The sequence below is a fragment of the Plecotus auritus genome, assembly GCF_963455305.1.
Source record: "Plecotus auritus genome assembly, chromosome: 10".
Classification (NCBI taxonomy): domain Eukaryota; kingdom Metazoa; phylum Chordata; class Mammalia; order Chiroptera; family Vespertilionidae; genus Plecotus; species Plecotus auritus.
The window spans coordinates 33,514,427-33,658,605 of NC_137785.1; the positions used below are offsets into that span (position 1 = coordinate 33,514,427).

The 144,179-nt window shown below is 46.5% G+C and overlaps 1 pseudogene across 1 annotated transcript; it reads right to left on the reverse strand.

Annotated features, from left to right (window-relative positions):
- Positions 1–120,961: 120,961 nt before the first annotated feature.
- LOC308235981 (centrosomal protein of 83 kDa-like) lies at positions 120,962–123,068 on the reverse strand (annotated as a pseudogene). The gene is made up of 3 exons: positions 122,751–123,068; positions 121,607–122,547; positions 120,962–121,010 (listed from the first exon to the last, which is right to left on the reverse strand). The product of its transcript is annotated as a centrosomal protein of 83 kDa-like (transcript).
- Between the last annotated feature and the right edge of the window lie 21,111 nt (positions 123,069–144,179).

Below are 144,179 nucleotides of genomic sequence, written 5' to 3' on the forward strand. Positions count from 1 at the left end.
AGCTCCACTTTCCCATTCAAGATGGCGCAAACTCTGTACCACGGTTTTTTAATCCACTTATCTGCTGATGGGCACTTAGGCTGTTTCTAAATCTTAGCTATTGTAAATTGTTCTGCTATGAACATAGGGGTGCATATATCCTTTCTGATTGGTGTTTCTAGTTTCTTGGAATATAGTCCTAGAAGTGGGATCACTGGGTCAAATGGCAGTTCCATTTTTAGTTTTTTGAGGAAACTCCATAATGTTCTCCACAGTGGCTGCACCAGTCTGCATAATCACCAGCAGTGCATGAGGGTTCCTTTTTCTCTGAATCCTTGCCAACACTTGTCATTTGTTGATTTGTTGATGATAGCCATTCTGACAGGTGTGAGATGGTACCTCATTGTCGTTTTGATTTGCATCTCTCAGATGATTAGTGACTTTGAGCATGTTTTCATATGTCTCCTGGCCTTCCTTCTGTCCTCTTATGAAAAATATCTATTTAGATCTGTTGCCCATTTTTTGATTGGGTTGTTTGTCTTCCTTTTGTTAATTTGTATGAGTTCCCTGTAAATGTTGGAGATTAAACTCTTATCGGTGATAACATTGGCAAATATGTTCTTCCATGCAGTGGGCTTTCTTGTTGTTTTGTTGATGGTTTCTTTTGCTGTGCAAAAGCTTTTTATTTTGATGTAGTCCCATTTGTTTATTTTCTCTTTAGTTTCCATTGCCCTAGGAGCTATATCGTTGAAGATATTGCTTTGGCATATGTCTCAGATTTTGCTGCCTGTGGATTCCTCTAAGATTTTTATGGTTTCCTATCTTACATTTAAGTCCTTTATCCATTTTGAGTTTATTTTTGTGTATGATGTAAGTTGATGGTCTAGTTTCATTTTATTGCATTTATCTGTCCAATTTCCCCAACACCATTTATTGAAGAGACTGTTTTGACTCCATTGTATGCTCTTGCCTCCTTTGTCAAATATTAATTGAACATAATGGCTTGGGTCGATTTCTCGGTTCTCTGTTCTGTTCCATTGATCTATATGTCTCTTCTTGTGCCAGTCCCAGGGAGTTTTGAGAGCAGTGAGTTTATAATACAGCTTGATATCTGGTATTGAGATCCCTCCTACTTTATTCTTCTTTCTCAGGATTGCTGCAGCTATTTGGAGTCTTTATTTATTTATTTTTTTAAAATCCCAGATGAATTTTTGGAGAGTTCGTTTTAGGACTGTGAAATATGCTGTTAGTACTTTAATGGGGAGTGCATTGAATCTATAGATTGCTTTGGGTAGTATGGACATTTTAATGATGTTGATTCTATGGTATGTTCTTCCATCTGTTTATGTCTTCCTCTATCGCTTTTTTCAGTGTCCTGTAGTTTTCTGAGTACAGGTCTTTTACCTCCTCAGTTAAGTTTGTTCCTAGGTTATCTTAATGTTTTTGGTGCAATGGTAAATGGGATTTTTTAAACCTCTCTTTCTGTAAGTTCACTATTGGTGTATAAAAATTCCATAGATTTCTTGGCATTAATTTTGTATCCTGCTACATTGCCAAATTCATATATTAAGTCTAATAATTTTTTATGGAGTCTTTGGGTTTTTTTATGTACAGCATCATGTCACCTGTGAATAATGACAGTTTTATGTATTCTTTTCCAAATTGGATATCGTTTATTTCTTCTTCTTGTCTAATTGCTATGACTAGCACTTCTGGTACTATGTGGAACAGGAGTGGTGACAGTGCGCATCCCTGTCTTGTTCCTGTTCTTAGGGGAAATGGTTTCAGTTTTTGCCCATTGAGTATGCTGTTGGCTGAGGTTTGTTGTATAAGGAAGGCTTTTATTATGTTGATGTATGATCCCTCTATTCCCACTTTGCTGAGGGTTTTTATCAAGAAAGACTGTTAGATTTTGTCAAGCGCTTTTCTGCATCAATTGATATGACGATGTGACTTTTATCTCTCAATTTGTCTGCGTGATGTATTATGTTTATTGATTTGTGGATATTGTACCATCCTTGCATTCCTGGGATAAATCCTACTTGGTCATGATGTATAAATTTTTCTGATGTAATGCTGGATCTGATTTGTTACAATTTTGTAGAGCATTTTGGCATCTATGTTCATGAGGGATAATGGCCTATAATTGTCTTTCTTTGTGGTGTCTTTATCTGGTTTTGGTATTAGGGTAATGTTGGCTTCATAGAATGAGCTTGGAAGTGTTGCTACCTCTTTAATTTTTTGGAATAGTTTGAGGAGGATAGGTTTTAGTTCTTCTTTGAATGTTTGGTAAAACTCCCCTGTGAAGCCGCCTGGACCTGGGCTTTTGTTTGCTGGAAGCTTTTTGATGACTGCTTCGATTTCCTCCATAGTTATCAGCCTATTGAGATTTTTGGATTCTTCCTGATTGAGTTTTGGAAGGTTGTATTTTTCTAGGAATATGTCCATTTCCTCTAAGTTTTCCAGTTTGTTGGAATAGAGTTGTTCATAGTATTTTTTTTTTACAACTAGTGTCCTGGTGCATGAAATTCATGCACATTAAAAGGGAATTAAGTAGAGGAAATATTTTAATATTGCTATTTGACCTTTCTCTATAATAGAAGTATCAGAGATGAAAGAAAATTAGTAAAATGTATATGCAAATCTCAAATCTTCCTCCTGTCAGTATCTGGGGCACGCCACAAGCCCCAGTGTCAAGTCCCCACCCACCCATGTGTGCCTTGAAATCACTCAAGACCCAGACCCACTGACCCCACCCCCATCAAACCCCACATTGGCTGGAGTTGCAGCCTCAGGTCCCCCGGCCCGGCACTGGGCAGGAGGCAAAGCCTAAGTTGCCCCATCAAGCCCTGATGGGTGGGGGGTATGGCCTCAGGTCCCCTGGCGCAGCCTCTGGTCCCAGACCTGGCCTCTAGTCCCCTAGCCTCAGCACTGGGGCAGGGGGCATGGCCTCAGGTCCCCCGGCCTGGCCTCAAGTCCTTCGGCCCCGGTGTGATGGCATGATTACATGACCGCATGATGACCATTTGCATATTAGCTCTTTATTATATAGGATACTTTGTATTTCCGTGGGTTCTGTTGTTATTTCACCTCTTTCATTTCTGATTTTGTTTATTTGGGTCCTCTCTCTTTGCTTCTTGATGAGCCTGACTGAGGTTCATCCATTTAGTGTATACTTTCAAAGAAAGAGCTCTTGGTTTCATTGATCTTTTCTATTGTTTTTGCGTCTCTATGCCATGTATTTCTGCTCTGATCTTTATTATTTCCCTTCTGCTCACTCTGGGCTTTTCTTGTTGTTCTAATTCTTTAAGTTGTAGAGTTAGATGATTTATTATCATTTTTTTCTTGTTTTAAAGGTAGGCCTGTAGAGCTATAAACTTCCCTCTCAGGACTGCTTTCACTGTGTCCCATAGATTTTGGATTGTTGTGTTTTCATTATCATTTGTTTCCAGGATGTTTTTAATTTCTTTTTTGATCTCTTTGGTAACCCAATCATTGTTTAATAGTATGCTATTCAGCTTCCAAGTGTTTGATTTTTTAATTGTTTTTATTGTAGTTTATTTCTAATATTATGCCATTGTGGTCTGAGAAGATGCTTGATATAATTTCAATCTTCTTGAATGTGAAGAGACTTTGCCTGTGACCCAATATATGGTCTATCTTTGAATATGTCCCATGTGCACTTGAGAAGAATGTATATTTACTGGCTTTGGGATGAAATGTTCTGCAGATGTCAATTAAGTCCATGTGATCTAGTGAGTCATTTAGGATTGCTGTTTCTTTACTGATTCTTTTTGTCTAGCTGATTTATCCAGTGATGTCAATGGGGTATTAGAGTCCCCTACTATGTATTGTTGTCTATCTCTTCCTTGATATCTTCGAGGAGGTTTTTTTTAAATGTATTTGATTGCTCCTGTATTGGGTGCATGTATGTTTATCAGGGTTATATTCTCTTGTAGTACCGATCCCTTTAGTATTATGAAGCGGCCTTCTTTATCACTTGTTATGGCATTTACTTTGAGGTATATTTTGTGATATATAAGTATTGCTACCCCTGCTGTGTTTTTTTTTTTTTTATTTCCATTTGCCTGGAAGATATTTTCCCATCCTTTCACGTTCAGTCTGTATGAGTCCCTTGTTCTAAGGTGGGTCTCTTGTAGACAGAAAATGTATGGGTCATGTTTTCTTATCCATTCAGCCACTCAATATCTTTTGATAGGATAATTTAGTCTGTTTATGTTTAAAGTTATTATTGATAGGTAGTTGTTTGTAGCCATTTTTATTTTTTGTGCCTGTGTTCCTCCTTCCCTTTTTATTTCTTATTTTTATACCATTCCCTTTAGCATTTATTGCATTGCTGGCTTGGTGGTGATAAATTCCCTTAGCCTTTTTTTTTTTTTTTTTTTTTTTTTTTGTCTGTGAAGCTCCTTATTCCCCCTTCAATTTTGAATGATAGCCTTGCTGAATGTAATATTCTTGTATTCAGTCCCTTGCTTTTTGTCACTTTGTAAACTTCCTTCCTTTCCTTTCTGTCCTGATATATTTCTGTTGAGAAATCATTTTATAATCTAATGGGAGATCCCTTGTACATAACTTTCTGTCTCTCTCTTGCAGCCTTTAAGATTCTCTCTTTGTAAACTAGAACACTAATCAGAAAGGATATATGCACCCCTATGTTCATAGCAGCACAATTCACCATAGCTAAGATTTGGAAACAGCCTAAGTGCCCATCAGCAGATGAGTGGATTAAAAACCTGTTGTACATACACAATGGAATACTACCTGCGGTAATAAAGGAGTTCTTACCATTTGTAACAACATGGATGGAGCTGAAGAGCATTATACTAAGTGAAATAAGCCAGGCAGAAAAAGATAAATATCACATGATCTCACTCATTTATGGAATATAATGAACAACATAAACTGATGAACAAAAACAGATCCAGAGACAGAGAAACATCGATCAGAACGTCAAACCTCAGGGAAGGTAGGGGACGGTGGAGGTAAGGGGAGAGATTAACCAAAGGACTTATATGTATGCATATAAGCCTAATCAATGGACACAGACAACAGGGGGGGTAAGGGGATGAATGGGGGGTTGGGGAGTAATGGGGGAATAAGGACACATATGTAACACCTTAATCAATAAAGAAATTAAAAAAATTCTCTCTCTGTCGTTAACAATTGCCATTGTAATTATGACATGTCTTGGTGTGGGTCTTCATGCCATTTCCACTCTTAAATATATTTTGCAATGTATTGGTGAAAGTTATGCCAGGTGTACATGCACAGAATGTGGAATAGGACTCTTATGACCAATCCACTCTAACATTCTCCCCTCCATAAAATTTTGAACTGCTTTTTCTTTATTAAACAAGAGACAGTGGCATTTCCATGTCACATTTATTGGGCCATGATTCAATGCATTCGTCAGCCAATCATCCCTATAAGCTTTTAGAGCCTTTTCTAATCACCCACTCTGAAAATTTAAATACAGAGTCTCTGTCTGGTGAGCTAAAATTAATACATTCCCTCTCATCCAAATTTATGTACCTTGTAACATTTTTCCCAACATTAAATATTTCCACACATATTCTATACTTTCCTGCTTGAGTAAATTATTATACTCGTGTAGTTCTTCCAAAGAGTAGCACATTTCCTCAAGTCTCCCATTTCATCCTTCACCTTTAATGCCCTGCTGAGAGTTGCATCTATTCAAGTTGGCAACTGCCACAGGAGACATCACTGCCATTATTACCCTTGTGTGCTTCCTCTTTTTTGCACACTTTTTCTGTCCATGACAAATCATGAATTATTCTAGTTTCCTTCCTTATCAGTTACAACTGTACTAGGAACCTTTCCAATTTTCCTCATATTTTGTTGAGCCATTGAAAAAGAATAATCTGTTCATGTTCTGAATCTCTTCAATCTGATTCTGGATATAAATTAAGTGATGAGCAAGAGCATATCCTTGTCTGCTGCAGGGGACCACTTGGAAATTTTTCAGAATCTATGTTATCACCACAGACATGGGAACTAGAATGCAGGAAACCCATTGGATTGCCCAGTGCTCTTCACTCTCCAGCTACTGAAGCTGTAGCCCAGTACTTGGAAATTGCCTTGCTTGGCAGAAGTCTGGATTCAGAGCTGGGTTTGATAACATTATGAATCTTTTTTATTTATTTTTCTAAGCACTCCTCCTCACTAACCGTCTGATGGCTAACACCATGCTGCCCATGTTCTATTACCAAGTCTCAGGTGATTATCCCCATTCTGGTTGAACAAATTGTAGACAAACAAAAATATGTTTACCAAAAACAGAAGAATACCTTCTATTCATGAACAAGAGTGGGAGGTAATGCGGTTAATAATATTAAATAAATGTCATATTATGACTTTGTAGTACGACATAGCATAATCCATTGTGTGCTCACCTCCCAAAGTCTAGCCTTCTCTGTCCTCTTGTATTTGACCCCTTTACCTCCTTTCCTCCTTCATGTTTATCCCCTCTTGTACTCACCATGATTTCATCTCTATGTGGGAGGTTTTGTTTGTTTGTTTGTTTGTTTGTGGTTTTACATTCCATATATGAGGGAACATATAGAATGTGCCACTTTATCTTATTTTTTTAAATAGATACATTTTTTATTTATTTTGGAGAGGTAGGGAGAGGGAGAGACAGAGATAGAAACATCAAGATGAGAGAGAATCATTGATTTGCTGCCTCCTGCACCTTTCCTACTGGGGATTGAGCCTGCAACTTTGCCATATTCCCTTGACCAGAATCGAACCCAGGACCCTTCTGTCCACAGGCCAATGCTCTACCCACTGAGCCAAACCTTCTAGGACCACTTTATATTCTTTGTACAGAGGGGAAGGGAGAGGGATAGAGAGTCAGAAACATCGATGAGAGAGAAACATCGATCAGCTGCCTCTTGCACACCCCCTACTGGGTATGTTCCCGCAACCAAGGTACATGCCCTTGACTGGAATCGAACCTGGGACCCTTGAGTCTGCAGGCCGACGCTCTATCCATTGAGCCAAACCGGTCAGGGCCACTTTATATTCTTGATTAATGAAATCCTCAACTGTGAGAATTCACTGTTATAAACAGTATATGCGACACAAATATCTGTATTTCATGCCCATTCCTTGAGAACTGTCTAAGAAACTTCTGCCCAAATGTCATTGGGAATGATCTTCCAATAATGTGTCTTTCATGTCTCTGACTACAATTGCAAGATCATGGCTGGAGCCATGAATCAGAATCTGATTGCAAATCTGGTCATTTGTCATCCAAACAAAGAGAATGAGGCCCCAAGCTCTGCCCATTGCTATGGTTTCATTACCACTGTCCTTCACAAATATCCAGAATAGCCTGTTGTATCGCAGCAGTGCAGTTTCTGGTTGGATATTGACATCATGCAAAGCCACTCCACAACTTTCCTTCCTCTGTCAGCAGGTCATAGGGAGCCTTCCATGAGCCCAAAAATCTAGGCTGAAAGAAGGAATTGGTTTTGGGCAGTAGGGCCCAAGGGCAATTGGGCCACCTCTTATATAACAGCTCTGATCCTCCAAGGTCCCGTCATGTATGTACTGTTTTAAATTCATGTAGTCTTCCTGTGTGTGGCCTCTTTCAGACTTCGTGAGTGACATCTCACCTAGGTCACAACAGACAGCCAGGTTGCATGGTAACTTAGTGGCCCACAGTTAAGCACTTCCTTTTTGAAACCCAGATAACTCTTTCAGAAAAGTCACAGGTCATCATCAGCATGAGTACAGCACCTTACCCTCACTATCTGGCTCTTAAGGTTAGGACTGCTTAGGCCTAAGGAGGGAATGGAAGCCACCAGTGATACCCAAGTGGACCTCAGCCAGAAATCTTGCCCCTTCAGTCCTCTACGGACCCTGGATCTCTATGGGGCTTGGCCTCTAAAAACTTACTGACTCTTTAGAAGTCTCTAAGAGAGGCCCAGGGCCAAGGTTGACAGGGCCCTGGGCCTTGTTAGGAATCTCTGATAGAGAGACCAAGGGAGTAGTGTGCCAAGGGCCTCCTAAGACTCGCTGAGAGAGAGGTCCAGGGCCCAGTCTGCCATTGCTTAAGACTTTGCCTGTATTCTCCCTGAGCGAGGCTCGGCCCTTTGGTGATAGGTTCAGCTATGTGGGGCTAGGCTGTGCTCTCCAAGTGTGGAGGTTTGGCTCAGAGGCTGCGATTCTAGGCTAGACTTTGAGTGATATCATGCTGCACATTGAAAGTCACAAACCTTGGGAAAGAAAAATGGTGGCAGAATAGACAGATGGGTCCCGAACCTTGTCCCAGAGCAGATTGAAAGAACAGCTGAGGGTCGCACAGGGAGTATTTGTTTGTGAGTTAAGGGACAGCTGTACTCCTGGAGAAGGTGGGGGACTGCTGGACAAGGTTCCCCTGACCGGGCAGCCCCCACTGCTGCTGGGTCCCCTCCTGGAGCGACCGGCTTGGACACAGAGATCATGCCATCTTGAAGGGGAAAGTGGATGTTATAGGAAGCTTGAAAATCTACAACTGTGGCAACCACCGAACAGCTGCGAGTCCCCAGAACACCGGTCCCCATTTAGCGCAAACACGCGGATTCAGAGGAGATCTACACTCCCTCAAAAAAAGGACAGATTTTGCCTGGGATAAGGTGAGGTCTCTGGTCCCGGTTGGGGAGAGAAACGCGCACACTGCGGGAGCTGGAGGACCGGGGGATGTCTGTGTCTAGAAAAATCCGTGGCAGTTGGGGCTGGTGTGATTGATCTGTGAATGTGGAAGGGGGTCCTCAGAGCTGCTAACAGAAGGGATCTCTAAAAAGCAACCCATTCTGATCTGACACAAAAGGACAGCCTAAAAATTTTAAAAGTGTGCAGGCTCCTTAGACCCAAGGGGGAAAGGGGGTCTGCGCAGACTTGCCTGAAGCCCTGTTGTTCGCACACTTGGGCTTTTTCCTCTTCAAATCCTTGCTTCTGATTAATAAGCCCAATACATAGGATCACCCAGTTGGGGACACCCTGGGAGAATGCAGAGGAAAGTTGTTTTTCTGGAACCTGGGGATCGGAGTGGGGAGTGACCGTCAGAGAGCCAGCTCTGGGGCAGCCCACTCCTACAAAATAGTATTGAGTGCCACAGGGAAAGCAGGATCTAAGCACAGGCTAGAGAGGCCATATAGACATGGAAGTCAATCCAGAAACACTGCCACCCAGGGGCTGAATCACAAATTGACTCTTGTGTAATCAAAAATAATGGAATACAAGAAATTAAGACACCGCCTGCTTAAAAATCGGGACTGCCTTACAACACTGAGGAGCCATGGAACGCAGGGATATGCAATATTGTCCTCACTGGAAAACAGGCATGCCAAACAGAACAACAGAGGAAGTGAATGACCTTCACTATACACATTTTATTTTATTTATTTTTATTTATTTTATTTTTCATTTTTCATTTTTATTTTTTTCATCTTTTACTTAAGAAAGTAATTTTTTGTTTTTTCCTCACTTGATTTTACCTTTTTAATTATTACATTTTTATTTTCAATTTATTACTACTACTATTTTACCTTGTGTTTTTTTTTTAAGTGTCCTTTTATTTTCTCTCTATTTTACTTTGGGATTAGTGTTCTACATTCTATTTTCATCTTTCCTTTAGCATTGTTTTACTCTATCTCAACTCTACCTTTATGCCATCACGTTCTTTCTAACTTTTCCCCGTTTGGTGTCGTTTCTCTTACCCTTTTCCTGCTTTAGATTTTCCCTATTCTTTCTGTTTACCACCTGTTAAAATTTCACCCTACTTATATATCTAATCTACAATCCCCTGCTCCAAGTCCATACACACCTCTCTCTTCTCTGTCTTACCTATCCTAAAAATTGTTTTTCTCTTTGTCCTTATGTTGCTGTTGTTTGCTTGAATGTTGATTATATTGATTCTTTATGCTTTTTTGTGAGATTGTTTTGCTTATTCTTTTTTGTTTGTTTGTTTTCGTTGGCTTTGTTTTTGTTTGTTTTTTTTTTTTGCTTCTGTTTTCCCTCACCTCACTTGATATTAGTTGTTGTTGGTAGTCTGTATTAATCTCCAGGTACTTGTTGCTGGCATTTGCTGGGATTAGTGGCTGTTCTCTTGGAATTTTTTCCCCATATATATAGTTTGTTCCCCTTTTCTTTCTTAGTCTTGTTCTTTTCTCTCTTACTATTTTTTTCCTTTTCCCAATTTCATTTTGGCACTCGTTTTTATTTTTATTTTTATTTTTTTATTTTTCCTCCTCTTCTTTCTCTCCTATCCCCTAATTTGTCTTTCTCTAGTGGTCACCTTTATTGGTGGTTCTAAATATTGTGAATACATTTCTGTTCAGTACCTTGTGTGTTGTACCTGGTTGTGTTGTACTTTGTGCCTTTAAATCAACACAGGAAAGAGAGAGAACTACATAACCAGACATCCGGAGAAAAGAGACCATGGGGAGACAAAGAAACAGCCCTCCTATAAAATAAAAGCAGGCATCACCAGAAAAAGAAGTAAATGAAATAGAGGCAAGCAACCTGTCAGAGAAAGAATTGAGAGAAATGGTCATAAGGCAGGGGTGAGCAAACTTTTTGACTTGAGGGCCACAATGGGTTCTTAAACTGGACCGGAGGGCCGGAATAAAAGCATGGATGGAGTGTTTGTGTGAACTAATATAAATTCAAAGTAAAGGAGCGGAGGGGAGGGCAAGAGAACCCTCCGCTCTTTCGGCTCCGCGGGCCGGATAGAACAGCCGAACGGGCCGGATCCGGCCTGAGAACCGTAGTTTGGCCACGGCTGTCATAAGGTGTCTGAAAATGGAAGACAAATTCAACAATATGAGTAATAACCAAGAGGAAATGAAGAAGAACCAAGAAGAAATGAAAAATCACATCGCTGCTCTAAAGAACTCAATAGAAAGCATCAAGACTAGACTAGAAGAAGCAGAGCTAGAAGACAAGGTGGGAAAAATACCCAAGTAGAGCAGTTTCTAGAAAAAAAAAATTGAAAAGCAGGAGGAGAGCCTAAGGGAACTTTGGGACAACACAAAACAAAACAACATCCGCATAATAGGGGTCCCAGAAGGAGAGGAAACTGAGCAAGGAATAGAAAACCTGTGTGAAGAAATAATGACAGAAAAATTCCCTGATATAGGAAAGAAAAAACCCACCCAAATCCAAGAAGCTCACACAGTCCCAAGCAAAATGAACCCCAAAAGACCAACGCCAAGGCATATTATAATTAAATTGACAAACACCAACAACAAAGTAACAATCTTAAAAGCGGCCAGAGAGAGACAGAAAGTTACATACAAAGGAACCCCCATCAGACTAGCAACTGATTTCTCAACAGAAACTCATCAGGCCAGAAGGGAATGGAATGAAATATACAAAGTCAGGCAAAGGAAGGGTCTGAATCCAAGAATACTGTACCCAGCAAGGCTATCAATCAAAATTGAAGGTGAAATCAGGAGCATCACAGACAAAAAAGTACTAAGAGAATTTATTACCACCAAACCAGCAATGCAAGAAATGCTAAAGGGTCTGTGGTAAAAAAAAAAAAAAAGTAATAGGAAGCAAAGAAGGAACACAGGGGTAAAGACTAAAAATGGCGACAAATAAGTACCTATCAATAATAACTTTAAATGTAAATGGATTAAATGCCCCAATCAAAAGACATAGGGTAACAGATTGGATAAGAAAACAAGACCCTGCCGAAACCGGTTTGGCTCAGTGGATAGAGCGTCGGCCTGCGGACTGAAGGGTCCCGGGTTCGATTCCGGTCAAGGGCATGTACCTTGGTTGCCGGCACATCCCCAGTAGGAGGTGTGCAGGAGGCAGCTGATCGATGTTTCTCTCTCATCAATGTTTCTAGCTCTCTATCTCTCTCCCTTCCTCTCTGTAAAATATCAATAAAATATATTAAAAAAAAAAAAAGAAAACAAGACCCATATATCTGCTGTCTACAAGAAACCCACCTCTGAAAAAAAGACGCACACAGACTGAGGGTGAAGGGATGGAAAAAGGTTTTCCAGGCATATGGAAATAAAAATAAAGCTGCAGTAGCAATACTTATATCTGACAAATTAGATCTCAAAGTGAAGGACATAACAAGAGATAAGGAAGGCCACTTCATAATACTAAAGGGAACAATCCAACAAGAAGAAATAACTCTGGTATACATATATGCACCCAATACAGGAGCACCCAAATACATAAAAAACAACTCCTGGAGGATATCAAGGGAGAGACTGACCGCAATACAATCATAGTAGGAGACTTTAATACCCCACTATCACCATTGGACAAATCCTCTAAACAAAAAAATCAGAAATGAAACATCAATCCTAATTGACTCACTAGACCAGATGGAATTAATTGACGTCTTCAGAACATTTCACCCTGAAGCCACAGAATATACATTCTTCTCAAGTGCACATGGGTCATTTTCAAAGATAGACCATATGCTGGGACATAAGCTAAGTTTCTTCAAATTCAAGAAGATAGAAATCATATCAAGAATCTTCTAAGATCACAGTGGCATCAAACTGGAAATAAACTACAATAAAAACAACCCAAAAAAATCAAACACATGAAGACTAAATAGCATGCTATTAAACAATGACTGGGTTACCAGAGAGATCAAAGAAGAAATAAAAAAAAAAAACCATGGCAACAAATGACAATGAAAACACAACAATCCAAATCTATGGGACACAGTGAAAGCAGTCTTGAGAGGGAAGGTCATAGCTCTACAAGCCTACTGCAAAACAAAACAAGAAACAATGGAAATAAATTACCTAATCCTACAACTCAAAGAGTTACAAAGAGAGCAATAAGAAAAGCACAGTGTAAGCAGAAGGAAGGAAATAATAAAAATAAGACTGGAGATAAACAACATAGAGACCAAAGAAACAATACAAAAGATCAACAAAACCAAGAGCTGGTTCCTTGAAAGGATAAACAAGAGTGATGAACCTCTAGCCAGGCTCACCAAGAAGCAAAGAGAGAGGACCTAAATAAACAAAATCAGAAATGAAAGCGGTGAAATAACAACAGACCCCACCGAAATACAAAGGATTGTTAAAAAATACTATGAACAACTTTATTCCAACAAACTGGACAACCTAGAGAAAATGGACATATTCCTAGAAAAATATAACCTTCCAAAAATCAATAAGGAAGAATTTAAGCATCTCAATAGGCCAATAACTATGGAAGATATTGAAGCAGTCATCAAGAAGCTTCTGGCAAACAAAAGACCAAGGACAGACGGCTTCACAAGGGAGTTTTAACAAACATTCAAGGAAGAACTAAAACCAATTCTCCTCAGACTATTCCAAAAAATTCAACAGGAGGGAACATTCCAAGCTCCTTCTATGAAGCCAGCATCACCCTAATACAAAAACCATATAAAGACAACACAATGAAAGAGGATTACAGGCCAATATCCCTCATGAACATAGATGCCAAAATCCTCACAAAATTCTAGCAAATCAGATCTAGAAGTACATCAGAAAGATCATATACCATGACCAAGTAGGATTTATCCCAGGGATGCAAGGATGGTACAATATCCGCAAATCAATAAACATGATACATCACATAAACAAATTGAGAGAAAAAAAATCACATAGTCATATCAATGGATGCAGAAAAAGCATATGACAAAATCCAAACTCCTTTCTTTTTTTTAAATATATTTTATTGATTTTTTACAGAGAGGAAGGGAGAGAAGGATAGAGAGTTAGAAACATCGATGAGAGAGAAACATCGATCAGCTGCCTCCTGCACACCCCGTACTGGGGATGTGCCCGCAACCAAGGTACATGCCCTTGACCGAAATCGAACCTGGGATCTTTCAGTCCACAGGCTGATGCTCTATCCACTGAGCCAAACTGGTTTCGGCTCCAACATCCTTTCTTGATAAAAACTCTCAGCAAGGTGGGAATAGAAGGATCATACCTCAACATAATAAAAGCTATATATGATAAACCCACAGCTAACATCATACTCAATGGGAAAAACTAAAACCATTTCCCCTAAGAACAGCAACAAGGCAGCAATGCCCACTCTCACCACTCCTGTTTGACATAGTACTGGAAGTATTAGCCATTGCAGTTAGACAAGAAGAAGAAATAAAAGGCATCCAAATTGGAAAAGAAGAAGTAAAGCTGTCCTTATTTGCAGATGACATGATATTGTACATACAAAACCCAAAAGACTCCATCAAAAAACTAACAGACTTAATAAATGAATTTGGCAATGTAGCAGGATACAAAATTAATGCCAAGAAGTCTATGGCATTTCTATACACCAATAGTGAACTTACAGAAAGAGAGACTAAAAAAGCAATCCCATTTACCATCACACCAAAAAAATTAAGATACCTAGGAATAAACTTAACTAAGGAGGTAAAAGACCTATACATGGAAAACTACAGGACATTGAAAAAAAAAAGAGATATAGAAAGTCATAAACAGATGGAAGAACATACCAACTTCATAAATTGGTAGAATCAACATCATTAAAATGTCCATACTACCCAAATCAATCTATAAATTCAATGCACTCCCCATTAAAATACCAATGGCATATTTCACAGACCTAGAAAGAACTCTTCAAAAATTCTTCTGGAATAAAAAAAAAAAGACCCCGAATAACCACAGCAATCATGAGAAAGAAGAATAAAGTAGGAGGGCTCTCAATACCAGATTTCAAGCGGTATTACAAAGCCACTGTTCTCAAAACAGCCTGGTACTGGCACAAGAACAGACATATAGACCGACGGAATAGAATAGAGAATCCAGATATTGAGGCATGAACATACAATGGAGTCAAGACAGTCTCTTCAATAATTGGTGTTGGGAAAATTGGAAAGATACATGCAAAAAAATGAAACTAGATCACCAACTTACACCATACACAAAAATAAACTCAAAATGGATACAGGACTTAAATATAAGATGGGAAACCATAAAAATACTAGAGAAATCCACAGGCAGCAAAATCTCAGACATATGCCGAAAGAACTTTTTCACTGATACTGCCCCTAGGGCAACGGAAGCCAAAGAGAAAATAAACAAATGGGACTACATCAAAATAAAAAGCTTTTGCACAGCAAAAGAAACCATCAACAAAACAACAAGAAACCCCACTGTATGGGAGAACATATTTGCAAACGTTATCACTGATAAAGATTTATTCTCCAACATCTACAGGCAACTTATACACCTTAATAAAAAGAAGATAAATGATCCAATAAAAAATGGACAATGGACCTAAATAGAATCTTTTTGAAAGAAGACAAAAGGAAGGCCAAGAGACACATGAAAACATGATCAAAGTCACTAATTATCCGAGACATGCAAATCAAAATGACAATGCGATACCATCTCACACCTGTCAGAATGGCTATTATCAACAAATCTACAAACGACAAGTGTTGGCGAGGATGCGAAGAAAAATGAACCCTCGTGCACTGCGGGTGGGAATGCAGACTGGTGCAGCCACTGTGGAGAACAGTATGGAGTTTCCTCAAAAAACTGAAAATGGAACTCCCATTTGACCCAGTGATCCCACTCCTAGGAATATATCCTAAGAAACTAGAAACACTAATCAGAAAGGATATATGCACCCCTATGTTCATAGCAGCACAATTTACAATAGCTAAGATTGGGAAACAGCCTAGGTGCCCATCAGCAGATGACTGGATCAGAAAACTATGGTACATCTACACAATGGAATACTATGCTGCCATAAAAAAGAAGGAATTCTTACCATTTGCAGCCACCTGGATGGAACTGGAGAACATTATGCTAAGTGAAATAGCCAGTCAATGAAGGAAAAATTCCACATGATCTCACTCATTTGGGGATAATAAAAAACATTATAAACTGATGAACAAAAAGATAGACAGAGGCAGTAAAGCATCAAACAGATTGTCAAATTACATTGGGAAGCCTAGGAAGAGGTGGGGGAGATAAGAGATCAACCGAAGGACTTGTATGCATGCATATAAGCATAATCAATAGACACAAAATATTGGGGGTAAAGGGCATGTATGGGAGTGGCGTGGGAAGGGGAAATGGTAAGATATGTACACATATAACACCTTAATAAAAAATGGAAATAAAAAAAAATAAAAAAAATAAAGAAAATGAATGTTTAAGTGTTTAACCAACCTTCTTTCAAAATCACCAACGCATTTAGACTAAATTATAAATGTAACCAGTATCCAACTCAGTCCTCAGCTCTTTGAACATGATTTCCCAGTGACTAAACAGTTTCCTTCAGATATTAAAGCTCTTTGAATATGTATTCCTAGTATGTGAAGCACATTCCTAAATATTTCCCTAGTCTATCACTGTGAATTCTCAGTGTTTGATGCATTTTGTTGGGTGATTCAAACTCAATTATTGTGAATTCCAAGTGTTTTTACAGCCTTTTTCCCTAAATAGCAGCTCTTTTCACTTTTATCCAGTGATTCAATCTCATTCATTGTGAATTCCAAGTGTTCATACAGTTTTTCATTATATCTCAGCTCTTTAAACATAAGTTATTACTAATTTGAAAATTAGCCTATCATTTTTATTTGTAAGAGCTTTGAATACTTTCCTACAGTCATGTCAGCTCTATGAAAATGAATTTTAAGTGTTTAACCAACATTCTTCCAAAAACGCCAACACATTTAGACTGAATTATAAATGGAAACAGTATCGCACTCACTTCTCAGCTCCTTGAACACGATTTCCCAGTGACTAAACAGTGTCTTTCCGATATAAAAGCTTTGTGAACATGTACTCCTAGTGTTTCAAGCACATTTTTAAATATGTCCCTATTCTACCATTGAATTTTCAGTGTGTGATTCACTTTTGGCCAGTGATTGAAGCCCATTCATTGTGAATTCCAAGTGTAGATCCAGCGTTTTTCCATATATACCAGCTCTTAAACGTGTATGATTACTATTTTAAAGACTAATCTACCTTCCACAGCTCTTTGAATACCAATTCTGAGTATTACAACAGTGCACTGGAGGTACTAAAGTTCTACAAACGTATTCCAAGTCTTTCAGATACTGCCCGACACATTTCCCTGGTCTGTTATTTGGAGCTCTGAGAGTTTTAACATTTTCATACGGGTATCATACCAGCTCTTTATAGTTAAATTATTAATACTTTGAACACCAGCCAACTATCATTATGATTTCTAAAAGTTTTGAATACTTTCCTACTGTCATAACAGCTGTATGAAAATGTACTTTTAAATGTTTAACCAGCTTTCTTCCAAAAACCCCAACTCATTTAGACTGAATTACAAAATGTAAACAGTTTTGCACTACTTCTCAGGTCTTTGAACAGGATTTTCCTGTGGGTAAACACTGTCCTTCCGATATAATCTCTGTGTATTGTTGTGAATTCTCAGTGTTCGATTCACTTTTGTGCAGTGATTCAAACTAATTCGTTGTGAATTCCATGTGTTTATACAGCGTTTTTCTCTAAATACCAGCTCTCTTAAGGTGAGTGATTACTATTTTAAAGACTATCCTACCTTTCACAGCCCTTTGAATTCAAATTCTCAGTATATCAACAGTGCACTAGAGGTATTAAGTTTGTACAAACGTATTGCAAGTGCTTCAGACACATTCCTAGACAGTTCCCTGTTCTGTCATTTTAAGCACTAGGAGTGTTAACATTTTCAGAAAGGCATCTGAACCCTATGAAAATCAATGTTTAAGTGTTTAACCAACCTTCTTTCAAAAACGTCAATGCAGTTAGACTAAATTATAAATGTAACCAGTATCCAACTCAGTTCTCAGCTCTTTCAACATGATTTCCCAGTGACTAAACAGTTCCCTACAGATATAAAAGCTTTGAACATGTATTCCTAGGATGTGAAGCACATTACTAAATATTTCCCTAGTATATCACTGTGAATTCTCAGTGTTTGATTCACTTTGGTCCAGTGATTGAAGTCCACTCATTGTGAATTCCAAGTGTTGATCCAGCATTTTTCCATATACCAGCTCTTTAAATGTGAGTGATTACTATTTTAAAGACTATCCTACATTTCACAGCACTTTGAATACTAATTCTCAGTATTTCAGCCCTGCACATACATATTCCAAGTATTTCAGATATTGTCCTAGACATTTACCTGGTCTGTTATTTTGATCTCTGTGAGTTTTAACATTTTCATACAGGTATCATACCAGCTCTTTATAGTTAAATTATTATCATTTTGATTTCTAAAAGTTTTGAATACTTTCATACTGTCATATCAGCTGTATGAAAATTTCCTTTAAATGTTTAACCAACTTTCTTCCAAAAACCCCAACTCATTTAGACTGAATTACAAATGTAAACAGTTTTGCACTGTCCTTCCGATATAATCTCTGTGAACATGTATTCCTAAATATTCAAGCACATTCCTAGATATTTCCCTAGTGTATTATTGTGAATTCTCAGTGTTTGACTCATTTTTGTCCAGTGATTCAAGCTATTTCATTGTGAATTCCATATGTTTATACAGAGTTTTTCTATAAATACCAGCTCTTTTAATGTGAGTGATTACTATTTTAAAGACTGTCCTACCTTTCAATATATACCATCTCTTTAAATGTAAAGTGTTACTACTTTGAACACTAGCTTAACTATCATTTTGATTCCTAAGAGTTTTGAATACTTTCATACAGTTATATCAGGTCTATGAAGATGAATTTTTAAAAAACTTTCATCTAAAAATGCCAACTCATTTTGACGGAATATTAAATGTAAACAGCATTGCACTCACTTCTCAGCTCTTTGAACAGGATTCGCCAGTGACTAAATAGTGTCCTTCAGATATTACAGCTCTTTTAAAATGAATTTCTAGTGTATGAGTCACATTCCTAAATATTTCCCGTCTATCATTGTCATTTCTCAGTGTTTGATTCACTTTTGTACAGTGATTCAAGCTAATTCATTGTGAATTCCAAGTGTTTCTACAGCCTTTTTCCTTATATAGCAGCTCTTTTCACTTTTGTCAAGTGATTCAAGCTCATTTATTGTGAATTCCAAATGTTTATACACCATAACCCTAAACCTAACCCTAACCCTAGCAGTAACCCTAACATTTACCTTAGCCCTAATCCAAGCTGTAACCCTAACCCTAACTCTAACCCTAACACTAACCCAAACCCTAACTTTATCCCTAACCCTAACCCTAGCACTTGCCCTAACCCTATCTCTAAACCTAACCTTAACCCTAGCCCTAAGCCTAACCCTAACCTTAACCCTAAGCCTAACCCTTGCCCTATCTTAGCCCTAGCCATAGCCTTAAGACTAACCCAAAACCTAACCGTAACCATATCCCTAACCCTTACCCTAGCACTAACCCTAAACCTCGTCCTAAACCTAACCCTAACGCTAGCCCTAACCTGAGCCCTAGCCCTTGACTTATCCCTAGCCCTCTCCTTAAGCATATGCCTAACCCTAACCCTGAACTGTTATATCTGATGTATGAAAATAACTATTTGGAGTATCTGAGCACTATGAAAATGAATGTTTAAATGTTTAACAAACATTCTTTCAAAAAAGCCAACCCATTGGGACTGTATTATAAATATAACCAGTATCCAACTCTGTTCTTTACCCTTTGAACACGATATCCAGGGGATTAAACAGTGTCCATCAGATATTACGGCTCTATGAAAAGGTATACCTAGTGTTTCAAGTACATTCCTAAATATTTCCCTAGTCTATCATTGTGAATTCTCAGTGTTTGATTCACTTTTGTACAGTGATTTAAGCTCATTCATTGTGAATTCCAAATGTTTATATACCATAACCCTAACGTTAACCCTAACCCTAACTCTAACCCTAGCAGTAACCCTAATGCTTAACTAAACCCCAACCCTAGATTTAAGCCTAACCCAAACACTAACCCTAACCTTAGCCCTAACCCTAAACCTAACCCTAACCCTAACCCTACGCTAAAACTAATCGTTTCCCTAGCCCTAGCCGTAACAGTAGCCCTAACCATAACCCTAGCCCTAGCCCTACCCTTAACCCTAAACCTAACCCCAACCCTTGCCCTAACCATAATCCTACCCCAAGCCCCAGCCCTACCCCAGTCCCTAACCCTAATTCTAGCCCTAACCCTAACCCTAACCCTAGCCCGAGCCCTAACCCAAATGCTAACTCTAGCCCTAACCCTGACCCTAACCCTATCCCTATCTTACTCATAGCCCTATCCCAAACCCTAACCCTAACCCTAGCCATACCTCTGGCCTTAGCCCTAGTAGTAGCTCGAGCCTTCGCCCTAGCCCTAACACTAAATCTACCCCTAACCCTAACCCTAAGCATAGCCCTAACCCTAACCCTACCCTAACTCTAGCCCTAACACTAATCCTAATCCTAGCCCTAACCCTAGTCTTTACCCAAACTCTAGCCCTATCCCTACCTCTAAACCTAACCCTAAGACTAACCCTAACCTTATACCTAGCCCTAACCCTAACCTTAACCCTAGCCCTAATCCTAGCCCTAGCCCTAACTCTAACCCTAATCGAAGCCCTAACCCGAATCCTAACCCTAGCCCTAGCACTAGCCTTAGCCCCAGCTCAAGCTCTAGCCCTAGCCCTAATCCTAGCCCTAGCCCTAACCCTACCCCTTGTGTTTCAAGCACATTCCTAAATATTTCCCTTCTCTATCACTGTGAATTCTCAGTGTTTCATTCACTTTTGTCCAGTGATTCAAGCTCATTTATTGTGAATTCCAAATGTTTACACACCATAACCCTAACCTTAACCCTAGACCTAACCCTAACCCGTACCCTAACCCTAACAATTGCCCTAGCTTTAGGCCTAGCATTAGCTCTAGCCCTAGCCCTAGGCTTAGCCGTAAACCTAGCCCTAACCATAACCCTAAGTCTAACACTAACCCTAATCCTAACCCTAACCCCAGCTCTAACCCTAACCCTGAATTGTTATATCTCCTGTATGAAAATAACTTTTTAAGGTATCTGAGCCCCATGAAAATGAATGTTCAAATGTTTAACCAACCCTCTTTCAAAAATGCCAACCCATTGAGACTGTATTATAAATGTAACCAGTATCCAACTCTGTTCTCTACTCTCTGAACACAATTTCCAGGTGATTAAACAGTGCCCATCAGATATTACAGCTCAATGAACAGGTAAACCTAGTGTTTCAAATACATTCCTAAATATTTCCCTAGTCAATCATTGTGAATCCTCAGTGTTGGATTGACTTATGTCCAGTGTTTCAGGCTCATTCATTGTGAATTCCAACTGTTTATACAGTGTTTTTCCATATTTACCAGCTCTTTAAATGTAAATTATTACTACTTTGAACACTAGCTTAACTATCATTTTGATTCCTAAGTGTTTTTAATAATATCATACTGTTATATCAGGTCTATGAAAATGAATTTTTAAGTGTTTAACCAACTTTCATCCAAAAACCCAACTCATTTTGACAGAATAATAAATATAAACAGGATAGCACTCACTTCTCAGCTCTTTGAACTCGATTTCCAAGTGACAAAATTGTGTCCTTCAAATATTAAAGCTCTTTTATCATGTATTCCTAGTGTATGAGTCAGATTCCTAAATATTTCCCAGTCTATTATTGTGAATTCTCAGTGTTTGATTCAATTTTGTACAGTGATTCAAGCTCATTCATTGTGAATTTCAAATGTGTATACACCATAACCCTAACCTTAACCCTAATCCGAACCCTACCCCTAACCCTAATCCTTTCCTAGCCCTAACCCTAACCCAAACCCTAGCCCTCACCTTAACCCTAACCCTAAACCTAACCCTAAACTGTTATATGTGCTGTATGAAAATAACTTTTTAAGGTATCTGAGCCCTATGAAAATGAATGTATAAATGTTTAACCAACATTCTTTCAAAAACCCCAACTCATTGAGACTGTATTATAAATGTAACCAGTATCCAACTCAGTTCTCTACTCTTTGACACGATTTGTGGGTGATAAAACAGTGTCCATCAGATATTCCAACTCTATGAACAGGTATACCTAGTGTTTCAAGTACATTCCTAAATATTTCCCTAGTCTATCATTGTGAATTCTCAGTGTTGGATTGACATGTCCAGTGACTCAGGCTCATTCATTGTGAATTCCAAGTATTTATACAGCTTTTTTTCAAAATATACCAGCTCTTTTCACTTTTGTCCAGGGTCTCAAGCTCTTTCATTGTGAATTCCAAGGGGTTATACAGCATTTTTCCATATATACCTGCTCTTTAAATGTGAGTGATTATTATTTTAAAGACTATCCTACCTTTCATAGCTCTTTGAATACCAATTCTCAGTATTTCAACACCGCACAGAGGTTTTAAGGTTCTACAAACGTATTCCGAGTCTTTCAGATACAATCCTAGACATTTCCCTGGTCTGCTATTTTGAGCTCTGAGAGTTTTATCATTTTCTTACAGGTATCATACCAGCTCTTTATAGTTAAATTATTAGTATTTGAACACTAGCCAACTATCATTTTGAATTCTAAGAGTTTTGAATACTTTCATGCTGTCATATCAGCTGTATGAAAATGTATTTTTTAGTGTTTAACCAGCTTTCTTCTAAAAATCCCAACTCACTTAGACTGAATTACTAATGTAAACAGTATCGCACGCACTTCTCATGTCTTTGAACACGATTTTCCTGTCACTAAACACTGTCTTTCCGATATAAAATCTCTGAGAACATGTATTCCTAAAGTTTCAAGCACATTCCTAGATATTTCCCTAGAGTATCATTGTGAATTCTGTTTGTTTCACTTTTGTCCAGTGATTCAAGCTCCTTCATTGTGAATTCCAAGTGTTCATACCTTTTTTCATTATATCACAACTCTCTAAATGTAAGTTGTTCCTAATTTTTTTGTTTTTTAAAAATTTTTTTATTAAGGTATTATATGTGTACATATCTTACCATTGCCCCAACCCACCCCACTCCCATACATGCCCTCACCCCCCAAAGTTTTGCATTTGTTGGATACTCTTATATGCATGCATGTAAGTCCTTCAGTTGATCTCTTATTTCCCCCACCTCTTCCTAAGTTTCCATTGTAATTTGACAGTCTGTTTGATGCTTTACTGCCTCTGTATCTATCTTTTTGTTCATCAGTTTATAATGTTTTTTATTATCCCCAAATGCGTGAGATCATGTGGTATTTTTATTTCATTGACTGGCTTATTTCACTTAGCATAATGTTCTCCAATTCCATCCAGGTTGCTACAAATGGTAAGAATTCCTTCTTTTTTTATGGCAGCATAGTATTCTATTGTGTAGATGTATAACAGTTTTCTGATCCAGTCATCTGCTGATGGGCACCTAGGCTGTTTCCAAATCTTAGCTATTGTAAATTGTACTGCTATGAACATAGGGGTGCATATATCCTTTCTGATTGGTGTTTCTAGTTTCTTAGGATATATTCCTAGGAGTGGGATCACTGGGTCAAATGGGAGTTCCATTTTCAGTTTTTTGAGGAAACTCCATACTGTTCTCCACAGTGGCTGCACCAGTCTGCATTCCCACCCGCAGTGCACGAGGGTTCATTTTTCTTCGGATCCTCGCCAACACTTGTCGTTTGTTGATTTGTTGATAATAGTCATTCTGACAGGTGTGAGATGGTATCGCATTGTCATTTTGATTTGCATGTCTCGGATAATTAGTGACTTTGATCATGTTTTCATGTGTCTCTTGGCCTTCCTTTTGTCTTCTTTCAAAAAGATTCTATTTAGGTCCGTTGCCCATTTTTTTATTGGATCATTTATCTTCCTTTTATTAAGGTGTATAAGTTGCCTGTAGATGTTGGTTCTAAGTCGTAGTCCAAGTGTTTCTGACACATTCCTAGACTTTTCCCTGGTATCTCATTTGTACCTGTGAGAGTTTTAAGATTTTCATACAGGTATGTGAGCCCTAAGACAATGAATGTTTAAATGTTTAACCAACCTTTCGAAAACGCCAACGCATTTAGACTAAATTATAAATGTAACCAGTGTCCAACTCAGTTCTCAGCTCTTTGAACACGATTTTCCACTGAGTAAATTGTGTCCTAACTCTAACCCTAACCTTCAACTGTCATATCAGCTGTATGATAATAACTATTTAAGATATCTGAGCATTATGAAAATGAATGTTTAAATAAGTCCTGTATCTATTTTGAGTTTATTTTTGTGTATGGTGTAAGTTGGTGATCTAGTTTCATTTTTTTTGCATGTATCTGTCCAATTTTCCCAACACCATTTATTGAAGAGACTGTCTTGACTCCATTGTATGTTCATGCCTCCTTTGTCAAATATTAATTGTACATAGTGGTTTGGGTCGATACCTGGATTCTCTATTCTATTCCATTGATCTATATGTCTGTTCTTTTGCCACTACCAGGCTGTTTTGAGGACAGTAGCTTTGTAATACAGCTTGAAATCTGGTATTGAGATCCCTCCTACTTTATTCTTGTTTCTCAGGATTGCTATGGCTATTTGAGGTCTTTTTTTATTCCAGATGAATTTTTGGAGAGTTATTTCCAGGTCTGTGAAATATGCCGTTGGTATTTTAATGGGGAGTGCATTGAATCTATTGACTGCTTTGGGTAGTATGGACATTTTAATGATGTTGATTCTACCAATCCATGAACCTGTTATGTTCTTCCATCTGTTTATGACTTCCTCTATCTCTTTTTTCAGTGTCCTGTAGTTTTCCACGTATAGGTCTTTTACCTCCTTGGTTAGGTTTATTCCTAAGTATCTTAATTTTTTAGGTGTGATGGTAAATGGGATTGCTTTTTCAGTCTCTCTTTCTGTAAGTTCACTATTGATGTATAGAAATGCCATAGACTTCTTTGCATTAATTTTGTATCCTGCTACATTGCCGAATTCATTTATTAAGTCTGTTAGTTTTTTGATGGAGTCTTTTGGGTTTTGTATGTACAATATCATGTCATCTGCAAATAAGGACAGCTTTACTTCTTCTTTTCCAATTTGGATGCCTTTTATTTCTTCTTCTTGTCTAACTGCAATGGCTAATACTTCCAGTGCTATGTCAAACAGGAGTGGTGAGAGTGGGCATTGCTGCCTTGTTGCTGTTCTTAGGGGTAATGGTTTTAGTTTTTGCCCATTGAGTATGATGTTAGCTGTGGGTTTATCATATATAGCTTTTATTATGTTGAGGTATGATCCTTGTATTTCCACCTTGCTGAGAGTTTTTATCAAAAAAGGAGGTTGGATTTTGTCCAATGCTTTTTCTGCATCAATTGATATGACTATGTGATTTTTATCTCTCAATTTGTTTATGTGATGTATCACATTTATTGATTTGCGGATATTGTACCATCCTTGCATTCCTGGGATAAACCCTACTTGGTCATGGTGTATGATCTTTCAGATGTACTGCTGAATCCTATTTGCTAGAATTTTGTTGAGGATTTTGGCATCTACGTTCATGAGGGATATTGGCCTGTAATTCTCCTTCATTGTGTCTATATCTGGTTTTGGTATTAGGGTGATGATGGCTTCATAGAAGGAGGTTGGAAGTGTTCCTTCCTCTTGTATTTTTTGGAATAGTCTGAGGAGGATAGGTTTTAGTTCTTCCTTGAATGTTTGGTAAAACTCTCCTGTGAAGCTGTCTGGCCCCGGGCTTTTGTTTGCCGGAAGCTCTTTGATGACTGCTTCAATTTCTTCCATAGTTACTGGCATATTGAGATGTTTAGATTCTTCCTGATTGAGTTCTGGAAGGTTATATTTTTCTAGGAATATGTCCATTTCCTCCAGGTTTTCCAGTTTGTTGGAATAGAGTTGTTCGTGGTATTTTTTAACAATCCTTTGTATTTCGGTGGGGTCTGTTGTTATTTCACCGCTTTCATTTCTGATTTTGTTTATTTGGGTCCTCTCTCTTTGCTTCTTGGTGAGCCTGGCTAGAGGTTCATCAATCTTGTTTATCCTTTCAAGGAACCAGCTCTTGATTTTGTTGATCTTTTGTATTGTTTCTTTGTTCTCTATGTCGTTTATCTCTGCCCTGCTCTTTATTATTTCCTTCCTTCTGCTTACACTGGGCTTTTCTTGTTGCTCTTTTTCTAACTCTTTGAGTTGTGTGGTTAGGTAATTTATTTCCATTGTTTCTTTTCTTTTTTTTTTTTTTACAGTAGGCTTTTAGAGCTATGAACTTCCCTCTCAAGACTGCTTTCGCTGTGTCCCATATATATTGGATTGTTGTGTTTTCATTGTCATTTGTTGCCATGATGTTTATTATTTCTTCCTTGATCTCTCTGGTAATCAGTCATGGTTTAATAGCATGCTGTTTAGTCTCCATGTGTTTGATTTCTTTGGATTGTTTTTATTGTAGTTGATTTCCAATTTTATGCCACTGTGGTCTGAGAAGATGCTTGATATGATTTCTATATTCTTGAATTTGAAGAAACTTTGCCTATGTCCGAACATATGGTCTTTCTTTGAAAAAGACCCATGTGCACTTGAGAAGAATGTATATTCTGTGGCTTTGGGGTGAAATGTTCTGAAGATGTCAATTAATTCCATCTGGTCTAGTGAGTCATTTAGGATTAATGTTTCTTTGCTGATTTTTTGTTTAGAGGATTTGTCCAATGGTGATAGTGGGGTATTAAAGTCTCCTACTATGATACATAGCTGTCAATCTCTCCCTTGATATCCTCCAGGAGTTTTTTTTTTTTTATGTATTTCGGTGCTCCTGTATTGGGTGCATATATGTTTACCAGAGTTATTTCTTCTTCTTGGATTGCTCTCTTTAGTATTATGAAGTGGCCTTCCTTATCTCTTGTTATGTCCTTCACTTTGAGATCTAATTTGTCAGATATAAGTATTGCTACTGCAGCTTTTTTTTTCAGTTCCATTTGCCTGGAAAACATTTTTCTATTCCTTCACCCTCAGTCTGTGTGCGTCATTTTTTCTGAGGTGGGTTTCTTGTAGATAGCAGATATATGGGTCTTGTTTTTTATCCAATCCATTACCCTATGTCATTTGATTGGGGCATATAATCCATTTACATTTGAAGTTATTATTGATAGGTACTTATTTGTTGCCATTTTTATTCTTTACCCCTGTGTTCCTTCTTTGCTTCCTATTTCATTTTTTTTTTTTACAGCAGACCCTTTAGCATTTCTTGCATTGCTGGTTTGGTGGTAATAAATTCCCTTAGTCCTTTTTTGTCTGTGAGGCTCCTGATTTCACCTTTAATTTTGATTGATAGCCTTGCTGGGTACAGTATTCTTGGATTCAGACCCTTCCTTTGCATGACTTTGTATATTTCATTCCATTCCCTTCTGGCCTGAGGAGTTTCTGTTGAGAAATCAGTCGCTAGTCTCATGGGGGTTCCTTTGTGTGTAACTTTCTGACTCTCTCTTGCCGCTTTTAAGATTCTTACTTTGTCATTGGTGTTTGCCAATTTAATTATAATGTGCCTTGGCGTCGGTCTTTTGGCATTCATTTTGCTTGGGACTCTGTGAGCTTCTTGGATTTGTGTGGGTTTTTTCTTCCCTATATCAGGGAAGTTTTCTGTCATTATTTCTTCAAACAGGTTTTCTATTCCTTGCTCAGCTTCCTTTCCTTCTGGAACCCCTAATATGCGGATGTTTTTTTGTTTTGTGTTGTCCCAAAGTTCCCTTAGGCTCTCCTCCTGTCTTTTAATTTTTTTCTCTAGAAGCTGCTCTACGTGGGTATTTTTTCCCATCTTGTCTTCTAGCTCACTGATGCGGTCCTCTGCTTCTTCTAGTCTACTCTTGATTTCTATTGAGTTCTTTACAGCAGCAATGTCATTTTTCATTTCTTCTTGGTTCTTCATTTCCTCTTGATTCTTGCTCATATTGTCGAATTTGTCTTCCATTATTTTCAGCCACCTTATGACCATTTCTCTGAATTCTTTCTCTGGAAGGTTGCTTGCCTCAGTTTTGTTTACTTCCTTTTCTGGTGATGCCTGCTTTTCTTTCATATGCAGGCTGTTTCTTTGTCTTCGCAGGGTCTCTCTTCGCTGGATGTCAGGTTATGTAGTTCTCTCTCTCCTTATCCCAGGCGAAATCTGACCTTTCCATGGTGGAGTGTAGAGCTCCTCTGCATCCGTGTGTTTGCGACAATTGAGGACTGGTGTTCTGGGGCTCTCAGCTGTTCGGTGGGTGCCCCAGTTGTGGATTCTCAGGCTTAAGATAAGCTCCACTTTTCCTTTCCAGATCAGTTGTTCCTAATCTGAACCTTAGCCTAACTATCATTGTGATTTCTAAGAATTTTGAATATTTTCCCACTGTCGTATCAGCTCTATGAAAATGAATTCTATGTGTTTAACCGACATTCTTCCAAAAACATCAATGCATTTAGACTAAATTATAAATGGAACCAGTATCCAACTCAGTTCTCAGTTCTTTGAACACAATTTCCCAATGAATAAATAGTTTCCTTCAGATATTAAAGGCCTTTGAACATATATTACTAGTATGTGAAGCACATTCCTAAATATTTGCCTTGTCTAACACTATGATTTCTCAGTGTTTGATTCACTTTTGTCCAATAATCAAAGCCCATTCATTGTGAATTGCAAGTGTTGATTCAGCGTTCTTCCATATATACCAGCTCTTATACGTGAGTGATTACTATTTTAAAGACTACCCTACCTTTCACAGCCCTTTAAATACAAATTCTCAGTATTTCAACAGTTCACTAGAAGTATTAATGTTTTACAAACATATTCAACATGTTTCAGATACATTCCTAGACATTTCTCTGGTCTGTAAATTTGAGCACATAGAGTTTTAACATTGTCTTAAAGGCATCTGAGCTCTATGAAATTGAATGTTTACGTGTTTAACCAACATTCTTTCAAAAACATCAATGCATTTAGACTAAATTATAAATGGAACCAGTATCCAACTCAGTTCTCAGTTCTTTGAACACAATTTCCCAGTGAATAAATAGTTTCCTTCAGATATTAAAGGCCTTTGAACATATATTACTAGTACGTGAAGCACATTCCTAAATATTTGCCTTGTCTACCACTATGATTTCTCAGTGTTTGATTCACTTTTGTCCAATGATCAAAGCCCATTCATTGTGAATTGCAAGTGTTGATTCAGCATTCTTCCATATATACCAGCTCTTAAATGTGAGTGATTACTATTTTAAAGACTATCCTACCTTTCACAACTCTTTGAATTCTAATTCTCAGTATTTCAACACTGCACATAGGTATTAAGGTTCTACAAACGTATTCCAAGTCTTTCAGTTACAATCCTAGACATTTCCCTGGTCTGCTATTTTGAGCTCTGAGAGTTTTATCATTTTCTTACAGGTATCATACCAGCTCTTTATAGTTATATTATTAGTATTTGAACACTAGCCAACTATCATTTTGAATTCTAAGAGTTTTGAATACTTTCATACTGTCATATCAGCTGTATGAAAATGTATTTTTTAGTGTTTAACGAGCTTTCTTCTAAAAATCCCAACTCATTTAGACTGAATTACAAATGTAAACAGTGTCACACGCCCTTCTGAGGTCTTTGAACATGATTTTCCTGTGACTAAACACTGCCCTTCCGATATAAAATCTCTGTGAACATGTATTCCCATAGTTTCAAGCACATTCCTAGATATTTCCCTAGTGCATTGTTGTGAATTCTCAGCGTTTGATTCACTTTTGTCCAGTGATTCAAGCTCCTTCATTGTGAATTCCAAGTGTTCATAGTTTTTCATTATATCACAACTCTTTAAATGTAAGTTGTTTCTAATTTGAACCTTAGCCTAACTATCATTGTGATTTCTAAGAATTTTGAATATTTTCCCACTGTCGTATCAGCTCTATGAAAATGAATTCTATGTGTTTAACTGACATTCTTCCAAAAAGCCAACTCATTTAGACTGAATTATAAACGGAAACAGTATTGCACTCACTTCTCTGTTCTTTGAACATGATTTCCCAGTGACTAAACAGTGTCCTTTTGATATGAAAGCTCTGTGAACATGTACTCCTAGCGTTTCAAGCACATTCCTAAATATGTCCCTATTCTACCATTGAATTCTCATTTTTTGATTCACTTTTGCCAGTGATTGAAGCCCACTCATTGTGAATTGCAAGTGTTATTTCAGCATTCTTCCATATATACCAGCTCTTAAACGTGAGTGATTACTATTTTAAAGACTACCCAACTTTTCACAGCTCTTTAAATACAAATTCTCTATATTTCAACACTGCACAGAGGTATTAAGGTTCTACAAACATATTCCAAGTCTTTCAGATACTGTCCTACACATTTCCCTGTTCTGTTATTTTGAGCTCTGAGAGTTTTATCATTTTCATACAGGTATCATACCATCTCTTTATACTTAAATTATTAATAATTTGAATACAAGCCAACAATCCTTTTGATTTCTAAAAGTTTAGAATACTTTCATGCTGTCATATCAGCTGTATGAAAATGTATTTTTTTAGTGTTTAACCAGCTATCTTCTAAAAATCCCAACTCAGACTGAATTACTAATATAAACAGTATCGCACGCACTTCTCAGGGCTTTGAACACAATGTTCCTGTAACTAAACACTGTCCTTTCGATATAAAATCTCTGAAAACATGTGTTCCTAAAGTATCAAGCACATTCCTATCTATTACCCTAGTCTATCCTTTTGAATTTTCAGTGTTTGTTTCACTTTTGTCCAGTGATTCAAGCTCCTTCATTGTGAATTCCAAGTGTTCATAGTTTTTCATTATATCACAACTCTTTAAATGTAAGTTGTTTCTAATTTGAACCTTAGACTAACTATCATTGTGATTTCTAAGAATTTGAATATTTTCCCACTGTCGTATCAACTCTATGAAAATGAATTTTATGTGTTTAACGGACATTCTTCCAAAAAGCCAACTCATTTAGACTGAATTATAAACAGAAACAGTATTGCACTCACTTCTCTGCTCTTTTAACACGATTACCCATTGACTAAAGAGTGTCCTTTTGATATAAAAGCTCTGTGAACATTTACTCCTAGTGTTTCAAGCACATTCCTAAATATGTCCCTATTCTACCATTGAATTCTCATTTTTAATTCACTTTTGGCCAGTGATTCAAGCTAATTCGTTATGAATTCCATGTGTTTATACATCCTTTTTCTATAAATACCAGCTTTTAACGTGAGTGATTACTATTTTAAAGACGATCCTACCTTTCAATATATACCAGCTCTTTAAATGTAAATTGTTACTACATTGAACACTAGCTAAACTATGATTTTGATTCCTAAGAGATTTGAATACTTTCATGCTGTTATATCAAGTCTATGAAAATGAATTTTTAAAGGACTTTCATTCAAAAACGCCAACTCATATTGACGGAATAATGAATGTAAACAGTATTGCACTCACTTGAACATGATTTGCCAGTGACTAAATAGTGTACTTCAGATATTAAAGGTCTTTTAACATGAATTCCTAGTGTTTAAGTCACATTCCTAAATATTTCCCAAGTCTATCATTGTGATATCTCAGTGTTTGATTCACTCTTGTATAGTGATTCAAGCTAATTCATTTCGAATTCCAATGTTTCTACAGCTTTTTTCCTTATACAGCAGCTCTTTTCACTTTTGTCAAGTGATTGAGCTCATTTATTGTGAATTCCAAATGTCTATACGCCATAACCCTAACGCAAACCCTAGCCCTAGCCCTAGCCATATCCCTAAACCTAACCCTAACCTTAACCCTAACCCTAGCCTTCACCTGAACCCTAACTCTAACCCTAGCTCTAGCACTAACCCTAACCTTAACCCTAGCCCTCACCGGAATCCTAACCCTAACCCTAGCCCTAGCACTAACCCTAACCCTAGCCCTAGCACTACCCCTAACCCTAACCCTAGCTCTAACCTTAACCCTAACCCCTAACCTTAGCCCTAAACTGTTATATGTGCTGTATGAAAATAACTGTTTAAGGTATCTGAGCACTATGAGAATGAATGTTTAAATGTTTAACCAACATTCTTTCAAAAACCCCAACTCATTGAGACAGAATTATAAATGCAACCAGTATCCAACTCAGTTCTCTACTCTTTGAACACGATTTTTAGGTGATTAAAGTGTTCATCAGATATTCCAACTCTATGGAGAGGTATACCTAGTGTTTCAAGTACATTCCTAAATATTTCTCTAGTCTATCATTGTGAATTCTCAGTGTTGGATTGACTTATGTCCAGTGATTCAGGCTCATTCATTGTAAATTCCAAGTATTTGTACAGCTTTTTCCCCATATATACCAGTTCTTTTTACTTTTGTCCAGTGTTTCAATCTCTTTCATTGTGAATTCCAAGGGTTTATACATTGTTTTTCCATATATACTTGCTCTTTAAACATGTGATTACTATTTTAACGACTATCCCACCTTTCACAGCTCTTTGAATATCAATTCTCAGTATTTCAACACCACACAGAGGTATTAAGGTTCTACAAATGTATTCCAAGTCTTTCAGATACTGCCCTACACATTTCCCTGGTCTGTTATTTTGAGCACTGAGAGTTTTAACATTCACATACGGGTATCATATCAGCTCTTTATCGTTAAATTATTAATACTTTGAACACTACCAAACCATCAATTTGATTTCTAAAGTTTTGAATACTTTCATACTGTCATATCAGCTGTATGAAAACGAACTTTTAAATGTTTAACCAACTTTCTTCCAAAATCCCCAACTCATTTAGACTCAATTACAAATGGAAATAGTTTGGCACTACTTCTCAGTTCTTTGAACAGGATTTTCCTGTGACTAAACACTCTCCTTTCGATATAATCTCTGTGAACATGTATTCCTAAAGTTTCAAGCACATTCCTAGATATTTCCCTAGTGCATTATTGTGAATTCTCAGCGTTTGATTCACTTTTGTCCAGTGATTCAAGCTCCTTCATTGTGAATTCCAAGTGTTCATAGTTTTTCATTATATCACAACTCTTTAAATGTAAGTTGTTTCTAATTTGAACCTTAGCCTAACTATCATTGTGATTTCTAAGAATTTTGAATATTTTCCCACTGTCGTATCAGCTCTATGAAAATGAATTTTATGTGTTTAACCGAAATTCTTCAAAAAAGCCAACTCATTTAGACTGAATTATAAACGGAAACAGTATTGCACTCACTTCTCTGTTCTTTGAACATGATTTCCCAGTGACTAAACAGTGTCCTTTTGATATGAAAGCTCTGTGAACATGTACTCCTAGAGTTTCAAGCACATTCCTAAATATGTCCCTATTCTACCATTGAATTCTCATTTTTTGATACACTTTTGGCCAGTGATTGAAGCCCATTCATTTTGAATTGCAAGTGTTGATTCAGCGTTCTTCCATATATACCAGCTCTTAAACGTGAGTGATTACTATTTTAAAGACTACCCAACTTTTCACAGCTCTTTAAATATAAATTCTCTATATTTCAACACTGCACAGAGGTATTAAGGTTCTACAAACATATTCCAAGTCTTTCAGATACTGTCCTACACATTTCCCTGTTCTGTTATTTTGAGCTCTGAGAGTTTTATCATTTTCATACAGGTATCATACCATCTCTTAATACTTAAATTATTAATAATTTGAACACAAGCCAACAATCCTTTTGATTTCTAAAAGTTTAGAATACTTTCATGCTGTCATATCAGCTGTATGAAAATGTATTTTTTAGTGTTTAACCAGCTATCTTCTAAAAATCCCAACTCAGACTGAATTACTAATATAAACAGTATCGCACGCATTGCTCAGGTCTTTGAACACGATTTTCCTGTGACAAAACACTGTCCTTTCGATATAAAATCTCTGAGAACAGGTATTTCTAAAGTTTCAAGGACATTCCTATCTATTACCCTAGTCTATCCTTGTGAATTTTCAGTGTTTGTTTCACTTTTGTCCAGTGATTCAAGCTCCTTCATTGTGAATTCCAAGTGTTCATAGTTTTTCATTATATCACAACTCTTTAAATGTAAGTTGTTTCTAATTTGAACCTTAGCCTAACTATCATTGTGATTTCTAAGAATTTTGAATATTTTCCCACTGTCGTATCAGCTCTATGAAAATGAATTTTATGTGTTTAACCGATATTCTCCCAAAAAGCCAACTCATTTAGACTGAATTATAAACGGAAACAGTATTGCACTCACTTCTCTGTTCTTTGAACACGATTTCCCAGTGACTAAACAGTGTCCTTTTGATATGAAAGCTCTGTGAACATGTACTCCTAGAGTTTCAAGCACATTCCTAAATATGTCCCTATTCTACCATTGAATTCTCATTTTTGATTCACTTTTGGCCAGTGATTCAAGCTAATTCGTTGTGAATTCCATGTGTTTATACATCGTTTTTCTATAAATACCAGCTCTTTTATCGTGAGTGATTACTATTTTAAAGACTATCCCACCTTTCACAGCTCTTTGAATATCAGTTCTCAGTATTTCAACACCACACAGAGGTATTAAGGTTCTACAAACACATTCCAAGTCTTTCAGATACTGCCCTACACATTTCCCTGGTCTGTTATTTTGAGCTCTGAGAGTTTTAACATTTACATACGGGTATCATATCAGCTCTTTATAGTTAAATTATTAATACTTTGAACACTAGCCAACTATCAATTTGATTTCTAAAGTTTTGAATACTTTCATACTGTCATAGCTGTATGCAAATGTACTTTTAAATGTTTAACCAACTTTCTTCCAAACCCCAACTCATTTAGACTAAATTACAAATGTAAACGGTTTTGCACTACTTCTCAGGTCTTGGAACAGGATTTTCCTGTGTCTAAACACTGTCCTTCAGATATAATCTCTGTGAACATGTATTCCTAAAGTTTCAAGCACATTCCTAGTTATTTCCCTAGTTTATTATTGTGAATTCTCAGTGTTGGATTCACTTTTGTCCAGTGATTCAGGCTAATTCGTTGTGAATTCCATGTTTTTATACATCGTTTTTCTATAAATACCAGCTCTTTTAACGTGAGTGATTACTATTTTAAAGACGATCCTACCTTTCAATATATACCAGCTCTTTAAATGTAAATTGTTACTACGTTGAACACTAGCTAAACTACGATTTTGATTCCTAAGAGATTTGAATACTTTCATGCTGTTATATCATGTCTATGAAGATGAATTTTTAAAGGACTTTCATTCAAAAACGCCAACTCATATTGACGGAATAATGAATGTAAACAGTATTGCACTCACTTGAACATGATTTGCCAATGACTAAATAGTGTCATTCAGATATTAAAGGTCTTTTAACATGAATTCCTAGTGTTTAAGTCACATTCCTAAATATTTCCCAAGTCTATTATTGTGATATCTCAGTGTTTGATTCACTCTTGTATAGTGATTCCAGCTAATTCATTGTAAATTCCAATGTTTCTACAGCTATTTTCCTTACACAGCAGCTCTTTTCACTTTTGTCAAGTGATTGAGCTCAATTATTGTGAATTCCACATGTGTATACACCATAACTTTAACCCTAACCCTAACCCTAACCTTAACCCTAACCTTAACTCTAGGCCTAACCCTAACTCTAGCGTTAGCTCTAACTCTAACTCTAACCCTAACCCTAACCCTAACTCTAACCCTAGCCCTAGTCCTAGCCATATGCCTAAACCTAACCCTAACCCTAACCCTAACCCTAACCCTAACCCTAACCCTAGCAGTAACCCTAACCCTAAGCCTAGCTCTAACCTTAACCCTAACCCCTAACCTTATCCCTAAACCGTTATATGTGCTGTATGAAAATAACTTTTTAAGGTATCTGAGCACTATGAGAATGAATGTTTAAATGTTTAACCAGCATTCTTTCAAAAACCCCAACTCATTGAGACAGAATTATAAATGCAACCAGTATCCAACTCAGTTCTCTACTCTTTGAACACGATTTTTAGGTGATTAAAGTGTCCATCAGATATTCCAACTCTATGGAGAGGTATACCTAGTGTTTCAAGTACATTCCTAAATATTTCTCTAGTCTATCATTGTGAATTCTCAGTGTTGGATTGACTTATGTCCAGTGATTCAGGCTCATTCATTGTAAATTCCAAGTATTTGTACAGCTTTTTCCTCATATATACCAGGTCTTTTTACTTTTGTCCAGTGTTTCAAGCTCTTTCATTGTGAATTCCAAGGGTTTATACATTGTTTTTCCATATATACTTGCTCTTTAAACATGTGATTAATATTTTAAAGACTATCCCACCTTTCACAGCTCTTTGAATATCAATTCTCAGTATTTCAACACCACATGAGGTATTAAGGTTCTACAAACATATTCCAAGTCTTTCAGATACTGCCCTACACATTTCCCTGGTCTGTTATTTTGAGCTCTGAGAGTTTTAACATTTAAATACGGGTATCATATCAGCTCTTAATAGTTAAATTATTAATACTTTGAACACTACCCAACCATCAATTTGATTTCTAAAGTTTTGAATACTTTCATACTGTCCTATCAGCTGTATGAAAATGAACTTTTAAATGTTTAACCAACTTTCTTCCAAAATCCCCAACTCATTTCAACTGAATTACAAATGTAAATGGTTTTGCACTACTTCTCAATTCTTTGAACAGGATTTTCCTGTGTCTAAACACTTTCCTTCCGATATAATCTCTGTGAACATGTATTCCTAAAATTTCAAGCACATTCCTAGATATTTCTCTAGTGTATTATTGTGAATTCTCAGTGTTGTATTCACTTTTGTCCAGTGATTCAAGCTAATTCGTTGTGAATTCCATGTGTTTATACATTGTTTTTCTGTAAATACCAGGTCTTTTAACGTGAGTGATTACTATTTTAAAGATTATCCCACCTTTCATAGCTCTTTGAATACCAATTCTCAGTATTTCAACACTGCACAGAGGTATTAATGTTGTACAAACATATTCCACATCTTTCAGATTCAGTTGTAGACATTTTCCTCGTCTGCTCGTTTGAGCTCTGAGAGTTTTAACATTTTCATAGAGGCATAATTCCAGGTCTTATAGTTAAATTATTAATACTTTGAACACTAGCTATCATTTTAATTTTTAAGTGTTTTGAATACTTTCATATTGTCATATCAGAGAGAGGACCCAAATGAACAAAATCAGAAATGAAAGAGGTGAAATAACAACAGACCTACAGAAATACAAAGGATTGTTAAAAAATACTATGAACAACTCTATTCTAACAAACTACACAACCTAGAGGAAATGAACACATTCCTAGAAAATGCAACCTTCCAAAACTCACTCAGGAAGATTCTAAAAATCTCAATAGGCTGATAACTATGGAAGAAATTGGAGCAGTCATTAAAAAACTTCCAGCAAACAAAAGCCCGGGGCCAGACGGCTTCAAAGGGGCGTTTTACCAAACATTCAAGGAAGAACTAAAACCTATCCTCCTCAGACTATTCCAGAAAATTCAAGAGGAAGGAACACTTCCAAGCTCCTTCTATGAAGTCAGCATCACCCTAATACCAAAACCAGATAGAGATAACACAAAGAAAGAGAATTACAGGCCAATATCCTTCATGAATATAGATGCCAAAATCCTCAACAAAATTCTAGCAAATCGAATCTAGCTGTATGAAAATGAATGTTTAAGTGTTTAACCAACTTTCTTTTAAAAAGCCCTCCTCATTTAGACTGAATTACAAATGTAAACAGTATTTCACGCCCTTCTCAGGTCTTTGAACATGATTTCCAAGTGACTAAACAGTTTCCTTCAGATAGCAAAGCTCTAGGGACATGTATTCCTAGTGTTTCAATCACATTTCCAAATATTTCCCTAGCTTATTACTGTGAATTATCAGTGTTTGATTCAATTTGTAGGGTGAGTGAAGCTCATTCATTGTGAATTCCAAGTGTTTCTACAGCCTTTTTCCCTAAATAGCAGCTCTTTTCACTTTTGTCCATTGATTCAAGCTCATTCATTGTGAATTCCAAGTGTTCATAGTTTTTCATTATATCTAAGCTCTTTATACGTAAATTATTACTAATTTGAAAATTAGCCTAACTATCATTGTGATTTCCAAGAATTTTGAAAAGTTGCCTACTGTCATATCAGCTCTTTGAAAATGAATTTTAAGTGTTTGACATTCCTCCAAAAACGCAACTCATTTAGTCTGAGTTATAAATGGAAACTATCACACTCACTTCTCAGCTCTTTGAACACCATTTCCCAGTGACTAAACAGTGTCCTTCCAATATAAAAGCTTTGTGAACATGTACTCCTAGTGTTTCAAGCATATTCCTAAATATGTCCATATTTTACCATTGAATTCTCAGTGTTTGATTCACTTTTGTCCAGTGATTCAAGCTCCTTCATTGTGAAATCCAAGTGTTTATACAGCATTTTTCCATATATACCAGCTCTTTAAACATGAGTGATTACTATTTTAAAGGCTATGCTACCTTTCACAGCTCTTTGAATACCAATTCTAAGTATTTCAACACTGCCCAGAGGTATTAAGGTTCTACAAACGTATTCCTAGTCTTTCAGATACAGTCCTAGACATTTCCCTGGTCTGTAATTTTGAGCTCTGAGAGTTTTAACATTTTCATACAGGTATCGTACCAGCTATTTATAATTAAATTATTAATACTTTGAAAACTAGCCAATTGTCATTTTGATTTCTAAGAGTTTTGAACACTTTCATACTGTCATATCAGCTGTGTGAAAATGTATTTTTAAGTGTTTAACTGACTTTCTTCTGAAAACCCCAACTCTTTTAAACTGAATTACAAATATAAACAGTATCGCATGCTCTTCTCAGGTCTTTGAACACGATTTTCCTGTGATTAAAAAGTGTCCTTCTGATATAAAATCTGTAACATGTATTCCTAAAATTTCAAGCACATTCCTAGATATTTCCCTAGTGTAGCATTGCGAATCCTCAGTGTTTGATTCACATTTGTCCAGTGAATCAACCTCTTTCATTGTGAATTTCAAGTGTTTGTTCAGCGTTTTTCTATAAATACCAGCTCTTTTCATGTGAGTGATTACTATTTTAACGAATATCCAACCTTTCACAGCCCTTTATATACAAAGTCTCAGTATTACAACACCGCACAGAGGTTTTTTTTGTTTGTTTGTTTTGTTTTTAAATCTTTTTTTTAAATATATTTTATTGATTTTTTACAGAGAGGGAGAGGGATAGAGAGCTAGAAACATCTATGAGAGAGAAACATCGATCAGCTGCCTCCTGCACACCCCCTACTGGGGATGTGCCCGCAACTAAGGTACGGGCCCTTGACCGGAATCGAACCCGGGACCCTTCAGTCCACAGGCCGACGCTCTATCCACTGAACCAAACCGGTTTCGGCCGCACAGAGGTTTTAAGGTACTACAAACATATTCAGTCTTTCAGATACTGTCCTAGACATTTCCCTCGTCTGTTATTTTGAGCTCTGAGAGTTTTAACATTTTCATACGTGTATCATACCAGCTCTTTATAAATTATTAATACTTTGAACACTAGCTTAATTATCATTTTGATTCCTAAGAGTTTTGAATACTTTCATACTGTTATATTAGGTCTATGAAGATGAATTTTTAAAGAACTTTCATCCAAAAAGGCCAACTCATTTTGACGGAATAATAAATGTAAATAAACAGTATTGCACTTACTTCTCAGCTCTATGAACATGATTTGCCAGTGACTAAATAGTGTCCTTCAGATATTAAAGCTCTTTTAACATGAATTCCTAGTGTATGAGTCACATTCCTAAATATTTCCCTTGTATCATTGTGATTTCTCAGTGTTTGATTCACTTTTGTACAGTGATGCAAGCTAATTCATTGTGAATTCCAAGTGTTTCTCCATGTTTTATCCTTATATAGCAGTTCTTTTCCCTTTTTTCAAGTGATTCAAGCTCATTTATTGTGAATTCCAAATGTTTATACACCATATCCCTAAACCTAACCCTAATCCTAACCCTAGCCCTAATCCTATCCCTAACCTTAACCCTAAGCCTAACCCTTGCCCTATCTTAGCCCTGGCCCTAGCCTTAAGACTAACCCAAACCATATCCCTAACCCTAACCCTAGCACTAACCCTATCCCTATCTTACCCATAGCCCTACCCTAAACACTAACCCAAACCCTAACCCTAACCCTAGCCATACCTCTGGCCTTAGCCCTAGCAGTAGCTCGAGCCATCACCCTAGCCCTAACACTAAATCTAGACCTAACCCTAACCCTAACTCTAAGCATAGCTCTAACCCTAAACCTACCCTAACCCTAGACTTAGCCCTCACCCTATTCCTAATCCTAGCCCTATCCCTAACCCTAATCCTACCTAACTCTAGTCCTAACCCTAAGTCTAACCCAAACCCTTGACCTAACATTAACACTAACCCTAACCCTAGCCTTAACACTAACACTAACCTTAACCCTAACCCTAACCCAAACCCAGCCATATCTCTAACCCTAACCCTCAACCTAGCCCTAACCCTAACCCTAAACCTAACCATAGCCCTAACCCTAAGCCTAGCACTGACCCTAACCGTAGTCATAACTCTAACCCTAACCCTACAAGTAACCTTGATCCCTAGCTCTAGCCCTGTCCCTAGCCCTAAACCTAACCCTAATGCAAACCCTGGCCCTAGTCCTAACCCTAACCCTAATCCTAACCCTAACCTTAGCTGGAGCCCTAACAAAACGCTAACTTTAACCCTAACCCTGACCATAACCCTAGCCCTAGCCATAGCCCTAACCCAAGTCATTATTCTAACTCTAGCCCTATCCCTACCTCTAAACCTAACCCTAAGACTAACCCTAACCTTATACCTAGCCCTAACCCTAACCTTAACCTTAGCCCTAATCCTAGCCCTAGCCCTAACTCTAACCTTAATCGAAGCCCTAACCCGAATCCTAACCCTAACCCTAACCGTAAACCTAACCCTAACCCTAACACTTGTATTTCAAGCACATTCCTAAATATTTCCCTTCTCTATCACTGTGAATTCTCAGTGTTTCATTCACTTTTGTCCAGTGATTCAAGCTCATTCACTGTGAATTCCAAATGTTTATAAACCATAACCCTAACCTTAACCCTAACCCTAACCTGTACCCTAACCCTAACCCGTACTCTAACCCTAATCCTAGCCCTAGCCCTAGCCTTAGGCCTAGCATTAGCCTTAGCCCTAAACCTAGCCCTAACCATAACCCTATCTCTAACCCTATCCCTAACCCTAACCCTAGCCCAAACTCTAACCCTAACCCGAGCCCTGACCCTAGCCTTAACCCTAGCCCTAGCCCTAACCCGAAGTCTAACGCTAACCCTTATCCTAACGCTAACCCCAGCTCTAACCCTAACCCTGAACTGTTATATCTGCTATATGAAAATAACCTTTGAAGGTATCTGAGCCCCATGAAAATGAATGTTCAAATGTTTAACCAACCTTCTTTCAAAAACACCAACCCACTGAGACTGTATTATAAATGTAACCAGTATCCATCTCAGTTCTCTACTCTTTGAACACGATTTCCAGGTGATTAAACAGTGTCCATCAAATATCACGGCTCTAAGAACATGTATACCTAGTGTTTCTAATACATTCCTAAATATTTTCCTAGTCTGTCATTGTGAATTCTCAGTGTTGGATTGAGTTTTGTCCAGTGTTTCAGGCTCATTCATTGTGAATTCAAAGTGTTTATACAATGTTTTTCCATATTTACCAGCTCTTTTCACTTTTGTCCAGTGTTTCAAGCTCTTTCATTGTGAATTCCAAGTGTTTATACAGTGTTTTTCCATATTTAACAGCTCTTTAAATGTAAATTATTACTACTTTGAACACTAGCTTAACTATCATTTTGATTCCTAAGTGTTTTGAATAATTTCATACTGTTATATCAGGTCTATGAAAATGAATTTTTAAGTGTTTAACCAACTTTCATCCAAAAACCCAACTCATTTTGACGGAATAATAAATATGAACAGTATAGCACTCACTTCTCAGCCCTTTGAACTCGATTTCCAAGTGAGTAAATTGTGTTCTTCAGATATTAACAATCTTTTAACATGTATTCCTAGTGTATGAGTCAGAAACCCAATATTTCCCTAGTCTATCATTGTGAATTCTCAGTGTTTGATTCACTTTTGCACAGTGATTCAAGCTCATTCATTGTGAATTCCAAATGTTTATACACCATAACCCTAACCTTAACCCTAACCCTAACCCTAGCAGTAACCCTAACCCTAAACTTAACCCTAACCCTAGCCTTAACCCTAACCCTAACCTTAACCCAAACCCTAACCCTAACCCTAGCCCAACACTAAATCTAACCTTTGCCCTAGCCCTAGCAGTAACCCTAGCACTAACCCTAACCCTAGACCTAACCCTGAGCTTAACCCTAACACTAACCCCAACCCTAATCCTGACTCTAGCCCTAGACCTAACTCTAACTCTAACCCTAACACTAATGCAAACCGTACACCTAGCCCTAGCCCTAGCCCTAGCCTTAACCCTAACCCTAACACTAACCCTAGCCCTAACTTAATCCTAATCCTAACCCCAGCCCTAACCATAACCCTTACACTAACCCTAACCATAACCCTAACCCTAGCCCTATCCTAACTCTAGCCCTAGCCCTAAACCTAACCCTAACCCTAACCCTAACCTAAAACCTAACCCTAACCCTAGCCCTCGCCCTAGCCTTAGCCTTAGCACTAGCTCGAGTCCTAGCCCTAACCCTATCCCTAAACCTAACCCTAGCCCTAACCCTAACCATAACCCTAACCCTAGCCCTCCCCCGAACCCAAACCCTAACCCTAACCCTAGCCCTAACCTTAACCCTAACCCTAGCCCTAATCCAAGCCGTAGCCTTAGCTCTAACCCTAGACCTAGCCATAAGCTTAAAACTAACCCTAACGCAAAGCCTAGCCCTAGACCTAGCCCTTACCCTAACACTAACCCTAACCCTAACCCTAACCCTAACCCTAACCCTAACCCTAACCCTAACCCTAACCCTAACCCTAGACTCTTATATCTGCTGTATGAAAATAACTTTTTAAGGTATCTGAGCACTATGAAAATGAATGTTTAAATGTTTAACCAACCTTCTTTCAAAAACACCAACTCATTGAGACTGAATTATAAATGTAACCAGAATCCAACTCAGGTCACTACTCTTTGAACACGATTGCCAGGTGATTAAACAGTGTCCATCAGTTATTATGGCTCTATGAACAGGTAAACCTAGTGTTTCAAGTACATTCCTAAGTATTTCCCTAATCTATCATTGTGAATTCTCAGTGTTGGATTGAGTTTTGTTCAGTGTTTCAGGCTCATTCATTGTGAATTCCAAGTGTTTATACAGCTTTTTTCCCATATATACCAGCTCTTTAAACGTAAACTATTACTACTTTGAACACTAGCCTATCATTTTGATTCCTAAGAGTTTTGAATACTTTCAAACTCTTATATCAGGACTATGAAAATGAATTTTTAAGTGTTTAACCAACTTTCTTCCAAAAACGCCAACTCATTTTGACGGAATAATAAATGTAAACAGTATTGCACTCACTTCTCAGCTCTTTGAACACTATTTCCCAGTGACTAAATTGTGTCCTTCAGATATTAAAGCTCTTTTAACATGTATTCCTAGTGTATGAAGCACAATCCTAAATATTTCCCTAGTCTATCATTGTGAATTCTCAGTGTTTGATTCACTTTTGTACAGTAATTCAAGCTCGTTCATTGTGAATTATACACCATAAACCTAATCTTAACCCTAGACCTAACCCTAACCCTATCCCTAACCCAAACACTAACCCTAACACTAACCCTAGTCCAATAATAACCCTAGCCTTCCCCTCACTCTAAACCTAATTCTAACCCAAACCCTAACCCTTACCCTAGCCCTCGCCCTAGCCTTAACCCTAGCACTAGCTCGAGCCCTAGCCCTAGCCCTAAACCTAGCCCTAGCCCTAACCCTAAACCTAACCCTACCTTTAGCCCTAACCCTAACCCTAGCCCTAACCCAAACCTAACCCTAACCCTAGCCCTAACTGGAGCACTAGCCCTAGCCCTATCCCTAGCCCTAACATTAACACTAACCCTAACGCAAACCCTAACCCTAGATTTAGCCCTATCCCTAACCCTAAACCTAGTCCTAGCCCTAATCCTAACCTTAACCCTAGCCCTAGCCCTAACACTAGACATAGCCCTAACCTAACACAAACCGTAACCCTAGCCCTAGCCCTAGCCGTACCCCTAACCCTAACCCTAACACTAATCCTAGGCCTAACCCTAACCCTAACCCCAGCCCTAACCCTAACCCTAACCCTAACCCTAGCCTTTCGCCTAGCTCTAGCCCTAGTCCTATTCCTAAACCTAACCCTAGCCCTAACCCTAACCCTAACCCTAAACCTAACCTTAACCCGAGCCCTAAACCTAACCCTAAACTTAAACCTAACCCAAACTCTAGCCCGAATCCTAACCCTAACCCTAACCTTAGCCCTAGGTTTAACTCTAACCCTGACACTAACCCTAGCCCTATATTACCCCTAGCCCTAGCCTTAACCCTAAGCCAAACCCTAACCAGAGCCCAAATCATAACCCTAGCACTAACCTTAACCCTAGCTCTACCCCAACCCTAACTTTAGCCCTAACTGGAGCCCTAGCCCTAGCCCTATCCCTAGCCCTAACCCTAACCCTATCCTTATCGCAAACCCTAGCCCTAGACCTAGCCCTATCCCTAACCGTAACCCTAAACCTAGCCCTAACCCTAACCCTAACCATAATCCTAAACCTAGCCCTAACCTTTTATTTCCTTTTTTATTTTTTTAATTTAATAAATATTTATTGTTCAGATTATTACAATTGTTTCTCCTTTTCCCCCCTATAGCTCCCCTCCACCTGGTTCCCACCCCACCCTCTGCCCTTACCTCCCCCCCACTGTCCTCATCCATAAGTGTACAATTTTTGTCCAGTCTCTTCCTGTACCCCCCTACCCTTTCCCCCTGAGAATTATCAGTCCACTCCCTTTCTATGCCCCTAATTCTATTATATTCGCCAGTTTATTTTGTTCCTCAGATTTTTAATTCACTTGATTTTTAGGTTCACTTGTTGATAGATGTGTTTTTGCTGTTCATAATTTTTATCTTTACTTCGTTCTTCTTCCTCTTCTTAAAGAACACCTTTCAGCATTTCATATAATACTGGTTTGGTGGTGATGAACTCCTTTAGCTTTTTCTTATCTGTGAAGCTCTTTATCTGACCTTCCATTCTGAATGATAACTTTGCTGGGTAGAGTAATCTTGGTTGTAGGTTCTTGCTTTTCATCACTTTGAATATTTCTTGCCACTCCCGTCTGGCTTGCATAGTTTCTGTTGAGAAATCAGCTGACAATCATATGGGTGCTCCCTTGTAGGTAACTAACTGTTTTTCTCTTGCTGCTTTTAATATTCTCTCTTTGTCTTTTGCCCTTGGCATTTTAATTATGGTCTTGGTGTGGTCCTCTTTGGATTCCTCTTGTTTGGAGTTCTGTGCGCTTCCTGGACTTGTAAGTCTATTTCTTTCACCAGGTAGGGGAAGTTTTCAGTCATTATTTCTTCCAATAGGTTTTCAGTATCTTGCTCTCTGTCTTCTTCTGGCACCCCCATGATTGTGATGTTGGTATGCTTGAAGTTGTCCCAGAGGCTTCTTACACTATCTTCAACTTTTTGGATTCTTTTTTCCTTTTGCTTTTCTGGTTGAGTGTTTTTTGCTTCTTTGTTTTTCAAATCTTTGACTTGATTCTTGCATTCCTCTAGTCTGCTGTTGGGTCTCTGTATAATATTTTTTATTTCAGTCAGTGTATGTTTAATTTCTAGTTGGTCCTTTTTCATATCCTCAAGGGTCTCACTAAATTTATCAGCCTTTTCTAGGATATTCTTGAAAAGCCTTATAACTGTGGTTTTGAATTCTATATCCAGTCGTTTGTTTTCCTCCATGTCTTTCGTTTGTGTTATGTTTCTTTGCCTCCGCATTTTCATTGATTCCCTGAGTTGGTAGGGTAGCTTTGTGTGCTAGGTTTCCTATATGGCCCAGTGGGTCGGCCTCCCAGTTACCTGAGGTGGACACTCTTGGTGCACCCCTTTGTGGACTGTGTGTACAGCCTTGTTGTAGTTAAGTCTTGATTGTTGTTGGTATCACTGGGAGGAATTGACCTCCAGGCCAGTTGGCTGTGAGGATCAGCTGTGTCTACGCTTGGAGAAGTTCAGTGCTGGAGACAGCCTTATAGGATTAGACTTGCAAAATCGCAAAAGCCTCTGTGCTCAGCTTGGATGGGGTGGAGGCTCAGGGCAGAGCAGATAGTGTTGGCTTCCCATCAGCCCTGCCCTTGCGCGCGCGCATCCAGACCTCTACCTTCCGCAACTCCCCTGAGTTTCTGCCTGACAGTCCAGATTCCCCCTGTAAGAGCGTGGGTCCCCAGCGGCTCACCCGGAACTGGGGTTCAGTGCAGTCGGAGCTAGGGTTCAGTGCAGTCAGGAGCTTCCAACTCCCTTCCGCTAGGGAATGCCTGCGACAACCTCCACATTCAGCTTTCTCTGTGAGCACTTGTGTTCACGCGCGCGCCTCTAGACCCATCGCGGCTACCCCGGATCTCCGAGTCTCCGTCTGCCTTTCTCTCTACCTGACTGTCCAGACTCCCACTGTATGAGCCTGGGTCCACGGGGTTTCGCCTGGAACTGGGTTTCAGTGCAGTTGGAACTGGGGTTCAGTGCAGTCGGGGGCTTCCTTCCCCCTCCCACCAGAGAAAGTCAGCCAGGCACTAAGTCGCCCTTCCTCTCTGTGCGCGTCTCTGTACCTCAGCCCTCCTTTGCTGCTCCTCTGATTCTCCGTGAGCTTTCCTCTTTCCTTCTAGTTGTAGAATTTCCACTCAGCCAGCCTTCCTGTGGTTCTTGATGATGTCCGTTCTGTCTTTGAGTTGTAGTTTTGAAATTATTGTGCGAGGCAGCAGTTTAGGTGCTTACCTATGCTGCCATCTTGGTTTCTCTCCTAGCCCTAACCTTAACCCTAACCCTAACCCTAGCACTAACCCTAACCCTAGCCCAAGGGTGGGCAAACTTTTTGACTTGAGGGCCACAATGGGTTCTTAAACTGGACTGGAGGGCCGGAACAAAGCATGGATGGAGTGTTTGTGTTAACTAATATAAATTCAAAGTAAACATCATTACATAAAAGGGTACGGTCTTTTTTTTTTATTTCAATAGTTTTATTCATTGTTCTGGGCCGCAAACATTGCACAGCCGCTCCGTTGCCAGGAGGGAGGATGCCTTAAAACAGAGGAAGGTGCAGTAGGTCACGGAACAATGGGTCGGTTGGAATTTGGAGGGAGGTGGTGGTTCATGCTCCAGCCAAGTGTGCCCAGGCATTGCACCTGTGCCCTGAGTGTCTTAGAAACGGCTGAAATAGCTTTTATAACCTTTGGGTTGTCATTGTAACTATCCTAACTCCCTCTTGTGGTTCCCGAGTATAAATTTGCTGTAATACCTGTGGACTGCACTGCAGTTCGGCCTTTACCACGGTGAAGTGCTGCAACTGTAGTCGCTGGCCAGCTTAATAAAGGCTCATAAATTTTTATCTCAGTCTCTGGTGGTCGTCTCTTGCGGGTCGCCCAACAACATTCATTTCAAACATTTTAACAAGAAGAATGTAAACACTAATTATTATAATTTGAAACTTCAAAAAATGGAGGAATCATAGCACAATAACATACCTTATACTGAAGATGGCAAAGCAAAATAAAATTGCCCAACAAAGGAAAGGTACAAAAGCCTTTCAAATTAAACTTAAATATAATGAAATAATTTAAAACTAAAACAAATAGAAAAGAACAAAATGTGTAAACAGTAAATTAAACATTTTCTTTAGTGCAACTTCCAAATTATGCCCGGGACGTAGATGCAGATGGCAATGTAGACTGGGTTGAAAGGTTTTTGGTCTTTAAAACATCAACTTCAGTGGGAACAGTGTTGTTGGTCTCCTTTTTAGCTAATGCTCTGATACTGTGCTCTCCAGGTGCGTGTATCCCTACATCACCACGATAACGTGTCTACGCATTCCCAGGGTAATGTTGGGGGACGCGTCTGCGGGCATTACAAGGAGCCTCTGGAAGATTGAGAGGTTGTTCCTTCTACTGAATGGGCAGATATAAATCCGCCCACTCAGAAGAAGGAGCTGCGGCCGTGTTTCCCAATGTTGCCATGTTAACACTGCTGCTGGTGAAGGAGCGGAGAGGAGAGCAAGAGAACCCTCTGCTCTTTCGGCTCCGCGGGCCGGATAGAACAGCCGAATGGGCCGGATCCTGCCCGTGGGATATAGTTTGCCCACGGCTGCCCTAGCCCGAACCCTAGCCTTAACCTTAACCTAAGCCCTAACCTGAGCCCTATGCCTAACCCTATTACTAGCCCTAACCGTAACCCTAACCGTAAAGCAAACCCTAGCTCTAGCTTTAGTCCTATCCCTTACCTTAAACCAGCCCTAGCCCTAACCTAACACTAACCCTAGCCCTAACCCTAGCCCTAAACCAAAACCTAACCCTAACACTAGCCCTAACACTAACCCTAACACTAAACTGTTACATCTGCTGTATGAAAATAACTTTTTAAGGTATCTGAGCCCCATGAAAATGAATGTTCAAATGTTTAACCAACCTTCTTTCAAAAACACCAAATCATTGAGACTGAATTATAAATGTAACCAGAATCAAAGGCAATTCTCTACTCTTAGAACATGATTTCCAAGTGATTAAACAGTGTCCATCAGATATTACGGCTCTATGAACAGGTAAACCTAATGATTGAAGTACATTTCTAAATATTTCCCTAATCTATCATTGTGAATTCGCATTGTTGGATTGACTTTTGTCCAGTGATTCAGGCTCATTCATTGTGAATTCAAGTGTTTATACAGCTTTTTTCCATATATTCCAGCTCTTTTCACTTTTGTCCAGTGTTTCAAGCTCTTTCATTGTGAATTCCAAGGGTTTATACAGCGTTATTACATATATACCAGCTCTTGAAATGAAAATTATTACTATTTTGAACACTAGCCTCACTATCATTTTGATTCCTCAGAGTTTTGAATACTTTAATATTGTTATATCAGGTCTATGAAAAAAGAATTTTTAACCAACTTTCATCCAAAAACACCAACTCATTTTGACGGAATAATAAATGTAAACGGTATTGAACTCACTTCTCAGCTCTTTGAATACATTTCTCAGTAACTAAATTGTGTCCTTCCAATATTAAATCTCTTTTAACATGAATTCCAAGTGTATGAGGCACATTGCTTAATATTTCCCAAATCTATCATTATGAATTCTCAGTGTTTGATTCACTTTTGTACAGTGATTCACGCTCAAACATTATGAAATCCAAGTGTTTCTCCTGTTTTTTTCATAAGTAGCTACTCTTTCACTTATGGCAAATGATTCAAGCTCATTCATTGTGAATTCCAAATGTTTATATTCCATAACCCTAACCCTAACCCAAACCCTAAACCTAAACCAAGCCCTAACCCTAACCATAGCCCTAACCCTAACCCTAGCACTAACCCTAACCCTCCCCAAACACAAACCCAAAACCCTGCCTTAACCCCCTGAATTTCTTGAAAGTGGGCTGCGGACCTACTGCTCGCCACCCTCTCAACGGGATCAGAGGCAGCCCAAGAGAAGATGGGGATATTCAGCTATAGCTTTTAGGCAATTAAAAGAACTTCCAGCATTTGGGGAGACCACCCTCCACCTGAGGGGCCAAGACTTGGGCAGTGAGGCTCAGTGGACAGGCGAACAAGGAGTGATGTCTGGAAAACAAGGGGGAGAGCCCAGGTAGCCAACTGGATGTTGGTCAGAGGTGTCAGGGACTGGGAAATACCCGGAAGTGTCCTGTGATCTGGGGATGTGGCGTGGTGGGGGGGTCGGCTGCCCGACCTCTTTCCCACATCAAGGGGAAGGGCCAGGTGCTAGCCTGAGGTTGGCCACCTGAGGCAGGGCCTTGGGCACACCCCGGATGTTTAGTGAGACAGAGGAGGTGGGGTCGATGGGAAGGCCAACCTAGTTATGTCATCAGGGGGAGGGGCCAGGTGCCCACCAGAAGTAGGTCATGTGAACCAAGGGCGCTGGGGCCCATTGGCCAGCGGTGCATGGTTACCTCATCAGGGGGGCGGCCCGGTGGAAAGCCAGAAACAGTGACGTAACCGGAAGGGTGGATTTGCCCAGGTCAACACAGGGAAGCGTCAGGTGAGGCCTGGTTAACAGCTGGAGGTGTTCAAGTGGATAGGAAGTTGGGGCCACCTAATGCGGAGGAGGGTCACAAAGGGTAAACAAAACCCCACTTCCCTGTGGTCCGAATCCTAGATGGCACCAAGTAGGGCCATGTACTCAAGGAAGGGCTTTTGCCTTGAGTGAGGCTGAAATTTGTCCCTCACCCCCCCCCCACCCACAGCCATTAGTGACACTGGAGGAGACTGTAGTTGGCTGCAAGAAGGGAAAAGTTTGTCTGGGGATTAACGCAACTCCTTACTGGATTTCTAAGCCCGCGGTCAGTTTTGTCTGGGTCAAAGTCCATTGCAGGGCGAGATGCCCCCAAGTTGGGGACAATGCGGAGTCCCAAGGCTAATGGACTCCATGGCTTTATTGAAACAGGGCTGACAGCCCCCTCATTGCCACCCTATGGATGGGACCCGAGGCAGCCTTTGAGAACATGGGGACATGGGGATCTTCAGCTGTCGCTTTTAGGCTTTTAACTGAACTTCCAGCTCTTTGGGGAGACCACCCTCCACCTGAGGAGCAAAGAAACACGGGCAGTTTCGCTCGGTGGTCGTGTGAACAAGGAGCGGTGTCTGGAAAACCAGGTTGAGAGCCCAGGTGACCAACTGGATGTTGGTCAGTCATGTCAGGGCCTGGGAATTACCTGGAAGTGTCCTGTGATCCCTGGGCGGTGAGGGCGGTTGTGGGGGTCGGGTCAGCTGCCCTACCTCTTTCCCTCATCAAGGGGAGGGGCCAGGTGCTAGCCTGAGGTTGGTCACATGAGGCAGGGCCTTAGGCACACCCCAGATGTTTTCAAGTGAGAGAGAGGAGGTGGGGTCGATGGGAAGCCCGACCTGATTACGTCATCAGGGGGAGGGGCCAGGTGCCCACAAGAAGTTGGTCAGGTGAACCAAGGGTGCTGGGGCCCGTTCGCCAGCTGGACCTGGTTACCTCATCAGGGGGGTGTCCTGGTGGAAAGCCAGAAAAGGTGACGTAACCGGAAGGGTGGATTTGCCCAGGTCAACACAGGGAAGCGTCAGGTGAGGTCTGTTTAACAGGTGGCGGTATTCCAGTGGATAGGAACTTGGGGCCACCTAATGTGCAGGAGGGTCACAAGGGGTCACCAAAACCCCACTTCGCTGTGGTCCGAATCCTGGATGGCACCAAGGAGGCCCATGTCCTCAACGAAGGGCACTTGCCATGAGTGAGGCTGAAATCTGTCCCTCAGGTGCACTTCCCTCCAAAGCCATTAATGACACTGGAGGGGCCTGTAGTTGGCTGCAAGAAAAGAAAAGGTTGTCTGGGGCTTAACACAACTCCTTACTGGATTTCTAAGCCCGCGGTCAGTTTTCTCTGGGTCAAAATCCATTGCTGGGCGAGATGCCCCCATGTTGGGGATGATGCGGAGTAGCGAGGCAGAAGACCCCGTGGCTTTCTTGAAAGAGGGCTGGGAGCCCCCTGCTTGCCACCCTATGGATGGGACAGGAGGCAGCCTTTGAGAAAATGGGGATCTTAAGCTGTCGGTTTTAGGCTTTTAACCGAACTTCCAGCTCTTTGGGGAGACCACCATCCACTTGAGGAGCAAAGAAGCACGGGCAGTGGTCGTGTGAACAAGGAGCGGTGTCTGAATTATCAGGGGGAGGGCCCAGGTGACCAACTGGATGTTGGTCAGGCATGTCAGGCCCTGGGAAATACCCGGAACTGTCCAGGGATCCCTGGGCGTGTGCGGTCGGTAGGAGGCCATGTGGACATGGTGAAGTCGTCATGGGAAAAAGCCAGGTATTAGCCAGCAGGTGGTCATATGAGCCATGATTTCTGGCATACCCGGATGTGGTCACGTGAGCCAGGGGCTGTGGGGTGTGGTGGCCAGCTGTACCTTGTTATGTCATCAGGTGGAGGAGACTGCCGCCATCTGGAGATAGGCCTCGTAGCCAGGGTCTCTGGTTTCCGGTGGCCAGCTGGACCTGGTTACATCATCAGGGGGAGGGGTCAGGTGGACAACCACAAACGGTGACATAACTACTGGGGTGGGTTTGCCCAGGGGAACACCCGGAAGTGGTCAGATTAGCTAGAGCTTGGAGCCCAGTCAATAGCTCTAGGTGGTCTAGTGCTTAGGCTGGTGGGACCACCTATTGCAGAGGACTGTCACAAGGGGTCGACAAAGGCCACTTACCTGTGATGCAGACACTGGATGGCACCAACATGGTCCATGTGTCAAGGAAGGGCATTTGCTATAATTGAAGCCGAAACCTAGCCCTCAGGCCCCCCACACGTTAGTGACACTGGATGTGCCCAGAGTATGCTGCCAGAAGGGAAACGGTTTTCTGGGGCTAAACACAATTCTGGCCTAGATTTTAAAGCACACAGGAAGTCTTGTGTGTTGAAGTCGACTCCAGGTTGAGATTCCCTCATGGTGGGGATGTAGCGCAGTCCCATGGCAGATGGACCCTGATGGCTTTTTTGAATGAGTGCTGGCAGCCACATGCTTGCCCCCCTCCACCAGTGATCGGACTCAGGGTATGAGGAGAAGGTGATCTGGGGATATATGTTTAGGCCTTTAACCCAACTTCTAGCGATTTGGGAAGTCCACACTCCGCCTTAGGGGCAGAAAAGCCCAGGAATTGTTTCTCAGTGGTCGGGCCAACAAGGAGCGGTGTCGGGAAAACAAGGGGGAGGGCCCAGGTGGCCAATTGGATGTGGGTCAGGGGTGTCAGGAACTAGGAAATACACGGAAGTGTCCTGTGATGCCTGGGCGGTTAGGGCGGTTGTGGGGGTCAGGTCGGCTTCCCTACCTCTTTCCTCATCAAGGGGAGGGGCCCGGTGCTATCCTGAGGTTGGTTAAGTGAGGCAGGGCCTTTGGCACACCCCAGCTGTTTTCAAGTGAGAGAGAGGAGGTGGGGTCGATGGGAATCCCGACCTGATTACGTCATCAGTGGGAGGGGCCAGGTGCCCAGGAGAAGTTTGTCAGGTGTACCAAGGGCGCTGGGGCATGTTCGCCAGCTGGACCTGGTTACCTCATCAGGGGGGCGGCCCGGTGGAAAGCCAGAAACAGTGACGTAACCGGAAGGGTGGATTTGCCCCCGGCAACACAGGGAAGCGTCAGGTGAGGACTGGTTAACAGCTGGAGGTGTTCCAGTGGATAGGAAGTTGGGGCCACCTAATGCGCAGGAGGTTCACAAGGGGTCAAAAAAACCCCACTTCCCTGTGGTCCATATCCTGGATGGTACCAAGGAGGCCCATGTCCTCAAGGAAGGGCGTTTGCCATGAGTGAGGCTGAAATCTGTCCCTCAGCTGCACCTCCCTTTAAAGCCATTAGTGACACTGGAGGGGCCTGTAGTTGGCTGCAAGAAAGGAAAAGGTTGTCTGGGACTTGACACAACTCCTTACTGGATTTCTAAGCCTGCGGTCAGTTTTCTCTGGGTCAAAGTCCATTGCTGGGCGAGATGTCCTCATGTTGGGGACAATTCGGAGTCCCGAGGCAGATGGAACCCCTGGCTTTGTTGAAAGAGGGCTGGCAGCCCCCTGCTTGCCACCCTATGGATGGGACCGGAGGCAGCCTATGAGAACTTGGGGACCTTCAGCTGTCGGTTTTAGGCTTTTTACCGAACTTCCAGTTCTTTGTGGAGACCACCCTTCCCCTGAGGGGCAAAGAAGCATGGGCAGTGTCGCTCGGTGGTCATGTGAACAAGGAGCAGTATCTGAAAACCAGGGGGAGGGCCCAGGTGACCAACTGGATGTTGGTCAGGGGTGTCAGGGCCTTGGAAATACCCGGAACTGTCCAGGGATCCCTGGGCGTGTGGGGTCAGTTGGAGGCCATGTGGACCTGGTGAAATCATCATGGGAAGAAGCCAGGTGTTAGCCAGCATGTGGTCATGTGAGCCAGTATTTGTGGCATACCCGGATGTGGTCACGTGAGCCAGGGGCTGTGGGGTGTGGTGGCCAGCTGTACCTTGTTATGTCATCAGGTGGAGGAGACTGAAGCCATCTGGAGATAGGCCTCATAGCCAGGGTCTCTGGTTTCCGTTGGCCAGTTGTACCTGGTTACATCATCAGGGGGAGGGGCCAGGTGGACAACCACAAACGGTAACATAACCACTGGGGTGGGTTCGCCCATGGGAACACCCCGAAGTTGGCAGGTTAGCTAGAGCTTGGAGCCCAGTCAATAGCTCTAGGTGGTCTAATGCACAGGCTGTTGGGACCAACTATTGCGGAGGAGGGTCACTGGGGTCGAGGAGCGGTGTCGGGAAAACAAGGGGGAGGGCCCAAGTGGCAAACTGGTTGTTGGTCAGGGGTGTCAGTAACTAGTGTTAGAGAGTGGGAATTTTTGAGCACTACTGAGGCCGTGGATTATGCCCCAGATAGAGTTGTCAGTGCTGACACCAGGCTAGGCCTTTAGATATGTTCTCCTGGCCCCTTCCCAGCACGTAGGCATTCTTTCACAGAACACTGCCAGCTTTCTGAAGAACAGGATGACCCTGTGAATAACATGGTCGTCAATGGCATGATCCTGACGTTGCTTAGGAAAAACTCTTTTGTCTTGGGTTACTTGTTCTGCAAAAACAGGATGTAGTTAATGTGCTTAAAAGTGGTCCTGCACAAAGGGTAGGGGCTGCTCTCTGGACTCCCTGCATGGAGAAAGGTAGAGCAGTCGCCGGCCGGCTGTCCGGCCAGCTGGCCGGCTAATAAAGGCTCCCTAAATTTTAATTTGGTCTGGGCTCCAGTGGTCATTCACTCGCGCTCGCTCCACAACATTTGGAGGCCCCAGCTAGATAACCAGCCTTTGACTGGTCCTGTGACCGGAGCCCACCGGGGTTCCCGGACTCTCTGACCCAGGGACTGGTAGAGGTCGGAGACCCTGCCTGCTAAATTTCCTGATTGACTCTGATCGGAGCCACCTGGATCTGGTTCTTACTGGTAAGTGTTGTGGGACGACCCACAAGAGACGACCACCAGAGACTGAGATAAAAATTTATGAGCCTTTATTAAGCTGGCCAGCGACTACAGTTGCAGCACTTCACCGAGGTAAAGGCCGAACTGCAGTGCAGTCCACAGGTGTTACAGCAAATTTATACACGGGAACCACAAGAGGGAGTTAGGATAGTTACAATGACAACCCAAAGGTTACAAAAGCCATTTCAGCTGTTTCCAAGAAACTCAGGGCACAGGTGCAATGCCTGGGCACGCTTGGCCGCTTGGCCAGAGCATGAACCACTGCCTCCCTTCAAACTCCAACTGACCCATTGTTCGGTGACCTGCTTCCTCTCCCTTTGTATCCTGCCCCCAGGCAATGGAGGAGCTGTGTAATGTTTGCAGCCCAGAACAGTAAGAGACTTATTTGTTTCTGGTTCTGTTCTGTGGGCGCCCATCTGGGGTCTCTGGAAGGCTGGACGCAGCCCTACTTCCGAGACCAGATCCCGGCGCACAACGGTGCCTGGTGATCCTCAGTCGGTTGTCTTTGTCTTTTGTTATTCTGTGTTATTGTGGTCTAATTGTCTCTATCATTAGAATGGGTCAGTCTGCTTCATGTTTTGTCTGTACTCCCTTGCAATGTTTTTTGAAAAATTTCAGGAATTCAAGCGGCGAGCGGATGATTATGGAGCTTCCGTTAACGCTTTTGATTTATAGAAATTTTGTGAGTGGGACGGGAACGGGGAAGTGCTGGTGCAGGAGTGCCGCCGCGTAAGTCAAAAACTCAGACTGTCTGATGTATAATGTAAGTGTGAGGGTCTGTGTGAAGTGAAAGCTACTTTGTGCCATCTGGCTGTACACATGACAGTATTTGTTATCTCTTTCTGTTGTTTAATTTGTTTAAAGACAGTGCACCTCCCTGCTTTAGAGGGAAGACAGTAGAGAACTTTTAATTGCTTTTCCTTGATTTGTAATTTGCTGTTAGTTTAAAATTTTGGAATTCTAGGGTTAATTTGTGAAGGTTGCCAATCCAGAGAAGTTTAAACAAAGGCTTGTTAGGTTAAGATTAGTCATAATTAACTGCTTTGTAGGCTGCCTTTTTCAGCCCTCCTAGCAAACAGAATCATGTGGTCCCGAGAACTGGGACCTGCCTGCCCTTCCTGATAGATTTACAGTAGGTCTCTCTCTGGGGGAGGAAAAGAGTTGAAAACTGTTCTGGAGCAGGTGTGCGAAAGGGTAGAGGTGGTGGAATTCACTCTCAGCCTGCTGAGATACAGAAGCCCTAGGCTGGGGACAGGGATATGGTTGGAGATATCAGAAGAGGTGAAGGTTGAGATCCTCTGGGGCCTTGGAGTAAAGAAGGAGAATCTGGTAGGGAGAGCAGCTGTTCCTTAAGTGTAAAAAGCCTGGTTATACAGGATCTCAGACCACTTACCTTATTTCCCCTGCAAAGGACAGAGTAAATGGTTAATGCAGAAAAGGGGGGGCATCGGCGGGGAGAGCAGGGAGAGATAGGTTTTTGTTGATTTTGCTGGGTACAACCCACTCTGCTGGTGTCCTTGGTTTCTTACTTATCTGAACTATGCTGGCAGAACACAGTGGATCTTCCTCTGCCCCGTATTCTTCTCTTTAACCCTTCCAATACACATAAAGAAAATCTCATTGTCCGAGCCTGGTAGAGAGGGGTTACTGGGTACTTCTTGGGTGGTGGCGGAATATTCAGCAAAGGAACTTTAAGATATAATATCTTTAATGTTACAACTAGTTTAAGTTTTAAAAATCTCTCTGTCAAAAAGAAATATTTTTGAACTAAATTAGATCAATACAATATGTAGGTATATTTTCTTGAAAAAGTACATTTAAAGTGTATCCATCAATGTTAATAAGAAATTCTGGCTGTTTATTTTTGGGAGTCATTAAAGTATTGAGGTTTCAAAGAATAAGGAATACTGAGTAGAAGGTCTGAGGCATGGTTATGCATTTTTAAAGGACACAGAAAGAAGGTTTGAAGGCTAATTTAGAAGTGTAAAATTAATAAGCGTTGTGTATGTGATAAGAAGGAGAAGAGAAATGTTATAAGGAAATTGATTAAATAATACAGGCCAGTAAGCCAGGAAGAGTAAATAATTTCAAGGAAATTTCTATCTTAAAGCAGGTCAGTATATTTTTCTCCTTATACAATTTCTCTGAAATTTGGCAATACTTAATAGATAAATCATGGCAATATATTTCTTTGCATAAATTCAATAAGACCGGTTTCCAATAGTAGTTTTATTAACCAGAAACTTTGACTGGTATATCATGTTTTAAAGAGCCCTGCCTGAACTCTGAAGACTTAAAGCCAATAAGAGTGCCATGGAGAAAGCCTGGTATCCTGCTTGGTAGCCCTGAAAATACCTGGTGCTGGAGCATCAGGCCCATATTCTACCATCACTGGCGGTTGGTCAGAGTAGAAGGGGAGCAATAAGGGTGCCTCTGCGTCCCTGCGGGACCCCCACACACTCTGAGCTGCGATGAGTAGGAGGGCTGAGATGGGCCTTGAAGCCAAGGGCATGGGCCCAGGTAGAGCCACTACAGGTGAGGACTTCACCTAACTCAGCAGATACTACAGGCAGGCCTGACAGCAGCTGGATAGCTTGGCTTCCTGGCCCATTAAGATTCAAGGGGCACATTAAGATTCAATAATGAAATTCCGGCAAAGGTAGTCAGTTACCATTCTTGTTATGTTTATGCAAACAATCAGGCCAAATTAAATACAATAGATAAATTAGTCTTAATTTGGCTCTTTTGATAAACATGGGGGTAATTTTGAAGAGAAAAAATTCTATTTCAATAGAAGTTATTAAAACTGAAAGGTTTTCTTTCCTTTCCACCGGACCATTTGTTACAGTTTGTCTCCACCAGGTCACAAGCCCACCTCCTTCTGTGCCCAGGCCTCATTGTCCCTCTGACAGACAGCAAGGATCTCTTGGCTCTGAGAGAAACTTCTGACCCGCCTCAGCAGGAAGTAGCTAGAAGAGCCCACGGATGTCCATTTTCCCTAAAAGAATTCAGAGCCAGGATCCTTGAGGTAATACATTAGGTAGTTAGACAGATATGAGCAGAGCAAGGATGATGGGCCAACTAGCACTACCAGATGTAATTAAGTCTTTCCATCTTTACCTATGTGAGACAAGGGGACTCCCCATAAGCAAGAGGGAACGAGGCTGCAGATGAAGCAGCCCGAGAGGCTGCCCTCAAACCAATGGGGCCTCTACAGATTCTAGTGACCTGACCTACCCACCTCACCAGCTTACATAGAAACCCAATCTGGAAAAGCTGAAATCCATAACCAACCTTTACTCAAGTTCTTACAGGCTTTACAGTCCATCCAGAAAGCAGTCCAGAAGCATGTCTGATCCGGTCCATCCTTCCACCCTGGTGACTCTGTTTGGATAAAGAAATTTGCCACGCAAGGACTGACTCCTATCTGCAAAGGACAACCTCCACAGCAGTCAAGGTCGAAAGGATCCTGACGTGGCTTCATCACACCTGGCTTAAGACAGCCCAGGAAAATAGAGAGTCCAGGACTCTTCAGACCCTCTAAAGATTAGTCCTGGCCCTCATTCTTGGCCTTTATCTTATAAACAGGCCCACTGACTTTATTCAGTAGAGAATTAATTCCACCAAGCTTATAGTCCTCAGGGGTCGATATAACTCCCTTGCCAACAATGACCCAAAAGAGTCAATGATTTGACTCATGTACATAAAACCAGAGGGGAATGTTAGAGAGTGGGAATCTTTGAGCACTACTGAGGCCGTGGACTATGCCCCAGATAGAGTTGTCAGTGCTGACACCAGGCTAGGCCTTTAGATATGTTCTCCTGGCCCCTTCCCAGCACGTAGGCCTTCTTTCACAAAACACTGTCAGCTTTCTGAAGAACAGGATGACCCTGTGAATAACATGGTCGTCAATGGAATGATCCTGACGTTGCTTAGGAAAAACTCTTTTGTCTTGGGTTACTTGTTCTGCAAAAACAGGATGTAGTTAATGTGCTTAAAAGTGGTCCTGCACAAAGGGTAGGGGCTGCTCTCTGGACTCCCTGCGTGGAGAAAGGTAGAGCAGTCGCCGGACGGCTGGCTGGCCAGCTGGCCGGTTAATAAAGGCTCCCTAAATTTTTTTTAAATATATATATTTTATTGATTTTTCACAGAAAGGAAGGGAGAAGAAAAGAGAGTTAGAAACATCGATGGGAGAGAAACATCGATCAGCTGCCTCCTGCACACCCCCCCCCTCCGCTGGGGACGTGCCCGCAACCAAGGTACATGCCCCTGACCGGAATCGAACCTGGGACCCTTGTGTCCACAGGCCACCGCTCTATCCACTGAGCCAAACCAGCTAGGGCAAGGCTCCATAAATTTTAATTTGGTCTGGGCTCCAGTGGTCATTCACTCGCGCTCGCTCCACAACACAAGGAAATACCCAGAAGTGTCCTGTGATCCCTGGGTGGTGAGGGCGGTCGCGGAGGTCGGGTGGGCTGCCCTACCTATGTCAAGCCAGAAACGATGACATAACCGGAAGGGTGGATTTGCCCAGGTCAACACTGGGAAGCATCAGTTGAGGCCTGGTTTACAGCTGGAGGTATTTCAGTGGATAGGAAGTTGGGGCCACCTAATGCGCAAGAGGGAGGGCCCAGGTGGCCAACTGGATGTTGGTCAGGCGTGTCAGGGCCTGGAAAATACCCGGAATTGCCCTGTGATCCATGGGCAGTGAGGGCGGTTGTGGGGGTTGGGTTGTCTGCCCTACCTGTTTCCCTCATCAAGGGGTGGGGCCAGGTGCTAGCCTGTTGTTTGTCTGGTGAGGAAGGGCCTTGGTCACACCCCAGCTGATTTCAAGTGAGTGAGAGGAGGTGGGGTCGATAGGAACCTGACCTGATTATGTTATCAGGGGGAGGGGCCAGGTTCCCAAAAGAAGTTGGTCAGGTGAAGCAAGGGCGCTGGGGTCCGTTCATCAGCTGGATCTGGTTAACTCATCACGGGTGCGGCCCGGTGGAAAGCAGGTAACGGTGACGTAACCTAGAGGGTGGATTTGCCCAGGTCAACACGGGGAAGCGTCAGGTGAGGCCTGGTTAACATCTGGAGGTGTTCCAGTGGATAGGAAGTTGGGGCCACCTAATGCGCAGGAGGGTCACAAGGGGTCACCAAAACCCTACTTCCCTGTGGTCAGAATCCTGGATGGAAACAAGGAGGACCATGTCCTCAACGAAGGGCATTTGCCATGAGTTAGGCTGAAAGCTGTCCCTCATCCGCCCCCCACCCCCACTGCCATTAGGGACACTGGAGAGGTCTGTAGTTGGCTGCAAGAAGGGAAAAGTTTGTCTGGGGCTAAACGCAACTCCTTACTGGATTTCTAAGCCCGTGGTCAGTTTTGTCTGGGTCAAAGTCCATTGCTGGTCGAGATGCCCCCATGTTGGGCACGAATCGCAGTCCCGAAGAAGAAGGACCCCTGGCTTTCTTGAAAGAGGGCTGGCAGCCCCCTGCTTGCGACCCTATGGATGGGACCAGAAGAAGGCTTCGAGAACATGGGGATCTTCAGCTGTCGGTTTTAGGTTTTTAACACAAATTCCAGCTCTTTGGGGAGACCACCCTCCGCCTGAGGGGCATAGAAGCACGGGCAGTGTAGCTCGGAGGTCCTGTGAACAAGGAGCAGTGTCTGGAAAACAAGGGGGAGAGCCCAGGTACCAACTGGATGTTGGTAAGGCGTGTCAGGGCCTGGGAAATACCCGGAACTGTCCAGGGATCCCTGGGCGTGCACGGTCGATAGGAGGCCATGTGGACCTGGTGAAGTCATCATGGGAAGAAGCCAGGTGCTAGCCATCAAATGGTCATGTGAGCCAGGATTTGTGGCATACCCAGATGTGGTCATGTGAGCCAGGGGCTGTGGGGTGTTGTGGCCAGCTGTACCTTGTTATGTCTTCAAGTGAAGGAGACTGCCTCCATCTGGAGATAGGCCTCGTAGCAGGGTCTCTGGTTTCCGGAGGCCAGATGGACCTGGTTACATCATCAGGGGGAGGGGCCAGGTGGACAACCACAAACGTTGACATAACCACTGGGGTGGGTTCTCCCATGGGAACACCCGGAAGTGGTCAGATTAGCTAGAGCTTGGAGCCCAGTAAATAGCTCTTGGTGGTCTAGTGCATAGGGTGGTGAGACCACCTATTGCAGAGGACTGTCACAAGGGGTCGACAAAGGCCACTTCCCTGTGATGCAGACACTGGATGGCACCAACATGGTCCATGTGTCAAGGAAGGGCATTTGCTATAATTGAGGCCGAAAACTAGCCCTCAGGCCCCCCACACGTTAGTGACACTGGATATGCCCAGAGTTGGCTGCCAGATGGGAAACGGTTTTCTGGGGCTTAACAAAATTCTGGCCTAGATTTCAAAGCACACAGGCAGTCTTGTGTGTTGAATTCGACTCCAGGTTGAGATTCCCTCATGGTGGGGACGTAGCGCAGTCCCGAGGCAGATGGACCCTGAAGGCTTTTTTGAATGAGTGCTGGCAAACACATGCTTGCCGCCCTCCACCAGGGATCGGAGGCAGGCTATGAGGAGAAGGTGATCAGGGGCTGTATGTTTAGGCCTTTAACCCAACTTCTAGCTATTTGGGAAGTCCACCCTCCGCCTTAGGGGCAAAAAAGCCCGGGAATTGTGGCTCAGTGGTCGGGGCAACAAGGTGTGGTGTCTGGAAAACAAGGGGGAGGGCCCAGGTGGCCAACTGGATGTGGGTCAGGGGTGTCAGAAACTAGGAAATATCCGGAAGTGTCCTGTGATACCTGGGCAGAAAGGGCAGTTGTGGGGGTCGGGTCGGCTGCCCTACCTCTTTCCCTCATCAAGGGGAGGGGCCAGGTGCTAAGCTGACTTTGGTCAGGTGAAGCAGGTTCTTGGGCACACTGCAGTTGTTTTCAAGTGAGAGAGAGGAGGTGGGGTCGATGGGAAGCCCGACCTGATTACGTCATCAGGGTGAGGGGCCAGGTGCCCACAAGAAGTTTGTCAGGTGAACCAAGGGCGCTGGGGTCTGTTCGCCAGCTGGACCTGGTTACCTCATCAGGGGGGCGGCCCAGTGGAAAGCCAGAAACGATGACATAACCGGAAGGGTGGATTTGCCCAGGTCAACACTGGGAAGCATCAGTTGAGGCCTGGTTTACAGCTGGAGGTATTTCAGTGGATAGGAAGTTGGGGCCACCTAATGCGCAAGAGGGAGGGCCCAGGTGGCCAACTGGATGTTGGTCAGGCGTGTCAGGGCCTGGAAAATACCCGGAATTGCCCTGTGATCCATGGGCAGTGAGGGCGGTTGTGGGTGTTGGGTTGTCTGCCCTACCTGTTTCCCTCATCAAGGGGTGGGGCCAGGTGCTAGCCTGTTGTTTGTCTGGTGAGGAAGGGCCTTGGTCACACCCCAGCTGATTTCAAGTGAGTGAGAGGAGGTGGGGTCGATAGGAACCTGACCTGATTATGTTATCAGGGGGAGGGGCCAGGTTCCCAAAAGAAGTTGGCCAGGTGAAGCAAGGGCGCTGGGGTCCTTTCATCAGCTGGATCTGGTTAACTCATCACGGGTGCGGCCCGGTGGAAAGCAGGTAACGGTGACGTAACCTAGAGGGTGGATTTGCCCAGGTCAACACGGGGAAGCGTCAGGTGAGGCCTGGTTAACATCTGGAGGTGTTCCAGTGGATAGGAAGTTGGGGCCACCTAATGCGCAGGAGGGTCACAAGGGGTCACCAAAACCCTACTTCCCTGTGGTCAGAATCCTGGATGGAAACAAGGAGGACCATGTCCTCAACGAAGGGCATTTGCCATGAGTTAGGCTGAAAGCTGTCCCTCATCCGCCCCCCACCCCCACTGCCATTAGGGACACTGGAGAGGTCTGTAGTTGGCTGCAAGAAGGGAAAAGTTTGTCTGGGGCTAAACGCAACTCCTTACTGGATTTCTAAGCCCGTGGTCAGTTTTGTCTGGGTCAAAGTCCATTGCTGGTCGAGATGCCCCCATGTTGGGCACGAATCGCAGTCCCGAAGAAGAAGGACCCCAGGCTTTCTTGAAAGAGGGCTGGCAGCCCCCTGCTTGCGACCCTATGGATGGGACCAGAAGAAGGCTTCGAGAACATGGGGATCTTCAGCTGTCGGTTTTAGGTTTTTAACACAAATTCCAGCTCTTTGGGGAGACCACCCTCCGCCTGAGGGGCATAGAAGCACGGGCAGTGTAGCTCGGAGGTCCTGTGAACAAGGAGCAGTGTCTGGAAAACAAGGGGGAGAGCCCAGGTGACCAACTGGATGTTGGTAAGGCGTGTCAGGGCCTGGGAAATACCCGGAACTGTCCAGGGATCCCTGGGCGTGTACGGTCGATAGGAGGCCATGTGGACCTGGTGAAGTCATCATGGGAAGAAGCCAGGTGCTAGCCAGCAAATGGTCATGTGAGCCAGGATTTGTGGCATACCCACATGTGGTCACGTGAGCCAGGGGCTGTGGGGTGTTGCGGCCAGCTGTACCTTGTTATGTCTTCAAGTGAAGGAGACTGCCTCCATCTGGAGATAGGCCTCGTAGCAGGGTCTCTGGTTTCCGGAGGCCAGATGGACCTGGTTACATCATCAGGGGGAGGGGCCAGGTGGACAACCACAAACGTTGACATAACCACTGGGGTGGGTTCTCCCATGGGAACACCCGGAAGTGGTCAGATTAGCTAGAGCTTGGAGCCCAGTAAATAGCTCTTGGTGGTCTAGTGCATAGGGTGGTGAGACCACCTATTGCAGAGGACTGTCACAAGGGGTCGACAAAGGCCACTTCCCTGTGATGCAGACACTGGATGGCACCAACATGGTCCATGTGTCAAGGAAGGGCATTTGCTATAATTGAGGCCGAAACCTAGCCCTCAGGCCCACCACACGTTAGTTACACTGGATGTGCCCAGAGTTGGCTGCCAGAAGGGAAACGGTTTTCTGGGGCTTAACACAATTCTGGCCTAGATTTTAAAGCACACAGGCAGTCTTGTGTGTTGAATTCGACTCCAGGTTGAGATTCCCTCAAAGTGGGGACGTAGCGCAGTCCCGAGGCAGATGGACCCTGAAGGCTTTTTTGAATGAGTGCTGGCAAACACATGCTTGCCGCCCTCCACCAGGGATAGGAGGCAGGCTATGAGGAGAAGGTGATCAGGGGCTGTATGTTTAGGCCTTTAACCCAACTTCTAGCTATTTGGGAAGTCCACCCTCCGCCTTAGGGGCAAAAAAGCCCGGGAATTGTGGCTCAGTGGTCGGGGCAACAAGGAGTGGTGTCTGGAAAACAAGTGGGAGGGCCCAGGTGGCCAACTGGATGTGGGTCAGGGGTGTCAGAAACTAGGAAATATCCGGAAGTGTCCTGTGATACCTGGGCAGAAAGGGCGGTTGTGGGTGTCAGGTCCGCTGCCCTACCTCTTTCCCTCATCAAGGGGAGGGGCCAGGTGCTAAGCTGACTTTGGTCAGGTGAAGCAGATTCTTGGGCACACTGCAGTTGTTTTCAAGTGAGAGAGAGGAGGTGGGGTCCATGGGAAGCCCGACCTGATTACGTCATCAGGGTGAGGGGCCAGGTGCCCACAAGAAGTTGGTCAGGTGAACCAAGGGCGCTGGGGCCTGTTCGCCAGCTGGACCTGGTTACCTCATCAGGGGGGCGGCCCAGTGGAAAGCCAGAAACGATGACATAACCGGAAGGGTGGATTTGCCCAGGTCAACACTGGGAAGCATCAGTTGAGGCCTGGTTTACAGCTGGAGGTATTTCAGTGGATAGGAAGTTGGGGCCACCTAATGCGCAAGAGGGAGGGCCCAGGTGGCCAACTGGATGTTGGTCAGGCGTGTCAGGGCCTGGAAAATACCCGGAATTGCCCTGTGATCCATGGGCAGTGAGGGCGGTTGTGGGGGTTGGGTTGTCTGCCCTACCTGTTTCCCTCATCAAGGGGTGGGGCCAGGTGCTAGCCTGTTGTTTGTCTGGTGAGGAAGGGCCTTGGTCACACCCCAGCTGATTTCAAGTGAGTGAGAGGAGGTGGGGTCGATAGGAACCTGACCTGATTATGTTATCAGGGGGAGGGGCCAGGTTCCCAAAAGAAGTTGGTCAGGTGAAGCAAGGGCGCTGGGGTCCGTTCATCAGCTGGATCTGGTTAACTCATCACGGGTGCGGCCCGGTGGATAGCAGGTAACGGTGATGTAACCTAGAGGGTGGATTTGCCCAGGTCAACACGGGGAAGCGTCAGGTGAGGCCTGGTTAACATCTGGAGGTGTTCCAGTGGATAGGAAGTTGGGGCCACCTAATGCGCAGGAGGGTCACAAGGGGTCACCAAAACCCTAATTCCCTGTGGTCAGAATCCTGGATGGAAACAAGGAGGACCATGTCCTCAACGAAGGGCATTTGCCATGAGTTAGGCTGAAAGCTGTCCCTCATCCGCCCCCCACCCCCACTGCCATTAGGGACACTGGAGAGGTCTGTAGTTGGCTGCAAGAAGGGAAAAGTTTGTCTGGGGCTAAACGCAACTCCTTACTGGATTTCTAAGCCCGTGGTCAGTTTTGTCTGGGTCAAAGTCCATTGCTGGTCGAGATGCCCCCATGTTGGGCACGAATCGCAGTCCCGAAGAAGAAGGACCCCTGGCTTTCTTGAAAGAGGGCTGGCAGCCCCCTGCTTGCGACCCTATGGATGGGACCAGAAGAAGGCTTCGAGAACATGGGGATCTTCAGCTGTCGGTTTTAGGTTTTTAACACAAATTCCAGCTCTTTGGGGAGACCACCCTCCGCCTGAGGGGCATAGAAGCACGGGCAGTGTAGCTCGGAGGTCCTGTGAACAAGGAGCAGTGTCTGGAAAACAAGGGGGAGAGCCCAGGTGACCAACTGGATGTTGGTAAGGCGTGTCAGGGCCTGGGAAATACCCGGAACTGTCCAGGGATCCCTGGGCGTGTACGGTCGATAGGAGGCCATGTGGACCTGGTGAAGTCATCATGGGAAGAAGCCAGGTGCTAGCCAGCAAATGGTCATGTGAGCCAGGATTTGTGGCATACCCACATGTGGTCACGTGAGCCAGGGGCTGTGGGGTGTTGCGGCCAGCTGTACCTTGTTATGTCTTCAAGTGAAGGAGACTGCCTCCATCTGGAGATAGGCCTCGTAGCAGGGTCTCTGGTTTCCGGAGGCCAGATGGACCTGGTTACATCATCAGGGGGAGGGGCCAGGTGGACAACCACAAACGTTGACATAACCACTGGGGTGGGTTCTCCCATGGGAACACCCGGAAGTGGTCAGATTAGCTAGAGCTTGGAGCCCAGTAAATAGCTCTTGGTGGTCTAGTGCATAGGGTGGTGAGACCACCTATTGCAGAGGACTGTCACAAGGGGTCGACAAAGGCCACTTCCCTGTGATGCAGACACTGGATGGCACCAACATGGTCCATGTGTCAAGGAAGGGCATTTGCTATAATTGAGGCCGAAACCTAGCCCTCAGGCCCACCACACGTTAGTTACACTGGATGTGCCCAGAGTTGGCTGCCAGAAGGGAAACGGTTTTCTGGGGCTTAACACAATTCTGGCCTAGATTTTAAAGCACACAGGCAGTCTTGTGTGTTGAATTCGACTCCAGGTTGAGATTCCCTCAAAGTGGGGACGTAGCGCAGTCCCGAGGCAGATGGACCCTGAAGGCTTTTTTGAATGAGTGCTGGCAAACACATGCTTGCCGCCCTCCACCAGGGATAGGAGGCAGGCTATGAGGAGAAGGTGATCAGGGGCTGTATGTTTAGGCCTTTAACCCAACTTCTAGCTATTTGGGAAGTCCACCCTCCGCCTTAGGGGCAAAAAAGCCCGGGAATTGTGGCTCAGTGGTCGGGGCAACAAGGAGTGGTGTCTGGAAAACAAGTGGGAGGGCCCAGGTGGCCAACTGGATGTGGGTCAGGGGTGTCAGAAACTAGGAAATATCCGGAAGTGTCCTGTGATACCTGGGCAGAAAGGGCGGTTGTGGGTGTCGGGTCCGCTGCCCTACCTCTTTCCCTCATCAAGGGGAGGGGCCAGGTGCTAAGCTGACTTTGGTCAGGTGAAGCAGATTCTTGGGCACACTGCAGTTGTTTTCAAGTGAGAGAGAGGAGGTGGGGTCGATGGGAAGCCCGACCTGATTACGTCATCAGGGTGAGGGGCCAGGTGCCCACAAGAAGTTGGTCAGGTGAACCAAGGGCGCTGGGGCCTGTTCGCCAGCTGGACCTGGTTACCTCATCAGGGGGGCGGCCCAGTGGAAAGCCAGAAACGATGACATAACCGGAAGGGTGGATTTGCCCAGGTCAACACTGGGAAGCATCAGTTGAGGCCTGGTTTACAGCTGGAGGTATTTCAGTGGATAGGAAGTTGGGGCCACCTAATGCGCAAGAGGGAGGGCCCAGGTGGCCAACTGGATGTTGGTCAGGCGTGTCAGGGCCTGGAAAATACCCGGAATTGCCCTGTGATCCATGGGCAGTGAGGGCGGTTGTGGGGGTTGGGTTGTCTGCCCTACCTGTTTCCCTCATCAAGGGGTGGGGCCAGGTGCTAGCCTGTTGTTTGTCTGGTGAGGAAGGGCCTTGGTCACACCCCAGCTGATTTCAAGTGAGTGAGAGGAGGTGGGGTCGATAGGAACCTGACCTGATTATGTTATCAGGGGGAGGGGCCAGGTTCCCAAAAGAAGTTGGTCAGGTGAAGCAAGGGCACTGGGGTCCGTTCATCAGCTGGATCTGGTTAACTCATCACGGGTGCGGCCCGGTGGATAGCAGGTAACGGTGATGTAACCTAGAGGGTGGATTTGCCCAGGTCAACACGGGGAAGCGTCAGGTGAGGCCTGGTTAACATCTGGAGGTGTTCCAGTGGATAGGAAGTTGGGGCCACCTAATGCGCAGGAGGGTCACAAGGGGTCACCAAAACCCTAATTCCCTGTGGTCAGAATCCTGGATGGAAACAAGGAGGACCATGTCCTCAACGAAGGGCATTTGCCATGAGTTAGGCTGAAAGCTGTCCCTCATCCGCCCCCCACCCCCACTGCCATTAGGGACACTGGAGAGGTCTGTAGTTGGCTGCAAGAAGGGAAAAGTTTGTCTGGGGCTAAACGCAACTCCTTACTGGATTTCTAAGCCCGTGGTCAGTTTTGTCTGGGTCAAAGTCCATTGCTGGTCGAGATGCCCCCATGTTGGGCACGAATCGCAGTCCCGAAGAAGAAGGACCCCTGGCTTTCTTGAAAGAGGGCTGGCAGCCCCCTGCTTGCCAGCCTATGGATGGGACCAGAGGAAGCCTTCGAGAACATGGGGAACTTCAGCTGTCCGTTTTAGGCTTTTAACACAAATTTCAGCTCTTTGGGGAGACCACCCTCCGCCTGAGGGGTAAAGAAACATGGGCAGTGTCACTCAGAGGTCCTGTGAACAAGGAGCGGTGTCTGGAAAACAAGGGGGAGAGACCAGGTGACCAACTGGATGTTGTTCAGGGGTGTCAGGGACTGGGAAATATCCGGAACTGTGCAGGGATCCATGGGCGTGTGGTGTCGGTAGGAGGCCATGTGGACCTGGTGACGTCATCATGGGAAGAAGCCAGTTGTTAGCCAGCAGGTGGTCATGTGAGCTATGATTTGTGGCATACACGCATGTGCTCACGTGAGCCAGTGCCTGTGGGGTGTGGTGGCCACCTGTACCTCTTTATGTCATCAGGTGGAAGAGACTGACGCCATCTGGAGATAGGCCTTCTTCGCAGGGGTCTCTGGTTTCCGGTGGCCAGCTGGACCTGGTTACATCATCAGGGGAGGGGCCAGGTGGACAACCACAAACGGTGACATAAACACTGGGGTGGGTTCGCCCAGGGGAACACCCGGAAGTGGTCAGATTAGGTAGAGCCTGGAGCCCAGACAATAGCTCTAGGTGGTCTAGTGCATAGGCTGGTGGGACCCACTACTGCGGAGGAGGGTCACAAGGGGTCGCCAAAGGCCACTTCCCGGTGATGCCGACACTGGATGGCACCAACATGGTCCATGTGTCAAGGAAGGGCATTTGCTATAATTGAGGCCGAAACCTAGCCCTCAGGCCCCCCACACGATAGTGACACTGGATGTGCCCAGAGTAGGCTGCCAGATGGGAAACGGTTTTCTGGGGCTTAACACAATTCTGGCCTAGATTTCAAAGCACACAGGCAGTCTTGTGTGTTGAAGTCGACTCCTGGTTGAGATTCTCTCATGGTGGGGACGTAGCGCAGTCCTGTGGCAGATGGACCCTGAAGGCTTTTTTGAATGAGTGCTGGCAAACACATGCTTGCCGCCCTCCACCAGGGATCGGAGGCAGGCTATGAGGAGAAGGTGATCAGGGGTGTATGTTTAGGCCTTTAACCCAACTTCTAGAGATTTGGGAATCCACCCTCCCCCTTAGGGGCAAAAAAGCCCGGGAATTGTGGCTCAGTGGTCGGGGCAACAAGGAGTGGTGTCTGGAAAACAAGGGGGAGGGCCCAGGTGGCCAACTGGATGTGGGTCAGGGGTGTCAGGAACTAGGAAATACCCGGAAGTGTCCTGTGATACCTGGGCAGAAAGGGCGGTTGTGGGGGTCGGGTCGGCTGCCCTACCTCTTTCCCTCATCAAAGGGAGGGGCCAGGTGCTAGCCTTTCGTTGGTCAGGTGAGGCAGGTCCTTGGGCACACCCCAGATGTTTTCAAGTGAGAGAGAGGAGGTGGGATCAATTTGAAGCCCGACCTGATTACGTCATCAGGGGGAGGGGCCAGGTGCCCACAAGAAGTTGGTCAGGTGAACCAAGGGCGCTGGGGCCTGTTCGCCAGCTGGACCTGGTTACCTCATCAGGGCGGCGGCCCAGTGGAATGCCAGAAACGATGACATAACGGGAAGGGAAAATTTACCCAGGTCAACACAGGGAAGCGTCAGGTGAGGCCTGATTTACAGCTGGAGGTATTTCAGTGTATAGGAAGTTGGGGCCACCTAATGCGCAGGAGGGTCACAAGGGGTCACCAAAACCCCACTTCCCTGTGGTCCGAATCCTGGATGGCACCAAGCAGGACCATGTCCTCAACGAAGGGCATTTGCCATGAGTTAGGCTGAAATCTGTCCCTTAACCGCACCCCCCCAAAAAAATCCATTAGGGACACTGGAGGGGTTTGTGGTTGGCTGCAAGAAGGGAAAAGTTTGTCTGGGACATAACGCAACTCCTTACTGGTTTTCTAAGCCCGTGGTCAGTTTTGTCTGGGTCAAAGTCCATTGCTGGTCGAGATGCCCCCATGTTGGGCACGAAGCGGAGTCCCAAAGAAGAAGGACCCCCTGGCTTTCTTGAAAGAGGGCTGGCAGCCCCCTGCTTGCGACCCTATGGATGGGACCGGAGGAAGCCTTCGAGAACATGGGGAACTTCAGCTGTCGGTTTTAGGCTTTTAACACAAATTCCAGCTCTTTGGGGAGACCACCCTCTGCCTGAGAGGCAAAGAAGCACCGGCAGTGTTGCTCGGAGGTCCTGTGAACAAGGAGCGGTGTCTGGAAAACAAGAGGGAGAGACCAGGTGACCAACTGGATGTTGGTCAGGCGTGTCAGGGCCTGCGAAATACCCGGAACTGTCCAGGGATCCCTGGGCATGTGCGGTCGGTAGGAGGACATGTGGACCTGGTGAAGTCATCATGGGAAGAAGCCAAGTGTTAGCCAGCAGGTGGTCATGTGAGCCATGATTTGTGGCATACCCGGATGTGGTCACGTGAGACAGTGCCTCTGTGGTGTGGTGGCCACCTGTACCTCTTTATGTCATCAGGTGGAGGAGACTGACGCCATCTGGAGATAGGCCTTCTTAGCCAGGGTCTCTGGTTTCCGGTGGCCAGCTGGACCTGGTTACATCATCAGGGGAGGGGCCAGGTGGACAACCACAAACGGTGACATAAACACTGGGGTGGGTTCGCCCAGGGGAACACCCGGAAGTGGTCAGATTAGGTAGAGCTTGGAGCCCAGACAATAGCTCTAGGTGGTCTAGTGCATAGGCTGGTGGGACCAACTACTGCGGAGGAGGGTCACAAGGGGTCGCCAAAGGCCACTTCCCTGTGATGGGGACACTGGATGGCACCAACATGGTCCATGTGTCAAGGAAGGGCATTTGCTATAATTGAGGCCGAAAACTAGCCCTCAGGCCCCCCACACGTTAGTGACACTGGATATGCCCAGAGTTGGCTGCCAGATGGGAAACGGTTTTCTGGGGCTTAACAAAATTCTGGCCTAGATTTCAAAGCACACAGGCAGTCTTGTGTGTTGAATTCGACTCCAGGTTGAGATTCCCTCATGGTGGGGACGTAGCGCAGTCCCGAGGCAGATGGACCCTGAAGGCTTTTTTGAATGAGTGCTGGCAAACACATGCTTGCCGCCCTCCACCAGGGATCGGAGGCAGGCTATGAGGAGAAGGTGATCAGGGGCTGTATGTTTAGGCCTTTAACCCAACTTCTAGCGATTTGGGAAGTCCACCCTCCGCCTTAGGGGCAAAAAAGCCCGGGAATTGTGGCTCAGTGGTCGGGGCAACAAGGAGTGGTGTCTGGAAAACAAGTGGGAGGGCCCAGGTTGCCAACTGGATGTGGGTCAGGGGTGTCAGAAACTAGGAAATATCCGGAAGTGTCCTGTGAAACCTGGGAAGAAAGGGCGGTTGTGGGGGTCGGGTCCGCTGCCCTACCTCTTTCCCTCATCAAGGGGAGGGGCCAGGTGCTAAGCTGACTTTGGTCAGGTGAAGCAGATTCTTGGGCACACTGCAGTTGTTTTCAAGTGAGAGAGAGGAGGTGGGGTCCATGGGAAGCCCGACCTGATTACGTCATCAGGGTGAGGGGCCAGGTGCCCACAAGAAGTTGGTCAGGTGAACCAAGGGCGCTGGGGCCTGTTCGCCAGCTGGACCTGGTTACCTCATCAGGGGGGCGGCCCAGTGGAAAGCCAGAAACGATGACATAACCGGAAGGGTGGATTTGCCCAGGTCAACACTGGGAAGCATCAGTTGAGGCCTGGTTTACAGCTGGAGGTATTTCAGTGGATAGGAAGTTGGGGCCACCTAATGCGCAAGAGGGAGGGCCCAGGTGGCCAACTGGATGTTGGTCAGGCGTGTCAGGGCCTGGAAAATACCCGGAATTGCCCTGTGATCCATGGGCAGTGAGGGCGGTTGTGGGGGTTGGGTTGTCTGCCCTACCTGTTTCCCTCATCAAGGGGTGGGGCCAGGTGCTAGCCTGTTGTTTGTCTGGTGAGGAAGGGCCTTGGTCACACCCCAGCTGATTTCAAGTGAGTGAGAGGAGGTGGGGTCGATAGGAACCTGACCTGATTATGTTATCAGGGGGAGGGGCCAGGTTCCCAAAAGAAGTTGGTCAGGTGAAGCAAGGGCGCTGGGGTCCGTTCATCAGCTGGATCTGGTTAACTCATCACGGGTGCGGCCCGGTGGATAGCAGGTAACGGTGATGTAACCTAGAGGGTGGATTTGCCCAGGTCAACACGGGGAAGCGTCAGGTGAGGCCTGGTTAACATCTGGAGGTGTTCCAGTGGATAGGAAGTTGGGGCCACCTAATGCGCAGGAGGGTCACAAGGGGTCACCAAAACCCTAATTCCCTGTGGTCAGAATCCTGGATGGAAACAAGGAGGACCATGTCCTCAACGAAGGGCATTTGCCATGAGTTAGGCTGAAAGCTGTCCCTCATCCGCCCCCCACCCCCACTGCCATTAGGGACACTGGAGAGGTCTGTAGTTGGCTGCAAGAAGGGAAAAGTTTGTCTGGGGCTAAACGCAACTCCTTACTGGATTTCTAAGCCCGTGGTCAGTTTTGTCTGGGTCAAAGTCCATTGCTGGTCGAGATGCCCCCATGTTGGGCACGAATCGCAGTCCCGAAGAAGAAGGACCCCTGGCTTTCTTGAAAGAGGGCTGGCAGCCCCCTGCTTGCGACCCTATGGATGGGACCAGAAGAAGGCTTCGAGAACATGGGGATCTTCAGCTGTCGGTTTTAGGTTTTTAACACAAATTCCAGCTCTTTGGGGAGACCACCCTCCGCCTGAGGGGCATAGAAGCACGGGCAGTGTAGCTCGGAGGTCCTGTGAACAAGGAGCAGTGTCTGGAAAACAAGGGGGAGAGCCCAGGTGACCAACTGGATGTTGGTAAGGCGTGTCAGGGCCTGGGAAATACCCGGAACTGTCCAGGGATCCCTGGGCGTGTACGGTCGATAGGAGGCCATGTGGACCTGGTGAAGTCATCATGGGAAGAAGCCAGGTGCTAGCCAGCAAATGGTCATGTGAGCCAGGATTTGTGGCATACCCACATGTGGTCACGTGAGCCAGGGGCTGTGGGGTGTTGCGGCCAGCTGTACCTTGTTATGTCTTCAAGTGAAGGAGACTGCCTCCATCTGGAGATAGGCCTCGTAGCAGGGTCTCTGGTTTCCGGAGGCCAGATGGACCTGGTTACATCATCAGGGGGAGGGGCCAGGTGGACAACCACAAACGTTGACATAACCACTGGGGTGGGTTCTCCCATGGGAACACCCGGAAGTGGTCAGATTAGCTAGAGCTTGGAGCCCAGTAAATAGCTCTTGGTGGTCTAGTGCATAGGGTGGTGAGACCACCTATTGCAGAGGACTGTCACAAGGGGTCGACAAAGGCCACTTCCCTGTGATGCAGACACTGGATGGCACCAACATGGTCCATGTGTCAAGGAAGGGCATTTGCTATAATTGAGGCCGAAACCTAGCCCTCAGGCCCACCACACGTTAGTTACACTGGATGTGCCCAGAGTTGGCTGCCAGAAGGGAAACGGTTTTCTGGGGCTTAACACAATTCTGGCCTAGATTTTAAAGCACACAGGCAGTCTTGTGTGTTGAATTCGACTCCAGGTTGAGATTCCCTCAAAGTGGGGACGTAGCGCAGTCCCGAGGCAGATGGACCCTGAAGGCTTTTTTGAATGAGTGCTGGCAAACACATGCTTGCCGCCCTCCACCAGGGATAGGAGGCAGGCTATGAGGAGAAGGTGATCAGGGGCTGTATGTTTAGGCCTTTAACCCAACTTCTAGCTATTTGGGAAGTCCACCCTCCGCCTTAGGGGCAAAAAAGCCCGGGAATTGTGGCTCAGTGGTCGGGGCAACAAGGAGTGGTGTCTGGAAAACAAGTGGGAGGGCCCAGGTGGCCAACTGGATGTGGGTCAGGGGTGTCAGAAACTAGGAAATATCCGGAAGTGTCCTGTGATACCTGGGCAGAAAGGGCGGTTGTGGGTGTCGGGTCCGCTGCCCTACCTCTTTCCCTCATCAAGGGGAGGGGCCAGGTGCTAAGCTGACTTTGGTCAGGTGAAGCAGATTCTTGGGCACACTGCAGTTGTTTTCAAGTGAGAGAGAGGAGGTGGGGTCGATGGGAAGCCCGACCTGATTACGTCATCAGGGTGAGGGGCCAGGTGCCCACAAGAAGTTGGTCAGGTGAACCAAGGGCGCTGGGGCCTGTTCGCCAGCTGGACCTGGTTACCTCATCAGGGGGGCGGCCCAGTGGAAAGCCAGAAACGATGACATAACCGGAAGGGTGGATTTGCCCAGGTCAACACTGGGAAGCATCAGTTGAGGCCTGGTTTACAGCTGGAGGTATTTCAGTGGATAGGAAGTTGGGGCCACCTAATGCGCAAGAGGGAGGGCCCAGGTGGCCAACTGGATGTTGGTCAGGCGTGTCAGGGCCTGGAAAATACCCGGAATTGCCCTGTGATCCATGGGCAGTGAGGGCGGTTGTGGGGGTTGGGTTGTCTGCCCTACCTGTTTCCCTCATCAAGGGGTGGGGCCAGGTGCTAGCCTGTTGTTTGTCTGGTGAGGAAGGGCCTTGGTCACACCCCAGCTGATTTCAAGTGAGTGAGAGGAGGTGGGGTCGATAGGAACCTGACCTGATTATGTTATCAGGGGGAGGGGCCAGGTTCCCAAAAGAAGTTGGTCAGGTGAAGCAAGGGCACTGGGGTCCGTTCATCAGCTGGATCTGGTTAACTCATCACGGGTGCGGCCCGGTGGATAGCAGGTAACGGTGATGTAACCTAGAGGGTGGATTTGCCCAGGTCAACACGGGGAAGCGTCAGGTGAGGCCTGGTTAACATCTGGAGGTGTTCCAGTGGATAGGAAGTTGGGGCCACCTAATGCGCAGGAGGGTCACAAGGGGTCACCAAAACCCTAATTCCCTGTGGTCAGAATCCTGGATGGAAACAAGGAGGACCATGTCCTCAACGAAGGGCATTTGCCATGAGTTAGGCTGAAAGCTGTCCCTCATCCGCCCCCCACCCCCACTGCCATTAGGGACACTGGAGAGGTCTGTAGTTGGCTGCAAGAAGGGAAAAGTTTGTCTGGGGCTAAACGCAACTCCTTACTGGATTTCTAAGCCCGTGGTCAGTTTTGTCTGGGTCAAAGTCCATTGCTGGTCGAGATGCCCCCATGTTGGGCACGAATCGCAGTCCCGAAGAAGAAGGACCCCTGGCTTTCTTGAAAGAGGGCTGGCAGCCCCCTGCTTGCCAGCCTATGGATGGGACCAGAGGAAGCCTTCGAGAACATGGGGAACTTCAGCTGTCCGTTTTAGGCTTTTAACACAAATTTCAGCTCTTTGGGGAGACCACCCTCCGCCTGAGGGGTAAAGAAACATGGGCAGTGTCACTCAGAGGTCCTGTGAACAAGGAGCGGTGTCTGGAAAACAAGGGGGAGAGCCCAGGTGACCAACTGGATGTTGTTCAGGGGTGTCAGGGACTGGGAAATATCCGGAACTGTGCAGGGATCCATGGGCGTGTGGTGTCGGTAGGAGGCCATGTGGACCTGGTGACGTCATCATGGGAAGAAGCCAGTTGTTAGCCAGCAGGTGGTCATGTGAGCTATGATTTGTGGCATACACGCATGTGCTCACGTGAGCCAGTGCCTGTGGGGTGTGGTGGCCACCTGTACCTCTTTATGTCATCAGGTGGAAGAGACTGACGCCATCTGGAGATAGGCCTTCTTCGCAGGGGTCTCTGGTTTCCGGTGGCCAGCTGGACCTGGTTACATCATCAGGGGAGGGGCCAGGTGGACAACCACAAACGGTGACATAAACACTGGGGTGGGTTCGCCCAGGGGAACACCCGGAAGTGGTCAGATTAGGTAGAGCCTGGAGCCCAGACAATAGCTCTAGGTGGTCTAGTGCATAGGCTGGTGGGACCCACTACTGCGGAGGAGGGTCACAAGGGGTCGCCAAAGGCCACTTCCCGGTGATGCCGACACTGGATGGCACCAACATGGTCCATGTGTCAAGGAAGGGCATTTGCTATAATTGAGGCCGAAACCTAGCCCTCAGGCCCCCCACACGATAGTGACACTGGATGTGCCCAGAGTAGGCTGCCAGATGGGAAACGGTTTTCTGGGGCTTAACACAATTCTGGCCTAGATTTCAAAGCACACAGGCAGTCTTGTGTGTTGAAGTCGACTCCTGGTTGAGATTCTCTCATGGTGGGGACGTAGCGCAGTCCTGTGGCAGATGGACCCTGAAGGCTTTTTTGAATGAGTGCTGGCAAACACATGCTTGCCGCCCTCCACCAGGGATCGGAGGCAGGCTATGAGGAGAAGGTGATCAGGGGTGTATGTTTAGGCCTTTAACCCAACTTCTAGAGATTTGGGAATCCACCCTCCCCCTTAGGGGCAAAAAAGCCCGGGAATTGTGGCTCAGTGGTCGGGGCAACAAGGAGTGGTGTCTGGAAAACAAGGGGGAGGGCCCAGGTGGCCAACTGGATGTGGGTCAGGGGTGTCAGGAACTAGGAAATACCCGGAAGTGTCCTGTGATACCTGGGCAGAAAGGGCGGTTGTGGGGGTCGGGTCGGCTGCCCTACCTCTTTCCCTCATCAAAGGGAGGGGCCAGGTGCTAGCCTTTCGTTGGTCAGGTGAGGCAGGTCCTTGGGCACACCCCAGATGTTTTCAAGTGAGAGAGAGGAGGTGGGATCAATTTGAAGCCCGACCTGATTACGTCATCAGGGGGAGGGGCCAGGTGCCCACAAGAAGTTGGTCAGGTGAACCAAGGGCGCTGGGGCCTGTTCGCCAGCTGGACCTGGTTACCTCATCAGGGCGGCGGCCCAGTGGAATGCCAGAAACGATGACATAACGGGAAGGGAAAATTTACCCAGGTCAACACAGGGAAGCGTCAGGTGAGGCCTGATTTACAGCTGGAGGTATTTCAGTGTATAGGAAGTTGGGGCCACCTAATGCGCAGGAGGGTCACAAGGGGTCACCAAAACCCCACTTCCCTGTGGTCCGAATCCTGGATGGCACCAAGCAGGACCATGTCCTCAACGAAGGGCATTTGCCATGAGTTAGGCTGAAATCTGTCCCTTAACCGCACCCCCCCAAAAAAATCCATTAGGGACACTGGAGGGGTTTGTGGTTGGCTGCAAGAAGGGAAAAGTTTGTCTGGGACATAACGCAACTCCTTACTGGTTTTCTAAGCCCGTGGTCAGTTTTGTCTGGGTCAAAGTCCATTGCTGGTCGAGATGCCCCCATGTTGGGCACGAAGCGGAGTCCCAAAGAAGAAGGACCCCCTGGCTTTCTTGAAAGAGGGCTGGCAGCCCCCTGCTTGCGACCCTATGGATGGGACCGGAGGAAGCCTTCGAGAACATGGGGAACTTCAGCTGTCGGTTTTAGGCTTTTAACACAAATTCCAGCTCTTTGGGGAGACCACCCTCTGCCTGAGAGGCAAAGAAGCACCGGCAGTGTTGCTCGGAGGTCCTGTGAACAAGGAGCGGTGTCTGGAAAACAAGAGGGAGAGACCAGGTGACCAACTGGATGTTGGTCAGGCGTGTCAGGGCCTGCGAAATACCCGGAACTGTCCAGGGATCCCTGGGCATGTGCGGTCGGTAGGAGGACATGTGGACCTGGTGAAGTCATCATGGGAAGAAGCCAAGTGTTAGCCAGCAGGTGGTCATGTGAGCCATGATTTGTGGCATACCCGGATGTGGTCACGTGAGACAGTGCCTCTGTGGTGTGGTGGCCACCTGTACCTCTTTATGTCATCAGGTGGAGGAGACTGACGCCATCTGGAGATAGGCCTTCTTAGCCAGGGTCTCTGGTTTCCGGTGGCCAGCTGGACCTGGTTACATCATCAGGGGAGGGGCCAGGTGGACAACCACAAACGGTGACATAAACACTGGGGTGGGTTCGCCCAGGGGAACACCCGGAAGTGGTCAGATTAGGTAGAGCTTGGAGCCCAGACAATAGCTCTAGGTGGTCTAGTGCATAGGCTGGTGGGACCAACTACTGCGGAGGAGGGTCACAAGGGGTCGCCAAAGGCCACTTCCCTGTGATGGGGACACTGGATGGCACCAACATGGTCCATGTGTCAAGGAAGGGCATTTGCTATAATTGAGGCCGAAAACTAGCCCTCAGGCCCCCCACACGTTAGTGACACTGGATATGCCCAGAGTTGGCTGCCAGATGGGAAACGGTTTTCTGGGGCTTAACAAAATTCTGGCCTAGATTTCAAAGCACACAGGCAGTCTTGTGTGTTGAATTCGACTCCAGGTTGAGATTCCCTCATGGTGGGGACGTAGCGCAGTCCCGAGGCAGATGGACCCTGAAGGCTTTTTTGAATGAGTGCTGGCAAACACATGCTTGCCGCCCTCCACCAGGGATCGGAGGCAGGCTATGAGGAGAAGGTGATCAGGGGCTGTATGTTTAGGCCTTTAACCCAACTTCTAGCGATTTGGGAAGTCCACCCTCCGCCTTAGGGGCAAAAAGCCCGGGAATTGTGGCTCAGTGGTCGGGGCAACAAGGAGTGGTGTCTGGAAAACAAGTGGGAGGGCCCAGGTGGCCAACTGGATGTGGGTCAGGGGTGTCAGAAACTAGGAAATATCCGGAAGTGTCCTGTGAAACCTGGGAAGAAAGGGCGGTTGTGGGGGTCGGGTCCGCTGCCCTACCTCTTTCCCTCATCAAGGGGAGGGGCCAGGTGCTAAGCTGACTTTGGTCAGATGAAGCAGGTTCTTGGGCACACTGCAGTTGTTTTCAAGTGAGAGAGAGGAGGTGGGGTCGATGGGAAGCCCGACCTGATTACGTCATCAGGGTGAGGGGCCAGGTGCCCACAAGAAGTTGGTCAGGTGAACCAAGGGCGCTGGGGCCTGTTCGCCAGCTGGACCTGGTTACCTCATCAGGGGGGCGGCCCAGTGGAAAGCCAGAAACGATGACATAACCGGAAGGGTGGATTTGCCCAGGTCAACACTGGGAAGCATCAGTTGAGGCCTGGTTTACAGCTGGAGGTATTTCAGTGGATAGGAAGTTGGGGCCACCTAATGCGCAAGAGGGAGGGCCCAGGTGGCCAACTGGATGTTGGTCAGGCGTGTCAGGGCCTGGAAAATACCCGGAATTGCCCTGTGATCCATGGGCAGTGAGGGCGGTTGTGGGTGTTGGGTTGTCTGCCCTACCTGTTTCCCTCATCAAGGGGTGGGGCCAGGTGCTAGCCTGTTGTTTGTCTGGTGAGGAAGGGCCTTGGTCACACCCCAGCTGATTTCAAGTGAGTGAGAGGAGGTGGGGTCGATAGGAACCTGACCTGATTATGTTATCAGGGGGAGGGGCCAGGTTCCCAAAAGAAGTTGGCCAGGTGAAGCAAGGGCGCTGGGGTCCGTTCATCAGCTGGATCTGGTTAACTCATCACGGGTGCGGCCCGGTGGAAAGCAGGTAACGGTGACGTAACCTAGAGGGTGGATTTGCCCAGGTCAACACGGGGAAGCGTCAGGTGAGGCCTGGTTAACATCTGGAGGTGTTCCAGTGGATAGGAAGTTGGGGCCACCTAATGCGCAGGAGGGTCACAAGGGGTCACCAAAACCCTACTTCCCTGTGGTCAGAATCCTGGATGGAAACAAGGAGGACCATGTCCTCAACGAAGGGCATTTGCCATGAGTTAGGCTGAAAGCTGTCCCTCATCCGCCCCCCACCCCCACTGCCATTAGGGACACTGGAGAGGTCTGTAGTTGGCTGCAAGAAGGGAAAAGTTTGTCTGGGGCTAAACGCAACTCCTTACTGGATTTCTAAGCCCGTGGTCAGTTTTGTCTGGGTCAAAGTCCATTGCTGGTCGAGATGCCCCCATGTTGGGCACGAATCGCAGTCCCGAAGAAGAAGGACCCCTGGCTTTCTTGAAAGAGGGCTGGCAGCCCCCTGCTTGCGACCCTATGGATGGGACCAGAAGAAGGCTTCGAGAACATGGGGATCTTCAGCTGTCGGTTTTAGGTTTTTAACACAAATTCCAGCTCTTTGGGGAGACCACCCTCCGCCTGAGGGGCATAGAAGCACGGGCAGTGTAGCTCGGAGGTCCTGTGAACAAGGAGCAGTGTCTGGAAAACAAGGGGGAGAGCCCAGGTGACCAACTGGATGTTGGTAAGGCGTGTCAGGGCCTGGGAAATACCCGGAACTGTCCAGGGATCCCTGGGCGTGTACGGTCGATAGGAGGCCATGTGGACCTGGTGAAGTCATCATGGGAAGAAGCCAGGTGCTAGCCAGCAAATGGTCATGTGAGCCAGGATTTGTGGCATACCCACATGTGGTCACGTGAGCCAGGGGCTGTGGGGTGTTGTGGCCAGCTGTACCTTGTTATGTCTTCAAGTGAAGGAGACTGCCTCCATCTGGAGATAGGCCTCGTAGCAGGGTCTCTGGTTTCCGGAGGCCAGATGGACCTGGTTACATAATCAGGGGGAGGGGCCAGGTGGACAACCACAAACGTTGACATAACCACTGGGGTGGGTTCTCCCATGGGAACACCCGGAAGTGGTCAGATTAGCTAGAGCTTGGAGCCCAGTAAATAGCTCTTGGTGGTCTAGTGCATAGGGTGGTGAGACCACCTATTGCAGAGGACTGTCACAAGGGGTCGACAAAGGCCACTTCCCTGTGATGCAGACACTGGATGGCACCAACATGGTCCATGTGTCAAGGAAGGGCATTTGCTATAATTGAGGCCGAAACCTAGCCCTCAGGCCCACCACACGTTAGTTACACTGGATGTGCCCAGAGTTGGCTGCCAGAAGGGAAACGGTTTTCTGGGGCTTAACACAATTCTGGCCTAGATTTTAAAGCACACAGGCAGTCTTGTGTGTTGAATTCGACTCCAGGTTGAGATTCCCTCAAAGTGGGGACGTAGCGCAGTCCCGAGGCAGATGGACCCTGAAGGCTTTTTTGAATGAGTGCTGGCAAACACATGCTTGCCGCCCTCCACCAGGGATAGGAGGCAGGCTATGAGGAGAAGGTGATCAGGGGCTGTATGTTTAGGCCTTTAACCCAACTTCTAGCTATTTGGGAAGTCCACCCTCCGCCTTAGGGGCAAAAAAGCCCGGGAATTGTGGCTCAGTGGTCGGGGCAACAAGGAGTGGTGTCTGGAAAACAAGGGGGAGGGCCCAGGTGGCCAACTGGATGTGGGTCAGGGGTGTCAGAAACTAGGAAATATCCGGAAGTGTCCTGTGATACCTGGGCAGAAAGGGCGGTTGTGGGTGTCGGGTCCGCTTCCCTACCTCTTTCCCTCATCAAGGGGAGGGGCCAGGTGCTAAGCTGACTTTGGTCAGGTGAAGCAGATTCTTGGGCACACTGCAGTTGTTTTCAAGTGAGAGAGAGGAGGTGGGGTCGATGGGAAGCCCGACCTGATTACGTCATCAGGGTGAGGGGCCAGGTGCCCACAAGAAGTTGGTCAGGTGAACCAAGGGCGCTGGGGCCTGTTCGCCAGCTGGACCTGGTTACCTCATCAGGGGGGCGGCCCAGTGGAAAGCCAGAAACGATGACATAACCGGAAGGGTGGATTTGCCCAGGTCAACACTGGGAAGCATCAGTTGAGGCCTGGTTTACAGCTGGAGGTATTTCAGTGGATAGGAAGTTGGGGCCACCTAATGCGCAAGAGGGAGGGCCCAGGTGGCCAACTGGATGTTGGTCAGGCGTGTCAGGGCCTGGAAAATACCCGGAATTGCCCTGTGATCCATGGGCAGTGAGGGCGGTTGTGGGGGTTGGGTTGTCTGCCCTACCTGTTTCCCTCATCAAGGGGTGGGGCCAGGTGCTAGCCTGTTGTTTGTCTGGTGAGGAAGGGCCTTGGTCACACCCCAGCTGATTTCAAGTGAGTGAGAGGAGGTGGGGTCGATAGGAACCTGACCTGATTATGTTATCAGGGGGAGGGGCCAGGTTCCCAAAAGAAGTTGGCCAGGTGAAGCAAGGGCGCTGGGGTCCGTTCATCAGCTGGATCTGGTTAACTCATCACGGGTGCGGCCCGGTGGAAAGCAGGTAACGGTGACGTAACCTAGAGGGTGGATTTGCCCAGGTCAACACGGGGAAGCGTCAGGTGAGGCCTGGTTAACATCTGGAGGTGTTCCAGTGGATAGGAAGTTGGGGCCACCTAATGCGCAGGAGGGTCACAAGGGGTCACCAAAACCCTACTTCCCTGTGGTCAGAATCCTGGATGGAAACAAGGAGGACCATGTCCTCAACGAAGGGCATTTGCCATGAGTTAGGCTGAAAGCTGTCCCTCATCCGCCCCCCACCCCCACTGCCATTAGGGACACTGGAGAGGTCTGTAGTTGGCTGCAAGAAGGGAAAAGTTTGTCTGGGGCTAAACGCAACTCCTTACTGGATTTCTAAGCCCGTGGTCAGTTTTGTCTGGGTCAAAGTCCATTGCTGGTCGAGATGCCCCCATGTTGGGCACGAATCGCAGTCCCGAAGAAGAAGGACCCCTGGCTTTCTTGAAAGAGGGCTGGCAGCCCCCTGCTTGCGACCCTATGGATGGGACCAGAAGAAGGCTTCGAGAACATGGGGATCTTCAGCTGTCGGTTTTAGGTTTTTAACACAAATTCCAGCTCTTTGGGGAGACCACCCTCCGCCTGAGGGGCATAGAAGCACGGGCAGTGTAGCTCGGAGGTCCTGTGAACAAGGAGCAGTGTCTGGAAAACAAGGGGGAGAGCCCAGGTGACCAACTGGATGTTGGTAAGGCGTGTCAGGGCCTGGGAAATACCCGGAACTGTCCAGGGATCCCTGGGCGTGTACGGTCGATAGGAGGCCATGTGGACCTGGTGAAGTCATCATGGGAAGAAGCCAGGTGCTAGCCAGCAAATGGTCATGTGAGCCAGGATTTGTGGCATACCCACATGTGGTCACGTGAGCCAGGGGCTGTGGGGTGTTGTGACCAGCTGTACCTTGTTATGTCTTCAAGTGAAGGAGACTGCCTCCATCTGGAGATAGGCCTCGTAGCAGGGTCTCTGGTTTCCGGAGGCCAGATGGACCTGGTTACATAATCAGGGGGAGGGGCCAGGTGGACAACCACAAACGTTGACATAACCACTGGGGTGGGTTCTCCCATGGGAACACCCGGAAGTGGTCAGATTAGCTAGAGCTTGGAGCCCAGTAAATAGCTCTTGGTGGTCTAGTGCATAGGGTGGTGAGACCACCTATTGCAGAGGACTGTCACAAGGGGTCGACAAAGGCCACTTCCCTGTGATGCAGACACTGGATGGCACCAACATGGTCCATGTGTCAAGGAAGGGCATTTGCTATAATTGAGGCCGAAACCTAGCCCTCAGGCCCACCACACGTTAGTTACACTGGATGTGCCCAGAGTTGGCTGCCAGAAGGGAAACGGTTTTCTGGGGCTTAACACAATTCTGGCCTAGATTTTAAAGCACACAGGCAGTCTTGTGTGTTGAATTCGACTCCAGGTTGAGATTCCCTCAAAGTGGGGACGTAGCGCAGTCCCGAGGCAGATGGACCCTGAAGGCTTTTTTGAATGAGTGCTGGCAAACACATGCTTGCCGCCCTCCACCAGGGATAGGAGGCAGGCTATGAGGAGAAGGTGATCAGGGGCTGTATGTTTAGGCCTTTAACCCAACTTCTAGCTATTTGGGAAGTCCACCCTCCGCCTTAGGGGCAAAAAAGCCCGGGAATTGTGGCTCAGTGGTCGGGGCAACAAGGAGTGGTGTCTGGAAAACAAGGGGGAGGGCCCAGGTGGCCAACTGGATGTGGGTCAGGGGTGTCAGAAACTAGGAAATATCCGGAAGTGTCCTGTGATACCTGGGCAGAAAGGGCGGTTGTGGGTGTCGGGTCCGCTGCCCTACCTCTTTCCCTCATCAAGGGGAGGGGCCAGGTGCTAAGCTGACTTTGGTCAGGTGAAGCAGATTCTTGGGCACACTGCAGTTGTTTTCAAGTGAGAGAGAGGAGGTGGGGTCGATGGGAAGCCCGACCTGATTACGTCATCAGGGTGAGGGGCCAGGTGCCCACAAGAAGTTGGTCAGGTGAACCAAGGGCGCTGGGGCCTGTTCGCCAGCTGGACCTGGTTACCTCATCAGGGGGGCGGCCCAGTGGAAAGCCAGAAACGATGACATAACCGGAAGGGTGGATTTGCCCAGGTCAACACTGGGAAGCATCAGTTGAGGCCTGGTTTACAGCTGGAGGTATTTCAGTGGATAGGAAGTTGGGGCCACCTAATGCGCAAGAGGGAGGGCCCAGGTGGCCAACTGGATGTTGGTCAGGCGTGTCAGGGCCTGGAAAATACCCGGAATTGCCCTGTGATCCATGGGCAGTGAGGGCGGTTGTGGGGGTTGGGTTGTCTGCCCTACCTGTTTCCCTCATCAAGGGGTGGGGCCAGGTGCTAGCCTGTTGTTTGTCTGGTGAGGAAGGGCCTTGGTCACACCCCAGCTGATTTCAAGTGAGTGAGAGGAGGTGGGGTCGATAGGAACCTGACCTGATTATGTTATCAGGGGGAGGGGCCAGGTTCCCAAAAGAAGTTGGTCAGGTGAAGCAAGGGCGCTGGGGTCCGTTCATCAGCTGGATCTGGTTAACTCATCACAGGTGCGGCCCGGTGGATAGCAGGTAACGGTGATGTAACCTAGAGGGTGGATTTGCCCAGGTCAACACGGGGAAGCGTCAGGTGAGGCCTGGTTAACATCTGGAGGTGTTCCAGTGGATAGGAAGTTGGGGCCACCTAATGCGCAGGAGGGTCACAAGGGGTCACCAAAACCCTAATTCCCTGTGGTCAGAATCCTGGATGGAAACAAGGAGGACCATGTCCTCAACGAAGGGCATTTGCCATGAGTTAGGCTGAAAGCTGTCCCTCATCCGCCCCCCACCCCCACTGCCATTAGGGACACTGGAGAGGTCTGTAGTTGGCTGCAAGAAGGGAAAAGTTTGTCTGGGGCTAAACGCAACTCCTTACTGGATTTCTAAGCCCGTGGTCAGTTTTGTCTGGGTCAAAGTCCATTGCTGGTCGAGATGCCCCCATGTTGGGCACGAATCGCAGTCCCGAAGAAGAAGGACCCCTGGCTTTCTTGAAAGAGGGCTGGCAGCCCCCTGCTTGCCAGCCTATGGATGGGACCAGAGGAAGCCTTCGAGAACATGGGGAACTTCAGCTGTCCGTTTTAGGCTTTTAACACAAATTTCAGCTCTTTGGGGAGACCACCCTCCGCCTGAGGGGTAAAGAAACATGGGCAGTGTCACTCAGAGGTCCTGTGAATAAGGAGCGGTGTCTGGAAAACAAGGGGGAGAGACCAGGTGACCAACTGGATGTTGTTCAGGGGTGTCAGGGCCTGGGAAATATCCGGAACTGTGCAGGGATCCATGGGCGTGTGGTGTCGGTAGGAGGCCATGTGGACCTGGTGACGTCATCATGGGAAGAAGCCAGTTGTTAGCCAGCAGGTGGTCATGTGAGCTATGATTTGTGGCATACACGCATGTGCTCACGTGAGCCAGTGCCTGTGGGGTGTGGTGGCCACCTGTACCTCTTTATGTCATCAGGTGGAGGAGACTGACGCCATCTGGAGATAGGCCTTCTTCGCCAGGGTCTCTGGTTTCCGGTGGCCAGCTGGACCTGGTTACATCATCAGGGGAGGGGCCAGGTGGACAACCACAAACGGTGACATAAACACTGGGGTGGGTTCGCCCAGGGGAACACCCGGAAGTGGTCAGATTAGGTAGAGCCTGGAGCCCAGACAATAGCTCTAGGTGGTCTAGTGCATAGGCTGGTGGGACCCACTACTGCGGAGGAGGGTCACAAGGGGTCGCCAAAGGCCACTTCCCTGTGATGCCGACACTGGATGGCACCAACATGGTCCATGTGTCAAGGAAGGGCATTTGCTATAATTGAGGCCGAAACCTAGCCCTCAGGCCCCCCACACGATAGTGACACTGGATGTGCCCAGAGTAGGCTGCCAGATGGGAAACGGTTTTCTGGGGCTTAACACAATTCTGGCCTAGATTTCAAAGCACAAAGGCAGTCTTGTGTGTTGAAGTCGACTCCTGGTTGAGATTCTCTCATGGTGGGGACGTAGCGCAGTCCTGTGGCAGATGGACCCTGAAGGCTTTTTTGAATGAGTGCTGGCAAACACATGCTTGCCGCCCTCCACCAGGGATCGGAGGCAGGCTATGAGGAGAAGGTGATCAGGGGTGTATGTTTAGGCCTTTAACCCAACTTCTAGAGATTTGGGAATCCACCCTCCCCCTTAGGGGCAAAAAAGCCCGGGAATTGTGGCTCAGTGGTCGGGGCAACAAGGAGTGGTGTCTGGAAAACAAGGGGGAGGGCCCAGGTGGCCAACTGGATGTGGGTCAGGGGTGTCAGGAACTAGGAAATACCCGGAAGTGTCCTGTGATACCTGGGCAGAAAGGGCGGTTGTGGGGGTCGGGTCGGCTGCCCTACCTCTTTCCCTCATCAAGGGGAGGGGCCAGGTGCTAAGCTGACTTTGGTCAGATGAAGCAGGTTCTTGGGCACACTGCAGTTGTTTTCAAGTGAGAGAGAGGAGGTGGGGTCGATGGGAAGCCCGACCTGATTACGTCATCAGGGTGAGGGGCCAGGTGCCCACAAGAAGTTGGTCAGGTGAACCAAGGGCGCTGGGGCCTGTTCGCCAGCTGGACCTGGTTACCTCATCAGGGGGGCGGCCCATTGGAAAGCCAGAAACGATGACATAACCGGAAGGGTGGATTTGCCCAGGTCAACACTGGGAAGCATCAGTTGAGGCCTGGTTTACAGCTGGAGGTATTTCAGTGGATAGGAAGTTGGGGCCACCTAATGCGCAAGAGGGAGGGCCCAGGTGGCCAACTGGATGTTGGTCAGGCGTGTCAGGGCCTGGAAAATACCCGGAATTGCCCTGTGATCCATGGGCAGTGAGGGCGGTTGTGGGTGTTGGGTTGTCTGCCCTACCTGTTTCCCTCATCAAGGGGTGGGGCCAGGTGCTAGCCTGTTGTTTGTCTGGTGAGGAAGGGCCTTGGTCACACCCCAGCTGATTTCAAGTGAGTGAGAGGAGGTGGGGTCGATAGGAACCTGACCTGATTATGTTATCAGGGGGAGGGGCCAGGTTCCCAAAAGAAGTTGGCCAGGTGAAGCAAGGGCGCTGGGGTCCGTTCATCAGCTGGATCTGGTTAACTCATCACGGGTGCGGCCCGGTGGAAAGCAGGTAACGGTGACGTAACCTAGAGGGTGGATTTGCCCAGGTCAACACGGGGAAGCGTCAGGTGAGGCCTGGTTAACATCTGGAGGTGTTCCAGTGGATAGGAAGTTGGGGCCACCTAATGCGCAGGAGGGTCACAAGGGGTCACCAAAACCCTACTTCCCTGTGGTCAGAATCCTGGATGGAAACAAGGAGGACCATGTCCTCAACGAAGGGCATTTGCCATGAGTTAGGCTGAAAGCTGTCCCTCATCTGCCCCCCACCCCCACTGCCATTAGGGACACTGGAGAGGTCTGTAGTTGGCTGCAAGAAGGGAAAAGTTTGTCTGGGGCTAAACGCAACTCCTTACTGGATTTCTAAGCCCGTGGTCAGTTTTGTCTGGGTCAAAGTCCATTGCTGGTCGAGATGCCCCCATGTTGGGCATGAATCGCAGTCCCGAAGAAGAAGGACCCCTGGCTTTCTTGAAAGAGGGCTGGCAGCCCCCTGCTTGCGACCCTATGGATGGGACCAGAAGAAGGCTTCGAGAACATGGGGATCTTCAGCTGTCGGTTTTAGGTTTTTAACACAAATTCCAGCTCTTTGGGGAGACCACCCTCCGCCTGAGGGGCATAGAAGCACGGGCAGTGTAGCTCGGAGGTCCTGTGAACAAGGAGCAGTGTCTGGAAAACAAGGGGGAGAGCCCAGGTGACCAACTGGATGTTGGTAAGGCGTGTCAGGGCCTGGGAAATACCCGGAACTGTCCAGGGATCCCTGGGCGTGTACGGTCGATAGGAGGCCATGTGGACCTGGTGAAGTCATCATGGGAAGAAGCCAGGTGCTAGCCAGCAAATGGTCATGTGAGCCAGGATTTGTGGCATACCCACATGTGGTCACGTGAGCCAGGGGCTGTGGGGTGTTGCGGCCAGCTGTACCTTGTTATGTCTTCAAGTGAAGGAGACTGCCTCCATCTGGAGATAGGCCTCGTAGCAGGGTCTCTGGTTTCCGGAGGCCAGATGGACCTGGTTACATCATCAGGGGGAGGGGCCAGGTGGACAACCACAAACGTTGACATAACCACTGGGGTGGGTTCTCCCATGGGAACACCCGGAAGTGGTCAGATTAGCTAGAGCTTGGAGCCCAGTAAATAGCTCTTGGTGGTCTAGTGCATAGGGTGGTGAGACCACCTATTGCAGAGGACTGTCACAAGGGGTCGACAAAGGCCACTTCCCTGTGATGCAGACACTGGATGGCACCAACATGGTCCATGTGTCAAGGAAGGGCATTTGCTATAATTGAGGCCGAAACCTAGCCCTCAGGCCCACCACACGTTAGTTACACTGGATGTGCCCAGAGTTGGCTGCCAGAAGGGAAACGGTTTTCTGGGGCTTAACACAATTCTGGCCTAGATTTTAAAGCACACAGGCAGTCTTGTGTGTTGAATTCGACTCCAGGTTGAGATTCCCTCAAAGTGGGGACGTAGCGCAGTCCCGAGGCAGATGGACCCTGAAGGCTTTTTTGAATGAGTGCTGGCAAACACATGCTTGCCGCCCTCCACCAGGGATAGGAGGCAGGCTATGAGGAGAAGGTGATCAGGGGCTGTATGTTTAGGCCTTTAACCCAACTTCTAGCTATTTGGGAAGTCCACCCTCCGCCTTAGGGGCAAAAAAGCCCGGGAATTGTGGCTCAGTGGTCGGGGCAACAAGGAGTGGTGTCTGGAAAACAAGTGGGAGGGCCCAGGTGGCCAACTGGATGTGGGTCAGGGGTGTCAGAAACTAGGAAATATCCGGAAGTGTCCTGTGATACCTGGGCAGAAAGGGCGGTTGTGGGTGTCGGGTCCGCTGCCCTACCTCTTTCCCTCATCAAGGGGAGGGGCCAGGTGCTAAGCTGACTTTGGTCAGGTGAAGCAGATTCTTGGGCACACTGCAGTTGTTTTCAAGTGAGAGAGAGGAGGTGGGGTCGATGGGAAGCCCGACCTGATTACGTCATCAGGGTGAGGGGCCAGGTGCCCACAAGAAGTTGGTCAGGTGAACCAAGGGCGCTGGGGCCTGTTCGCCAGCTGGACCTGGTTACCTCATCAGGGGGGCGGCCCATTGGAAAGCCAGAAACGATGACATAACCGGAAGGGTGGATTTGCCCAGGTCAACACTGGGAAGCATCAGTTGAGGCCTGGTTTACAGCTGGAGGTATTTCAGTGAATAGGAAGTTGGGGCCACCTAATGCGCAAGAGGGAGGGCCCAGGTGGCCAACTGGATGTTGGTCAGGCGTGTCAGGGCCTGGAAAATACCCGGAATTGCCCTGTGATCCATGGGCAGTGAGGGCGGTTGTGGGGGTTGGGTTGTCTGCCCTACCTGTTTCCCTCATCAAGGGGTGGGGCCAGGTGCTAGCCTGTTGTTTGTCTGGTGAGGAAGGGCCTTGGTCACACCCCAGCTGATTTCAAGTGAGTGAGAGGAGGTGGGGTCGATAGGAACCTGACCTGATTATGTTATCAGGGGGAGGGGCCAGGTTCCCAAAAGAAGTTGGTCAGGTGAAGCAAGGGCGCTGGGGTCCGTTCATCAGCTGGATCTGGTTAACTCATCACGGGTGCGGCCCGGTGGATTGCAGGTAACGGTGATGTAACCTAGAGGGTGGATTTGCCCAGGTCAACACGGGGAAGCGTCAGGTGAGGCCTGGTTAACATCTGGAGGTGTTCCAGTGGATAGGAAGTTGGGGCCACCTAATGCGCAGGAGGGTCACAAGGGGTCACCAAAACCCTAATTCCCTGTGGTCAGAATCCTGGATGGAAACAAGGAGGACCATGTCCTCAACGAAGGGCATTTGCCATGAGTTAGGCTGAAAGCTGTCCCTCATCCGCCCCCCACCCCCACTGCCATTAGGGACACTGGAGAGGTCTGTAGTTGGCTGCAAGAAGGGAAAAGTTTGTCTGGGGCTAAACGCAACTCCTTACTGGATTTCTAAGCCCGTGGTCAGTTTTGTCTGGGTCAAAGTCCATTGCTGGTCGAGATGCCCCCATGTTGGGCACGAATCGCAGTCCCGAAGAAGAAGGACCCCTGGCTTTCTTGAAAGAGGGCTGGCAGCCCCCTGCTTGCCAGCCTATGGATGGGACCAGAGGAAGCCTTCGAGAACATGGGGAACTTCAGCTGTCCGTTTTAGGCTTTTAACACAAATTTCAGCTCTTTGGGGAGACCACCCTCCGCCTGAGGGGTAAAGAAACATGGGCAGTGTCACTCAGAGGTCCTGTGAACAAGGAGCGGTGTCTGGAAAACAAGGGGGAGAGACCAGGTGACCAACTGGATGTTGTTCAGGGGTGTCAGGGCCTGGGAAATATCCGGAACTGTGCAGGGATCCATGGGCGTGTGGTGTCGGTAGGAGGCCATGTGGACCTGGTGACGTCATCATGGGAAGAAGCCAGTTGTTAGCCAGCAGGTGGTCATGTGAGCTATGATTTGTGGCATACACGCATGTGCTCACGTGAGCCAGTGCCTGTGGGGTGTGGTGGCCACCTGTACCTCTTTATGTCATCAGGTGAAGGAGACTGACGCCATCTGGAGATAGGCCTTCTTCGCCAGGGTCTCTGGTTTCCGGTGGCCAGCTGGACCTGGTTACATCATCAGGGGAGGGGCCAGGTGGACAACCACAAACGGTGACATAAACACTGGGGTGGGTTCGCCCAGGGGAACACCCGGAAGTGGTCAGATTAGGTAGAGCCTGGAGCCCAGACAATAGCTCTAGGTGGTCTAGTGCATAGGCTGGTGGGACCCACTACTGCGGAGGAGGGTCACAAGGGGTCGCCAAAGGCCACTTCCCGGTGATGCCGACACTGGATGGCACCAACATGGTCCATGTGTCAAGGAAGGGCATTTGCTATAATTGAGGCCGAAACCTAGCCCTCAGGCCCCCCACACGATAGTGACACTGGATGTGCCCAGAGTAGGCTGCCAGATGGGAAACGGTTTTCTGGGGCTTAACACAATTCTGGCCTAGATTTCAAAGCACACAGGCAGTCTTGTGTGTTGAAGTCGACTCCTGGTTGAGATTCTCTCATGGTGGGGACGTAGCGCAGTCCTGTGGCAGATGGACCCTGAAGGCTTTTTTGAATGAGTGCTGGCAAACACATGCTTGCCGCCCTCCACCAGGGATCGGAGGCAGGCTATGAGGAGAAGGTGATCAGGGGTGTATGTTTAGGCCTTTAACCCAACTTCTAGAGATTTGGGAATCCACCCTCCCCCTTAGGGGCAAAAAAGCCCGGGAATTGTGGCTCAGTGGTCGGGGCAACAAGGAGTGGTGTCTGGAAAACAAGGGGGAGGGCCCAGGTGGCCAACTGGATGTGGGTCAGGGGTGTCAGGAACTAGGAAATACCCGGAAGTGTCCTGTGATACCTGGGCAGAAAGGGCGGTTGTGGGGGTCGGGTCGGCTGCCCTACCTCTTTCCCTCATCAAAGGGAGGGGCCAGGTGCTAGCCTTTCGTTGGTCAGGTGAGGCAGGTCCTTGGGCACACCCCAGATGTTTTCAAGTGAGAGAGAGGAGGTGGGATCAATTTGAAGCCCGACCTGATTACGTCATCAGGGGGAGGGGCCAGGTGCCCACAAGAAGTTGGTCAGGTGAACCAAGGGCGCTGGGGCCTGTTCGCCAGCTGGACCTGGTTACCTCATCAGGGCGGCGGCCCAGTGGAATGCCAGAAACGATGACATAACGGGAAGGGAAAATTTACCCAGGTCAACACAGGGAAGCGTCAGGTGAGGCCTGATTTACAGCTGGAGGTATTTCAGTGTATAGGAAGTTGGGGCCACCTAATGCGCAGGAGGGTCACAAGGGGTCACCAAAACCCCACTTCCCTGTGGTCCGAATCCTGGATGGCACCAAGCAGGACCATGTCCTCAACGAAGGGCATTTGCCATGAGTTAGGCTGAAATCTGTCCCTTAACCGCACCCCCCCAAAAAAATCCATTAGGGACACTGGAGGGGTTTGTGGTTGGCTGCAAGAAGGGAAAAGTTTGTCTGGGACATAACGCAACTCCTTACTGGTTTTCTAAGCCCGTGGTCAGTTTTGTCTGGGTCAAAGTCCATTGCTGGTCGAGATGCCCCCATGTTGGGCACGAAGCGGAGTCCCAAAGAAGAAGGACCCCCTGGCTTTCTTGAAAGAGGGCTGGCAGCCCCCTGCTTGCGACCCTATGGATGGGACCGGAGGAAGCCTTCGAGAACATGGGGAACTTCAGCTGTCGGTTTTAGGCTTTTAACACAAATTCCAGCTCTTTGGGGAGACCACCCTCTGCCTGAGAGGCAAAGAAGCACCGGCAGTGTTGCTCGGAGGTCCTGTGAACAAGGAGCGGTGTCTGGAAACCAAGAGGGAGAGACTAGGTGACCAACTGGATGTTGGTCAGGCGTGTCAGGGCCTGCGAAATATCCGGAACTGTCCAGGGATCCCTGGGCATGTGCGGTCGGTAGGAGGACATGTGGACCTGGTGAAGTCATCATGGGAAGAAGCCAAGTGTTAGCCAGCAGGTGGTCATGTGAGCCATGATTTGTGGCATACCCGGATGTGGTCACGTGAGACAGTGCCTCTGTGGTGTGGTGGCCACCTGTACCTCTTTATGTCATCAGGTGGAGGAGACTGACGCCATCTGGAGATAGGCCTTCTTAGCCAGGGTCTCTGGTTTCCGGTGGCCAGCTGGACCTGGTTACATCATCAGGGGAGGGGCCAGGTGGACAACCACAAACGGTGACATAAACACTGGGGTGGGTTCGCCCAGGGGAACACCCGGAAGTGGTCAGATTAGGTAGAGCTTGGAGCCCAGACAATAGCTCTAGGTGGTCTAGTGCATAGGCTGGTGGGACCAACTACTGCGGAGGAGGGTCACAAGGGGTCGCCAAAGGCCACTTCCCTGTGATGGGGACACTGGATGGCACCAACATGGTCCATGTGTCAAGGAAGGGCATTTGCTATAATTGAGGCCGAAAACTAGCCCTCAGGCCCCCCACACGTTAGTGACACTGGATATGCCCAGAGTTGGCTGCCAGAAAGGAAACGGTTTTCTGGGGCTTAACAAAATTCTGGCCTAGATTTCAAAGCACACAGGCAGTCTTGTGTGTTGAATTCGACTCCAGGTTGAGATTCCCTCATGGTGGGGACGTAGCGCAGTCCCGAGGCAGATGGACCCTGAAGGCTTTTTTGAATGAGTGCTGGCAAACACATGCTTGCCGCCCTCCACCAGGGATCGGAGGCAGGCTATGAGGAGAAGGTGATCAGGGGCTGTATGTTTAGGCCTTTAACCCAACTTCTAGCTATTTGGGAAGTCCACCCTCCGCCTTAGGGGCAAAAAAGCCCGGGAATTGTTGCTCAGTGGTCGGGGCAACAAGGAGTGGTGTCTGGAAAACAAGTGGGAGGGCCCAGGTGGCCAACTGGATGTGGGTCAGGGGTGTCAGAAACTAGGAAATATCCGGAAGTGTCCTGTGAAACCTGGGCAGAAAGGGCGGTTGTGGGGGTCGGGTCCGCTGCCCTACCTCTTTCCCTCATCAAGGGGAGGGGCCAGGTGCTAAGCTGACTTTGGTCAGATGAAGCAGGTTCTTGGGCACACTGCAGTTGTTTTCAAGTGAGAGAGAGGAGGTGGGGTCGATGGGGAGCCCGACCTGATTACGTCATCAGGGTGAGGGGCCAGGTGCCCACAAGAAGTTGGTCAGGTGAACCAAGGGCGCTGGGGCCTGTTCGCCAGCTGGACCTGGTTACCTCATCAGGGGGGCGGCCCAGTGGAAAGCCAGAAACGATGACATAACCGGAAGGGTGGATTTGCCCAGGTCAACACTGGGAAGCATCAGTTGAGGCCTGGTTTACAGCTGGAGGTATTTCAGTGGATAGGAAGTTGGGGCCACCTAATGCGCAAGAGGGAGGGCCCAGGTGGCCAACTGGATGTTGGTCAGGCGTGTCAGGGCCTGGAAAATACCTGGAATTGCCCTGTGATCCATGGGCAGTGAGGGCGGTTGTGGGGGTTGGGTTGTCTGCCCTACCTGTTTCCCTCATCAAGGAGTGGGGCCAGGTGCTAGCCTGTTGTTTGTCTGGTGAGGAAGGGCCTTAGTCACACCCTAGCTGATTTCAAGTGAGTGAGAGGAGGTGGGGTCGATAGGAACCTGACCTGATTATGTTATCAGGGGGAGGGGCCAGGTTCCCAAAAGAAGTTGGTCAGGTGAAGCAAGGGCGCTGGGGTCCGTTCATCAGCTGGATCTGGTTAACTCATCACGGGTGCGGCCCGGTGGAAAGCAGGTAACGGTGACGTAACCTAGAGGGTGGATTTGCCCAGGTCAACACGGGGAAGCGTCAGGTGAGGCCTGGTTAACAGCTGGAGGTGTTCCAGTGGATAGGAAGTTGGGGCCACCTAATGCGCAGGAGGGTCACAAGGGGTCACCAAAACCCTACTTCCCTGTGGTCAGAATCCTGGATGGAAACAAGGAGGACCATGTCCTCAACGAAGGGCATTTGCCATGAGTTAGGCTGAAAGCTGTCCCTCATCCGCCCCCCACCCCCACTGCCATTAGGGACACTGGAGAGGTCTGTAGTTGGCTGCAAGAAGGGAAAAGTTTGTCTGGGGCTAAACGCAACTCCTTACTGGATTTCTAAGCCCGTGGTCAGTTTTGTCTGGGTCAAAGTCCATTGCTGGTCGAGATGCCCCCATGTTGGGCACGAATCACAGTCCCGAAGAAGAAGGACCCCTGGCTTTCTTGAAAGAGGGCTGGCAGCCCCCTGCTTGCCAGCCTATGGATGGGACCAGAGGAAGCCTTCGAGAACATGGGGAACTTCAGCTGTCCGTTTTAGGCTTTTAACACAAATTCCAGCTCTTTGGGGAGACCACCCTCCCCCTGAGGGGTAAAGAAACATGGGCAGTGTCACTCGGAGGTCCTGTGAACAAGGAGCGGTGTCTGGAAAACAAGGGGGAGAGCCCAGGTGACCAACTGGATGTTGTTCAGGGGTGTCAGGGCCTGGGAAATATCCGGAACTGTCCAGGGATCCCTGGGCGTGTGGTGTCAGTAGGAGGCCATGTGGACCTGGTGACGTCATCATGGGAAGAAGCCAGTTGTTAGCCAGCAGGTGGTCATGTGAGCCATGATTTGTGGCATACACGGATGTGGTCACGTGAGCCAGTGCCTGTGGGGTGTGGTGGCCACCTGTACCTCTTTATGTCATCAGGTGGAGGAGACTGACGCCATCTGGAGATAGGCCTTCTTAGCCAGGGTCTCTGGTTTCCGGTGGCCAGCTGGACCTGGTTACATCATCAGGGGAGGGGCCAGGTGGACAACCACAAACGGTGACATAAACACTGGGGTGGGTTCGCCCAGGGGAACACCCGGAAGTGGTCAGATTAGGTAGAGCCTGGAGCCCAGACAATAGCTCTAGGTGGTCTAGTGCATAGGCTGGTGGGACCCACTACTGCGGAGGAGGGTCACAAGGGGTCGCCAAAGGCCACTTCCCGGTGATGCCGACACTGGATGGCACCAACATGGTCCATGTGTCAAGGAAGGGCATTTGCTATAATTGAGGCCGAAACCTAGCCCTCAGGCCCCCCACACGATAGTGACACTGGATGTGCCCAGAGTAGGCTGCCAGATGGGAAACGGTTTTCTGGGGCTTAACACAATTCTGGCCTAGATTTCAAAGCACACAGGCAGTCTTGTGTGTTGAAGTCGACTCCTGGTTGAGATTCTCTCATGGTGGGGACGTAGCGCAGTCCTGTGGCAGATGGACCCTGAAGGCTTTTTTGAATGAGTGCTGGCAAACACATGCTTGCCGCCCTCCACCAGGGATCGGAGGCAGGCTATGAGGAGAAGGTGATCAGGGGTGTATGTTTAGGCCTTTAACCCAACTTCTAGAGATTTGGGAATCCACCCTCCCCCTTAGGGGCAAAAAAGCCCGGGAATTGTGGCTCAGTGGTCGGGGCAACAAGGAGTGGTGTCTGGAAAACAAGGGGGAGGGCCCAGGTGGCCAACTGGATGTGGGTCAGGGGTGTCAGGAACTAGGAAATACCCGGAAGTGTCCTGTGATACCTGGGCAGAAAGGGCGGTTGTGGGGGTCGGGTCGGCTGCCCTACCTCTTTCCCTCATCAAAGGGAGGGGCCAGGTGCTAGCCTTTCGTTGGTCAGGTGAGGCAGGTCCTTGGGCACACCCCAGATGTTTTCAAGTGAGAGAGAGGAGGTGGGATCAATTTGAAGCCCGACCTGATTACGTCATCAGGGGGAGGGGCCAGGTGCCCACAAGAAGTTGGTCAGGTGAACCAAGGGCGCTGGGGCCTGTTCGCCAGCTGGACCTGGTTACCTCATCAGGGCGGCGGCCCAGTGGAATGCCAGAAACGATGACATAACGGGAAGGGAAAATTTACCCAGGTCAACACAGGGAAGCGTCAGGTGAGGCCTGATTTACAGCTGGAGGTATTTCAGTGTATAGGAAGTTGGGGCCACCTAATGCGCAGGAGGGTCACAAGGGGTCACCAAAACCCCACTTCCCTGTGGTCCGAATCCTGGATGGCACCAAGCAGGACCATGTCCTCAACGAAGGGCATTTGCCATGAGTTAGGCTGAAATCTGTCCCTTAACCGCACCCCCCCAAAAAAATCCATTAGGGACACTGGAGGGGTTTGTGGTTGGCTGCAAGAAGGGAAAAGTTTGTCTGGGACATAACGCAACTCCTTACTGGTTTTCTAAGCCCGTGGTCAGTTTTGTCTGGGTCAAAGTCCATTGCTGGTCGAGATGCCCCCATGTTGGGCACGAAGCGGAGTCCCAAAGAAGAAGGACCCCCTGGCTTTCTTGAAAGAGGGCTGGCAGCCCCCTGCTTGCGACCCTATGGATGGGACCGGAGGAAGCCTTCGAGAACATGGGGAACTTCAGCTGTCGGTTTTAGGCTTTTAACACAAATTCCAGCTCTTTGGGGAGACCACCCTCTGCCTGAGAGGCAAAGAAGCACCGGCAGTGTTGCTCGGAGGTCCTGTGAACAAGGAGCGGTGTCTGGAAACCAAGAGGGAGAGACTAGGTGACCAACTGGATGTTGGTCAGGCGTGTCAGGGCCTGCGAAATATCCGGAACTGTCCAGGGATCCCTGGGCATGTGCGGTCGGTAGGAGGACATGTGGACCTGGTGAAGTCATCATGGGAAGAAGCCAAGTGTTAGCCAGCAGGTGGTCATGTGAGCCATGATTTGTGGCATACCCGGATGTGGTCACGTGAGACAGTGCCTCTGTGGTGTGGTGGCCACCTGTACCTCTTTATGTCATCAGGTGGAGGAGACTGACGCCATCTGGAGATAGGCCTTCTTAGCCAGGGTCTCTGGTTTCCGGTGGCCAGCTGGACCTGGTTACATCATCAGGGGAGGGGCCAGGTGGACAACCACAAACGGTGACATAAACACTGGGGTGGGTTCGCCCAGGGGAACACCCGGAAGTGGTCAGATTAGGTAGAGCTTGGAGCCCAGACAATAGCTCTAGGTGGTCTAGTGCATAGGCTGGTGGGACCAACTACTGCGGAGGAGGGTCACAAGGGGTCGCCAAAGGCCACTTCCCTGTGATGGGGACACTGGATGGCACCAACATGGTCCATGTGTCAAGGAAGGGCATTTGCTATAATTGAGGCCGAAAACTAGCCCTCAGGCCCCCCACACGTTAGTGACACTGGATATGCCCAGAGTTGGCTGCCAGAAAGGAAACGGTTTTCTGGGGCTTAACAAAATTCTGGCCTAGATTTCAAAGCACACAGGCAGTCTTGTGTGTTGAATTCGACTCCAGGTTGAGATTCCCTCATGGTGGGGACGTAGCGCAGTCCCGAGGCAGATGGACCCTGAAGGCTTTTTTGAATGAGTGCTGGCAAACACATGCTTGCCGCCCTCCACCAGGGATCGGAGGCAGGCTATGAGGAGAAGGTGATCAGGGGCTGTATGTTTAGGCCTTTAACCCAACTTCTAGCTATTTGGGAAGTCCACCCTCCGCCTTAGGGGCAAAAAAGCCCGGGAATTGTTGCTCAGTGGTCGGGGCAACAAGGAGTGGTGTCTGGAAAACAAGTGGGAGGGCCCAGGTGGCCAACTGGATGTGGGTCAGGGGTGTCAGAAACTAGGAAATATCCGGAAGTGTCCTGTGAAACCTGGGCAGAAAGGGCGGTTGTGGGGGTCGGGTCCGCTGCCCTACCTCTTTCCCTCATCAAGGGGAGGGGCCAGGTGCTAAGCTGACTTTGGTCAGATGAAGCAGGTTCTTGGGCACACTGCAGTTGTTTTCAAGTGAGAGAGAGGAGGTGGGGTCGATGGGGAGCCCGACCTGATTACGTCATCAGGGTGAGGGGCCAGGTGCCCACAAGAAGTTGGTCAGGTGAACCAAGGGCGCTGGGGCCTGTTCGCCAGCTGGACCTGGTTACCTCATCAGGGGGGCGGCCCAGTGGAAAGCCAGAAACGATGACATAACCGGAAGGGTGGATTTGCCCAGGTCAACACTGGGAAGCATCAGTTGAGGCCTGGTTTACAGCTGGAGGTATTTCAGTGGATAGGAAGTTGGGGCCACCTAATGCGCAAGAGGGAGGGCCCAGGTGGCCAACTGGATGTTGGTCAGGCGTGTCAGGGCCTGGAAAATACCTGGAATTGCCCTGTGATCCATGGGCAGTGAGGGCGGTTGTGGGGGTTGGGTTGTCTGCCCTACCTGTTTCCCTCATCAAGGAGTGGGGCCAGGTGCTAGCCTGTTGTTTGTCTGGTGAGGAAGGGCCTTAGTCACACCCTAGCTGATTTCAAGTGAGTGAGAGGAGGTGGGGTCGATAGGAACCTGACCTGATTATGTTATCAGGGGGAGGGGCCAGGTTCCCAAAAGAAGTTGGTCAGGTGAAGCAAGGGCGCTGGGGTCCGTTCATCAGCTGGATCTGGTTAACTCATCACGGGTGCGGCCCGGTGGAAAGCAGGTAACGGTGACGTAACCTAGAGGGTGGATTTGCCCAGGTCAACACGGGGAAGCGTCAGGTGAGGCCTGGTTAACAGCTGGAGGTGTTCCAGTGGATAGGAAGTTGGGGCCACCTAATGCGCAGGAGGGTCACAAGGGGTCACCAAAACCCTACTTCCCTGTGGTCAGAATCCTGGATGGAAACAAGGAGGACCATGTCCTCAACGAAGGGCATTTGCCATGAGTTAGGCTGAAAGCTGTCCCTCATCCGCCCCCCACCCCCACTGCCATTAGGGACACTGGAGAGGTCTGTAGTTGGCTGCAAGAAGGGAAAAGTTTGTCTGGGGCTAAACGCAACTCCTTACTGGATTTCTAAGCCCGTGGTCAGTTTTGTCTGGGTCAAAGTCCATTGCTGGTCGAGATGCCCCCATGTTGGGCACGAATCACAGTCCCGAAGAAGAAGGACCCCTGGCTTTCTTGAAAGAGGGCTGGCAGCCCCCTGCTTGCCAGCCTATGGATGGGACCAGAGGAAGCCTTCGAGAACATGGGGAACTTCAGCTGTCCGTTTTAGGCTTTTAACACAAATTCCAGCTCTTTGGGGAGACCACCCTCCCCCTGAGGGGTAAAGAAACATGGGCAGTGTCACTCGGAGGTCCTGTGAACAAGGAGCGGTGTCTGGAAAACAAGGGGGAGAGCCCAGGTGACCAACTGGATGTTGTTCAGGGGTGTCAGGGCCTGGGAAATATCCGGAACTGTCCAGGGATCCCTGGGCGTGTGGTGTCAGTAGGAGGCCATGTGGACCTGGTGACGTCATCATGGGAAGAAGCCAGTTGTTAGCCAGCAGGTGGTCATGTGAGCCATGATTTGTGGCATACACGGATGTGGTCACGTGAGCCAGTGCCTGTGGGGTGTGGTGGCCACCTGTACCTCTTTATGTCATCAGGTGGAGGAGACTGACGCCATCTGGAGATAGGCCTTCTTAGCCAGGGTCTCTGGTTTCCGGTGGCCAGCTGGACCTGGTTACATCATCAGGGGAGGGGCCAGGTGGACAACCACAAACGGTGACATAAACACTGGGGTGGGTTCGCCCAGGGGAACACCCGGAAGTGGTCAGATTAGGTAGAGCCTGGAGCCCAGATAATAGCTCTAGGTGGTCTAGTGCATAGGCTGGTGGGACCAACTACTGCGGAGGAGGGTCACAAGGGGTCGCCAAAGGCCACTTCCCTGTGATGCGGACACTGGATGGCACCAACATGGTCCATGTGTCAAGGAAGGGCATTTGCTATAATTGAGGCCGAAACCTAGCCCTCAGGCCCCCCACACGATAGTGACACTGGATGTGCCCAGAGTAGGCTGCCAGATGGGAAACGGTTTTCTGGGGCTTAACACAATTCTGGCCTAGATTTCAAAGCACACAGGCAGTCTTGTGTGTTGAAGTCGACTCCTGGTTGAGATTCTCTCATGGTGGGGACGTAGCGCAGTCCTGTGGCAGATGGACCCTGAAGGCTTTTTTGAATGAGTGCTGGCAAACACATGCTTGCCGCCCTCCACCAGGGATCGGAGGCAGGCTATGAGGAGAAGGTGATCAGGGGTGTATGTTTAGGCCTTTAACCCAACTTCTAGAGATTTGGGAATCCACCCTCCCCCTTAGGGGCAAAAAAGCCCGGGAATTGTGGCTCAGTGGTCGGGGCAACAAGGAGTGGTGTCTGGAAAACAAGGGGGAGGGCCCAGGTGGCCAACTGGATGTGGGTCAGGGGTGTCAGGAACTAGGAAATACCCGGAAGTGTCCTGTGATACCTGGGCAGAAAGGGCGGTTGTGGGGGTCGGGTCGGCTGCCCTACCTCTTTCCCTCATCAAGGAGAGTGGCCAGGTGATAGCCTGACATTGGTCAGGTGAGGCAGGTCCTTGGGCACACCGCAGATGTTTTCAAGTGAGAGAGAGGAGGTGGGGTCGATGGGAAGCCCGACCTGATTACGTCATCAAGGTGAGGGGCCAGGTGCCCACAAGAAGTTGGTCAGGTGAACCAAGGGCGCTGGGGCCTGTTCTCCAGCTGGAACTGGTTACCTCATCAGGGGGGCAGCCCGGTGGAAAGCCAGAAAAGGTGACATAACCGGAAGGGTGGATTTTCCCAGGTCAACACAGGGAAGCGTCAGGTGAGGCCTGGTTTACAGCTGGAGGTATTTCAGTGGATAGGAAGTTGTGGCCACCTAATGCGCAGGAGGGTCACAAGGGGTCACCAAAACCCCACTTCCCTGTGGTCCGAATCCTGGATGGAACCAAGGAGGACCATGTCCTCAACGAAGGGCATTAGCCATGAGTGAGGCTGAAATCTGTCCCTCAGCCGAACCCCCCCCCCCCAGCCATTAGGGACACTGGAGAGGTCTGTAGTTGGCTGCAAGAAGGGAAAAGTTTGTCTGGGGCTTAACGCAATTCCTTACTGGATTTCTAAGCCCGTGGTAAGTTTTGTCTGGGTCAAAGTCCATTGCTGGTTGAGATGCCCCCATGTTGGGCACGAAGCAAAGTCCCAAAGAAGAAGGACCCCCTGGCTTTCTTGAAAGAGGGCTGGCAGCCCCCTGCTTGCCAGCCTATGGATGGGACCAGAAGAAGGCTTCGAGAACATGGGGATCTTCAGCTGTCGGTTTTAGGTTTTTAACACAAATTCCAGCTCTTTGGGGAGACCACCCTCCGCCTGAGGGGCATAGAAGCACGGGCAGTGTAGCTCGGAGGTCCTGTGAACAAGGAGCAGTGTCTGCAAAACAAGGGGGAGAGCCCAGGTGACCAATTGGATGTTGGTAAGGCGTGTCAGGGCCTGGGAAATACCCGGAACTGTCCAGGGATCCCTGGGCGTGTGCGGTCGATAGGAGGCCATGTGGACCTGGTGAAGTCATCATGGGAAGAAGCCAGGTGCTAGCCAGCAAATGGTCATGTGAGCCAGGATTTGTGGCATACCCAGATGTGGTCACGTCAGCCATGGGCTGTGGGGTGTTGTGGCCAGCTGTACCTTGTTATGTCTTCAAGTGAAGGAGACTGCCTCCATCTGGAGATAGGCCTCGTAGCAGGGTCTCTGGTTTCCGGAGGCCAGATGGACCTGGTTACATCATCAGGGGGAGGGGCCAGGTGGACAACCACAAACGTTGACATAACCACTGGGGTGGGTTCTCCCATGGGAACACCCGGAAGTGGTCAGATTAGCTAGAGCTTGGAGCCCAGTAAATAGCTCTTGGTGGTCTAGTGCATAGGGTGGTGAGACCACCTATTGCAGAGGACTGTCACAAGGGGTCGACAAAGGCTACTTCCCTGTGATGCAGACACTGGATGGCACCAACATGGTCCATGTGTCAAGGAAGGGCATTTGCTATAATTGAGGCCGAAACCTAGCCCTCAGGCCCACCACACGTTAGTTACACTGGATGTGCCCAGAGTTGGCTGCCAGATGGGAAACGGTTTTCTGGGGCTTAACACAATTCTGGCCTAGATTTTAAAGCACACAGGCAGTCTTGTGTGTTGAATTCGACTCCAGGTTGAGATTCCCTCATGGTGGGGACGTAGCGCAGTCCCGAGGCAGATGGACCCTGAAGGCTTTTTTGAATGAGTGCTGGCAAAAACATGCTTGCCGCCCTCCACCAGGGATCGGAGGCAGGCTATGAGGAGAAGGTGATCAGGGGCTGTATGTTTAGGCCTTTAACCCAACTTCTAGCGATTTGGGAAGTCCACCCTCCGCCTTAGGGGCAAAAAAGCCCGGGAATTGTGGCTCAGTGGTCGGGGCAACAAGGAGTGGTGTCTGGAAAACAAGGGGGAGGGCCCAGGTGGCCAACTGGATGTGGGTCAGGGGTGTCAGAAACTAGGAAATATCCAGAAGTGTCCTGTGATACCTGGGCAGAAAGGGCAGTTGTGGGGGTCGGGTCGGCTGCCCTACCTCTTTCCCTCATCAAGGGGAGGGGCCAGGTGCTAAGCTGACTTTGGTCAGGTGAAGCAGGTTCTTGGGCACACTGCAGTTGTTTTCAAGTGAGAGAGAGGAGGTGGGGTCGATGGGAAGCCCGACCTGATTACGTCATCAGGGTGAGGGGCCAGGTGCCCACAAGAAGTTGGTCAGGTGAACCAAGGGCGCTGGGGCCTGTTCGCCAGCTGGACCTGGTTACCTCATCAGGGGGGCGGCCCGGTGGAAAGCCAGAAATGGTGACATAACCGGAAGGGTGGATTTGCCCAGGTCAACACAGGGAAGCGTCAGGTGAGGCCTGGTTAACAGCTGGAGGTATTTCAGTGGATAGGAAGTTGTTGCCACCTAATGCGCAGGAGTGTCACAAGGGGTCACCAAAACCCCACTTCCCTGTGGTCCGAATCCTGGATGGAACCAAGGAGGACCATGTCCTCAACGAAGGGCATTAGCCTTGAGTGAGGCTGAAATCTGTCCCTCAGCCGCACCCCCCCCCCCAGCCATTAGGGACACTGGAGAGGTCTGTAGTTGGCTGCAAGAAGGGAAAAGTTTGTCTGGGGCTAAACGCAACTCCTTACTGGATTTCTCAGCCCGTGGTCAGTTTTGTCTGGGTCAAAGTCCATTGCTGGTCGAGATGCCCCCTTGTTGGGCACGAATCGCAGTCCCGAAGAAGAAGGACCCCTGGCTTTCTTGAAAGAGGGCTGGCAGCCCCCTGCTTGCCAGCCTATGGATGGGACCAGAGGAAGCCTTCGAGAACATGGGGAACTTCAGCTGTCCGTTTTAGGCTTTTAACACAAATTCCAGCTCTTTGGGGAGACCACCCTCCGCCTGAGGGGTAAAGAAACACGAGCAGTGTCACTCGGAGGTCCTGTGAACAAGGAGCGGTGTCTGGAAAACAAGGGGGAGAGACCAGGTGACCAACTGGATGTTGTTCAGGGGTGTCAGGGCCTGGGAAATACCCGGAACTGTCCAGGGATCCCTGGGCGTGTGCGGTCGGTAGGAGGCCATGTGGACCTGGTGACGTCATCATGGGAAGAAGCCAGTTGTTAGCCAGCAGGTGGTCATGTGAGCCATGATTTGTGGCATACACGGATGTGGTCACGTGAGCCAGTGCCTGTGGGGTGTGGTGGCAACCTGTACCTCTTTATGTCATCAGGTGGAGGAGACTGACGCCATCTGGAGATAGGCCTTCTTAGCCAGGGTCTCTGGTTTCCGGTGGCCAGCTGGACCTGGTTACATCATCAGGGGAGGGGCCACGTGGACAAATCTGTCCCTCAGCCGCCACCCTAACACACAGCCATTAGGGACACTGGAGGGGACTGTAGTTGGCTGCAAGAAGGGAAAAGTTTGTCTGGGTCTTAACACAACTCCTTACTGGATTTCTAAGCCCGCGATCAGTTTTGTCTGGGTAAAAGTCCATTGCTGGTCCAGATGCCCCCATGTTGGGGATGGTGCGGAGTCCCGAGGCAGAAGGACCCTCTGGCTTTCTTGAAAGATGGCTGGAAGCCCCCTGCTTGCCACCCTATTGATGGGACCGGAGGCAGCCTTTGAGTAGATAGGGATCTTCAGCTGTTGGTTTTAGGCTTTTAACCCAACCTCCAGCTCTTTGGGGAGACCACCCTCTGCCTGAGCGGCAAAGAAACACAGGCAGTGTCGCTCGGTGGTCCAGTGAAAAAGGATCGGTGTCTGGAAAACCAGGGGGAGGGCCCAGGTGACCAACTGGATGTTGGTCAGTCGTGTGAGGGCCTGGGAAATACCCGGAACTGTCCAGGGATCCATGGGCGTGTTGTGTCAGTAGGAGGCCATGTGGACCTGGTGAAGTCATCATGGGAAGAAGCCAGTTGTTAGCCAGCAGGTGGTCATCTGAGCCAGGATTTGTGGCATACCCGGATGTGGTCACGTGATCCAGGGGCTGTGGGGTGTGGTGGCCAGCTGTAACTTGTTATGTCATCAGGTGGAGGATACTGCCGCAATCTGGAGATAGGCCTTGTAGCCAGGGTCTCTGGTTTCCGGTCGCCCGCTGTACCTGGTTACATCATCAGGGGGAGAGGCCAGGTGGACAACCACAAACGGTGACATAACCACTGGGGTGGTTTCGCCCATGGGAACACCCGGAAGTGGTCAGATTAGCTAGAGCTTGAAGCCCAGTCAAGAGCTCTAGATGGTCAATGCATAGGCTGGTGGGACCACCTATTGTGGAGGACGGTCACAAGGGGTCGCCAAAGGCCACTTTCCTTTGATGGGGACACTGGATGGCACCAACATGGTCCATGTGTCAAGGAAGGGCATTTGCTATAATTGAGGCCGAAACCTAGCCCTCAGGCCCCCAGCAGGTTAGTGACACTGGATGTGCCCAGAGTTGGCTGCCAGAAGAGAAACGGTTTTCTGGGGCTTAACACAATTCTGGCCTAGATTTCAAAGCACACAGGCAGTCTTGTGTGTTGAAGTCGACTCCTGGTTGAGATTTACTCTTGGTGGGGACGTATCGCAGTCCCGTGGCAGATGGACCCTGATGGCTTTTTTGAATGAGTGCTGGCAGCCACATCCTTGCCGCCCTCCACCAGGGATCTGAGGCAGGGTATGAGGAGAAGCTGATCAGGGGCTGTATGTTTAGGCCTTTAACCCAACTTCTAGCGATTTGGGAATTCCACCCTCCGCCTTAGGGGCAAAAAAGCCCAGGAATTGTGGCTCATTGGTCGGGCGAACAAGGAGCAGTGTCTGGAAAACAAGGGGGAGGGCCCAGGTGGCCAACTGGATGTGGGTCAGGGGTGTCAGGAACTAGAAAATACGCGGAAGTGTCATGTGATCCCTGGGCAGTGAGGGCGGTTGTGGGGGTTGAGTCGGCTGCCCTACCTCTTTCCCTCATCAAAGGGATGGGGCCGGGTGCTAGCCTGAGGTTGGTCAGGTGAGGCAGGTCCTTGGGCACACCCCAGATGTTTTCAAGGGAGAGAGAGGAGGTGCATAGGCTGGTGGGAAGCCCGACCTGATTACGTCATCAGGGGGAGGGACCAGGTGCCCATGAGAAGTTTTTCAGGTGAACCAAGGGCGCTGGGGCCGGTTTGCCATCTGGACCTGGTTACCTCATCAGGGGGGTGGCCTGGTGGAAAGCCAGAAACGGTGATGTAACCAGAAGGGTGGATTTGCCCAGGTCAACACGAGGAAGCGTCAGGTGAGGCCTGGTTAACAACTGGAGGTGTTACGGTGGATAGGAAGTTGCGGCCACCTAATGTGGAGGAGGGTCACAAGGGGTCACCAAAACCCCACTTCCCTGTTGTCCAGGTCCTGGATGGCACCAAGTAGGTCCATGTCCTCAAGGAAGGGCATTTGTCATGAGTGAGGCTGAAATCTGTCCCTCATCCCCCCACCCACCCATTAGTGACACTGGAGGAGATTATAGTTGGCTGCAAGAAGGGAAAAGGTTGTCTGGGACTTAAGGAAAATCCTATCTGGATTTCTAAGCCAGCTGTCAGTTTTGTCTGGATCGAAGGCCATTGCAGGGCGAGATGCCCCCATGTTGGGGACGATGCGGAGACCGAGGCTGATGAACCCCCTGGCTTTCTTGAAAGAGGGCTGGCGTCCCCCTGCTTCCCACCCTATCGACCAGATCAGAGGCAGCTTTTGAGAAGATGGGGAACTTCAGTTGTAGGTTTTAGGCTTTTAACCGAACTTTCAGCTCTTTGTGGAGACCACCCTCCGCCTGAGGGGCAAAGAAGCTTGGGCAGTGTCGCTCGGAGGTCGTGCGAACAAGGAGTGGTATCTGGAAAACAACGGGGAGGGCCCATGTGGCCAACTGGATGTTGGCCTGGGAAATACTCGGAACTGTCCAGTGATCCCTGTGGTGTGGGGTCGGTCAGAGGTTATGTGGGCCTGGTGAAGTCATCATGGGAAGAAGCCAGGTGTTAGCCAGCAGGTGGTAATGTGAGCCAGGATTTCTGGCATACCCAAATTTGGTCCCGTGAGCTGGGGCTTTGGGGTGTGGTGGCCAGCTGTAACTTATTATGTCATTGGGTGGAGGATACTGCTGGCATCTGGAGGTAGGGCTTGTGAGCAAGGGGCTCTGGTTTCCTGTGGCCAGATGGACGTGGTTACATCATCAGGGGGAGGGACCAGGTGGACAATTAAAAATGGTGAAATAACCTCTGTGGTGGGCTCGCCGAGCGGAACACCAGAAGTGGTCATGTTAGCTAGAGCTTGGGGCCCAGTCAACAGCTCTAGGTGGTTTAGTGCATAGGCTGCAGAGGCCACCTATTGTGGAGGAGGTCACAAGGTGTTGCCAAATCCCCACTTTCCTGTGGTGAGGACAATGGATTGCACCAACAAGTTTCATGTCCTCAATGAAGGGCATTTGCTATAATTGTGGCTGATAGCTAGCCGTCAGGCCCCCCACACGTTAGTGACACTGCATGGGCCAAGAGTTGGCTTCCATAAGGGAAAAGGTTTTCTGGGGCTTAACATAATCCTGGCCTAGATTTCAAAGCCCACAGGCAGTTTTGTCTGGGTCGAAGGCGACTCCAGGTTGAGATTCCCTCTTGTTCTGGACAATGCGGAGTCCCGTGGCAAATAGACGTCGTGGCTTTTTTGAATGAGGCCTGGTGGCCCCTTCCTTGCCGCGCTCCACACGGGATCGGAAGCAGGCTATGAGGAGAAGGTGATCTGGGGTTGTGGGTTTAGGCCTTTAACCCAACTTCCAGCGATTTGGGAAGACCACAGTCAGCATAGGGAGCCATCAAGCCAGGCCACTGTGACTCAGTGCTTGGGCGAACAAGGTGCGGTGTCTCGAAAACAAGGAGGAGTGTCCAGGTGGCCTGCTGGATGTTGGTTGGGGGTGCCAGGCCTGGAAAATACCTGGAAGTGTCCTATGATCCCTGAACGGTGGGGTGGGTTGGTGGCCAGCAGGACCTGGTGACGTTATCCAGGGGCAGAGTCAGGTTCCAGCTGGAAGTTGGTCAAGTTAGCCAGGAGCAGTGTTGTCCTGTGGCCAGCTGGACATGGTTACGTCATCAGGGGCAAAGGCCAGGTGGACAAACGGAAGCTGAGATATAACTGCCGGGGTTTGCTCACCCACGTGTACCCATGCAAGTCGTCAGGTGAGCCAGCGCTTTTGGCCCGGTCAACAGCTGGAGGTGGCATAGTGGATAGGCTGGTGTGGCCACCTAATGTGGAGAAGGGTCACAAGAGGTTGTCCAATCCCCACTACCCTGTGGTCCGGCCACTTGATGGCATCAAGAAGGTCCATGTACTTAAGGAATGGCATTTGCCGCGTGTGTGGCCGAAAGCTAGCCCTCAGGCCTCACCACCCATTAGTTACACTGGATGAGTCTGGAGTTAGGTGCCAGAAGGGAAACGGTTTTCTGTGTCTTAACTCAACTCTGGCCAGGATTTCAAAGCCCACAGGCAGTTTTTTTCTGGGTTGAAGGCCACTCCAGGATGAGATTCACCATGGTAGGGATGAGCGGGAGTCCTCAGGCAGATGGACCCCCATGGCTGTCTGGAAGGTCGGCTGGCAGTAAAGTGCCTTCCCCACCAGGTTGGAGGCTGCCAGTTAGGAGAAGGTAATTTGGGGCTGTGGGTATTAGGCCTTTAATCTAACTTTCAGCGATTAGAGAAGTCCACCCTCCACGTGAGGAGCGAAGAAGCCCAGCCATTGTGGCTCAGTGCTCAGGCGAACAATGGGCAGTGTCTCAAAAACAAGGGGGAGGTTACAGTTGGCCAGCTGGACATTGGTCAGGTGTGCCAAGGCCTTGGGCATACCCGGAAGAGGTTGGGTGGCCCAGGGCATTGGGGGGCGGTGGCATCAGGTTCCCTGCTGGACGTGGTTATGTCATCAGGGGAGGGGCCTGGTGCCAGCCTGTTTTTGGTCACATGAGTCAGGGGCGCTGGGGTATGGTGGCCAGCTGGACCTGGTTACCTTTTCAGGGGTAAGGCCAGGTGGACAGCTGCAAATGGTGACATAATCGCCAGTGTGGGCTCGCCCAGGTGAACACCCAGAGGTGGTCAGTTGAGCTAGCTCTTGGGGCCCGTCAACAGCTCTAGGTGGTCTAGTGGGTAGGCTGGTGGGGCCACATAATGCGGAGAAGGGTCACAAGGCATCGCCAAAGCTCCACTTCCCTGTGGTCTGGACACTGGATAGCACCAGGAAGGTCACTGTCCTCAAGGAAGGGTGTTCCCAGAAAGTGAGGCAGAAAGCCAGACCTAAGGTCCCCGCCACCCGTAAGTGATACTGTAGGGCAAGGAGTTGGTTCCCCTAAGGGAAAGGTTTTTAAGGGGCTTAACAGAACTCTGGCCCGGATTTTAAAGCCCGCAGGCAAGGCTGTCTGTGTTGAAGGCCACTCGAGGGTGAGATGCCCCCATGGTGGGGACGATAGGGAGTCCCAAGGCTTTTTTTGAAGGAGGGCTGGTGGCCCCTTGCTTGCCGCTCTTTCCACGGATTCGGAGGCAGGCTATCAGAAGAAGTTTATCTGGGGCTGTGGGTTTTAGGCCTTTAACCCAACTTCCAGCAATTTGGGAAGTCCACCCTCTGCCTGAGGAGACAAGAAACCCGGCCCGTGTGGATCAGTGCTTGGCATACAAGGGGCGGTGTCTCGAACCTAAGGGGATGGCCCAGGTGGCCAGATGGATGTTGGTCAGTTGTGCCACGGCGTGGGGCATACGCCGAAGTGGTCCGGTGGCCCATGGCCATGGCAGGTGGGTCAGGTGGCCAGGTGGATCTCGTTATGTAATCAGGGGGAGGAGCCTGGTGCCAACCGGAAGTTGGTCACGTGAGCCAGGGCCTCGTGAATACCCGATGTGGTCATGTGCGCCTAGGGCGGTGGGATCCAGTGGCCAGCAGGACCTGGTTACATCATCATGGGGAGAGGCCTGGTGCCAGCCGGAAGTTGTTTTGGTGAGCCAGGGCCTCAGGAATACCCAGATGTGGTCACGTGAGCCAGTGGCAGTGGGATCCGGTGGCCAGCTGGACCTGGTTACATCATTAGGGGGAGGGGCCAGGTGGACAGCCTGAAGCGGTGATGTGTGGCTCAGTGCTCAGGTTAACAGGGGGCTGTGTCTTGCAAACAAGACCCTTTAGCATTTCTTGCATTGCTGGTTTGGTGGTGATAAAGTCTCTTGTCCTTTTTTGTCCGTGAAGCTCCTGATTTCCCCCTCAATTTTGATTGATATATTTGCTGGGTACAGAATTCTTGGATTCAGACCCTTCCTTTGCATGACTTTGTATAGTTCATTCCATTCCTTTCTGGCCTGATGTGTTTCTGTTAAGAAATCAATCGCTAGTCTGATGGGGGAACCTTTGTAGGTAACTTTCTGTCTCTCTCTGGCCACTTTTAATATTCTTACTTTCTTGCTGGTGTTTGCCAATCCTACATAATAAAAGCCTAATAGTCTAAGTGTTCGGTCGTTCAGTCGGCCGTTCAACCAATCAAAGCGTAGTTTGCTAATGATATGCTAAGGCCACTCAACCGCTCACTATGACATGCACTGACCACTAGGGGGCAGACAGTAGATGGTCAACCAGTCACTATGACATGCACTGACCACCGGGGGCAGATGCTCCGACCGGTAGGTTAGCTTGCTGCTGGTCTGGCTGATCGGGACCAAGAAAGACAGGCCGGACATGCTCTGGAACCTTCCCACAGTCTCTCTTCAGCTGGCCCATATACCGTGTCTCTCACCGACCCTGATCGTGCACCAGTGGGGTCCCTCGGCCTGGCATGTGCCCTCTCACAATCCAGGACCCCTTGGGGGATATTGGAGAGCTGGATTCAGCCCAACAGCAGAATGACCAGTCGCTATGACACACAATGACCATGAGGGGACAGATTCTCAACGTGGAAGGTGCCCCTGGTAATCAGTGCACTCCCACAGGGGGAGCACCACTCAGCCAGAAGCTGGGCTCAAGGCTGGTGAACACAGCGGCCGTGCAGGAGCCTCTCTTGCCTCCATGGCAGTGCTAAGTATGTCCGACTGCCATCAGTTGGACATTCTCGGAGAGCTCCGGACTACGAGAGGGCACAGGCAGGTCTAAGGGACTCCCCCCACACACCCACACTACACGAATTTCATGCACCGGGCCTCTAGTTTAATTATAATGTGCCTTGGCATCGGTCTTTGGGGTTCATTTTGTTTAGGACTCGGTGACCTTCTTGGATTTGTGTGAGTTTTTTCCTCCCTATATCAGGGAACTTTTCTGTCATTATCTCTTCAAACAGGTTTTCTATTCCTTGCTCAGTTCCCTCTCCTTCTGGCACCCCTATTATGTGGATGTTGTTTTGTTACATGTTGTCCCAAAGTTCCCTTAGGCCAGGGGTGGGCAAACTTTTTGACTCGAGGGCCACAATGGGTTCTTAAACAGGACCGGAAGGCCGGAACAAAAGCATGGATGGAGTGTTTGTGTGAACTAATATAAATTCAAAGTAAACATCATTACATAAAAGGGTATGGTCTTTTTTTTATTTCAATAGTTTTATTCATTTCAAACATTTTAACAAGAAGAATGTAAACACTAATTATTAAAATTTGAAACTTCAAAAAATGGAGGAATCATAGCACAATAACATACCTTATATTAAAGATGGCAAAGGCAAAATAAAATTGCCCAACAAAGGAAAGGTACAAAAGCCTTTCAAATTAAACTTAAATATAATAAAATAATTTAAAACTAAAACAAAAAGAAAAGAACAAAATGTGTAAACAGTAAATTAAACATTTTCTTTAGTGCAACTTCCAAATTATGCCCGGGACGTAGATGTAGATGGCAATGTAGACTGGGTTGAAAGGTTTTTGGTCTTTAAAACATCAACTTCAGTGGGAACAGTGTTGTTGGTCTCCTTTTTAGCTAGTGCTCTGATACTGTGCTCTCCAGGGGCGGGTCTCCCTACATCACCATGATAACGTGTCTACGCATTCCCAGAGTGATGTCGGGGGACGCATCCGCGGGCATTACAAGGAGCCTCTGGAAGATTGAGAGGTTGTTCCTTCTACTGAATGGGCAGATATAAATCCACCCACTCAGAAGAAGGAGCTGCAGCCGTGTTTCCCGATGTTGCCATGTTAACACTGCTGCTGGTGAAGGAGCAGAGGGGAGAGCAAGAGAACCCTCTGCTCTTTCGGCTCCGCGGGCCGGATAGAACAGCTGAACGGGCCAGATCCGGCCCGCGGGCCATAGTTTGCCCACGGCTGCCTTAGGCTCTCCTCATGTTTTTTAAGGTTGGTTTTTTTTTTTTTTTGGATTCTGCTGTGCTTGTTAATTTTTTCTACTTTGTCTTCTAGCTCACAGATGCAGTCCTCTGCTTCTTCTAGTCTACTCTTGATGCTTTTTATTGAATTCTTTATAGCAGCGATGTCATTTTTCATTTCTTCTTGGTTCTTCTTCATTTCCTCATGGTTCTTACACATATTGTTGAATTTGTCTTCCATTCTTTTCAGCGACCTTATGACCATTTCTCTGAATTCTTTCTGACATATTGCTTGCCTCCATTTTGATTACTTCCTTTTGTGGTGATGCCTCTTTTTCTTTCATATGCAGGCTGCTTCTTTGACTCCCCATGATCTCTCTTCTCCGGGTGTCTGGTTATATAGCTCTCCCTCTCCTTTTCCTGGCGAAATCTGACCTCCCAAGGGGACACTTTTCATATTGCCTTATATATAGATAGATAGATAGATAGATAGATAGATAGATAGATAGATATAGATAGATAGTAATAGGGATATAATATAAAAATTTTAGTAACTTTTATAGTAGGTAACAAATAAGTTTTCTTGAATAGCCATGTGGAGAGGGAAAAGGTTCCCAGCAACTTCTTGTTTCCATGGTTTATAAAGGCTGTAGTTCCTGTGTCCTGATATCCCCTCTGATTAGTCAATATTCCCTTTAGAATTGGTTACTATAGTGACTCCTGAGGCCCTCCTCCCTCACTGTGCTCCTATTCCTTCTGGGCTTTCTTACTTCTTTATTTTGTATATATAGACCTCTTTTGGCTATTTCTAGTTCCCTTGTCTTATGGAAATACACCTGTTGCTGCTCCCTTGTCTTATGGAAATGTATCTGCACCTGGCTCCTTGTGTTATGGAAATGTACCTTCTCCCTGTCTGTAGCCCTGTTTTGTTTTTTCCCATGGACCCCAATTCTAAAAATTCCCTAAACCTGCCAATGTTCCACTAAAATTCCTGTTTCAGTCCGCTCGTCTGATTAGGAAACTCCAACTGCCATTGCGGATAGGGAGCGCCACATTATTCTGGCTGCTTCCTGCTGGCAAAGGGATCATAGTTTGGGGCAGCAGTTGGGGTCCCATCGGAAGTGGGTGGTCTAAGGGTCCACGGAAGATGGATGTAGTGGCTGTCATTTGCTGTTCCATGTGGAGGATCAGGAGTAGCTTTAGGGCTTCTGAATGGAAGGATATGAAACATACCAAAGATTAAACAGGCAATGGTTAAAGTTAATTAATAAAAAAACACAGTATAAACCAAGGTCTGTGAAAGGGAGTTAGCTAATATATCTTTAATTGGTGCCCAGACTTCTGGGGCAAGAGGCTATGAGGCATTTTTTAGCTAAGCTTTTTGCAGCAAGGAGGGTTATTCATGGCACAGACTTTGCCCTGCTGAATCATGGGCTTCTCTATGAATAAAAATCTGTAGTGGCTTGAGAACTGGTTCTGGCCTGGTTGGTGGTAGTGGCAGTATAAGTTGTCCTATAGACTAAGATTTAACACATTTTACTCTGAAAGAGATGTGGGAGATAAATATCTAATTGAGATTATTCAACCCTGAATTTGGCTGCTTATAATATACTTAGTAGTTAGGGATTTGGGGAGCCAGTGTGGCTGAAAAATTTGCTACATTAGGTGTTGTATGACGAATCAGCGAGCTGAACAAGATGCATTAATGAGCCAATTAGTTAGGAGTCATCTTTATTGTGTGCAGGTTCAGAGCAGATTACCTCTGTCAAATTCTGAAAAAACATAGGAGGGAAATTTTCCTTTTTATATCATTCTAGTTCTTTGTATGAGTTATTTTTGTAGACAGCTTGTAAACTTGAGTACATATCATATCTAGCAAACACCTGTCTTATCTATACAGACACCTGTAACCTTGACTATCATATCATATCTTTACAGGCACCTGGCATCAATATCAGCAAATTAGTTAGATGTCTAGCTTGCAAGGTCAGACAATGAAGTTTATCTTTTCTATTCAAGCTAAACACAAAGTTATTTTACAGTCTAAAAATAACAGAGTTGACCTACAGAACACGAGACTAAGAATAACAGAGTAGTTCAAAGAGCAGCTTTAAACAGTTTTTCCAAAAGAGGGATCACTATGCTTCATAGAGATACAAAAAAGGGAACCATAAGTGGGAGAATCTCATGGGGTCCCAGGAAGGGCAGAGAAGATCTACTCCAGGTACCAGTCTAGGATTTCCATGACACTTATAAAAAGACAGAATAAGAATTATTTAAAAAATGAAAACATTGTTTATCTAGTAATACTGGAGTATGTTACTAATCTGCCACTCATTGACATCCCAGGATCCCTTTGAAGGAGAAGTTTCAGGTCCTTCAGAGGCTCACATGAGTAGCAATTTGGTGATCTAGTTGATGGCAATGCAGCTTCGTCTGATGGGGAAAATAAGACATTTTTGGGGGGCTAGCAATCTGAATCTGTGCCAGTAACCTAATGTACATTCTTGATAGCCTATAATTAAGTCACTGCCCCTTTCTCCACAATCTGGTCTCCCAAGACCTGTTTTCTTAATTATTCCCAATTTACAAAGGGGCCATAAACAAAGAATGTAGCAGCTTAGCTACAGGGGAGGTCACTGACACCACCCAGACCAGGCATTTAGATACAATCTAACTTTTTCTTCTAACTGACTCAGGAGGGGCTATGGAAGCCCACCACAAAAGCCTGGTAGTTAGGAAACAGATAGAAAACAAAGAAACCGAAGGGTATAAAGAGAAAGCTTCCTCCATATTGGCTTAGGATTTGGAGAACTGACCCCCTGAGTCACTGTACTAGTACATGTGAAACATCTGAAAATAAATAGGGATTTCCTGGACCTACAAGTGCTCCTGTGTATTTTTTTGTCACCTGGTAAATTCTGTAACATGTCCTCCTCCTCTGCTGGCGTTCAAGACTCACTGGAGACAAATGGATCTAGGAGTTGATGCTGCCGACCTGTTGGGAGACTTAAAGATGGTGCCTGTAAAAGGGCTTTTTGCGTTGTTTAAAGGCCTGCCCAAATAAATGAGGGTTATTCTGAAAGCTCTGGGGCAGTATTGTCCATGTTAGCTGATGGCTTTGATTATTGGGATCTTTGAAAGGCAAACAGGGACTGTGAGTTAGGATACAGGAGTATATGTAGAAAAAGGCATCCTTGGGATTTAGTACTATAAACCACTTTGTGTTTTCCAGAATTTGAACAAGTAAGTCATAAGGGTTAGGGACAATTGGCTGGATAGGAATCACTGCCTTATTTACTAATTGTAAGTCTTGAACTAGTCCTCCGCCTCTATTAGGCTCTTGTACCCCTAAGATGGGGGTATTGTAAGGACTATGACAAGGTTTCAGTAAACCTTGGGCTTCTAAAATGGATGACTTATTAGAATATTGAGTCCTTCTAGAGCCTCAGGGTTGAGAGGACATTGTTTCTGATATGAATATGAGGCTTTTTACAGGATCAGGAAGGCTTGGGAATGGAACAGCTTACCCCAGCTATGAGATAAAGGCTGAGAAAAAGATCTCTTTCTTGGCTTCCCAAACATGCCTATAACAGCTACACCCTCTGAGGATGATTTACCAGGGCTTGGGAGGAGTACAGAGAAGGTGGCTTCAGCATCGGGGAGGAAATTAATTTCCTTGCCCTCCACTGTCAGGCTTACCTGGGGCTCCTGGGGGGAAATGGCAGTCCTCTGAGGAGCCGGGTTGGGATACCCCGGGCCCTGTCAGTCCTATTGGGCAAGCTAGGTTGCCATAGGTACCTTGCTCTTCCATTTCCTGGGAGGTTTACTATGTCCTCATCCATGCCTTCCACTTCTTCCCCCTTCCTCTACCTAAAAGTTTTCTTGTGACTGCCTGTGCCAGCTAATGGTCTTTACTTATATGGACCATAGGCTGTTCTTGTAAGACCCTCCTTCAATTATTATTTGTAATATTCTTTCATTGAATACTATTGCATGCCATGTTGATCTGAGCCAGTGCTTATTGCTCACCCCTGTGGTCCTTCATTAATACTCTGGAGATTCAGGTTTTATATACTTGTATAATACATGGTACAAAGATAACCCTGGTTTTTTTCACATGATGAACATGCAAGATGATCTCAATTAAGGCTTGGAACTTCTTAGTGGCAACTGGGGGAAGTTATGACATAAGGGCTGTGTTGAGTCTGCACGTGACCAATAGTGTTTAGCTGCAGGAGCCACTGGCCACAGCTCATTTGTACATCTTCTTTCCCATACTTGATTCTTTGCTGACTTGTCATTTAACCTGCCTGTTGGCTACCTTCTCCTTTGGGGCCTTATTATATCACCTGTCCCTCTGCACTGCTCTCTCTGCAATATTCTACAACATTGTCCTGCACATGTGTTATGAGGTGCACATACACGTGTAAATAGTCCTCAAACACCAGAGACTCTTTTATTGTTTTTACATAGAATAAGACATAACCAACCTTCTGAACAGCTTGCCTGTTTCACCAACAGAGAAACACTGCTGGACACACTTAGCAGAAGAATGAGCTTTACATCTTGATTTTCTTCCATGTGGTACTTGCCTTGTCTGGGTCATATTTCTGGTGATGTCTTTTCCAGTTTGTTATCTTCAGATGCCCAGAATTTGAGAGCAACCTCTTATTACTATTTCCTGCAGATCTCTTATTTTTGGACAATTGCATGGAGCCAGTGTATAATGTGGAATACACTTTTGTATTACAACTTCCCTCACACCACAGTCAACATTTATTTCCTTTCCATTCTCTGTTATTAAGCTGTTATCATAAAATGGAAGATACAGTGGAACCTATTGGATAGAGTGTATCTGTAGAAGAAGAGTCACAGGTCAGGGCTTCTAAGACAGCTCCCCAACACAGCAGGCCCTTCTGTGTACTTGATGTTTCTCAGTGTTAAAAGATATGCTCCATCTGACTAAGTTACCAGCAGCATTCTTTTTGCAGAAAGACTTCTTCAGTGATGCATGTGTGAGAGACTTCTCTTTGAATGCAAATCCTGACCAGCAACAGTGGGGTGCTAGTGAAAAGGAACCCTGGGGGAAAAATGTGAACAGGGCTTCATTTGAGTCCAAGATCATTTTGTGTTTATCTTGAGTGTCTTCAACTGGTAGGGAGGTGGAGGAAGATTTCCCAGCCACCTCATATCATGTCCAGCACCAGGCAACTTTTAACAATGAGGATCCACACAATGGCAGTGAGATTTCACAGGTATTTATTGGTTGAAATTGTTTGCACCAGAGTGGGAAATGTGAAAACGGTGCCAGAAAGTTGTCCAACATCAGGGTGTCTGCTATAGAGAAGTGAATTATGAGTGTAACAAAAGTGGGAAATCTTTTAGACAAATTTTTAACGTCAGTGAGAATTCATACTGGAGAAATGCCCTATGAGTGGACTGGTTGTGGGAATTTTTTAGCAAGAGCACTGAACTCATTAAACACCAGATAATTCAACTGGAGAAGAGCCATATGAGTATAGTGATTTAGGGAAGGACTTCACTCAAAGATCTACCCTCATTCAATACTACAGAGTTCACACTGGAGAAAAGTGTTATGAGTGTAGTAAATGTGGCAAGTCCTTCAGTCGAAGTTCTCACCTCATGTGTACACTACAGAGTTCACAAGGAAGAGAAGCAGTATGAGTGTAGAGATTGTGGGAAATCCTTCAGTCTATGATCCACCTTCATTACACACCATAGAGTTCACACAAGAGAGAAGCCATATGAGTGTAGTGATTATTGGAAGCCCTTCAGTCGATGGTATTCCCTAATTCAACACCACAAAGTTAACACTGGAGAGCAGCCATATTCGTGTACTTATTGTTTTAAGTCATTTAGACAAAGACATAGCCTCACAAAACACAAGAGACTACACATTGTAGAGAAGCCATATGAATGTACTGAATGTAGAACGTCCTTCAGTTGAAGGTTCCAATTCATTCAACACCTCAGAGTTCACACTGGCGAAAAACCATTTAAATCGTGTATGTGCGAAATCTTTTAAGTGCAATAATCGCCCCCTTAACCACAAGAGAGTTCACATTATAGAAAACCTGTCTGAGAGTAGTAATTATGGAAAGTCCTTCAGGCAAAACTCTAAGCTCATGGAAGACCATGGATGTCAAAATGGGGAAAAATCTCTAGAGTGTAGTGAATGTGGGAAAACTTTTAGTTGCAAATGTAGCCTGGTTACACACCCAAGAGTTCACACTGGAGAAAAGCCTTAAATGTGCAGGGAATGTTTTCTTTTTCTCACTTGGAATAACAACACTGAAGGAGACTCTTTGGGACCCGTTTACCTGAATTTAACCTCCTTTTAATGGATCATACACTTTTAGTTTCCTCATAAGTTTCAGTTATAAGTGTGATTTTAAAGAGCTGAATTGGTCACCCATAAGAGGAGTCCTGTGTTGTTCTTCTGCTAACTATATGAATTATATTCTCTGTTCACGGTATGAATTAGATAATTCTCAGCAATGTTTAGTGGAATTCTTCCCCACATACTGTAAAGGAACCATGAGCCATGTAGGAAATTTTATATGGTGGTCATTTGTTTTAAGACTCTGAGGTATAAATCGAGCCAACATTAGGACATAAACATTGTATTAATAGTGAGTGGCAAAGATTGTAGTGAATTAGATGAAAAGTGCCTCTTCTGAACATTATCCAGAAATGATCAAAGGGCCGTGGCTTGTGATATATTTGTACAGACATTCTCGAAACCTCCATAGCTCTTTCCTCTGATTGAAGTCATTGACCGAAAAAATCATCTAACAGTTTACTGGATTCCCCTGGCCCATTTAGGGTGTTCACCTCAATGTTTCCTCAACAGGCAAGACCTCAAAGCTAGAGGGAGGAGTACACTGTAATCAGTCTCGGATGTGTGTTTTGGAACCGTCTGCATTCCTGTTGATTCTGATGGCAATAGTCTTTACTTCCTTCCAATATTTTCTGCCCCGGAGACAAGGCTGATCATCCAAAAAAATTAGGACAGATGGTAGAACCCATATCAGGTCACTATTTTAATTTACTAACAAGGGGGGTTATCTAGGTTTTTATTTGAAAGTACTTTTTAAGGCTTTATTTAGGTAGATTTATAATTGACATGTAACAAAATCTATTCTTCTAATGTACTATTTGTTGAGATTGGACATACAGATAAAGCTCTAAAACAGTCTCATGTAAAATAAGCTTATCTCTCACCCACATACAGGTTAGGGTAGCAGTTGCTTTACAGATGTGAATATGCAAAATACTGAGTTTATGCTCTTTTTAAAAAATAAATACCTTATATATTTTTTAAGTTTTTTAAATATTTTATTGACTTTTTAGGAAGAGAGGAAGGGAGAGAGAGAGAAATGGTGATATGAGAAAGAAACATTGAACTGCTATCTCTTGCACGCCACCTCCAAAGCATCCAGGCAGGCATATGGCCTGACCTAGAAAGAAACCATTGACCTTTCAGAGCAGGGGATGTTGCTCAACCAACTGAGGCACACTGGCCAGAGAAGAGTTTATGCTTTTATTTTTAATTATTGAATTAATATCCATACAACAATTCTAAACCTACTTTTGCCACACCCTATATTTATCTCCTGCCTTTTCATAATCTCTCTTTCTGCCTTCACCTGCCCTAAATGCAGTCATTGATTTCCCTTCTTTTACAAGATTACTATAGAAATATATATATGACCTTGTGCACAAAATTTGAGCATGGTAGGGGGTCCCTCAGCCTGGCCTGCACCCTCTCCAATCCAGGACCCCTCGGGGGATGTCCTACTGCCAGTTTAGTACATCTGGCTCCTAACCGCTTGCCTGCCTGTTGGCCTGATTGCCCCCTAACCGCTCCCCTGCCAGCCTGTAGACCCTCAACTGCCCTCCCCTGCCGGCCTGATCACCCCTAACCACCTCTGCCTCAGCTCCCACCACTGTGGCTTTGTCCAGAAGGAAGTCTAATGTCCAGAAGATGTCTAGTCACCTGGACTAATTAGCATATACCTTTTATTAGTATAGATATATATATAAAAGGCTGAGCAACTGTCCAACTCAGTGGTTTGCAAACTCATTAGTCAACAGAGCCAAATATTAACCTTACAACGACTGAAATTTCTTTTGAGAGCCACATTTTTTAAACTTAAACTTCTTCTAACCCCACTTCTTCAAAATAGACTTGCCCAGGCCATGGTATTTTGTGGAAGAGCCACGCTCAGGGGGCCAAAGAGCCACATGTGGCTCGCGAGCCACAGTTTGCCGACCACGGGTCCAACTGACTGACTGTCTGACTGGTCGGTAGGTATGATGTGCACTGACCACCAGGGGCAGACACTCTATGCAGGAACTGCTGAGTGACCTCATATTTGCAGAATGCCTTCAGGGGATGTCAGAGAGCTGATTTCGACCTGATCTCCACAGGCCAGGCTGAGGGACCCCACCTATGCCAGAGGGATCCCACTCACTCCATAGACCCCTTTGAGCCACAGTGCCAGCCCAGGTGCAGCTGGCTGGGAAGGGACCAAGGGAGGTTGGCCCCAGGGCATGTCCAGCCCATCTCACCCAGTCCTGCCCCGCTAGCCACTTTCTAATTAATTTCTTTTCAATGTGCACAAATCTATGCACCGGGCCACTAGTATTTTTGATAATTTTGTAAGCACTATAAGTTGTGTACTCTTTAACAAATACCGGTTTCTTTCATGCTACACAGTTATTTTCAGATTGAACACTAATGATCATGTAAATTTTTAATTATTTTTTATTCCTGAGTATTATTGTGTTCTATGGGTAATAACTTTATCTATGATCTGTCTATGGTTTTTGTTATTTCCAGGTTTGGGGTATTATAAATAAATTTTCTGGGAATAGTGGGTCTAGTTCTGTATATATATGTATATTTTATTTATGTAAATGTTTCAGTATAGGTGAGTGTTTTACTTTTTAAGACATGCAGAACTGTGATCTAAAATTGTTGTTCCCTTTTCCTTCCCAGCCACCCACAGTAATGAAAATTCTAGTTTTCCTAAAACCCTGCCAGCACATGCGATGTATATATATATATATATATATATATATATATATATATATATACTCATTTATTTTTAACCATTTCCTTCGTATTTGGTTTGAATTCAGCAATTCATTCATTCACTGTGTACGTGAGGTCACTTGGATCTGCAAGCCACTGATTTGCTGTTTCAGGTCAGAATTTTCATTTTTCTCTTTCTCTGCATTTTCAATACTCACAATGTGTTGTTCAAGTTTTAACCTAACACTTTGAAGTTCTCTTCTGGCCGACTCTTCTGCCATCTGTGAAGCCCGCCATTTCTGTTCACACTGATCTTTTTCAGACTGCCTCCACAAAGCATATTCCACTTTCATTTTCTCTAAGTCCACCAATCTGTTCTCAAGTTCAAGCTGTTCATCTTGTAATACCACAAGTTTTTCTTAACCTTCTTCCTTGGCAGCTTGTACTTTACATAATAATTCACGATCCTTATCTGCTAAGAGCACTCTGTGGTGTTCAACAGCTGACTTGAGAATTTCATTGTCTGACTGTAACCCATTCACTTTGCCTCTTATTTCTTTCCCTTTCTAGATCACTCTTTAGCTCCTGCTGCTTCCAGTTTGATGTCTGTTATTTCTAATTTGTTTGTTTAAGTTCCTTTACGGGTCAATGCATTTATTTCCCGTTCAGCTTTATGTAATTTACTGATTACAACAGTATTTTGTTCATTGCTTGATTGTAGCTCTTTTTCCAAGCATTCAGCCTGCAGTTTGACTGTTTTTCAGCCTCCAGGGATCTGATTGCAGCTTGCATCTCAGCTATTGCACCTGAATTCTTTGGACATTTTCTATCTGAGCTCTAGAATTCTCTTTTACAGCACTTAATTCGGCTGCTTCAGCCTCTAACTCTTTTAATTTCTGAACCAAATGGACATTTTCTCGAATAAGTTGCTCCACTCATTTGCTATCTCTTGTGGGATCAAGACTAAGCAGCTGATTATGTAGTTCTTCTTTATCTTTCTCCAGTATTGATTGCAATCTCTGATTCATATTTTTATTTTTTTCTTTTAAAACACATGCAAATTCTTCTTTCTGGTGTTCGAACTCTGATTTGAGAAGTTTATTATATTCAGCTCTATACCTTTCGACTTCTTCATCCAGATTCCTAAAACGCTCTCTCATTTAGTTTCTAATTCTCATTGTATTTGGGCTCTGAACAATTCCAAACTTTGTGGAGTTAATACCTGCAGCTTTATTTCTTCTAAGTCTTTAGTTTTCTCTAATATTTCCTCTCTTAGTTCTTCAAAAAGCAGCTGGAATTTTTCCTGGTTAGTTTGCTTTTCATTTAGCAGGCACTTGAGTTTATTTTGTGACGTTGTGTACTCATCTTTCAACCTGTTGTGTTCAGTTCTCATAGTGACAGTTTTATGATGTTCACATCGTTATCTTTCATCAATTAACATTGCTTGTAACACAGGGTCAGAATCTGTCAGCCCACTGTCTCCACCAGGAGGACAAGTGGTGGGAAGAGTGTTCATATTGGTAAGTAAGCTGACAACCATGTGAAAATAAGTTCTGGTTTTCTTATTGTCTTCATTTTCTTTCCAAGATTATTTTCCACTTCCTTCTTGCTAAGACAAGACCTTGGGAGGCCAAACTACACCAGATTCACATAGAGCCTTGCAAGGTGCAAACACAAAGCTAGCACTGCCCTGATCCTCTGCAGTGGGGCTGCCTTTTCAGGGGTGCAGGGCCAGCCCTGTACCTCCTCAGGTGGGGACACCACCTCAGCCCACTGCCCTCAGCCCCTCCAGCCCTAGGGGTGACCTGGGTTGCTAGATCCTGGCGCTAGGGAAGCAGGAAGTCCTGCCCTTTGTCCAATGTTTAATATTTTTAAATTGTAGGCCCAGAAATGAGTTTAGTGTTAACTTGTTTTGTTTTAAATCCATTTTTCTAAGGAATTTTTATGGTAAGCATTTTTTTCGTACATTTATTTACACTGTCTTTATCTATTTTGTTTAAATGTCTGGTCAGAAACTTTTGCCAATTTTTAAAATGAATTTATGATTTAACTAATAGGAGGAGAGACTTCAGCACCTAGGACATCTGTTTTCACCTCACTCATTCCTCAAGGACTCAACTCTCTTCTTTGCCATTTGGAACTATATATTTTGAATACTGGAAGGAAAATTGCTCTTTCTCAAATTCTATCCTATGGACAATTTAAAGCCCGCTTGCATGATACACTTATAAATTTAATGCACTAACATTCTCCACCATTCCTTTTAGTTAAAGCATTGAATAGTACATTAAGTGAAGTTAAGGTTTGTAGTTTTTGTCAATTTCCCTGGTGTAAATCCTCTCATCGTTGTCAGTTTCAAACTGCCAAAATGATGGTACTGAACATGGGCCTGATAAGATATTTCAGTAGCAAAACATTGTATTGTATTTACAACTTACTGACACAGTAGGTATAAATATGCTCAAGAACAATCATGATAAAATAATAAAATAATGGGGAAGTGTCAAGTTTTAAACATTTTTTAAAACTTTGTTTTAAGTGTAATTGATTTAAAACATACATTCAAAAATATATTTCTATTTATTTCAGAGAGGAAGAGAGAATGAGAGAGAGATAGAAAGAGAATCACTGATTGGCTGCTTCCTGCTTGCCCCACAATGGGGATCCAGCCTACCAACTGGGGCATGTGTCATGACTGGGAATCAAACCTTAACCTCCAGGTTCATAAGTCAATACTCATCCACTGAACCACACCAGCCAGCCACCCCTAAGGTTTTAAGAAATATCACTTGCCCTAACTGGTTTAGCTCAGTGGATAGAGCATCGGCCTGCAGGCTGAAAGGTCCAAGGTTCGATTCTGATCAAGGGCATGTACCTTGGTTGTGGGCACATCCCCAGTAGGAGGTGTGCAGGAGGCAGCTGATCGATGTTTCTAACTCTCTATCCCTCTCCGTTCCTCTGTGTAAAAAATCTATAAAACATATATTAAAAAAAAAAAGAAAAGAAAAAGAAATCCCACTTGACCTGCACCCAGGCCAGCAATGAACAGTGGCAGCTCATCCCAGACTTTTGTTTGCTGGAAGCTTTTTTTTTTTTTTTTAATATATTTTATTGATTTTTTACAGAGAGGAAGGGAGAGGGACAGAAAGTTAGAAACATCGATGAGAGAGAGACATCGATCAGTTGCCTCCTGCACACCCCCTAATGGGGATGTGCCCGCAACCAAGGTACATGCCCTTGACCGGAATCAAACCTGGGACCTTTCAGTCCGCAGGCCAACGCTCTATCCACTGAGCCAAACCGGTTATGGCTGGAAGCTTTTTGATGACTGCTTCAATTTTCTCCTTTGTTTTCAGCCTGTTGAGATTTTTTCATTCTTCCTGGTTGACTTTTGGAAGGTCATATTTTTCTAGGAATATGTCCATTTCCTCTAGGTTGTTTAGTTTGTTGGAGTAGAGTTGTTCATAGTATTTTTTTTTTTTACAATCTTTTGTATTACTGTTGGATCTGTTGTTATTTTGCCTCTTTAATTTCTGATTTTGTTTATGTGGGTCCTCTCTCTTTGCTTCTTGGTGAGTCTGGCAAGAGGATTATCAATCTTTTTTATCCTTTCAAAGAACCAGCTCTTCGTTTCATTGATCGTATTGTTTTGTTTTGTTTTTGGGGTCTTTATGTCATTTATTTCTTTTTTTTAAATATATTTTATTGATTTTTTTACAGAGAAGAAGGGAGAGGGATAGAGAGTTAGAAACATCGATGAGAGAGAAACATTGATCAGCCGCCTCATGCACAACCCCCACTGTGGATGTGCCTACAACCAAGGTACATTCCTTTGACTGGAATCGAGCCTGGGACCCTTCAGTCCACAGGCTGACGCTCTATCCACTGAGCCAAACCAGTTTCGGCTATGTCATTTATTTCTACTCTAATCTTTATTATCTCCTTCCTTCTGCTCACTCTGGGCTTTTCTTGTTGCTCTCTTTCTAATTCTTTAAGTTGTAGAGTTAGATAATTCATTACCAGTTTTCTTGTTTTTTTGAGGTAGGCCTGTAATGCTATGAACTTCCCTCTCAAGACTGCTGTCACTGTGTCCTATAGGTTTTGGATTGTTGTGTTTTCATTGTCATTCGTTTCCAGTATTTTTTTAATTTCTTCTTTAATCTCTTTGGTAACCTAATCATTGTTTAATAGCATGCTATTCAGCCTCCAAGTGTTTGAATTATTTTTATTGTAGTTGATGCTTGATATGATATCTATCTTCTTAAATTTGGAGAGATTTTGCCTGTGACCCAATATGTGGTCTATCTTTCAAAATGTTCCATGTGCACTTGAGAAGAATGTATATTCTGTAGCTTTGGGGTGAAATGTTCTGAAGACGTCAATTAAGTCCATCTGATCTAGTGAATCATTTAGGATTGCTGTTTCTTTGCTGATTTTTTATCTAGAGAATTTATCCAGTGGGGTATTAAAGCCCCCTAGTATAATTACATTGCCGTCTATCTCTCCCTTTATATCCTCCAGCAGTTTGTTTTATGTATTTGGTTTTTCCTGCATTGGGCACATATATGTTTACCAGAGTTATATCCTCTTGTTGTATCAATCCCTTTAGTACTATGAAATGGCCTTCCTTATCTCTTGTTATGGCCTTCACTCTGAGGTCTAATTAGTCAGATATAACTATTGCTACCCCAGCTTTTTATTTTCATTTCTATTTGCCTGAAAGATATTTTTCCATCCCTTCACTTTCAGTCTGTGTGAGTCTCTTGTTCTGAGGTGAGTATCTTGTAGACAGCAGATATATGGTCATATTTTCTTATCCATTCAGTCACTGAATGTCTTTTAATTGAAGCATTTAGGCCATTGACATTTAAAGTTATTATTGAAAGGTACTTGTTTCTAGCCAATTTTATTTTTTGTGCCTGTGTTCCTTCTTGCCTTTTTATTTCGTGTTTTTACAACAGTTCCTTTAGCATTTCTTGCATTGCTGGCATGGTAGTGATAAACTCCCTTAGTTTTGTTTTGTTTTGTTTTGTTTTTTTGTCTATGAAGCTCCTGATTTCCCCTTCAATTTTGAATGATAGCCTTGCTGGATAGAGTATTCTTGGATTCAGTCCCTTGCTTTGCATCACTTTGTATACTTCCTTCCATTCCTTTCTTGTCTGATGTGTTTCTGTTGAGAAATTATTTGAAAATCTAATGGGAGATCCCTTGTATGTAACTTTCTGTCTCTCTCTTGTAGCCTTAAAGATTCTCTCTTTGTCATTAACATTTGCCATTGTTATTATGACATGTCTTTTGGAGTTCATCTTGTTTGTGGGTCTTTTGGAGTTCATCTTGCTTGGGACTCTCTGTGCTTGTGTGACTTTTTTCTTCCCCAAGTCAGGGAAGTTTTCTGACATTATTTCTTCCAATAGGTTTTCTAAAGCTTGCTCTTTTTCTTATTGTTCTGGCACCGCTAATATACACAGGTTGCTTCATGTCATGTTGTCCCAAAGCTCCCTCAGGCTCTCCTCCTGTCTTTTGATTTTTTTCTCCAATTGCAGTTCAGATTGGTTGTGTTTTGCCTCCCTGTCTTCTAATTTGCTAATTCAGTCCTCTTCTTCACCTAGTCTACTGTTGAAAGCTTCCATATTGTTTTTTATTGTAGCTATATCACTCTTTATTTCCTCCTGATTCAATAGGTTGTTGATTTTCTCATCCATCCAATTTATGAATTGTATGACCCTTAATCTGAATTCTTTTTCTGCCATATTGCATGCCTCTGTTTCAATTAATTCCTATTCTGTCAATTCCTCTTTTTCTTTCCTTTGGGGGTTGTTCTTCTGTGTCCCCATTTTTGCTCTCACCAAAGGATCTAGGTGTTGAGTTGCGTGGGGCATATGGCTGCAGCAGTGGGCTTGGTGGTGGGTCGTGTGTTCATGGGCAGTGGCTGTTCCTCAGGTGGTCTTGGTCAGCATCTGCTCCTCAGGTGGTTGTGGGTGGTGGCTGCTCTTCAGGCTGTCACACTGTACCCACTCCTCACGCGGTCACAGGATGGCAGCTGCTCATGTGGTGGTCGCTCCTTATGTGGTGTGGGGTGGCTGCTCCTTGAGGGGGTCGCGGAGCAGCTGCTCCTCCTGTGGTAGTGGGGCAGCTGCTTCTCACGTGGTCATGGGTGGTGGTGCTCCTGGGGGGGCGGTCGTAGGGTGGCTGCTTCTTGTGCGGTTGCAGGTTCTGGCTGCTCCTCCAGCAGCCCCAGGCAGTGGTGATGTGTAAGGCTTGGGTATTCACATGCACGCCTGTTCTATTATTTTATGTTAAGGGTTACTCATTTATTTCAGCCCTTTGCATTAAACCTTGTTTATTTGGCCCATGTTAGCGTTTGAGTTTGCTGTGCTTGGCGTACATGGAACAGACCCATAGATCTCATTGAGGAGAGGTATGGGGGGTGGTGTCTAGAAGAGATTTGCTAAAGAACATATATACATAGCCTATGGACACAGACAATGATGTGGTGAAGGCCAGGGTGGAGTGGCAGGGGCTGGGTGGAGGGGGACAAGATAGGGGTAACCGGGGGGATATCTGTAATAGTGTCAATAGTAAAAAAAAATTTTAAATGTTGCAATAGTTGATATAATAATTCTACTTCTATAAATTGGTCCTAAGGAGATATCAGAAATGTAGGTAATGAATTAGACAGGAATGTAACATATTTTCTAGTAATAAAAAGAGAAACTTAGATGCCTAACAATAAATGATTAGTTATGTCAAAAATGGTGCATCCTGCTCAGCCAGTGTGGCTCAGTGGTTGAACGTCAACCTATGAAAAAGGAGGTCACAGTTCAATTCCAGGTCAGGCTTGATCCTGAGTAGGGGGCTGCAGGAGGCAGCCATCAATGATTCTTTCTCATCATCGATGTTTCAATCTCTCCCTCTTCCTTCCTATCTGAAATCAATCAAAACATATTTTTTAAAAAGGTGCATCCATACAAAGAAATGATAGTTTTTTCAAATAAACTTTATAAAAGATAAGCCTATGTGAAAATATTATTAAAAGGGGTACAAAATACTTTATATACTATAAGTTCTTTCAACTCTCTCTCTCTCACATATGCCCACACCTCCCCCACCCATACACAAACCCAACCCACACCCACACAGTAAATCTGTCTTAGTAGACCTTTACTTCACTGATCACTCAGTTGAGCTCACTAGTTACATGATTCTCTGTATTTCTTTTGTAAATGAAGAAGCTGAGGTACTTGGAAAGATAGTGGTAAATCAGATTCTCAGCGGCATGCTTACCAAGAGCCCATTATTTATTATCCTCTTTTTTTAAATATATTTTATTGATTTTTTACAGAGAGGAAGAGAGAGGGATAGAAAGTTAGAAACATCGATGAGAGAGAGACATCGATCAGCTGCCTCCTGCACGACCCCACTGGGGATGTGCCCGCAACCGAGGTACATGCCCTTGACCGGAATCGAACCTGGGACCCTTCAGTCCACAGGCCGATGCTCCATCCACTGAGCCAAACCAGTTAGGGCTATCCTCTTAATACTCTGCCAAAGTCTATTTGATAATATATTATTGAGGATTTCTGCTTCAGTATTCAAAAGTATGCTTGACTCATTTGTGTGTGTGTGTGAAGATTTGCTGTAAAGGTTAAAGCTAGCCTTGCGAAAGGGACTTAGAAACATTGTTTACTATACTCTGATTGTATAGCCTGAGAATACTCTGTTTGCTAAAGGCCCAGTACAATTTGTCTTACATACTATCTTAACCTAGATTTTTTTTTTAGGGTAAATTATTGACTATTTTATTTTACTAGAAAAATATAACATTCTTTGTTTACTTTTTAAATAATTATACAATTCTGTGCATTGTCCTATACTTGTCAGAAAAAGCGATTTTATTTTTTTATTTTTTTAAATATATTTTATTGATTTTTTACAGAGAGGAAAGAAGAGGGATAGAGAGTTAGAAACATCGATGAGAGAGAAACATCGATTCAGCTGCCTCTTGCACACTCCCTACTGGGGTTGTGCCCGCAACCAAGGTACATGCCCTTGACCAGAATCGAACCTGGGACCCTTCAGTCTGCAGGCCAACGCTCTATCCACTGAGCCAAACCGGTTAGGGTAGAAAAAGCGATTTTAACTTCTAATAAAAAAATGTATTTTAAAACAAGCAAAAATAAGGAAATTGCAAAAAAAGTACTGGCTGATGTGTTAATCTAAGGTTTCTAAAGGTTTACCCCTGCCATATCTCAATAACACTGCCAGTTGGCAGCATTGGCTTACAAATTTGCTAATGGTTTCTAAAGATTTAACTGTGCCATACCTCCATATTACCACAGGGTGGGAGCATCCTATCTAATAAAAGAGTAAAATGCAAATTAACCATCACTCCCCTACACCCACAAACCACGCCCACCAGCCAATCAGGAGTGAATATGCAAATAAACCGAACCAAGAGGGCTATGGCCACAGAGAGCAGGAGGGAGGCTTGGGTTTCCCAGGCGATGGAGGTAGCCAAGCTTTCCGCCTGCCCTTGCCGGCCTAGGCCTCCACTCAAGGCTACAAAGTTTCAATGACAGAAGATACATAAAACCAAACAGAAATGGTAGCAGCCACAGAGCTGGAAAGAGCAGGAGGCTAGGGTTGCCCCCGGTGATGGAGGAAGCCAAGCTTTCCACACACCCTGGTCAGCCCAGGCCTCCGCTTAAGGCTACAAAATTTTAATTATAGAAGATACATAAATCCAAAAAAAATGGCTGCCGCCATGGAGCAAGCAGAAGGCTTGGCTCCGCTCCAGGCTACAAAATTTCAATTGTAGAAGATAAATAAACCCCAGATATCAGGGCCTCCACTTTGGTCGTCAGGGGGCATGGCCAGCCTGCAAACCACCACAGGCCACTCGCACAGGCTGCCTCACGCCCCAAGCGATCCCCCACCCTGATCCAGGACACCCTTCAGGGCAAATCAGCTGGCCCCCACCTGTGCATCAGGCCTCTATCCTATCTAATAAAAGAGTAATATGCAGATTGACCATCACTCCAACACACAAGATGGCTGCCCCCATGTGGTCAAAGATCCTGCCCCCATGTGGACACAAGATGGCCACCACAAGATGGCCAGCAGGGGAGGGCAGTTGGGAGCAACCAGGCCTGCAAGGGAGGGCAGTTGGGGGCAATGAAGCCTGCAGGGGAGGGCAGTTAGGGGTGACCAAGCCTGCAGAGGAGGGAAGTTGGGGGCGACCAGGCCTGCAGGGAAAGGCATTTGGGAGGCACCTAGGCCTGCAGGGGAGAGCAGTTGGAAGGTACCAGGCCTGCAGGGGTGGGCAGTTAGGGGTGACCAAGCCTGCAGGGGAGGGCAGTTAGGGGCAAACAGGCTGGCAGGGGAGCAGTTAGACATCAATCAGGCTGGCAGGGGAGTGGTTAGAGGGTGATCACACTGGCAGGCAGAAGCAGTTAAGGGCAATCAGGAAGGCAGGCAGGTGAGCAGTTGGGAGCCAGCAGTCCTGGATTGTGAGAGGGATGTCCGACTGCCCGTTTAGGCTCGATCCCCACCGGGGTCCCAGATTGGAGAGGGTGCAGGCTGGGCTGAGGGACACACCTCTCCCCCGTGCACGAATTTCGTGCACCGGGCCTCTAGTTAGCTTATAAAAGCCTCCTCATTGTGAGCTAATTTCTATCCCAGCAGAAACCACCAGCATTTTATTAGAAGCAATAAATAAATAAGTAAATTTTGGGTGGTAAATGTGGAAAATAAAAATGACATATATGTAATTAACAAAGGCCAAATAGAATTACGGTATTACCCATAATACTTAATATTTATAGAGTCTAGAAAATGGAGTCATGCATTGTAGATACCTGATGTGAATTATTTTTGCTTCCCTGTTGAAATGATAACCTTCACCCAATCTTCGTTTTAAAATACAAGAAAATAGGCGGAGCTGGGCCTGGTGACTGGCGGGCCGGTGTGGGGCGCCCAGGAGTACCAGGGCCTGAGCAGTGCTGCCAGCCACCCTATGTCCACAGGCGGGGCTGTGTGGCCGCTCCGACCATCCCAGTGGCCACCTGGGAGCTGCGCCTGGGCTGACCTGTGGGCGGGGGACAGGTGAGTGCGGGAGGGGCAACCAGGCAGCGGGGGGCTGCTGCAGGGCACCACGAGTGGGCGCAACTCCCACCCGGAAGAGGCAGGGAAGGCAGGATGGCCTCTGGGAAACCTAGAGGCTGCCTTTGTTTCCCAGGCAGGATGGCGGTCCCCTCCCCCATGGCGAAGCAGTTCCACCCCCTGGTGACGCCACCAACTGGCTCCCCTCAGCCCCCGCTGCGTCTTCCCTGCTGCCCCTTAGTATGGGACTTAGGAGTCCCCGCTAGTCGCTGGGCCCAGGCAGGGCCTTGCGTGGCTTGGGTGGAGGCAGCGGGCCTTGCAGGTCCTGAGGCTTCTGGCAGATGCTGGAGGTACCATGCTGGCCGCGGGCCCTGCCAGGCAGCAGGGCAACCCTAGGGCCAGGCATCCCTGAGCTCGCTCCTGGAACGTGGCCACAGTGAGCAGGAGTTGGTCCGGCTCTGCATTCTGCAGCCAGTGGTATAAGCCACTCTTTGGGGTGCTTATACACCTCTTTTGATTTTGGGGGCTGTTTGTGTGTGTGTTTCAGCACAACTGAGGGATACGACTAATTGGAAGTAGTTTATCCCTTTGCAGAGGCAAACGGACACAAATTGGACATATAAGTGGGTTCTAATTCAAGCTCTCCTGCAACATTTTTGTGTTTAAATTCATTTAAAACCTGGAAAACATCTACTTACTTTTAAAATATGTTTTCATTGATTTTTTTAGAAAGAATGAGAGGAAGGGAGAGGGATCTAGAGAGAAAGATCCTGGAGAGAAACATCCTGACCAGCTGCCTCCTGCAGGCCTCCTACTGGGGATCAAACCCTTAATCCGGGCTGGAAACGGGGTAAACGTTTTTGAGAACCCATGAAATCACTGATTGACATCAGGAAACAGTGGAGAACAGTGTTTAACCAAACTTGGGAATCGCTGCTAAAGAACAATACACTGTAGAGCAGTGTTTGTAACCATACTTAGTTCAACGGGACTAAGAAAGAAGGGTGTATGGGGGATTGCCCTGATGTGCATAAAGGCTAGCGGTAGGAGAGTAGTTTAAGGTTCTTTAGTTTGGAGAGTTAATTTAGTTAGGTGGGATTTAATTAATGAATTTGCCTTTTCTACTTTGCCTGAAGATTGGGGCTGGTTGGGAGGGGCGGGGGTATAAGTTCCACAGGATGTTCAGAGTGGAGGAGACCTGTTGAGTTATTTGAGATATGAAAGCAGGTCCATCATCTGATTGTAATGAGGTGCAGAGGCCGGATCTGGGAATGATATTCTGAATAGAATCTTGTGTGACCTCGATGGACTTTTCAGACGCAGGAGGGAATGCTTCTACCCAGCCTGAGAAGCTATCTATGAGGGTCAAGGGATATTTGGTGTGTTTTTGTTTTGTTTTTTAATAGGAAACATGTGAGTGAAGTCAGTTGCCAGTCTTGTCCAGGGATTTTTTTTTTTTAATATATTTTATTTTTTACAGAGAGGAAGGGAGAAGGATAGAAAGTTAGAAACATCGATGGGAGAGAAACATCGATCAGCTGCCTCCTGCACACCTCCCACTGAGGATGTGCCTGCAACCAAGGTACATGCCCTTGACCGGAATTGAACCCGGGACCCTTCAGTCCGCAGGCCGACGCTCTATCCACTGAGCCAAACCGGTTACGGCTTGTCCAGGGATTTGTCCCCTTGCCTGATTAGTTGGGAAAGGAGGTCTAATCTCACCTGTCCTTGGGGACATACTGAGTAACAAGTAGATCAGGTTTTGGTGATATCTTGCAGTAGGAAGGCTAGGCTAGGACAGGTGATGAGGGGCTTTAGGAGTTGTAAATGTATTCTATACGTAGGGAATTGTGAATAGCTGGTAAGATATCACAGGCCTGTCCCTGGGGAAGGATATATTTTCCCTGAAATTTTAACTATGGATCTTCCTGCATAGCCCCAAGAGCTATTAGGGCCTGAGTTCCTCTGGAGTATATTTGGGTGTTTTATGGGGTAGAGCTAAGAGTTGGGGAGATGGAGGCTTCCTCTGAGCCGCTGCCTTGGCCTCCTGGTCTGCTTTGTTTTTTCCCTTTACTATGAGATAATTCCTGACTCGTAGTCCTTTGCAGTGTATGACTTTAAAGAAGGCTAGAAATGGGGAGAGAAGTTCCTAAATACCAAGCAGGAAGACCTGTTGATGCTTTCAATGATAGTGTCAAGGACTGTGAATGAGCAGTGATAATAAATAAAGTCTAGGCTCAGCTATAAGGACTCAAGCAACAGGAGAGAGCCTGTGGGGGGCTACTTTAGCTTACTAGGAGAGAAGGGGTCTCTTTGGACGTCAGAGGTGAGCAGGTCCTGACTCACTGGACAACAAAAACTTTCTACCCATTCACAAATAACACACTCTTACTTTCTAGAAAATATACATTCAACCAAGTACAAGAGACCTTCTGTAATAAACACTAATAGCAGGTGAATTAAAACGTGTCTAGCAGTCAATATTTCATGCTACTTTAAAATATTTAGATGTTTATCATCTAACCCAGCAATGCTCCAAAGCCTTTAAGTTACCAAAGACTTTGGAAAATTATGTGTAGGCATATTGTTAGAAATAAGGCAAGCCCCCCAAGTCAGGGGTTCTGGTAGAATACAAAACACTCGGGAGCCAGGCAGCAAGGCAAACATATTTACTTCTACGTAGAAGGGTGCACACACATGGTCTGGAAGGGCATGCACACCAAGCAGGCAGTCTGTTCGACTTTATAATCCCTTACGCACGTAACCTGTCCTTTGCTCTTGATTGAAGCTCAGGCACACAGTCTTTCACGATTGGCTAATTCAAAGGGAGGGTTGGCCTTTGCTGTTTCAAGATGGCAGCCCCCAGGGGAGCTGCAAGCCATGCAGCCAACATGGCTGGCTGCTTCCAATTCACGCAGTCCAAAATGGCAGCTGTCTAAACTGTTCTTTGACAGAAAAGATGACTTGTTTATTCTCACAATATAAGGCTGGAGAAAAGGCATGGGGAGGAGGGAGCAGGCCCTGCAGCCTATTCCCAGGCCTCAAGCTGTTGGGATTTAAAACTGCCACATTTTTTCCTTAGAGATAACATGCTAATGTTTGGCTAATAATGAGTTCATCTTCTGATAGCAGCCAAACTGTTAAGTGAGCGTTCATAATTTTGTAGTAGAGTTGTTCTTTGGGAAGTGGCGGGGGGTGGAGGGGGAGCGGAGGGGGAGCGAGAAGGCATTGAGGTGAGAGCAGTTTTCAGATCATTAAAGGGTCTAATGGCTCAGTGAGGGGGGTCCCTTTGCCATGTCATTTCATAGAGGAGCTTTGTGAGAAGACTGAAGTTGGAAACTCAGAGGCAAGAGTACCCAGCAAGCCTGAGAAAGGAGAGTATTTCTTGTTCAGAGTACGGGACAGTCATGGAGATAAGGCATTTACAGTCTAAGGAATGGTGCAGCTTAGTGGGGTGAGAGGGAAACTGAAGTAGGTGACTGTCATGTGGGACAACTGGGTTTTATGAGGGGATGTGCTGTAGCCCTGGTCAGGCACCGAGGTAGAACGAAAAAAGAGTTCATGGGGTATTTAGTAAGATGCAGTGTAGAAGTGAGGTGGCTAATGGCTGTGAGACTAATCCATCAACCCCATAATAGAGACTGAAGAGGAGACAAGGGTCCCAGTGAATTCAGGGAGGGCAGAATAATTGGCCCCAGTTTCAATTAAAATTGAGATTGACTTACCTGCCCCCACATCGTTACCCGAGTCTCTGTCTTGGTGCTGTAAATCTGTGGGGCCTTGTTGGGGCCTCAGTCTTCGGTGGCCAGTCCTAGGAGGTCTGGGAGCTCCAAACCGGACCCAGAGGGCGACCTTGCTGGGCTGGCTGATGTCCAACCTGGAGGGGCCAGACTGCAGTCTGATTTCCAGTGGCATTCCCTTCTGCACCATGGGCAGGGTCCAGGTGGGGGTCTCGGGTTTGAGCAGGACTTGGTCCCGTGTCCTTCATTGTTGCATTTGAAGCATGGGCCCAGTAGAAGTTTAGCCCCTGACTTAACCCTCGGTTGGATGACCGGCACATCATTTGGGGTTCGTGAGAGTGGTGGCTAGGAGCTGAAAGACATTCGTCTAGGCCTCAGCCTTGGCCTGCTCTCACCTTTGTTTTTTGATTTGGGTCTCCTCGTTTCTATTATTAAAGACCTTAAAGGCCAGGTTAACAGGGTCTTTTTGAGGTGTTTGTGGACCTACTTCTACTTTTTGAAGTTTATGGTGTATGTCGGGGGCTAATTGGGATATAAAATAGATGTTCAGAAGAAGGGCTCCCTCTGGGGAGGTGGGTTCTAAGGTGTTAAATTTATGTAAGTCCTCTGTGCGGTAGGAGAGGAGGAGAGCTGGGTTTTCATCAGGGTCTTGAGTGATTTCATTAAGTTTGTCATAATTGACCGCCTTATGGGCTGCCTTTTTGAGTCTGAGAATGAGACAGGCTACAGAGCCAGCGCTCTGGAGAATTTACCTGATAGCCTCAACTTGGGTCAGTTCCGGGGACCGCGTTAGCACCATCAGGGTTGGCCACTGAGTCCTGTCTATGGAGGGCATGGCATGGTCCTGAGCTGCTAGTCAGACCTGCTCCTTTTCCTCTGGGGTGAGAGAGCACGACAGGATGACTTAGATGTTGTGCCAGGTCAGGTCATAGGACTGGGTCAGGTACTTAAATTCTTTAGTAAAGGTGGTGGTGTTGCTGGAAAGAGTCCTGAGATGCCTCTCAATCTGTGCCAGGTCAGACATGGAAAATGGGATGTGTACCCAGACAATACCCTCCTTTCCTGCTCCCTCCCTCAGGGTAGAATGGGTTTAGAAATAGAAGCAGCTATTGAGGAAGACAGTCTTAGGGTGGCCTGAGAGCAAGTGTGATGTGGGAAAAGGCTGTAATGGAGCTTGAGTTCTTGGGATTTGGGCTCTCAGGGTCTGGGGGAGAAGGTGGTTGCTGGTGAGGAGGGTCTGGGTTTTGGGAATCTACTGCAGGTGAGGGAAGGGATGTGTAAGGGGATGGAGGTCAGTGGTCTGCTGAGTCAAAAGTAGATTTAGAATCAGAAATGTTAGGAATATGATGTTTTGTGTGAAGGAGAAAGTTCTGATGGGTAGAGCAGGACTGAGAGAGAGGATTGGGACTGAGAGGTGAAAAAGGCCAGGATGTAGGGAATCTCTGACTATTTTCCATTGCAGCGATAGCAATTATCTAAATTGTGCAAAACATCAAAATTAAAAGTGCCATTTTTAGGCCATTGAGACTTATCATTTAGTTTATATTGTGGCCAAGCAGTGCTACAAAATAAAATGAGGTGGTTGGGCATGATCTCCCCTGTGAGTGTTCAGAGGGAGTGTGGCGTAGCCCACAGAGAGGAAGGGTGAGTGACAGCACACAAATCCAAAGGTGACTGTTTAGGGCAGGCGTCCCCACAGCTAAACAAATCACTATGAGAAATGAGAGGTGACCCTCTGGACTTGGCGCCCTTAGTCCAGAAGGACTGAAAGCCAAATGACTGAGGAGTCTTCTGGCCTACACCAGGACTTTTGAGACAAGAGGCTTTCAAAAAGTCAGTGAGAGAGAGTGGGCGGAAGACTTGAGACGAGAGAAATTGTGGAACGTTACTCACCTAGAGAAGATTGGCCGGTGTGGGATGGAGGGTCAGCAATGGAGAAGGAGAGGATCCTGATCCGTCATCCTCCTTTGCTGTCTCAGGAGGGTCCATAAGGGAGGGAGCCCTAATGGAGGCCTGCAATCGAGTCACCTGAGTAGGATTTGGAGGTAAGCCCAGGTTGAGCTGCCACTGCCTACTGCTCTCCAAGTAGCAAACTTGGGGTGACCGAAGCCAGGGCGATGGCTCCCCATCCCCATAGAATCCTCCTGAATTTCGGCAGAAAAAGTTAGGGTTGCTGAAGGAGGAATGCATGAGGCCAAAAAAGAATGAAGAATTGTGAATTTATTAGGTAATCTGGATACCAGCTGGGCTGAACCCCAAAATGGCACCAGCACCTAAAGACAGGAAGTCAGAGGTTTTCAAAGGACTCTAGGCGGACTTTTTCTGAATGGAGAATTCTCTGTGCAGGTCTGGATTCTGGGAAACTCCAGAGGGGAGAGATAACAGTCTTAGCAAGTGGAATGTGGTCTAAGCAAGTAGAATGTCCATTGTGAAATGGCATAAAGTCAGTTCCCCAGAGGGGGGAGGGTAATCGATTCAATTATTTGATCAGACCTAACAATAGATGGTTGTGAAAAAAAGAGGGACATTTTTAAAATTTTTTTAAAATATATTTTTATTGATTGCAGAGAGGAAGGGAGAGAGAGAGAGAGATATATAGAAACATCAATGATGAGAAAGAATCATTGATTGGCTGCCTCGTGCACATCCCCCACTAGGGATTGAGCCTGCACCCAGACATGTGCCCTTGACTGGAATCGAATCTGGGACCCTTCCGTCTGTAGGCCAATCCTCCATCCACTGAGCCAAACCAGCCAGGGCAAAAGAGGGACATTTTTTTGAGGTAGGGTTCTAACCTTTCCTAGCATTACTCCGAGGAAGAACAGACTAGAAGACAGAGGACAGCAGTTGTGGACAGGAAGGAGAAGTCCTGTAAATGTTAAGGTAACTGGGAAGAGTGTGAACTGAGGACTGAGCCATGAGATAATACAGGCATCTGGAGGTCACCTGGCCTCTGGGCTGGGCAAGGGTACTGAGCCGCCTGAGCCCATAGATCCTGGCGGCGGTTGCCAGGTTCTAAACAGACCATTTTCATTCCACAAATTCCTGCAAATGCAGAATTGATTAGGTGTATGGGTTTCTGGAGCTTATTTCAGGGCCTCACACACTTGTGGCCTCTGAGAGAGTGGTGTCCTGGGACTGTCCAGCCACTCTTGTAGCCCTCGGACCTGGGTACTTTGAGCAGACACTAGGCCCAGATTCCTAAGACCACGACTAGGGCTTCATGAAGTGGACCTTGTTTCTGGCAACCAGTGTAATGAATGGGAGGTCCTCCAGGGCCTGGGATCCAGAATGTGCAAAGGCTTGGAGTGAAGAGTGAGCGGATTCAGGAAGCAGCAGGTATGTTTTTTAAATATATTTGTGTGTGTGTGTATGTGTGTGTGTGTGTGTGTGTGTGTGTGTGTGTGTGTGTGTGGTAGAAAGGAAGGGAGAAGGAGAGAGACAGAGAAACAGTGATGAGCAAGAAACAAGGATTGGTTGACACCTGCACAACCCCTATTGTGGATCCAGCCCACAACCAAGGCATGTGACCTCACCAGTGCATGAGTCTATGCTCAATCAACTGAGACACATCAGCCAGGACTGCAGATTGATCACTTTAATATAGGAAATCATGGTCAGGTTGGTAATGGTAGTGGTATCTCAGAAGGGATAGTGTGAGCTTGAGGACTAGCTTTCCTGCTGGAGCCACTCTTTGTGGGAGGTGGTATCACAACACAGCATAGGGACAGAAGTTGTCATGTAGAGTGTCTGGGAGAAATAATCATTTTGGAGTCGCCAAGGCCTTTAAAAGATGAGTGGACGTGAGATTAAGTGGAGGGTGAACAGTTTTTCAAACAAGATGAGACTAGGGCTGGCACATATTAACTTCTCTAACACTCACCAGGATGTTGTTGTGACACTTGGTGTGGCCTGTATGGGGAGTTACATGAGTTTGTGGATTAGCTTAGAGGCTTGAGTGGTCATCTGTGAGACTCACTGTGCATGGTGCAGAGGGCCATCAGGGCTGGGATTTGAGTGGCAGTTAAGTGAGAGACGTTGGCAAGCATTCTGTGGACAACACATGCTGAGTAATAAGTAAGAGGCCAAGGAGAGGACTATGGGGGCCAAGGCTGAGGGAGTGCAGGTGTTAGAGAGGTGTGGTAAAGAGTGATGTGCACTTGAAGAGGAAGTGTGAATTCATGGTGGCAGGGCATTAACATTGACATACTAGTGTGAGTGAATGAAAAGGGAGTCCATTTCTGATGATGTCTTTATGATATGATATGGGAAATTTTAGGGTAATTTCTAACAAGATGGGTTGCTGTGGTGCTACATCCAGAGCTTAGGTGCCATATATGTGCCCACCTGCCATTTCTTATTGAGGGCTGACCCAGTAAACAATAGGAATGAGATAGTATACATCAGTGTCACCTGCACTTGAAAATCTCCACTGGCATGGGGAAAGGAGAAGAGAGAAGGTTGAGAGGGAAATATATTACAGAGGTGGTGAATTGGAATGTAGGAAAAGAAGCTGATTATGATACACCCTGTCCTTGTCATGGCTTATTTGTGTTACCAGTGAAGTTGTGCCTTTGGGAATGAAGCTGTTTGAGACAAGTGTGGATCAAAGAACTATGGGCAGCAGGCAATGCAAAGTGATGGCCTCAGCAAACTGAAATTGGCCTTGGAAGTGTAATTTGCATTAGCATGATTTTTGGTGTCTTGGAGGGACAATTTGGATGACAACATTGGGTATTGCCTGGCAAGACCAGTGTCAAATCCATCACATTTCCTTTATGTGCAACATCTCTTCCTACCCTATGTTCCTGACACCCACTGTTATGAAAAGGGGCAATGTGACTCACATTTGAGGCCAAGAGCACACGTATGGTCTATCTGCTCATCTGCCTTTATTATTGTGGGAAGACACAGCATCAGTAGGAAAATAAGGAGAGATTGACTTTAATGGGACCGAGGCCTGCTATCTTCTCTGATGTGGGGAGTAGAGGGAGCAGATGGATGTGCAGGGTGAGGAGTATGACAAACTTGGCATCTCAAGAGAGAATATTATCATGGGATATACTGTCCCCATTATGACAGGATATGAACTTTGAGGATGTGGCCATTGCCTTCTCTATGGAGGAGTGGAGGCTCCTTGATGAGTCTCAGAGACATCTGTACTGCGATGTGATTCTGAAAGTGTTTGCACTTGAATCATTCGTAGCTAAGACCTTCACATTTCTCCTAGTGTCCTGAAGTGATGCCCACTCTTTATTTATTCTCTAGACATAGCACTCTCTCTCTCTCAAAGCCAGACCATGTGCTCTGCTAATTTCCCCCACTGTCTTGTCAAATGGGCTGTGGCTGCCAGTGCTGAGCTCTGCAGAAAGTCCTGAACAATAGACTACATAAACCTCCCTAACACCAGTTGCATCAGAAACTGCAGGAAGTGTCTGGGTGTCAGCAGTCTTACAGACAGCTTAATGGGTCCCACCTGCTCTTCCTCTCCCAGGGAGGGTGACTATATCCAGATCCATGGCTTTCCCTTCTGCACCTTTCCTGTAGATAAGGACCTTGGTGAATGCCTGTGCCAGGTATCATCTTTCTATACATGAACCAGGGGCTGTTCTTGTAAGATGCTCCTTCAATTATTGTTTGTAATATAACCTTCTCTGAATACTATTGCAAGCTAAATTGTTATGGGCAAGTGATGGCTTGTTCACCTCTGTTGTCTTTCATTGATACTCAGAATATTTAGTTTGTACATATTTCTAGAGAAGGAGGTGCAGGGAGAACCCTGGGTTTCTCCAGGGTGAACATACAAGATGGTCTCAAAAGATGCCTGGAAGTGCGGTGTGGCAATGGAGGGAGGTCTGACATAAGAATGGTGTTCAGATTGTACCAGGAACCTGCTCCTGTCTAACGGTGTAGGTTCCAATGGCCATACCTCATTTATACCTTTCCTTTTCCATACTTGACACTTTGCTGACTCGTCATTTTATCGGTGACTTCCTAGCTTTGTCTATCTTCGCCTTCATGTCCTTTTTACATCACCTATTCCTCTGCACATCTCTTTCTGAAGTATACTACAACATGGACCTAAGCAAGTGTTATGAGGAGCACACACATGCTTAAATACCCCTCAAACACCAGGTACTTGTGTATTGAATTTTACTTGGAATGAGGTGTAACCAACCTTCCGCACAGCTTGTCCATGTCACCAGCAGAAAATATCTACTGAATGCTGTTAGCAGCAGAATGAACTGGACATTCCGCTTCTCTTCCACGTGGCGCTTGCCATGTTTTTGCTCTATTTCTGTTGAAGTCTCCCTTGTTTTGTGATTTTCAGTGGTCAAGAACTTCACAGTGGCCTCTTATTAATCCATCTTTCAGGTCTTTCATTTTCAGCCAATTGCATGAAACCCATGTAGTATGTGCAACACACTTTTATAATGGGACTTCCCCCTGTCACCAGAGTCAACATTCATTTCCTCATCATTTCTCTGTTTTTGGGTTGTTGGCATAAAATGGATGATGTGGAAGCCTATTCTGAGCACAGTGTATCTGTAGGAGATTCTCAGGTCAGGGCTTCCAAGACAGCTCCAGTCACCCAGGGGACTCATCTGCGTAATCCATGTTTCTCCGTGTTAAAAGATATTTTGCCCCTGACTGAGTTACAAGTGGTATACTGAGAAGAATGTGTTCTTAAATGATGCATGTGTGAGAGACTTGTGTTTCAGTGCAAACCCTCACCAGCAACAGAAGGATGCCAGTGGTGAGAACCCCTGGAACGAAGATATGGAGAGTGACTCACTTGTGACCAGTCGTTGCTTCTACTTATCCGGGGTGTCTACAGCTAGTACAGAAGTTGGGGAAGACTCCCCAGCCATCTGAGGGCTTCTCCAGTACCAGGCCACTCTTAATACTGAGGAGCCACACAGTAACAATGAGATTTCACAGGAATTTCTCAGTGGAAAAAGACATCACCAGTGGGTTGGATGTGAAACAGCTGCCAGCCAGAAACAGAAAGTTGTTTATCAGAAAGGTCTCTGCTCTGGAGATATGATTTATGAGTATAATAAAGGTGGGAAGGTGTTTAGACAAATCTTTAACCACCTTCAACATGGGAGAGTTCACACTGGAGAAAAGCCCTATGAGTGTACTGATTGTGGGAAGGTCTTCAGTTACAGCGCTGCTCTCATTAAACATAATAGAGTTCACATTAGAGAAACGTGGTATGAGTGTAGTGACTGTGGGAAGTCCTTCAGTCCCAGGTCTGACTTCATTAGGCACCATAGAGTTCACACTGGAGAAAATCCATATGAGTGTAGTGATTGTGGGAAGTCCTTCAGATACATGTCTAACCTCATTAAACACCAGTGAGTTCACACTGGAGAAAAGCCCCGTGGATATACAGAATGTGGAAAATTCTTCAGTGAAAGCAGAACTGTCATTAAACACCAGAGAGTTCACACTGGAGGAAATCCATATGAGTGTAGTGATTGTGGGAAGTTCTTCAGTCAAAGTGGTAACCTCACATAACACCAGAGAGTTAGTTCACACTGGAGAAAAACGTTATGAGTGTAGTGAATGTGCGAATTCTTTTAGGCAAAAGAGTCACCTTCTTATACACAAAAGAGTTCACACAGGAGAAAAGCCATATGAGGGTAATGACTATAGAACAAGCATGTCAAAGTCAAAGGCTAAGATGGGCCAAATAAACAAGGTTTAAGTGTGTGTGGGCCGCAAAAAGCCAAAATCTTCAATTTTCATAGAAACGTAGGTTTATTTCTATAGAGACATGCTGAATACGAAGGGCTGAAATAAATGAGTAATTGTTAACATAAAATAATAGAACATTTTAATAAAAATTTAATATTTTTTCTTGAACATTAACTTAACAGACACTGAATAACTGCACGAATTAATAAGTGTAGTGCAAATAAACCTATTTTTTCTTGTTCTCTGAAAGTGAAATATTTCCTGTTGTGCACACCATCAAGTCATTCTATGACTAATGGCATGGCAATCGGCTGCTAAAATATTCGCTGCTAGTATTAATGGAGAGAAATGGTGTGCCTGCCCGTAAGGGAAATGGATGTAACACAATTATAGTCATCAGTCCTTAGCGAACATTGTAGTTCGTTATTAATAATTATGTATAACAGAATATTGTAAAAATTAAGTTATGAATTTTTTATTAAAACATTTCTTACATACCGTTATATTGGCTGGGCCACAAAAATATTCGTTGTGGGCTGCGAGTTTGACATGCTTGCTATAGAAAGTCATTCTGGCATATCTATGCACTCATTCAACATCAGAGAGTGCACATTGGGATAAAGCCTTTTGAATGTACTGATTGTAGGAAATCTTTTAGCCAAAAATAACCTTACTAGACACCTGAGAGTTCACACTGGAGAAGAGCCTTAAATGTGCAGGGAATTTTATTTGTTTTACTGAGAATAACAACAATAAAGGAGAATCCGTGATACACATTTACCTTAATATAAAGCCCTTTTATCAGGACATACACCCTGCTAGATTCCTCATAACTTTCAGATACAAGTGAGACTTTAAGGAGGTGCTTGCACTTACGATCCTGACCAGGCCATTGATGTCACTGTGAGTGCATGTGGCTGGAGTGATTTCACCTCCACCACCTGGCTCACCTGAACAGTGTGAATCAGTCACAAACCCTGCATGCTCACTTGTGCTTGAAAAAATTCTGAATATTCTGAACTCTTGGCAGAATCTTCATTCCTTTCTCTCTGACTAGAAAATGGGCCTGACCCAGGGTTTGCCCAGAACACCTATAGTCAGCTAAG